The sequence below is a fragment of the Engystomops pustulosus genome, chromosome 4 (assembly GCF_040894005.1).
Source record: "Engystomops pustulosus chromosome 4, aEngPut4.maternal, whole genome shotgun sequence".
Classification (NCBI taxonomy): Eukaryota; Metazoa; Chordata; class Amphibia; order Anura; family Leptodactylidae; genus Engystomops; species Engystomops pustulosus.
This window is the reverse complement of record NC_092414.1, coordinates 8,965,304-9,109,482: the sequence shown is the minus strand read 5'-3', so window position 1 is coordinate 9,109,482 and position 144,179 is coordinate 8,965,304. Positions and strand designations below refer to the sequence as shown.

The following is a 144,179-nucleotide window of genomic DNA, read 5'->3' as shown; positions in this document are numbered from 1 at the left end:
CAATTCAGCTTCTCGTCACATATCATTGTGGTAAAATGCAGGTGGCGATTCCCAGAAGATATGGCCGAGATGCGGAGCCGCGTCCGTCTCCCCTTTCCCACTTCCTTTTCGAGCGGCCGAGTCTACAATGAGACATCTGTTTCCTGTTACACAGGAGAAGCCGAGGTCTCCATCAAGAGACAGACTTATTACTGCTCACCACTCATACAAATATGGCTACCCTCTGAAAGACCCTCCAAGGGACCCCTCATTCACATGGAGTTAGGGGGGTCTCATCCTGGCTGGGTTACCCTACACTAAGTAGGAAGTGATTCCTTTACTCAGAGCAGAAAAATTAAAAAAAACATTGGTGACCACCTATTTCCCTCCATGTTACAGGCATCACATGGACAGCGATGTCATAGGAGCCAAAAACTTTCCTTTATCTCAGCTTCATCAACTCCTGTTATCCTAATATTGAGGGGAGGGAAACACGACTTTGGGGCGCAGTTGTGTGAAGGTTACAGGTCCTGGGGGGCAGTAGTGTGAAGGTGCAGGTCCGCAGGGGGGGGGGCAGTTGTGTGAAGGTGACAGGTCCTGGAGGGAAGTAGTGTGAAGGTGACAGGTCCTGGGGGGCAGTAATGTGAAGGAGACAGGCTCTGGGGGGCAGTAGTGTGAAGGTGACAGGTCCTGGAGGGCAGTAGTGTGAAGGGGACAGGTCCTGGGGGGCAGTAATGTGAAGGAGACAGGCTCTGGGGGGCAGTAATGTGAAGGAGACAGGCTCTGGGGGGCAGTAATGTGAAGGAGACAGGCTCTGGGGAGCAGTAGTGTGAAGGCGACAGGTCCTGGGGGGGCAGTAGTGTGAAGGTGACAGGTCCTGGGTGGGGCAGTAGTGTGAAGGTGACAGGTCCTGGGGGGGCAGTAGTGTGAAGGTGACAGGTCCTGGGGGGGCAGTAGTGTGAGGGTGACAGGTCCTGGGGGGGCAGTAGTGTGAAGGTGACAGGTCCTGGGGGGCAGTAGTGTGAAGGTGACAGGTCCTGGGGGGCAGTAGTGTGAAGGTGACAGGTCCTGGGGGGCAGTATAGTGAAGGTGACAGATCCTGGGAGATGGGGGGTATTGGTGTGAAGGTGACAGGTCTTGGGGGGCAGTAGTGTGAAGATGGCAGGTCCTGGGGGGGCAGTACTGTAAAGATGCCTTGTCCTGTTGTATGAAGGGGCAGGTCCTGGTAGTTGGGGGGTATTGGTGTGAAGGTGACAGGTCCTGGGGGGCAGTAGTGTGAAGGTGACAGGTCCTGGGGGGCAGTAGTGTGAAGGTGACAGGTCCTGGGGGGCAGTAGTGTGTGACTCCTGATCTCCTCTTGGGAGTCATTTCCAGGGTTAATGATAAACCTGGAGATTACAGGGGACACAGGAGATGGTCATCCCCCACCTCTGGTCTGACCCCCCCCTACAAGGCTTCCCTATATAATATACAGGTCACATATTAACCCTACAGTGACCAGCAGCTCACCACTACTACACTGGCTGTGACTCAGCTTTCCCGGAAGCTGATACATGTTTATGTCCCACTTCTTGGAGCCGATGATGACTACATGACTCACAGCTGACATTTCACTTCTCCCACTGATCCCCCAAACCCCACGACCTCTGAACTAGGCAGTGAAGAGGTTAATGTAAAGACTGGCAGGAACTCTGCTATCTGTCATGAGAGCTTCCTACTGAGATTACCGTTTATCTCAGAGAAGGCAGCACTTCCTGAACGTATAGCGCCAATGCTACGCAGGGGGTGGGGTAACTGATGGCCACAATACAGTGTGGGGGCCCCGGCTTAAATTATAGGGTCAATTAGCAGGTAAGTTTTTCCCTTAAAGGGAGTGTAGCTGAAGGAACACCTTTATGACAAAGCGCCACATGGTGCTCCAATAACAGCGCCACATGGTGCTCCAATAACAGCGCCACATGGTGCTCCAATAACAGCGCCACACGGTGCTCCAATAACACCGCCACACGGTGCTCCAATAACACCGCCACACAGTGCTCCAATAACACCGCCACATAGTGCTCCAATAACACCGCCACACGGTGCTCCAATAACACCGCCACATAGTGCTCCAATAACACCGTCACACGGTGCTCCAATAACACCGCCACATGGTGCTCCAATAACACCGCCACACGGTGCTCCAATAACACCGCCACATGGTGCTCCAATAACACCGCCACATAGTGCTCCAATAGACGCCCGGAGCGGCTCCTCCCTCCTCAGCAGATTCCTTGCACGTGTTCTCGGTGGTCATGGCGACTTCTTGGCGCTTCACCTCGTGTTTAGTTCACACATAATTAATTGCGCTGTTGTTCTCCTGTCCATTCGCTTCCTGCAGGACGAGCCAAGAGTAGGACGAGGGCCGCTGCGAGCCGCGCGCAGCCATATTCCGATAATCCGCCTTCCCCTGAGATTACAGGATCATGGGGGACGACAGACGTGTAACCATGTGATAATATCGCCATATAGTGCTGTAAAGGGAGAGATATAGTGTGCACTGACATATAATACTGCCATATAGTGCTGTAAGGGGTGAGACATAGAGAGCGCTGACACATAATACTGCCATATAGTGCTGTAAGGGGAGAGACATAGAGAGCGCTGACACATAATACTGCCATATAGTGCTGTAAGGGGAGAGACACAGAGCGCTGACACATAATACTGCCATATAGTGCTACAATAACTGCACTAGTCCTCTGCTAAGTACAGGCCTAGATAATACCGCACATTATTACTAGTAACATACCGCAGACTCTATAACCTCCAGGGCAATAATAGGACTCTGGGTCTTGGGGCCCCCACGTTACAGTATACAGAAACCGGATATAAGTAGGACATGTAACATAAACTACTCCACCAATCCCAGATCTATCACCTCATATCTGACAATCCTGACCTGTAACTATATATGTGGGGGAACTTTACCCCGATCCTGGGGGGACTGAGACAATATACAAGAGTTTCACCAAAACTGATCCCTGAACTCTGACCTCTCTATAATCACTGAGAACTTATACACAATACACAGTACAGAGACTGACAGCCCCTCCGGCAGAGGCTGGTGATAGGCGTGTAATACCGCACACAGTACAATCCAGCATGTTATCTTATGTCATGTCCCAACCTACTAGACACACACAATACAGTATTATAGTAGTTATATCCCTGTACATAGAGGGCAGTATTATAGTAGTTATATTCCTGTACATAGGGGGCAGTATTATAGTAGTTATATTCCTGTACATAGAGGGCAGTATTATAGTAGTTATATTCCTGTACATAGGGGCAGTATTATAGTAGTTATATTCCTGTACATAGGGGGCAGTATTATAGTAGTTATATTCCTGTACATAGAGGGCAGTATTATAGTAGTTATATTCCTGTACATAGGGGCAGTATTATAGTAGTTATATTCCTGTACATAGGGGGCAGTATTATAGTAGTTATATTCTTGTACATAGGGGACAGTATTATAGTAGTTATATTCTTGTACATAGGGGGCAGTATTATAGTAGTTATATTCCTGTACATAGGGGGCAGTATTATAGTAGTTATATTCCTGTACATAGGGGGAGTATTATAGTAGTTATATTCCTGTACATAGGGGGCAGTATTATAGTAGTTATATCCCTGTACATAGGGGGCAGTATTATAGTAGTTATATTCTTGTACATGGGGGGCAGTATTATAGTAGTTATATTCTTGTACATAGGGGACAGTATTATAGTAGTTATATTCCTGTACATAGGGGGCAGTATTATAGTAGTTATATTCTTGTACATAGGGGACAGTATTATAGTAGTTATATTCCTGTACATAGGGGGCAGTATTATAGTAGTTATATTCTTGTACATAGGGGGCAGTATCATAGTAGTTATATTCTTGTACATAGGGGGCAGTATTATAGTAGTTATATTCTTGTACATAGGAGCAGTATTATAGTAGTTATATTCCTGTACATAGGGGGCAGTATTATAGTAGTTATATTCTTGTACATAGGAGCAGTATTATAGTAGTTATATTCCTGTACATAGGGGGCAGTATTATAGTAGTTATATTCTTGTACATAGGAGCAGTATTATAGTAGTTATATTCCTGTACATAGGGGGCAGTATTATAGTAGTTATATTCCTGTACATAGGGGGCAGTATTATAGTAGTTATATTCTTGTACATAGGGGGCAGTATTATAGTAGTTATATTCCTGTACATAGGGGGCAGTATTATAGTAGTTATATTCCTGTACATAGGGGGCAGTATTATAGTAGTTATATTCCTGTACATAGGGGGCAGTATTATAGTAGTTATATTCTTGTACATAGGGGGCAGTATTATAGTAGTTATATTCCTGTACATAGGGGGCAGTATTATAGTAGTTATATTCCTGTACATAGGGGGCAGTATTATAGTAGTTATATTCCTGTACATAGGGGACAGTATTATAGTAGTTATATTCCTGTACATAGGGGACAGTATTATAGTAGTTGTATTCTTGTACATAGGGGGCAGTATTATAGTAGTTATATTCTTGTACATAGGGGCAGTATTATAGTAGTTATATTCCTGTACATAGGGGACAGTATTATAGTAGTTATATTCTTGTACATAGGGGGCAGTATTATAGTAGTTATATTCTTGTACATAGGGGGGCAGTATTATAGTAGTTATATTCTTGTACATAGGGGGGCAGTATTATAGTAGTTATATTCCTGTACATAGGTGCAGTATTATAGTAGTTATATTCCTGTACATAGGGGGCAGTATTATAGTAGTTATATTCTTGTACATAGGGGGCAGTATTATAGTAGTTATATTCTTGTACATAGGGGGCAGTATTATAGTAGTTATATTCCTGTACATAGGGGGCAGTATTATAGTAGTTATATTCCTGTACATAGGGGGCAGTATTATAGTAGTTATATTCCTGTACATAGGGGACAGTATTATAGTAGTTATATTCTTGTACATAGGGGGCAGTATTATAGTAGTTATATTCTTGTACATAGGGGGCAGTATTATAGTAGTTATATTCCTGTACATAGGGGGCAGTATTATAGTAGTTATATTCTTGTACATAGGGGGCAGTATTATAGTAGTTATATTCCTGTACATAGAGGGCAGTATTATAGTAGTTATATTCCTGTACATAGGGGCAGTATTATAGTAGTTATATTCCTGTACATAGGGGGCAGTATTATAGTAGTTATATTCTTGTACATAGGGGGCAGTATTATAGTAGTTATATTCCTGTACATAGGGGGCAGTATTATAGTAGTTATATTCTTGTACATAGGGGGCAGTATTATAGTAGTTATATTCTTGTACATAGGGGGCAGTATTATAGTAGTTATATTCCTGTACATAGGGGGCAGTATTATAGCAGTTATATTCTTGTACATAGGGGGCAGTATTATAGTAGTTATATCCCTGTACATAGGAGGCAGTATTATAGTAGTTATATTCCTGTACATAGAGGGCAGTATTATAGTAGTTATATTCCTGTACATAGGGGCAGTATTATAGTAGTCATATTCTTGTACATAGGGGGCAGTATTATAGTAGTTATATTCCTGTACATAGGGGGCAGTATTATAGTAGTTATATTCTTGTACATAGGGGGCAGTATTATAGTAGTTATATTCTTGTACATAGGGGGCAGTATTATAGTAGTTATATTCTTGTACATGGGGGCAGTATTATAGTAGTTATATTCCTGTACATAGGGGGCAGTATTATAGTAGTTATATTCTTGTACATAGGGGGCAGTATTATAGTAGTTATATTCTTGTACATAGGGGGCAGTATTATAGTAGTTATATTCTTGTACATAGGAGGCAGTATTATAGTAGTTATATTCCTGTACATAGGGGGCAGTATTATAGTAGTTATATTCCTGTACATAGGGGGCAGTATTATAGTAGTTATATTCCTGTACATAGGGGGCAGTATTATAGTAGTTATATTCCTGTACATAGGGGGCAGTATTATAGTAGTTATATTCCTGTACATAGGGGGCAGTATTATAGTAGTTATATTCCTGTACATAGGGGGCAGTATTATAGTAGTTATATTCTTGTACATAGGGGGCAGTATTATAGTAGTTATATCCCTGTACATAGGGGGCAGTATTATAGTAGTTATATTCCTGTACATAGGGGCAGTATTATAGTAGTTATATTCTTGTACATAGGGGGCAGTATTATAGTAGTTATATTCCTGTACATAGGAGCAGTATTATAGTAGTTATATTCTTGTACATAGGGGGCAGTATTATAGTAGTTATATTCCTGTACATAGAGGGCAGTATTATAGTAGTTATATTCCTGTACATAGGGGCAGTATTATAGTAGTTATATTCTTGTACATAGGGGGCAGTATTATAGTAGTTATATTCCTGTACATAGGGGGCAGTATTATAGCAGGTATATTCTTGTACATAGGGGGCAGTATTATAGTAGTTATATTCTTGTACATAGGGGGCAGTATTATAGTAGTTATATTCTTGTACATAGGGGGCAGTATTATAGTAGTTATATTCCTGTACATAGAGGGCAGTATTATAGCAGGTATATTCTTGTGCAGTGCGTCCTGTAGATCTATGGGAAGTTAAGTGTCCGCTTCTCTCCCGTCATAACAGTTTATAATAAGGACTGAAGTGTTTATATCAGTGAAGTTGTCGGTAATTCTGGATATTATCAGAGTTGAGCTACTGGATTCTCTGCTGGACTTATCACTATAGTTGTAGTTTCCAGGATTAGACTCCGATGTGTTCCCTTTGTACATATTGTTGATAGTAGATGACTAGTTATGCGTTAGACGTAACGGATCTGGTTCGTCAGGAGACGAGCGGATCACGGTCATGTGACCTGTATTGGGCTGCAATCCACCTGAATTGCCAATCAATAGACTTTTATGGTCTCTCCTAACAAAGGCGAGGCGTCCAAACACAAGATCAACTCATAAACCGCAGTCTTATCACCAAAAAGTCGCTAAATAAATACCGTAAAACCTACAAAGTGGAAACAGAATGAGAGCCGCTACCTTACGAGGGTCATGTACGGAGCAGAAGGCAAGATCAGAAATCACTGCTGCGTTACAGTGTGTCAGGGAAGACGCTGCTGTCATCTGACCCTTCAAATCTAATTTACAGATCCACGTAAGGTCTTCTCTCGGCAGGTAGGTCTCCAGGAGCAACGCCTGACATTTACCCTGGAATCAGGGTCTACATAAGAAGCGCTTGTTTGTCCCCGGGACTCCTGCCAAGGACTGTATTAAGTTCCCGTATAAGCGCAGGCCCCATCCCTGACCAATGAGAACAGACAAAGAAATACTTATGTCAGCGTCCATTTGTTTTATAAATAAAGCTAGTTCAAATTAGTTATCAGAGCCGGTATGGAGTCACAGAGAACCTACTGTAAGCAGTTTTGTGCTGCCATACGCTGCTTCAAACTTGGAAACTGCCTTAGGAGGAGGAGAAGCTACCTACTTCCTGTCTGAAGTTAGCTAATTCCTGCCTCACTTCCGAATTTATAGACCTTCGAAGGTGAAGGCGTTGGTATCTCACATGTTCCTCAAGAAAGAGACTTGTTTTAATATGTTCCTTCACAGACCAGAGGACCATCATTTGACAACAGCCTTAGAGGAGAAGCTAGCTACTTCCTGTCTGAGGTTAGCTACTTCCTGTCTCACTTCCGAAATTGCAGGCCTTCCTTTTAAGGTTAGGCGCCAGTATCTCAAATGTTCCTCAACAAACAGACTTGTTTCCATGTGTTCCTTTACAGACCTGAGGACCATCATTTGAGAACAGCCTTAGAGGAGAAGCTAGTTACTTCCTGTCTCACTTCTAAAGTTATAGGCCTTCTTTTTAAGGTGAAGGTGCCAGTATCTCACATGTTCCTCAAGAAAGAGACTTGTTTGCATATGTTCCTTCACAGACCTGAGGACCATCATTTGAGAACATCCTTAGAGGAGAAGCTGGCTACTTCCTGTCTGAGGTTAGCTACTTCCTGTCTCACTTCCAAAGTGATAAGCCTTCCTTTTAAGGTTAGGCGCCAGTATCTCAAATGTTCCTCAACAAAGAGACTTGTTTCCATGTGTTCCTTTACAGACCTGAGGACCATAATTTGAGAACAGCCTTAGAGGAGAAGCTAGTTACTTCCTGTCTCACTTCTAAAGTTATAGGCCTTCTTTTTAAGGTGAAGGTGCCAGTATCTCACATGTTCCTCAAGAAAGAGACTTGTTTGCATATGTTCCTTCACAGACCTGAGGACCATCATTTGAGAACATCCTTAGAGGAGAAGCTGGCTACTTCCTGTCTGAGGTTAGCTACTTCCTGTCTCACTTCCAAAGTGATAAGCCTTCCTTTTAAGGTTAGGCGCCAGTATCTCAAATGTACCTCAACAAAGAGACTTGTTTCCATATGTTCCTTCACAGACCTGAGGACCATCATTTGAGAACAGCCTTAGAGGAGAAGCTAGATGCTTCCTGCCTCACTTCCGAATTTATAGGCCTTTTAAGGTGAAGGCGCCAGTATCTCACATGTTCCTCAAGAAAGAGACCTGATTCCATTTCTCCACAAAGTTGAGGACCATCATTTCCAAATAGCCTTAGAAAGCTACTTCCTGCATGATTTCTAAAAAAAAATTTTGGGAGGTTTAAGGCTTCAGTCTGTCTGACAAGTTCCTCATGAATTAGACTTAAAAAAGTTTCTGCTCAGAGAGCGGGATGAAGGACTGTTGATTGAGAATTGTCTTAGTTGGAGAAGAGGCTAGCTACTTCTGGTCTGACTTCTGAAAATTTTTAAGGTCTTTCTGACATGATCCTCATGAATGAGCCTCACTTCACTTTCACTTTTCGGCTCAGCGAGAGGAACACAGGGACTCATCTGTAAACAGCCTTGGAGGAGAAGCTAGCTACTTCCTGCCTCACTTCCGAAGGTTTTCTAAGGTCAAGGTGTCCCACGTGTTCCGCAAGTAAGATACTCGCTTCCAAATGTTTCTGTGCCTTAGAGGAGAAGCTAGCTACTTCCTGTCTGAATTTTTAAAATTTCTTTCGTGAAGGCACCAGTCTGTCTGACATGTTCCTCATGAATTAGACTCATTTCAAAAAGTTTCTGCTCAATGAGGGAGATTGGAGGACTATCATTTGACAATTGCCTTCGTTAGAGAAGAAGCAAGCTACTTCCAGTTTCAATTTTGAGGCTTATTTTGAGGTGAAGGCTTCAATCTGCCAGACATATTCGTCAAGACTAACTTCCATACATCCCTCCACAGCGAGAGGGATTGGAGGACTTCTTCGTTAGAGGAGAAGCTATCTACTTCCTGTCTGACTCCTAGAGTCATAGTAATTTTGGGGCATGTCTGTCATGTTCCTCAGGTATGAGACTCCTTTCAAAAAAAGTCTCCACTTAGTTGGAGGACTCATTTGTAAAGTTGGAGGAGAAGTTGGCTACTTCCTGTCTCCTTTCCTAAGTTGGTGGCTTTCTAGTGGAGCCTCAAGGAGGACACTCATTTCCATACGTTGCTGCACCGTAACGGGGAGTAGAGCTGAGAACTATCATTTCAGATTACCTTAGAGAAGCTAGCTACTTCCTGACTGAAGTTTTTTGAGGTGAAGGCACCGTTCAGCCCGACATATTCCTTGTAAATAAGGCTGCCTTCAATAGGTTTCTACAGAGGATGCCCATCTGAAATAAGCCTTAGATGGCGGATAAGTGAGCTACTTCCTCTCTCCCTCTGAAGTGAATTCTTCTGGGTGAAGTAGTAGATCTGAAATATTCCACATGAGAGAACCACCTCAGTATGTTTCTCCACAAGGTCAGAGAGATGGATGAATATGGTCTTCATAGGTGAAGAAGGTAGCTACTTCCTGTCTCATCTCCTGCACTGAAGCTGTACGCTTTAGTAATATACAAGAGAGGGAGGGAAGTTCTTCCGTCTCTGACGGACTCACACAAGAGAAAAGGAAGACGTTAGAGAATGAGTGACCAGTTAACGGTAAACTTGACTCTTCGAAATTCAATATGGCCGACAATATTCTTCAGCAGACAGCTACTTCCTGTCTCATCTCCTGCACTGACGTGATAGGCTTTACTAATAGACAATAGAGGGAGGGACGTTCTTCTATCTCTGATGGACTCTCACACAGATTATCAGGAAGACCTTGGAGAATGAGTGACCAGGTGACCGTATTCGTGACGCTTCAAAATTCAAAATGGCCGACAATATTCTCCAGCAGACAGCTACTTCCTGTCTCATCTCCTGCAGTGACGTGATAGGCTTTACTTATAGACAATAGAGGGAGGGACGTTCTTCTATCTCTGATGGACTCTCACACAGATTATCAGGAAGACCTTGGAGAATGAGTGACCAGGTGACCGTATTCGTGACGCTTCAAAATTCAAAATGGCCGACAATATTCTCCAGCAGACAGCTACTTCCTGTCTCAGATTCTAAAGTTGAAGAGGATCACCGTAGATAGGGAAAGTAAGTGTTTGCAGTTGGGACCAAGTAACTTCCCCAAAAATTCTCCAATGTTGTTCTTTACTTATTCGTCCACAGCAAATGTTGCATAAGAAGAGTAAAGATTTGTAAGCGCAGGCACCAGTCAGCATGGAGTAGAGTATATACACGCCATATACAGCAGCAGCGCAGAGTATATACACATGTCCTAAACAGCAGCAGCGCTCTACTGCCGGATCCTCACATGGATGCAGAATGTGAGGCGATTGTTATCTATGCAATTTTCTAACAAATACGTGAAAGTTCACCCGATACGAAAACTTTGTGCTGTACATAGAGAGTCTCCCACCATCTTATCACCGACACAAAGGTCACTTGTCACCGGCGTTATGCAAACACGGCACGGAAGAGTCTAATGAAATGTCCGCGTATGGAGGGGGGAATCACACGAAAAATATGTAATAGCAGCAAAATCAATGTATCTGAGAAGCAAAATCATAAAAATTTAATTAAAAATATAAATACATTTTGAAATAATTCAATTAAAAAATGTGAACAACCTAGAGGAGAGGAGGTTCTACCATTACCATAGACAGGGGGCATCCTCTACACCTAGAGGAGAGGAGGTTCTACCATCACCATAGACAGGGGGCATCCTCTACACCTAGAGGAGAGGAGGTTCTACCATCACCATAGACAGGGGGCATCCTCTACACCTAGAGGAGAGGAGGTTCTACCATCACCATAGACAGGGGGCATCCTCTACACCTAGAGGAGAGGAGGTTCTACCATCACCATAGACAGGGGGCATCCTCTACACCTAGAGGATAGGACGTTCTACCAGCACCATAGACAGGGGGCATCCTCTACACCTAGAGGAGAGGAGATTCTACCATCACCATAGACAGGGGGCATCCTCTACACCTAGAGGAGAGGAGGATCTACCATCACCATAGACAGGAGGCATCCTCTACACCTAGAGGAGAGGAGATTCTACCATCACCATAGACAGGGGGCATCCACTACACCTAGAGGAGAGGAGGTTCTACTATCACCATAGACAGGGGGTATCCTCTACACCTAGAGGAGAGGAGGTTCTACCATCACCATAGACAGGGGGCATCCTCTACACCTAGAGGAGAGGAGGTTCTACCATCACCATAGACAGGGGGCACCCTCTACACCTAGAGGAGAGGTGGTCCTACCATCACCATAGACAGGAGGCATCCTCTACACCTAGAGGAGAGGAGGTTCTACCATCACCATAGACAGGGGGCACCCTCTACACCTAGAGGAGAGGGGGTTCTACCATCACCATAGACAGGGAGCATCATCTACACCTAGTGGAGAGGAGGATCTACCATCACCATAGACAGGGGACATCCTCTACACCTAGAGGAGAGGAGGTTCTACCATCACCATAGACAGGGGGCATCCTCTACACCTAGAGGAGAGGAGGTTCTACCATCACCATAGACAGGGGACATCCTCTACACCTAGAGGAGAGGAGGTTCTACCATTACCATAGACAGGGGCATCCTCTACACCTAGAGGAGAGGAGGTTCTACCATCACCATAGACAGGGTCATCCTCTACACCTAGAGGAGAGGAGGTTCTACCATCACCATAGACAGGGGGCATCCTCTACACCTAGAGGAGAGGAGGTTCTACCATCTCCATAGACAGGGGGCATCCTCTACACCTAGAGGAGAGGAGGTTCTACCATCACCATAGACAGGGCGCATTCTCTACACCTAGAGGAGAGGAGGTTCTACCATCACCATAGACAGGGGGCATCCTCTACACCTAGAGGAGAGGAGGTTCTACCATCACCATAGACAGGGGGCATCCTCTACACCTAGAGGAGAGGAGGTTCTACCATCACCATAGACAGGGGGCATCCTCTACACCTAGAGGACAGGAGGTTCTACCATTACCATAGACAGGAGGCATCCTCTACACCTAGAGGAGAGGCGACTCTACCTTTACCATAGACAGGAGGCATCCTCTACACCTAGAGGAGAGGAGGTTCTACCATCACCATAGACAGGAGACATCCTCTACGCCTAGAGGAGAGGAGGTTCTACCATCACCATAGACAGGGGCCATCCTCTAAAGCTAGAGGAGAGGAGGTTCTACCATCACCATAGACAGGGGGCATCCTCTACACCTAGAGGAGAGGAGGTTCTACCATCACCATAGACAGGGGGCATCCTCTACACCTAGAGGAGAGGAGGTTCTTCCATGACCATAGACAGGGGACATCCTCTACACCTAGAGGAGAGGTGGTTCTACTATCACCATAGACAGGGGGCATCCTCTACACCTAGAGGAGAGGAGGTTCTACCATCACCATAGACAGGGGGCATCCTCTACACCTAGAGCAGAGGAGGTTCTACCATCACCATAGACAGGGGCATCCTCTACACCTAGAGGAGAGGAGGATCTACCATCACCATAGACAGGAGGCATCCTCTACACCTAGAGGAGAGGCGGTTCTACCAACACCATAGACAGGGGGCATCCTCTACACCTAGAGGAGAGGAGGTTCTACCATCACCATAGATAGGGGGCATCCTCTACACCTAGAGGAGAGGAGGTTCTACCATCACCATAGACAGGGGGCATCCTCTACACCTAGAGGAGAGGAGATTCTACCATCACCATAGACAGGGGGCATCCTCTACACCTAGAGGAGAGGAGGTTCTACCATCACCATAGACAGGGGGCATCCTCTACACCTAGAGGCGAGGAGGTTCTACCATCACCATAGACAGGGGGTATCCTCTACACCTAGAGCAGAGGAGGTTCTACCATCACCATAGACAGGGGCATCCTCTACACCTAGAGGAGAGGAGGATCTACCATCACCATAGACAGGGGACATCCTCTACGCCTAGAGGAGAGGAGGTTCTACCATCACCATAGACAGGAGGCATCCTCTACACCTAGAGCAGAGGAGGTTCTACCATCACCATAGACAGGGGCATCCTCTACACCTAGAGGAGAGGAGAATCTACCATCACCATAGACAGGGGACATCCTCTACGCCTAGAGGAGAGGAGGTTCTACCATCACCATAGACAGGGGGCATCCTCTACACCTAGAGGTGAGGAGGTTCTACCATCACCATAGACAGGGGGAATCCTCTACACCTAGAGGAGAGGACGTTCTACCATCACCTGAGACAGGAGGCATCCTCTACACCTAGAGGAGAGGAGGATCTACCATCACCATAGACAGGGGGCATCCTCTACACCTAGAGGAGAGGGGGTTCTATCATCACCATAGACAGTGGGCTTCCTCTACACCTAGAGGAGAGGCGGCTCTACCATCACCATAGACAGGGGGCATCCTCTACACCTAGAGGAGAGGAGGTTCTACCATCACCATAGACAGGGGGCATCCTCTACACCTAGAGGAGAGGAGGTTCTACCATCACCATAGACAGGGGGCATCCTCTACACCTAGAGGAGAGGAGGTTCTACCATCACCATAGACAGGGGGCATCCTCTACACCTAGAGGAGAGGAGGTTCTACCATCACCATAGACAGGGGCATCCTCTACACCTAGAGGAGAGGAGGTTCTACCATCACCATAGACAGGGGCATCCTCTACACCTAGAGGAGAGGAGGTTCTACCATCACCATAGACAGGAGGCATCCTCTACACCTAGAGGAGAGGTGGTTCTACCATCACCATAGACAGGGGGCATCCTCTACACCTAGAGGAGAGGAGAGTCTACCATCACCATAGACAGGGGGCATCCTCTACACCTAGAGGAGAGGAGGTTCTACCATCACCATAGACAGGGGCATCCTCTACACCTAGAGGAGAGGAGGTTCTACCATCACCATAGACAGGGGGCATCCTCTACACCTAGAGGAGAGGAGGTTCTACCATCACCATAGACAGGGGGCATCCTCTACACCTAGAGGAGAGGAGGTTCTACCATCACCATAGACAGGGGGCATCCTCTACACCTAGAGGAGAGGAGGTTCTACCATCACCATAGACAGGGGACATCCTCTACACCTAGAGGAGAGGAGGTTCCACCATTGCTATAGATACTCATGAAATGATATAAAAGCGGCATAAAAAACGTATTTCAGAAGGTAATATACATAAATACACGTATATATAGTGTGTGTGTAAAAATCAGAAAAAATTATTTTTACAAAGAAGAGCCAAAAAGTGGGGGAGGGTATCATGAAATATATGTACAGTCACCGGAATTCAACAAACATGCCAGGGGGGACAGGGCAGTCAAATATTACTAAAATTTGCAGAACCTCCAACAAATTCATGTAACTGAGAAGGGTAAATTATAACAAATACACAAAAACAGCCAAAAGTGAACAAAAAAATTGTTTAAAAGTGTGAGGTGGGTTACATGAAAATAAAAGCTTTATAATCTCTGGTGGAAGAAGAGCCAATCAATTATTTGCCCCTGAGGTGATTTCTACCTCAGACTCTGTCAGGACTAGGCCCAAGCCCGGCCTGTACAACCAGTACCACACAGCTCTGCACTACTGCTATACTTACCTCAGGTTCCCTACCAACCAGTAGTCACCATGGTGGTCACAAGCTTTGCCTGGTTCAGATTTTAGGGAGTCACATGTGCCCCAATAATAGAACGTGTAAAATATGTCGCCCATTATATGCGAATTAGATGAAACATACACAAATCTGAGGTAACTATGGTAACCATGATAAACTTCGAGGATTTTTTCATTTTGACGACTCCACACCTGTGAGCTCTTGGAATGTGTGCACATAATTTGCCATAATCCGGCGGGGGGTGCTCATGCGGAGGTTGTGTACGCGGCAGCGCTCGCCGGTGGAATGTCATAAATACCTGTAATCCCCTCTGACCACTTGAGAAATACGGGGGAAAATCTCCCAGAAATATAAAAATAATTGTATGAGTGACAACCGATGCGGACGGCGGGAAAAGCGCCAGAAGGTTTGTCAGAGGCATCAAGAATCAGAAACCATCTACCTGATACAGTGCCGAGACGACAAAACCTGACAACGCTCATCCCCCGAGGACAAAACTCGGCACAACGCTCCTCCCCCGATGACAAAACTCGGCACAACGCTCCTCCCCCGATGACAAAACCCGACACAACGCTCCTCCCCCCACAACAAAACCCGACACAATGCTCCTCCCCCAACAACAAAACCCGACACAATGCTCCTCCCCCAACAACAAAACCCGACACAATGCTCCTCCCCCGACAACAAAACCTGACAACACTCCTTCCCAACGACAAAAACTAACACAATGCTCCTCCCCTGACGCCAAAACCTGATACAAAGTTCCTCCCCCGACGCCAAAACCCAACACAACGCTCCTCCCCCCACGACAAAACCCGACACAACGCTCCTCCCCCCACGACAAAACCCAACACAACGCTCCTCCCCCCACGACAAAACCCCACACAACGCTCCTCCCCCAACGACAAAACTTGACACAATGCTCCTCCTGCAATGACAAAAACTGACACAACGCTCCTCCCCCAACAACAAAAACTTGCACGGCGCTCCTCCCTTGAAGACAGGACCTGCCACAGAGCCCTTCACAACAAGAAGATACTAATCAGACTGGTCAGTCGTGGGTGTAGACCTCCGGGGGCCATGTCCACCACTAGTGACAATCAGGACCGGACACGTCCATAACCAGGAAGATCCTCCATGTAACTGCAGCTAATGGGGCTTAAAGGGGTGGTCACCTCATGGCTGGGGGGAAGTGCATGGTCTATAGTGAGGAGACTGCTCACAGCAGGAGGGCTGGTGCTATGTGCAGGTCCTGGCAAAGGTGAAATTATTACCTAACAAACTCAATTCCCTGAGGGCAGAGGAGCGGACATGGCTGTACAGGAGTATACAGGGGGGCGGGTGTATACAGTGTACAGTATATAGAATACATGCCCAGAGGTACACAGCACAGCACACAGCAGGGTGAGGAGTATACAGGGGGGCGGGTGTATACAGTGTACAGTATATAGAATACATGCTCAGAGCTATACAGCACAGCACACAGCAGGGTGAGGAGTATACAGGGGGCGAGTGTATACAGTGTGTACAGTATATAGAATACATGCTCAGAGGTACACAGCACAGTAAACAGCAGGGTGAGGAGTATACAGGGGGCGGGTGTATACAGCGTACAGTATATAGAATACATGCTCAGAGCTATACAGCACAGTACACAGCAGGGTGAGGAGTATACAGGGGGCAGGTGTATACAGTGTACAGTATATAGAATACATGCCCAGAGGTACACAGCACAGTACACAGCAGGGTGAGGAGTATACAGGGGGCAGGTGTATACAGTGTTCAGTATATAGAATACATGCTCAGAGGTACACAGCACAGTAAACAGCAGGGTGAGGAGTATACAGGGGGCGAGTGTATACAGTGTGTACAGTATATAGAATACATGCTCAGAGGTACACAGCACAGTAAACAGCAGGGTGAGGAGTATACAGGGGGCGGGTGTATACAGCGTACAGTATATAGAATACATGCTCAGAGCTATACAGCACAGTACACAGCAGGGTGAGGAGTATACAGGGGGCAGGTGTATACAGTGTACAGTATATAGAATACATGCCCAGAGGTACACAGCACAGTACACAGCAGGGTGAGGAGTATACAGGGGGCAGGTGTATACAGTGTTCAGTATATAGAATACATGCTCAGAGGTACACAGCACAGCACACAGCAGGGAGAGGAGTATACAGGGGGCGGGTGTATACAGTGTACAGTATATAGAATACATGCTCAGAGCTATACAGCACAGTACACAGCAGGGAGAGGAGTATACAGCACAGTACACAGCAGGGTGAGGAGTATACAGGGGGCGGGTGTATACAGTGTGTACAGTATATAGAATACATGACCAGAGCTATACAGCACAGCACACAGCAAGGAGAGGGGTATACAGCACAGTACACAGCAGGGAGAGGAGTATACAGGGGGCGGGTGTATACAGTGTGTACAGTATATAGAATACATGCTCAGAGGTACACAGCACAGCACACAGCAGGGTGAGGAGTATACAGGGGGCGAGTGTATACAGTGTGTATGGTATATAGAATACATCCTCAGAGGTACACAGCACAGTACACAGCAGGGTGAGGATTATACAGGGGGCGGGTGTATACAGTGTGTATGGTATATAGAATACAACCTCAGAGGTACACAGCACAGTACACAGCAGGGTGAGGAGTATACAGGGGGCGGGTGTATACAGCGTACAGTATATAGAATACATCCTCAGAGCTATACAGCACAGCACACAGCAGGGTGAGGAGTATACAGGGGGCGAGTGTATACAGTGTGTATGGTATATAGAATACATCCTCAGAGGTACACAGCACAGTACACAGCAGGGTGAGGATTATACAGGGGGCGGGTGTATACAGTGTGTATGGTATATAGAATACAACCTCAGAGGTACACAGCACAGTACACAGCAGGGTGAGGATTATACAGGGGGCGGGTGTATACAGCGTACAGTATATAGAATACATCCTCAGAGCTATACAGCACAGCACACAGCAGGGAGAGGAGTATACAGGGGGTGGGTGTATACAGTGTGTACAGTATATAGAATACATCCTCAGAGCTATACAGCACAGTACACAGCAGGGTGAGGAGTATACAGGGGGCGGGTGTATACAGTGTGTACAGTATATAGAATACATGCTCAGAGCTATACAGCACAGTACACAGCAGGGAGAGGAGTATACAGGGGCGGGTGTATACAGTGTGTACAGTATATAGAATACATGCTCAGAGGTATACAGCACAGCACACAGCAGGGAGAGGAGTATACAGGGGGCGAGTGTATACAGTGTGTACAGTATATAGAATACATGCTCAGAGGTATACAGCACAGTACACAGCAGGGAGAGGAGTATACAGGGGGCGGGTGTATACAGTGTACAGTATATAGAATACATGCTCAGAGGTATACAGCACAGCACACAGCAGGGAGAGGAGTATACAGGGGGCGGGTGTATACAGTGTGTACAGTATATAGAATACATGCTCAGAGGTATACAGCACAGCACACAGCAGGGAGAGGAGTATACAGGGGGCGGGTGTATACAGTGTGTACAGTATATAGAATACATGCTCAGAGCTATACAGCACAGTACACAGCAGGGAGAGGAGTATACAGGGGGCGGGTGTATACAGTGTACAGTATATAGAATACATGCTCAGAGGTATACAGCACAGCACACAGCAGGGAGAGGAGTATACAGGGGGCGGGTGTATACAGTGTGTACAGTATATAGAATACATGCTCAGAGGTATACAGCACAGCACACAGCAGGGAGAGGAGTATACAGGGGGCGGGTGTATACAGTGTACAGTATATAGAATACATGCTCAGAGGTACACAGCACAGTACACAGCAGGGAGAGGAGTATACAGGGGGCGGGTGTATACAGTGTACAGTATATAGAATACATGCTCAGAGGTATACAGCACAGCACACAGCAGGGAGAGGAGTATACAGGGGGCGGGTGTATACAGTGTGTACAGTATATAGAATACATGCTCAGAGGTATACAGCACAGCACACAGCAGGGAGAGGAGTATACAGGGGGCGGGTGTATACAGTGTATACAGTATATAGAATACATGCTCAGAGGTATACAGCACAGTACACAGCAGGGAGAGGAGTATACAGCACAGTACACAGCAGGGTGAGGAGTATACAGGGGGCGGGTGTATACAGTGTGTATGGTATATAGAATACATGCTCAGAGCTATACAGCACAGTACACAGCAGAGTGAGGAGTATACAGGGGGCAAGTGTATACAGTGTGTATGGTATATAGAATACATGCCCAGAGGTACACAGCACAGTACACAGCAGGGAGAGGGGTACACAACACAGTACACAGCAGGGAGAGGGGAGCACAGCACAGTACACAGCAGGGAGAGGGGTACACAGCACAGTACACAGCAGGGAGAGGGGTACACAGCACAGTACACAGCAGGGAGAGGGGTGCACAGCACAGTACACAGCAGGGTGAGGGGTGCACAGCACAGTACACAGCAGGGTGAGGGGTGCACAGCACAGTACACAGCAGGGAGAGGGGTGCACAGCACAGTACACAGCAGGGAGAGGGGTGCACAGCACAGTACACAGCAGGGAGAGGGGTACACAGCACAGTACACAGCAGGGAGAGGGGTACACAGCATAGTACACAGCAGGGAGAGGGGTATACAGCACAGTACACAGCAGGGAGTCGGGTATACAGCAAAGTACACAGCAGGGAGACGGGAGCACAGCACAGTACACAGCAGGGTGAGGAGTATACAGCACAGTACACAGCAGGGAGAGGGGTACACAGCACAGTCCACAGCAGGGAGAGGGGTAAACAGCACAGTACACAGCAGGGTGAGGGGTATACAGCACAGTACACAGCAGGGTGAGGGGTACACAGCACAGTACACAGCAGGGAGAGGGGTAAACAGCACAGTACACAGCAGGGAGAGGGGTAAACAGCACAGTACACAGCAGGGAGAGGGGTAAACAGCACAGTACACAGCAGGGAGTAGGGTATACAGCACAGTACACAGCAGGGAGAGGGGTGCACAGCACAGTACACAGCAGGGAGAGGGGTACACAGCACAGTACACAGCAGGGAGAGGGGTACACAGCACAGTACACAGCAGGGAGAGGGGAGCACAGCACAGTACACAGCAGGGAGAGGGGTAAACAGCACAGTACACAGCAGGGCGAGGGGTGCACAGCACAGTACACAGCAGGGAGAGGGGTATACAGCACAGTACACAGCAGGGTAAGGGGTACACAGCACAGTACACAGCAGGGAGTAGGGTATACAGCACAGTACACAGCAGGGAGAGGGGTACACAGCACAGTCCACAGCAGGGTGAGGGGTGCACAGCACAGTACACAGCAGGGAGAGGGCTATACAGCATAGTACACAGCAGGGAGAGGGGTATACAGCATAGTACACAGCAGGGAGAGGGGTACACAGCACAGTACACAGCAGGGAGTAGGGTATACAGCACAGTACACAGCAGGGAGAGGGGTGCACAGCACAGTACACAGCAGGGAGAGGGGTACACAGCACAGTACACAGCAGGGAGTAGGGTATACAGCACAGTACACAGCAGGGTGAGGGGTACACAGCACAGTACACAGCAGGGTGAGGGGTACACAGCACAGTACACAGCAGGGAGAGGGGTACACAGCACAGTACACAGCAGGGAGAGGGGAGCACAGCACAGTACACAGCAGGGTGAGGGGTGCACAGCACAGTACACAGCAGGGAGAGGGGTGCACAGCACAGTACACAGCAGGGTGAGGGGTATACAGCACAGTACACAGCAGGGAGAGGGGTACACAGCACAGTCCACAGCAGGGAGAGGGGTAAACAGCACAGTACACAGCAGGGCGAGGGGTGCACAGCACAGTACACAGCAGGGAGAGGGGTACACAGCACAGTACACAGCAGGGTGAGGGGTGCACAGCACAGTACACAGCAGGGAGAGGGGTATACAGCATAGTACACAGCAGGGAGAGGGGTATACAGCATAGTACACAGCAGGGTAAGGGGTACACAGCACAGTACACAGCAGGGAGTAGGGTATACAGCACAGTACACAGCAGGGAGAGGGGTACACAGCACAGTCCACAGCAGGGTGAGGGGTGCACAGCACAGTACACAGCAGGGAGAGGGGTATACAGCATAGTACACAGCAGGGAGAGGGGTATACAGCATAGTACACAGCAGGGAGAGGGGTATACAGCACAGTACACAGCAGGGTGAGGGGTACACAGCACAGTACACAGCAGGGTGAGGGGTACACAGCACAGTACACAGCAGGGAGACGGGAGCACAGCACAGTACACAGCAGGGAGACGGGAGCACAGCACAGTACACAGCAGGGTGAGGAGTATACAGCACAGTACACAGCAGGGAGAGGGGTGCACAGCACAGTACACAGCAGGGAGAGGGGTACACAGCACAGTCCACAGCAGGGAGAGGGGTAAACAGCACAGTACACAGCAGGGTGAGGGGTGCACAGCACAGTACACAGCAGGGAGAGGGGTACACAGCACAGTACACAGCAGGGTGAGGGGTGCACAGCACAGTACACAGCAGGGTGAGGGGTACACAGCACAGTACACAGCAGGGTGAGGGGTGCACAGCACAGTACACAGCAGGGTGAGGGGTGCACAGCACAGTACACAGCAGGGAGAGGGGTACACAGCACAGTACACAGCAGGGAGAGGGGTAAACAGCACAGTACACAGCAGGGTGAGGGGTACACAGAACAGTACACAGCAGGGTGAGGGGTATACAGGGGGCGGGTGTATACAGTGTGTACAGTATATAGAATATATGCTCAGAGGTATACAGCACAGTACACAGCAGGGAGAGGGGTGCACAGCACAGTACACAGCAGGGTGAGGGGTACACAGCACAGTACACAGCAGGGTGAGGGGTACACAGCACAGTACACAGCAGGGTGAGGGTTACACAGCACAGTACACAGCAGGGAGAGGGGTGCACAGCACAGTACACAGCAGGGTGAGGGGTGCACAGCACAGTACACAGCACAGTACACAGCAGGGTGAGGGGTGCACAGCACAGCACACAGCAGGGTGAGGGGTGCACAGCACAGTACACAGCAGGGTGAGGGGTGCACAGCACAGTACACAGCAGGGTGAGGGGTGCACAGCACAGTACACAGCAGGGTGAGGGGTGCACAGCACAGCACACAGCAGGGTGAGGGGTGCTCAGCACAGCACACAGCAGGGTGAGGGGTGCACAGCACAGTACACAGCAGGGTGAGGGGTGCACAGCACAGTACACAGCAGGGTGAGGGGTGCACAGCACAGTACACAGCAGGGTGAGGGGTATACAGCACAGTACACAGCAGGGTGAGGGGTGCACAGCACAGTACACAGCAGGGTGAGGGGTGCACAGCACAGTACACAGCAGGGAGAGGGGTACACAGCACAGTACACAGCAGGGAGAGGGGTACACAGCACAGTACACAGCAGGGTGAGGGGTAAACAGCACAGTACACAGCAGGGTGAGGGGTACACAGAACAGTACACAGCAGGGTGAGGGGTATACAGGGGGCGGGTGTATACAGTGTGTACAGTATATAGAATATATGCTCAGAGGTATACAGCACAGTACACAGCAGGGAGAGGGGTGCACAGCACAGTACACAGCAGGGTGAGGGGTACACAGCACAGTACACAGCAGGGTGAGGGGTACACAGCACAGTACACAGCAGGGTGAGGGGTACACAGCACAGTACACAGCAGGGTGAGGGGTACACAGCACAGTACACAGCAGGGAGAGGGGTGCACAGCACAGTACACAGCAGGGTGAGGGGTGCACAGCACAGTACACAGCAGGGTGAGAGGTGCACAGCACAGCACACAGCAGGGTGAGGGGTGCACAGCACAGTACACAGCAGGGTGAGGGGTGCACAGCACAGTACACAGCAGGGTGAGGGGTGCACAGCACAGTACACAGCAGGGTGAGGGGTGCACAGCACAGTACACAGCAGGGTGAGGGGTGCACAGCACAGCACACAGCAGGGTGAGGGGTGCACAGCACAGTACACAGCAGGGTGAGGGGTGCACAGCACAGTACACAGCAGGGTGAGGGGTGCACAGCACAGTACACAGCAGGGTGAGGGGTATACAGCACAGTACACAGCAGGGTGAGGGGTATACAGCACAGTACACAGCAGGGTGAGGGGTATACAGCACAGTACACAGCAGGGAGAGGGGTACACAACACAGTACACAGCAGGGTGAGGGGTACACAGCACAGTACACAGCAGGGTGAGGGGTGCACAGCACAGTACACAGCAGGGTGAGGGGTGCACAGCACAGTACACAGCAGGGTGAGGGGTGCACAGCACAGTACACAGCAGGGTGAGGGGTGCACAGTACACAGCAGGGTGAGGGGTGCACAGCACAGTACACAGCAGGGTGAGAGGTGCACAGCACAGTACACAGCAGGGTGAGGGGTATACAGCACAGTACACAGCAGGGTGAGGGGTGCACAGCACAGTACACAGCAGGGTGAGGGGTATACAGCACAGTACACAGCAGGGTGAGGGGTATACAGCACAGTACACAGCAGGGTGAGAGGTGCACAGCAAAGTACACAGCAGGGTGAGGGGTGCACAGCACAGTACACAGCAGGGTGAGAGGTGCACAGCAAAGTACACAGCAGGGTGAGGGGTATACAGCACAGTACACAGCAGGGTGAGGGGTGCACAGCACAGTACACAGCAGGGTGAGGGGTGCACAGCACAGTACAGTACACAGCAGGGCGAGGGGTACACAGCACAGTACGCAGCAGGGTGAGGGGTACACAGCACAGTACACAGCAGGGTGAGGGGTATATACATCCATATGAATGGGGCAGATAGTTGAGGCCTCTTTGCAGAAGTTTGGGCACTTCCTCCTTTCCGGTGCAGTGTGACAGGTTGTATCCTCCCTCCCCCGGGGCTGACACCAGAGAGCACAGGAGAGCTTACCCCAACGTGCTGATGAATCCATTCACCGACCCCTCTGCGTAGAGGGACACGATGTCCCCGATGTATAAGAAGCTGGACATCTTATCCGGCATGGCGAGTGCGTGCGGGGGCGCCCCCTACAGGCCGGGCATGTGCGGGGGCTCCGGGGTCACATGTCACCCGGGGGCAGCTGACCCGGGAGTCTCCACCACACTGATGTATCACCTGCAGGGGGCGACACTGATCCGGGTCACTGCCCGATGTCTACACCCGAGAGGAAGAACCTCAGCCCGACTCCGAGCGCTGCCACAGGGCGGAGCCAGGGGAGGCAGGCAGCCAATAGGAGGAGCGCCTGGAGGAAGAGGGCGGGGCCCGAGGACGTAGAACTAACTGATCACTCACAGGAGTCACCGAGAAGTGACACAAAGTCACCGGAGAGAGAACACCCGATGTATACAGTACTATATATACTATATACTGCCCCCCTCACTAATATATATACTGATCACTCACAGGAGTCACCGAGAAGTGACACAAAGTCACCGGAGAGAGAACACCTGATGTATACAGTACTATATATACTATATACTCACCCTATACACCTGATGTATACAGTACTATATATACTATATACTCACCCTATACACCTGATGTATACAGTACTGTATATACTATATACTGATCTTATACACCTGATGTATACAGTAATATATATACTATACACTGACCCTATACACCTGATGTATACACTGTAATATATATACACTATATACTCACCCTATACACCTGATGTATACAGTAATATATATATATATACACTATATACTCACCCTATACACCTGATGTATACACTGTAATATATATACACTATATACTCACCCTATACACCTGATGCATACAGTAAAATATATATATACACTATATACTCACCCTATACACCTGATGTATACAGTACTATATATACTATATACTGATCTTATACACCTGATGTATCCAGTACTATATATACTATATACTAACCCCCTCACTAATATATATACTGATCACTCACAGGAGTCACCGAGAAGTGACAGAGTCACCGGAGAGAGAACACCTGATGTATACAGTACTATATATACTATATACTGCCCCCCTCACTAATATATATACTGATCACTCACAGGAGTCACCGAGAAGTGACACAGAGTCACCGGAGAGAGAACACCTGATGTATACAGTACTATATATACTATATACTCACCCTATACACCTGATGTATACAGTACTATATATACTATATACTCACCCTATACACCTAATGTATACAGTACTATATATACTATATACTGCCCCCCTCACTAATATATATACTGATCACTCACAGGAGTCACCGAGAAGTCACACAGAGTCACCGGAGAGAGAACACCCGATGTATACAGTAATATATATACTATATACTCACCCTATACACCTGATGTATACAGTACTGTATATACTATATACTGATCTTATACACCTGATGTATACAGTAATATATATACTTACCCTATACACCCGATGTATACACTGTAATATATATACTCACCCTATACACCTAATGTATATACTGCACTATATACTGATCACTCACAGGAGTCACCGAGAAGTGACACAAAGTCACCGGAGAGAGAACACCCGATGTATATAGTAATATATATATATATATATACACTATGTACTCATTCTATACACCTGATGTATACAGTACTGTATATACTATATACAGATCTTATACACCTGATATATATACTGTACTATATACTGATCACTGACAGGAGTCACCGAGAAGTCACACAGAGTCACCGGAGAGAGAACACCCGATGTATACAGTACTATATATACTATATACTCACCCTATACACCTAATGTATACAGTACTGTATATACTATATACTGCCCCCCTCACTAATATATATATACTGATCACTCACAGGAGTCACCGAGAAGTCACACAAAGTCACCGGAGAGAGAACACCTGATGTATACAGTACTATATATACACTATATACTCACCCTATACACCTGATGTATACAGTACTGTATATACTATATACTCACCCTATACACCTGATGTTTACACTGTAATATACACTCAGCGGCCACTTTATTAGGTACACCATGCTAGTAACGGGTTGGACCCCCTTTTGCCTTCAGAACTGCCTCTATTCTTCGTGGCATAGATACAACAAGGTGCTGGAAGCTCCTCAGAGATTTTGCTCCATATTGACATGATGGCATCACACAGTTGCCGCAGATTTGTCGGCTGCACATCCATGATGCCAATCTCCCGTTCCACCACATCCCAAAGATGCTCTATTGGATTGAGATCTGGTGACTGTGGAGCCATTTGTGTCCAGTGACCTCATTGTCATGTTCAAGAAACCAGTCTGAGATGATTCCAGCTTTATGACATGGCGCATTATCCTGCTGAAAGTAGCCATCAGATGTTACAGGGTACATTGTGCTCATAAAGGGATGGACATGGTCAGCAACAATACTCAGGTAGGCTGTGGCGTTGTACCAAGGGGCCCAAAGACACCATGACACCACCACCACCAGCCTGAGCCGCTGATACAAGGCAGGAGGGATCCATGACACCACCACCACCAGCCTGACCCGCTGATACAAGGCAGGATGGATCCATGACACCACCACCACCAGCCTGAGCCGCTGATACAAGGCAGGATGGATCCATGACACCACCACCACCACCAGCCTGACCCGCTGATACAAGGCAGGATGGATCCATGACACCAGCACCACCAGCCTGAGCCGCTGATACAAGGCAGGATGGATCCATGACACCACCACCACCAGCCTGAGCCACTGATACAAGGCAGGATGGATCCATGACACCACCACCACCAGCCTGACCCGCTGATACAAGGCAGGATGGATCCATGACACCACCACCACCAGCCTGACCCACTGATACAAGGCAGGATGGATCCATGACACCACCACCACCAGCCTGAGCCGCTGATACAAGGCAGGATGGATCCATGACACCACCACCACCAGCCTGACCCGCTGATACAAGGCAGGATGGATCCATGACACCACCACCACCAGCCTGAGCCGCTGATACAAGGCAGGATGGATCCATGACACCAGCACCACCAGCCTGACCCGCTGATACAAGGCAGGATGGATCCATGACACCACCACCACCAGCCTGAGCCGCTGATACAAGGCAGGATGGATCCATGACACCACCACCACCAGCCTGAGCCACTGATACAAGGCAGGATGGATCCATGACACCACCACCACCAGCCTGAGCCGCTGATACAAGGCAGGATGGATCCATGACACCACCACCACCAGCCTGACCCACTGATACAAGGCAGGATGGATCCATGACACCACCACCACCAGCCTGACCCGCTGATACAAGGCAGGATGGATCCATGACACCACCACCACCAGCCTGAGCCGCTGATACAAGGCAGGATGGATCCATGACACCAGCACCACCAGCCTGACCCGCTGATACAAGGCAGGATGGATCCATGACACCACCACCACCAGCCTGAGCCGCTGATACAAGGCAGGATGGATCCATGACACCACCACCACCAGCCTGAGCCGCTGATACAAGGCAGGATGGATCCATGACACCAGCACCACCAGCCTGAGCCGCTGATACAAGGCAGGATGGATCCATGACACCACCACCACCACCAGCCTGAGCCGCTGATACAAGGCAGGATGGATCCATGACACCACCACCACCAGCCTGACCCGGTGATACAAGGCAGGATGGATCCATGACACCACCACCACCAGCCTGAGCCGCTGATACAAGGCAGGATGGATCCATGACACCAGCACCACCAGCCTGAGCCGCTGATACAAGGCAGGATGGATCCATGACACCACCACCACCACCAGCCTGAGCCGCTGATACAAGGCAGGATGGATCCATGACACCACCACCACCAGCCTGAGCCGCTGATACAAGGCAGGATGGATCCATGACACCAGCACCAGCCTGACCCGGTGATACAAGGCAGGATGGATCCATGACACCACCACCACCAGCCTGAGCCGCTGATACAAGGCAGGATGGATCCATGACACCACCACCAGCCTGAGCCGCTGATACAAGGCAGGATGGATCCATGACACCACCACCACCAGCCTGAGCCGCTGATACAAGGCAGGATGGATCCATGACACCAGCACCACCAGCCTGACCCGCTGATACAAGGCAGGATGGATCCATGACACCAGCACCACCAGCCTGAGCCGCTGATACAAGGCAGGATGGATCCATGACACCACCACCACCAGCCTGAGCCGCTGATACAAGGCAGGATGGATCCATGACACCAGCACCACCAGCCTGAGCCGCTGATACAAGGCAGGATGGATCCATGACACCAGCACCACCAGCCTGACCCGCTGATACAAGGCAGGATGGATCCATGACACCACCACCACCAGCCTGAGCCGCTGATACAAGGCAGGATGGATCCATGACACCACCACCACCAGCCTGACCCGCTGATACAAGGCAGGATGGATCCATGACACCACCACCACCAGCCTGAGCCGCTGATACAAGGCAGGATGGATCCATGACACCAGCACCACCAGCCTGAGCCGCTGATACAAGGCAGGATGGATCCATGACACCACCAGCACCAGCCTGAGCCGCTGATACAAGGCAGGATGGATCCATGACACCACCAGCACCAGCCTGACCCGCTGATACAAGGCAGGATGGATCCATGACACCACCACCACCAGCCTGAGCCGCTGATACAAGGCAGGATGGATCCATGACACCAGCACCACCAGCCTGAGCCGCTGATACAAGGCAGGATGGATCCATGCTTTCATGTTGTTGTACCAAATTCTGACCCTACCATCCGAATGTCGCAGCAGAAATCGAGACTCATCAGACCAGGCAACGTTTTTCCAATCTTCTACTGTCCAATTTCCATGAGCTTGTGCAAATTGTAGCCTCAGTTTCCTGTTCTTAGCTGAAAGGAGTGGCACCCGGTGTGGTCTTCTGCTGCTGTAGCCCATCTGCCTCAAAGTTGGACGTACTGTGCGTTCAGAGATGCTCTTCTGCCTACCTTGGTTGTAAAGGGTGGCGATTTGAGTCACTGTTGCCTTTCAGCTCGAACCAGTCTGCCCATTCTCCTCTGACCTCTGGCATCAACAAGGCATTTCCGCCCACAGAACTGCCGCTCACTGGATGTTTTTTCTTTTTCAGACCATTCTCTGTAAACCCTAGAGATGGTTGTGCGTGAAAATCCCAGTAGATCAGCAGTTTCTGAAATACTCAGACCAGCCCTTCTGGCACCAACAACCATGCCACGTTCACAGGCCACAAATCACCTTTCTTCCCCATACTGATGCTCGGGAGAACTGCAGGAGATTGTCTTGACCATGTCTACATGCCTAAATGCACTGCCGCCATGTGATTGGCTGATTAGAAATTAAGTGTTAACGAGCAGTTGGACAGGTGTACCTAATAAAGTGGCCGGTGAGTGTATAGTACTGTATACATGTATAGGGTCAGTATATACTCACCCTATACACCTGATGTATATACTGTAATATATATACTATATACCCACCCACAGCCTGATATATACTGACAACCAGACACCTGATGTGTACAGTGTAATATATATATATACTCACCCTATACATCTGATGTATACACTGTACTATATATAAGTATATATACTGACCCTACTGGGGGGGGTCTGTATTAGTTATTGGCCGGTCTGGGGGGTCTGTATTAGTTATTGGCCGGTCTGGGGGGTCTGTATAAGTTATTGGCCGGTCTGGGGGGGTCTGTATTAGTTATTGGCCGGTCTGGGGGGGTCTGTATTAGTTATTGGCCGGTCTGGGGGGTCTGTATTAGTTATTGGCCGGTCTGGGGGTCTGTATTAGTTATTGGCCGGTCTGGGGGTCTGTATTAGTTATTGGCCGGTCTGGGGGGTCTGTATTAGTTATTGGCCGGTCTGGGGGGTCTGTATTAGTTATTGGCCGGTCTGGGGGTCTGTATTAGTTATTGGCCGGTCTGGGGGGTCTGTATTAGTTATTGGCCGGTCTGGGGGGGGGCCTGTATTAGTTATTGGCCGGTCTGGGGGGGTCTGTATTAGTTATTGGCCGGTCTGGGGGGGTCTGTATTAGTTATTGGCCGGTCTGGGGGGTCTGTATTAGTTATTGGCCGGTCTGGGGGGGGTCTGTATTAGTTATTGGCCGGTCTGGGGGGTCTGTATTAGTTATTGGCCGGTCTGGGGGTCTGTATTAGTTATTGGCCGGTCTGGGGGGTCTGTATTAGTTATTGGCCGGTCTGGGGGTCTGTATTAGTTATTGGCCGGTCTGGGGGTCTGTATTAGTTATTGGCCGGTCTGGGGGTCTGTATTCGTTATTGGCCGGTCTGGGGGGTCTGTATTCGTTATTGGTCGGTCTGGGGGGTCTGTATTCGTTATTGGCCGGTCTGGGGGGTCTGTAGTAGATATGGGCCGGTCTGGGGGTCTGTATTCGTTATTGGCCGGTCTGGGGGTCTGTATTAGTTATTGGCCGGTCTGGGGGGGGGGGGGGGTCTGTATTAGTTATTGGCCGGTCTGGGGGGTCTGTATTAGTTATTGGCCGGTCTGGGGGGGGTCTGTATTAGTTATTAGCCGGTCTGGGGGGGTCTGTATAAGTTATTGGCCGGTCTGGGGGTCTGTATTAGTTATTAGCCGGTCTGGGGGGTCTGTATTAGTTATTGGCCGGTCTGGGGGGGTCTGTATTAGTTATTAGCCGGTCTGGGGGGTCTGTATTAGTTATTAGCCGGTCTGGGGGGGTCTGTATTAGTTATTAGCCGGTCTGGGGGGGTCTGTATTAGTTATTAGCCGGTCTGGGGGGTCTGTATTAGTTATTGGCCGGTCTGGGGGGTCTGTAGTAGATATGGGCCGGTCTGGGGGGTCTGTAGTAGATATGGGCCGGTCCGGGGGTCTGTATTCATTATTGGCCGGTCTGGGGGGGTCTGTATTCGTTATTGGCCGGTCTGGGGGTCTGTATTAGTTTTTGGCTGGTCTGGGGGGGTCTGTATTCGTTATTGGCTGGTCTGGGGGGGTCTGTATTCGTTATTGGCCGGTCTGGGGGGGTCTGTATTCGTTATTGGCCGGTCTGGGGGTCTGTATTAGTTTTTGGCTGGTCTGGGGGGGTCTGTATTCTTTATTGGCCGGTCTGGGGGGGTCTGTATTAGTTATTAGCCGGTCTGGGGGGTCTGTATTAGTTATTAGCCGGTCTGGGGGGTCTGTATTAGTTATTAGCCGGTCTGGGGGGGTCTGTATTAGTTATTAGCCGGTCTGGGGGGTCTGTATTAGTTATTGGCCGGTCTGGAGGGTCTGTATTAGTTATTGGCCGGTCTGGGGGGGGTCTGTATTAGTTATTGGCCGGTCTGGGGGGGGTCTGTATTAGTTATTGGCCGGTCTGGGGGGTCTGTATTAGTTATTGGCCGGTCTGGGGGGTCTGTATTAGTTATTAGCCGGTCTGGGGGGTCTGTATTAGTTATTAGCCGGTCTGGGGGGTCTGTATTAGTTATTAGCCGGTCTGGGGGGTCTGTATTAGTTATTGGCCGTTCTGGGGGGTCTGTATTAGTTATTGGCCTGTCTGGGGGTCTGTATTAGTTATTAGCCGGTCTGGGGGGTCTGTATTAGTTATTAGCCGGTCTGGGGGGTCTGTATTAGTTATTAGCCGGTCTGGGGGGGTCTGTATTAGTTATTAGCCGGTCTGGGGGGTCTGTATTAGTTATTGGCCGGTCTGGGGGTCTGTATTCGTTATTGGCCGGTCTGGGGGTCTGTATTCATTATTGGCCGGTCTGGGGGGGTCTGTATTCATTATTGGCCGGTCTGGGGGTCTGTATTAGTTTTTGGCTGGTCTGGGGGGGTCTGTATTCGTTATTGGCCGGTCTGGGGGTCTGTATTAGTTTTTGGCTGGTCTGGGGGGGTCTGTATTCGTTATTGGCTGGTCTGGGGGGGTCTGTATTCGTTATTGGCCGGTCTGGGGGGTCTGTATTAGTTATTGGCCGGTCTGGGGGGTCTGTATTAGTTATTGGCCGGTCTGGGGGGTCTGTATTAGTTATTGGCCGGTCTGGGGGGGTCTGTATTAGTTATTAGCCGGTCTGGGGGGTCTGTATTAGTTATTGGCCGGTCTGGGGGGTCTGTATTAGTTATTGGCCGGTCTGGGGGGGTCTGTATTAGTTATTAGCCGGTCTGGGGGGTCTGTATTAGTTATTAGCCGGTCTGGGGGGGTCTGTATTAGTTATTAGCCGGTCTGGGGGGGTCTGTATTAGTTATTAGCCGGTCTGGGGGGTCTGTATTAGTTATTGGCCGGTCTGGGGGGTCTGTAGTAGATATGGGCCGGTCTGGGGGGTCTGTAGTAGATATGGGCCGGTCTGGGGGTCTGTATTCGTTATTGGCCGGTCCGGGGGTCTGTATTCATTATTGGCCGGTCTGGGGGGGTCTGTATTCGTTATTGGCCGGTCTGGGGGTCTGTATTAGTTTTTGGCTGGTCTGGGGGGGTCTGTATTCGTTATTGGCCGGTCTGGGGGGGTCTGTATTCGTTATTGGCCGGTCTGGGGGGGTCTGTATTCGTTATTGGCCGGTCTGGGGGTCTGTATTAGTTTTTGGCTGGTCTGGGGGGGTCTGTATTCTTTATTGGCCGGTCTGGGGGGGTCTGTATTAGTTATTAGCCGGTCTGGGGGGTCTGTATTAGTTATTAGCCGGTCTGGGGGGTCTGTATTAGTTATTAGCCGGTCTGGGGGGGTCTGTATTAGTTATTAGCCGGTCTGGGGGGTCTGTATTAGTTATTGGCCGGTCTGGGGGGTCTGTATTAGTTATTGGCCGGTCTGGAGGGTCTGTATTAGTTATTGGCCGGTCTGGGGGGGGTCTGTATTAGTTATTGGCCGGTCTGGGGGGGTCTGTATTAGTTATTGGCCGGTCTGGGGGGTCTGTATTAGTTATTGGCCGGTCTGGGGGGTCTGTATTAGTTATTAGCCGGTCTGGGGGGTCTGTATTAGTTATTAGCCGGTCTGGGGGGTCTGTATTAGTTATTAGCCGGTCTGGGGGGTCTGTATTAGTTATTGGCCGTTCTGGGGGGTCTGTATTAGTTATTGGCCTGTCTGGGGGTCTGTATTAGTTATTAGCCGGTCTGGGGGGTCTGTATTAGTTATTAGCCGGTCTGGGGGGTCTGTATTAGTTATTGGCCGGTCTGGGGGGTCTGTATTAGTTATTAGCCGGTCTGGGGGGGTCTGTATTAGTTATTAGCCGGTCTGGGGGGTCTGTATTAGTTATTGGCCGGTCTGGGGGTCTGTATTCGTTATTGGCCGGTCTGGGGGTCTGTATTCATTATTGGCCGGTCTGGGGGGGTCTGTATTCATTATTGGCCGGTCTGGGGGTCTGTATTAGTTTTTGGCTGGTCTGGGGGGGTCTGTATTCGTTATTGGCCGGTCTGGGGGTCTGTATTAGTTTTTGGCTGGTCTGGGGGGGTCTGTATTCGTTATTGGCTGGTCTGGGGGGGTCTGTATTCGTTATTGGCTGGTCTGGGGGGGTCTGTATTCGTTATTGGCCGGTCTGGGGGGGTCTGTATTCGTTATTGGCCGGTCTGGGGGGGTCTGTATTCGTTATTGGCCGGTCTGGGGGTCTGTATTAGTTTTTGGCTGGTCTGGGGGGGTCTGTATTCGTTATTGGCCGGTCTGGGGGTCTGTATTAGTTTTTGGCTGGTCTGGGGGGGTCTGTATTCGTTATTGGCCGGTCTGGGGGGTCTGTATTAGTTATTGGCCGGTCTGGGGGGTCTGTATTAGTTATTGGCCGGTCTGGGGGGTCTGTATTAGTTATTGGCCGGTCTGGGGGGGTCTGTATTAGTTATTGGCCGGTCTGGGGGGGGTCTGTATTAGTTATTGGCCGGTCTGGGGGTCTGTATTAGTTATTGGCCGGTCTGGGGGTCTGTATTAGTTATTGGCCGGTCTGGGGGTCTGTATTAGTTATTGGCCGGTCTGGGGGTCTGTATTAGTTATTGGCCGGTCTGGGGGGTCTGTATTAGTTATTGGCCGGTCTGGGGGGTCTGTATTAGTTATTGGCCGGTCTGGGGGTCTGTATTAGTTATTGGCCGGTCTGGGGGGTCTGTATTAGTTATTGGCCGGTCTGGGGGGTCTGTATTAGTTATTGGCCGGTCTGGGGGGGTCTGTATTAGTTATTGGCCGGTCTGGGGGGTCTGTATTAGTTATTGGCCGGCCTGGGGGGTCTGTATTAGTTATTGGCCGGTCTGGGGGGTCTGTATTCGTTATTGGCCGGTCTGGGGGTCTGTATTAGTTATTGGCCGGTCTGGGGGTCTGTATTAGTTATTGGCCGGTCTGGGGGTCTGTATTCGTTATTGGTCGGTCTGGGGGGTCTGTATTCATTATTGGCCGGTCTGGGGGGTCTGTAGTAGATAGGGGCCGGTCTGGGGGTCTGTATTCGTTATTGGCCGGTCTGGGGGGGGGGGGGGGTCTGTATTAGTTTTTGGCTGGTCTGGGGGGAGGTCTGTATTAGTTATTGGCCGGTCTGGGGGTCTGTATTAGTTATTGGCTGGTCTGGGGGTCTGTATTAGTTATTGGCCGGTCTGGGGGTCTGTATTAGTTATTGGCCGGTCTGGGGGTCTGTATTAGTTATTGGCCGGTCTGGGGGGGTCTGTATTAGTTATTGGCCGGTCTGGGGGTCTGTATTAGTTATTGGCCGGTCTGGGGGGTCTGTATTAGTTATTGGCCGGTCTGGGGGTCTGTATTAGTTATTGGCCGGTCTGGGGGTCTGTATTAATTATTGGCCGGTCTGGGGGTCTGTATTAGTTATTGGCCGGTCTGGGGGGTCTGTATTAGTTATTGGCCGGTCTGGGGGGTCTGTATTAGTTATTGGCCGGTCTGGGGGGTCTGTATTAGTTATTGGCCGGTCTGGGGGGGTCTGTATTAGTTATTGGCCGGTCTGGGGGTCTGTATTAGTTATTGGCTGGTCTGGGGGTCTGTATTAGTTATTGGCCGGTCTGGGGGTCTGTATTAGTTATTGGCTGGTCTGGGGGTCTGTATTAGTTATTGGCTGGTCTGGGGGTCTGTATTAGTTATTGGCCGGTCTGGGGGGGTCTGTATTAGTTATTGGCCGGTCTGGGGGGGTCTGTATTAGTTATTGGCCGGTCTGGGGGGTCTGTATTAGTTATTGGCCAGTCTGGGGGATCTGTATTAGTTATTGGCCGGTCTGGGGGTCTGTATTAGTTATTGGCCGGTCTGGGGGGGTCTGTATTAGTTATTGGCCGGTCTGGGGGGTCTGTATTAGTTATTGGCCAGTCTGGGGGATCTGTATTAGTTATTGGCCGGTCTGGGGTCTGTATTAGTTATTGGCCGGTCTGGGGGGGGTGTATTAGTTATTGGCCGGTCTGGGGGGGTCTGTATTAGTTATTGGCCAGTCTGGGGGATCTGTATTAGTTATTGGCCGGTCTTGGGGGGCCTGTATTAGTTATTGGCCGGTCTGGGGGGGTCTGTATTAGTTATTGGCTGGTCTGGGGGGGGGTCTGTATTAGTTATTGGCCGGTCTGGGGGGTCTGTATTAGTTATTGGCCAGTCTGGGGGATCTGTATTAGTTATTGGCCGGTCTGGGGGTGAGTGGCAATAATAGAAAACATTTAAACAAATGGAGTAAAAAAAATGTAAAAAATTGAAAACAACTTTATTCTTATTTTTGAGCAGTGGGTTTGATATAAATGAGGCTTTAGGATTTATTTCATCTCTTGTGGTTTTGTTTCCGTGTTTATTAAAAGTGAAATATGACGTTTTCCCGGATCCCCTTTATATTTACAATTTATAGAAAAAAAAATAATAAGAAAGTGAAAAGGGTAAAAATTAGTCCATAGGAAGCGAAATCAGGGATCACTCCCCGTCTCTTCACTGTCTGCCGCTCTTCCCGTTCTCATTGGCGTCAGATCTACACAAAAAAAAAAAAAAAAAACATCAGTAGATGCCGCCATCCAGACTGCAGCCAGTGTTATGTATTGTCCCTGCGTAATCAGACCTCACACTGCTGTGCTCTGTGCTCTCTGCAGCCAGTGTTATGTATTGTCCCTGGAGAGATGTGTAATCAGACCTCACACTGCTGTGCTCTGTGCTCTCTGCAGCCAGTGTTATGTATTGTCCCTGGAGAGATGTGTAATCAGACCTCACACTGCTGTGCTCTGTGCTCTCTGCAGCCAGTGTTATGTACTGTCCCTGGAGAGATGTGTAATCAGACCTCACACTGCTGTGCTCTGTGCTCTCTGCAGCCAGTGTTATGTATTGTCCCCAGAGATATGTGTAATCATACCTCACACTGCTGTGCTCTGTGCTCTCTGCAGCCAGTGTTATGTATTGTCCCCAGAGATATGTGTAATCAGACCTTTGTTTATGATGTGGTTAGTAGCAGCAGGACTGTGATATATGGATTGATATTCCAGAAGTGTCCTCTCACAGCTGTTCTCTGTCCTCTGTATAGCAAGATGCAGTACAATCCCTCCCTTCCACTTTGAGCGACTGTTATAATATTCATCCAGAAGCAGGACATAGAAAAAGGGCATTAAAGTAGCTAAGTGCACAGAAGTGTGAGGACGCACTGCTAGTAATGCACCACCCTGCTGTGCTCTGTGTTCTTTGCTATACTACCCTTCTTCTAAGCTGTAGCAAGCTTCTGCATAAATACTAAAACAATCACTCAAAGCAGAGGACGGATTGCAGAGCACAGAGCACAGCAGTGCGAGGACACGCTCCCTGTACAATCCTGGAATATAAATCCATATTTCACAGTCCTGCTGCTACTATCCACATACACAAAGTTCTGATAACACATCTCTACAGGGACAGTACATAGCACTGGCTGCAGAGAGCACAGAGCACAGCAGTGCGAGGACATGCCCTCAAATACAATCCTGGAATATAAATCCATATTTCATAGTCCTGCTGCTACTAACATGATACACAAAAGTATAACTAAACAAAGCTAAGAATAATTGTCTGTTTTTTGTAATATTTTTACCTTTATTATACAAAATTAAGTTTATATAACGAACCAACATTTTAGGCCCCGCCCATAACATGCATGCTCCGCCCCCTACTCACCCGTTCTCCTCCTTAAGATGCTGGTATAATTCCGCTTTGTTATTGGTGGAGTTCAGCCGCCCGATAAACTCTTGGTGCTTCCGGGAATTTGCGGTATTGATCCTGTTACTCCATAGGGACAGCAGAGACATTGGGCCTAAGGGGAAGGAAGTCCAGGAAGAGTTGTCATGATCTCTCATTAGAATTTGGACAACCCCTGCTTAGTGCCCACATTTGGACTCCGCCCACTCCCGCCTCCTGCCCATTTTACCTTATTGCCCCATTTTCTGAACTGACCTTTGGACTTCTCGGCTGGCGCCACGTCCTCCACCACTATGTGGGGCTTCTTATTGGGGGGCTCTGGAGAATCGGGGGAGTCCTTGATCACTTCGGCCTCCATCAACTCTTCTTTGTCTCTGTCTATTGAAGATTTCATCCTAAACCCAATGCATGATTCACGTTACGGGTGAAGACGGTAGCGCCAGCTGACGACTTTGACGCAAACACGCAAGTATGGGCGCGCACTTACCGCTCAGACTCTGACCACTTCTTATCATGGTCGTAGTCCTTCCCCGCTTTATCAGACTTCTCCTCTTTGTCCTCTCTTTTCCGGCCCCGTTTCTTACGTTCCTCCTCCTCCGGGGGCTTACTACGACAAGCCTGGAGGCACTCCATCACCCGCTGGTGCTTGTCAGAGCTGTTGATGTGCGCCCGCACCAGAGTCTCCAGCTCATTCCACATTATCCGGTACTGCTCATCCCTTGTGCCACCAAAAGAGAGACAAGAATCAGTCTTTGACTCCTCACTCAACCCTCTATTTAAAGTTGTCCAAAAATTATATTGTGCCATTGCAAAATGTAACCCATCCTGTAAAAAACAAGTCCCCCCACGTGTACTATGAATAGAAATAGTCATGGCTCTGAAAATAATAAAAATATATTCTTTCAGTACTTAACAGTCAAGGAATAGGGGAAAAAACAAGGCCCTTATTTTCTGCATCTACATATCTATATGGGGGCTTGTTTTTGGCAGGATGAGTTGCAATTTTCAATGTCTCCAGTGAAAAAAAGGGGTGGAAAAAAATTTCAATTTGGAAATTTTGTTTTATGTTTTCAGATTTGTGCCAAATAAATAAGGTGTGGCCTTCATTTAACGATATAGAAATGCAAAATTTAAGGAATTTATTGTGTTCTATGAGTTGTCAGATGCCCAGCAGAATTTTCTTAGGTGACCACACCCCCTCCTCTATGCCACACCCCTTTTTTTTGTAAAATGTGCACTCTAGGTAACATCTATCCATCCTCCCATGGACAAATCAGCCCCTTCCTCCTGCCCTGATACACTGTAACGGACCAGAGGCTGTAATAAGGACGGTACCTCTTGGGCCCTTTCCCCCTGGTCCCGGCAGTAGATATAGGTAGGGGGTCGTTCTTCCTCTCCATGTCCACCAGATTGTAGATGGTTTTCTGACAGTTCAGGACGTCGTCCTCGGTAAGAGACTCCTTCACGATGACGCTGGCGAGGGGCACCACCTGGGGGAGGGGCAGAGAGTGGGAGGGGCGTCACCATGGCTACACAATATTATTCATACATGACCCTGATGTTTGGCCTCCCCCTAAAACTCACGGCCTGCATATTAAAGATGGTGGTCTGGGAGATGATCATGGGCCAGTAGCGGGTATGTCTCTCCAGCTGGCACTTCGCCCTCTCCAGAGGAATCTCTTCTGTACCGTCCAGTTTATAGCGGGTCTCCAGGAACGGCATGAGGCGGTTTTCTCTCATAAACTCCCCAAAATCCTAAAAATAAAATTAAAAAATCTGTATTATTTAGAAAGAAAATGAAGTGCCTTCAAACCCAGCTCCCATAGGGCACAGTTATAACTCTGTATCCCCCAAGCTCCCTCTAGTGGTGACTTCCGGCAGCCAAGATTTAACACTCTGGTGGAATTTGTAGTTCCAGAAAAAAGTCTCTTTATTTATGAGAGTTTTTAATTTTTTTCAAGGTCACCTATAATATACTAAAACTCTTTAGACAAAATAAAGCTCCTTGGGGGCGGGACCTCAGGTTAATTTTTGTGAGGGCTTGATTTTTTTATATGTGACAGTTAATAACCATTGCTGTAGCTTGGTAGGTCTTAGTAGCACGTGTACAACAATGCATTCATAACAATTAATTCTCCGCTACTTTACTTACTGGTTTGTTTGTGTTTTTTTGGGATGATTTTACTTTTAACTGTCACTACTTTAATAAATTATAATTTCTTAGAAATAAATCATAACTATAACCGCACACATTTATATTTTTATAATGGTTTACACCAAAACAAATATTAGATATAACCATTTTTTGGTAATAACAGGGGAAAAGTGTACACAAAATACAATCACTAGTAAAGCTCCTCGGGGGCGGGGTTACAGAATTTCTTTTTTTAATATATGAAAGTTGAAGACTTCTGATGTTGTCAGAAATGAAACAAGATTATTGTATACTCCCCATACCGTGATCCTGTAATCAGTGACTCTCCCTCCGCAGCCCTCACTGATTGATGGCGGATCCTCCAGGATGGAGCGGGAGCTGCTCAGGACGTGCAGGAAGATTTCCCCTCCGTGACTGCTCAGCATGTGACTGATGACTTTGGAGCCAGATTTCCGTGGCTGTTCCAGAAGCACCGACCGTCCTGCAATGGAGTCATGTAACATATTCCATTAATCTGGTACCTCGGGGGTTGTCCTATAATCTGGCACACAACAAAAGTAGATCTCACCGTTTAACAGGAAGTTGGTGAGGCAGGATGACGGCCGACTGTTCACGTCTACGGGGGAGATCCGGAAGGCTCCAGTACAATAATGCAGCTCTATAGTGTGGGGGACGGAGACAAAATATCAATTGGAGCATAAAGCACAGCATCTGCCTCATTTTTAATTCTTTTTTAACCCCGCCCCTGCTGAACTATACAAACCTAAAAATTAGGCATTATTGCTTTTGGCCTGCTGATTGGCCAAGGAGAAGAAGGACACAGTATTGTCTCTGCAATAACTGCCTAACAGATTTTTATCAGGAGTTTTCATTGTTCAGTTTTTAGCCCCGCCCAAGATTTACTTCAAAGCCGATTATTGGCCGATAGACATTCCGATCTACTTTCTCAAACACCTCTTCCTAGTCCTCCCCTCTCTTTAGACTCAAATCTCATAACGAATTTGTCAAGATTTCCATAAAGATTTTCTTTTCATCGGTTAATTTCAGCCCCGCCCCTGCTTAACTTCATATGATGAATTGGCTTTGTGGAGGCTTTCCTTAGAAGCCCAGAACATTCAAGTCCAAGTTAATCTATCGCTATCCACCCTACTCACCCACACTGTTTGTCCTCGGTGTACACCATTTTAAAGTTACGGTCTCTTTAAGAGTGGGTTCTCGGCTGTTCCCAACATGTCCGTCCCCTGAGGATCAAAATAAAAACAAAAATTCAAAAGAAGACTCCCAAGGTCACAGCAAATGTTTCTTGACATATAAGATGTATTATAAGCAGCACAGAGTGTTTCAGGAAGGAAAAGTGCAAAAGTGATGACACCAGAGTGATCAGGACTGTGTAATAACATGACATATCCCACAGAACATACCACTTTTTATAAAGTCTAAATGCGCCTCCTTGTGGTGAAGAAGCTCCACATCGTAGTTGGCTGAAGTGTTGGCGTGCTGTTCTTCCTTCATGGAAACAGAAAAGAGAAGAGGAATGAAACCAAGACCTGATAATCAGGAGGTGAACTGAGGAGAACGAGACCAACAGCGCCGACCCTGGTCATACGGTGGTAAAGACACAACCACCGCTACCAGTCACTGCTCCTAGTATCACTGGAAATACTGGCTAAAATACAGAATAGTGAGTGCAGCTCTGGAGTATAATACAGGATGTAACTCAGGATCAGTACAGGATAAGTAATGTCATGTATGTACACAGTGACTGCACCAGCAGCAGAATAGTGAGTGCAGCTCTGGGGTATAATACAGGATGTAACTCAGGATCAGTACAGGATAAGTAATGTCATGTATGTACACAGTGACTGCACCAGCAGCAGAATAGTGAGTGCAGCTCTGGGGTATAATACAGGATGTAACTCAGGATCAGTACAGGATAAGTAATGTCATGTATGTACACAGTGACTGCACCAGCAGCAGAATAGTGAGTGCAGCTCTGGGGTATAATACAGGATGTAACTCTGGATCAGTACAGGATAAGTAATGTCATGTATGTGTACAGTGACTGCACCAGCAGCAGAATAGTGAGTGCAGCTCTGGAGTATAATACAGGATGTAACTCAGGATCAGTACAGGATAAGTAATGTCATGTATGTACACAGTGACTGCACCAGCAGCAGAATAGTGAGTGCAGCTCTGGAGTATAATACAGGATGTAACTCAGGATCAGTACAGGATAAGTAATGTCATGTATGTACACAGTGACTGCACCAGCAGCAGAATAGTGAGTGCAGCTCTGGAGTATAATACAGGATGTAACTCAGGATCAGTACAGGATAAGGAATGTCATGTATGTACACAGTGACTGCACCAGCAGCAGAATAGTGAGTGCAGCTCTGGAGTATAATACAGGATGTAACTCAGGATCAGTACAGGATAAGGAATGTCATGTATGTACACAGTGACTGCACCAGCAGCAGAATAGTGAGTGCAGCTCTGGAGTATAATGCAGGATGTAACTCAGGATCAGTACAGGATAGGTAATGTCATGTATGTACACAGTGACTGCACCAGCAGCAGAATAGTGAGTGCAGCTCTGGGGTACAGTGTATATGATGCTGGAGTATTATAGCCAGTATTTCCTCGCTGTATACGGATATATAATCTGCAGGATTTATCGCTAGTATAAAATAATGGTGGAGTCTCTTGGATGTTGCAGATAATTTATGACTCTCGGATATTTTATCCTAGGGGTAAATGCTCCTGGAGTCCACGTTGCACAGAGGGCATTATGGGTAAATTGTCCGGTTAGTGTCCTAGGCCGGGGAGCTCTGGGCACAGGTTAGAGGTCACCAGAGGTTACACAAGGCGGGAGGATATAAAAAAATACGGCAAAAACCACACAGAGAAGACGGCACAGAACACAAGAGGGCGCAGCGGGGGTGGGGTGGGGGCGGGTCTGGTGTAATTTGCCCGGATTGGAGAGCGGCGGATACTAACCTGATCACAGACACTGATTGTGGGCTAGTAAAAAACAGAAAAATATGATATGGAGAGGAAAAAAAATCATAAGGAAAAGAAATCATAATAAAAAACTAAAAAAAACATGAGAGAAGAGACTGAGCAGCGGGAGGGGGCGGGGCGCGGGGACTTACCTTCATGGGGATGTTGGTGATGGTGGTGGACGCCAGGTCAAAGTGCAGCTGCACCAGGTGGTTGAGCTTAGTGGCCAGATGTCTGCCGGCCCGGACGCTGTGCACCTCACTGGTCAGCACCGAGGACAGCTGCGGAGTAATGGGGGAGGTCAGTGCACGCCCTAGACTCCACCCCTAAAGGGGGCCGGCTCTAATTTCTATCCTCACACTGCTGTGCTCTTAGATCTTTGTCCTCAACAGCTTTGTTACTGCTCTGTTGTAGTATTAAACAAAGGGCTTGCTTCAGCGTTTACCCACAGCAAAGTAGAGAATACATTTAATAGAGGGGGTACAGAGCACAGCAGTGTGAGGACACATTCCCAGTACAATCCTGGAATCTCAGTCTATATATTACAGTCCTGCTGCTACCAACAACATACACAATGGTCTGATTTCATGTATCTCCAGGGACAATACCTAACACTGACTGCAGAGAGCACAGAGCACAGCAGTGTGAGGTCTGATTACACATCTGTCCAAGGACAATACATAACACTGGCTGCAGAGAGCACAGAGCACAGCAGTGTGAGGTCTGATTACACATCTCTCCAGGGACAATACATAACACTGACTGCAGAGAGCACAGAGCACAGCAGTGTGAGGTATGGTTACACATCTCTTCAGGGACAATACATAACACTGGCTGCAGAGAGCACAGAGCACAGCAGTGTGAGGTCTGATTACACATCTCTCCAGGGACAGTATATAACACTGGCTGCAGAGAGCACAGAGCACAGCAGTGTGAGGTCTGATTACACATCTCTCCAGGGACAATACATAACACTGGCTGCAGAGAGCACAGAGCACAGAAGTGTGAGGTCTGATTACACATCTCTCCAGGGACAATACATAACACAGGCTGCAGAGAGCACAGAGCACAGCAGTGTGAGGTCTGATTACACATCTCTCCGGGGACAATACATAACACAGGCTGCAGAGAGCACAGAGCACAGCAGTGTGAGGTCTGATTACACATCTCTCCAAGGACAATACATAACACTGGCTGCAGAGAGCACAGAGCACAGCAGTGTGAGGTCTGATTACACATCTCTCCAGGGACAGTACATAACACTGGCTGCAGAGAGCACAGAGCACAGCAGTGTGAGGTCTGATTACACATCTCTCCAGGGACAATACATAACACTGGCTGCAGAGAGCACAGAGCACAGCAGTGTGAGGTCTGATTACACATCTCTCCAGGGACAATACATAGCACTGGCTGCTGAGAGCACAGAGCACAGCAGTGTGAGGTCTGATTACACATCTCTCCAGGGACAATACATAGCACTGGCTGCAGAGAGCACAGAGCACAGCAGTGTGAGGTCTGATTACACATCTCTCCAGGGACAATACATAACACTGGCTGCAGGGAGCACAGAGCACAGCAGTGTGAGGACACGCCCCCGGTACACAATCATAGCTGCTGACAGTTTCCCTTTACTATGAATTGCATTAGAGAAATCTTGCATCTATTACCCGTGTTGGCCGTTACCCAGCTTTCCCGGAATGACTCGGTTCTGGGACTATGTATGTGAGATATTTATGGTCCCGGTTCTTACCTCCTTCTTAGGTCGGTCAGATACGAGGCTGTCGTCACCGACCGGATAGGTGTGGATCAGCACCAGTTCACATTTCTGGATCTGCATAAGACTTAAAGAGACACAAATCATTAGTCTAAATCCGGTCCGGTCTGGTGGGGGGACTACAAGGTCCAGCAGGGAGGGAGGGGGCACTTACTGGTCCGATCCGGCCGCCAGCTTGTTGTGGTCGTGAATGGTCTCGCTGACACAATCCTCCAACATCTGGACGTGACTGTCACTGGGAAGACACACAGGTTATAGTGTAACATGACTGCCCCCTGGTGGTGGGGTGTGTGACGGGGCTGTACCTCTTAGCGTTGGTCAGGCAGATGATCCTCCCCCGGTTGGCCACGCGCTCGGCGTTCTCCATCAGCGTGGTCCGTGACTCGTGCTGATAATCTGTGATCTTACACAGGGACTCCACAGCCGCCACCAGCCCGTGCAGGATGCTGCAACACTCGGGGTCCGCACGGGGGTTGGGGGGACCAATCGTGGCCAAGGCCGCCATTAACTGCGGGAACAGAAGCGAGTCAGCAAAACAGGGGCCCGCCTTCACAGCCAATAGGAGAGGCTGATAACAGAGAGCAGCAGCAAGAGAGGTTACAAAGGGGTCGGTCCCGCCCCAGAGGTTACAAAGGGGTCGGTCCCGCCCCAGAGGTTACAAAGGGGTCGGTCCCGCCCCAGAGGTTACAAAGGGGTCGGTCCCGCCCCAGAGGTTACAAAGGGGTCGGTCCCGCCCCAGAGGTTACAAAGGGGTCGGTCCCGCCCCAGAGGTTACAAAGGGGTCGGTCCCGCCCCAGAGGTTACAAAGGGGTCGGTCCCGCCCCAGAAGTTACAAAGGGGTTGGTCCCGCCCCAGAGGTTACAAAGGGGTGGTCCTGCCCTAGTGGTTCTCCTCTATCTGCAGCAGTGGGACAACGACAGATTACAAGAACAGGGGGTCCATTGTACCCTAAACCAATGAAGCCCCCGCTAGCGCCATCTATTCATCCCTTTGGCTGCTGCATAGACAGTGAACGGAGAAGCAGCGCGTACGCGGGACCCCACAATGGACCCCTGTACTTGTCATATCGGACCCCTCTAACAAGTCACTAGACTGCAGTTACATTCATGAATTTATCATATGGATGATGACATATGACATATGCTTAAGATCTGTGGGGTCTGACATCAGGACCCCCACACCCGGTATAGGGACCTATATAGCAGTGTGCAAGGTGCAGAGGTCAGACCCAGACTCTACACTGTGCCCAGAATAGATCTGGACGGGATCCGATCAGGGGTGGTCCCGCCCGAGAGGTGACAAAGGGGTGGTCCCGCCCAAGAGGTGACAAAGGGGTGGTCCCGCCCAAGAGGTGACAAAGGGGTGGTCCCGCCCAAGAGGTGACAAAGGGGTGGTCCCGCCCAAGAGGTGACAAAGGGGTGGTCCCGCCCAAGAGGTGACAAAGGGGTGGTCCCGCCCAAGAGGTGACAAAGGGGTGGTCCCGCCCAAGAGGTGACAAAGGGGTGGTCCCGCCCAAGAGGTGACAAAGGGGTGGTCCCGCCCAAGAGGTGACAAAGGGGTGGTCCCGCCCAAGAGGTGACAAAGGGGTGGTCCCGCCCAAGAGGTGACAAAGGGGTGGTCCCGCCCAAGAGGTGACAAAGGGGTGGTCCCGCCCAAGAGGTGACAAAGGGGTGGTCCCGCCCAAGAGGTGACAAAGGGGTGGTCCCGCCCAAGAGGTGACAAAGGGGTGGTCCCGCCCAAGAGGTGACAAAGGGGTGGTCCCGCCCAAGAGGTGACAAAGGGGTGGTCCCGCCCAAGAGGTGACAAAGGGGTGGTCCCGCCCAAGAGGTGACAAAGGGGTGGTCCCGCCCAAGAGGTGACAAAGGGGTGGTCCCGCCCAAGAGGTGACAAAGGGGTGGTCCCGCCCAAGAGGTGACAAAGGGGTGGTCCCGCCCAAGAGGTGACAAAGGGGTGGTCCCGCCCAAGAGGTGACAAAGGGGTGGTCCCGCCCAAGAGGTGACAAAGGGGTGGTCCCGCCCAAGAGGTGACAAAGGGGTGGTCCCGCCCAAGAGGTGACAAAGGGGTGGTCCCGCCCAAGAGGTGACAAAGGGGTGGTCCCGCCCAAGAGGTGACAAAGGGGTGGTCCCGCCCAAGAGGTGACAAAGGGGTGGTCCCGCCCAAGAGGTGACAAAGGGGTGGTCCCGCCCAAGAGGTGACAAAGGGGTGGTCCCGCCCAAGAGGTGACAAAGGGGTGGTCCCGCCCAAGAGGTGACAAAGGGGTGGTCCCGCCCAAGAGGTGACAAAGGGGTGGTCCCGCCCAAGAGGTGACAAAGGGGTGGTCCCGCCCAAGAGGTGACAAAGGGGTGGTCCCGCCCAAGAGGTGACAAAGGGGTGGTCCCGCCCAAGAGGTGACAAAGGGGTGGTCCCGCCCAAGAGGTGACAAAGGGGTGGTCCCGCCCAAGAGGTGACAAAGGGGTGGTCCCGCCCAAGAGGTGACAAAGGGGTGGTCCCGCCCAAGAGGTGACAAAGGGGTGGTCCCGCCCAAGAGGTGACAAAGGGGTGGTCCCGCCCAAGAGGTGACAAAGGGGTGGTCCCGCCCAAGAGGTGACAAAGGGGTGGTCCCGCCCAAGAGGTGACAAAGGGGTGGTCCCGCCCAAGAGGTGACAAAGGGGTGGTCCCGCCCAAGAGGTGACAAAGGGGTGGTCCCGCCCAAGAGGTGACAAAGGGGTGGTCCCGCCCAAGAGGTGACAAAGGGGTGGTCCCGCCCAAGAGGTGACAAAGGGGTGGTCCCGCCCAAGAGGTGACAAAGGGGTGGTCCCGCCCAAGAGGTGACAAAGGGGTGGTCCCGCCCAAGAGGTGACAAAGGGGTGGTCCCGCCCAAGAGGTGACAAAGGGGTGGTCCCGCCCAAGAGGTGACAAAGGGGTGGTCCCGCCCAAGAGGTGACAAAGGGGTGGTCCCGCCCAAGAGGTGACAAAGGGGTGGTCCCGCCCAAGAGGTGACAAAGGGGTGGTCCCGCCCAAGAGGTGACAAAGGGGTGGTCCCGCCCAAGAGGTGACAAAGGGGTGGTCCCGCCCAAGAGGTGACAAAGGGGTGGTCCCGCCCAAGAGGTGACAAAGGGGTGGTCCCGCCCAAGAGGTGACAAAGGGGTGGTCCCGCCCAAGAGGTGACAAAGGGGTGGTCCCGCCCAAGAGGTGACAAAGGGGTGGTCCCGCCCAAGAGGTGACAAAGGGGTGGTCCCGCCCAAGAGGTGACAAAGGGGTGGTCCCGCCCAAGAGGTGACAAAGGGGTGGTCCCGCCCAAGAGGTGACAAAGGGGTGGTCCCGCCCAAGAGGTGACAAAGGGGTGGTCCCGCCCAAGAGGTGACAAAGGGGTGGTCCCGCCCAAGAGGTGACAAAGGGGTGGTCCCGCCCAAGAGGTGACAAAGGGGTGGTCCCGCCCAAGAGGTGACAAAGGGGTGGTCCCGCCCAAGAGGTGACAAAGGGGTGGTCCCGCCCAAGAGGTGACAAAGGGGTGGTCCCGCCCAAGAGGTGACAAAGGGGTGGTCCCGCCCAAGAGGTGACAAAGGGGTGGTCCCGCCCAAGAGGTGACAAAGGGGTGGTCCCGCCCAAGAGGTGACAAAGGGGTGGTCCCGCCCAAGAGGTGACAAAGGGGTGGTCCCGCCCAAGAGGTGACAAAGGGGTGGTCCCGCCCAAGAGGTGACAAAGGGGTGGTCCCGCCCAAGAGGTGACAAAGGGGTGGTCCCGCCCAAGAGGTGACAAAGGGGTGGTCCCGCCCAAGAGGTGACAAAGGGGTGGTCCCGCCCAAGAGGTGACAAAGGGGTGGTCCCGCCCAAGAGGTGACAAAGGGGTGGTCCCGCCCAAGAGGTGACAAAGGGGTGGTCCCGCCCAAGAGGTGACAAAGGGGTGGTCCCGCCCAAGAGGTGACAAAGGGGTGGTCCCGCCCAAGAGGTGACAAAGGGGTGGTCCCGCCCAAGAGGTGACAAAGGGGTGGTCCCGCCCAAGAGGTGACAAAGGGGTGGTCCCGCCCAAGAGGTGACAAAGGGGTGGTCCCGCCCAAGAGGTGACAAAGGGGTGGTCCCGCCCAAGAGGTGACAAAGGGGTGGTCCCGCCCAAGAGGTGACAAAGGGGTGGTCCCGCCCAAGAGGTGACAAAGGGGTGGTCCCGCCCAAGAGGTGACAAAGGGGTGGTCCCGCCCAAGAGGTGACAAAGGGGTGGTCCCGCCCAAGAGGTGACAAAGGGGTGGTCCCGCCCAAGAGGTGACAAAGGGGTGGTCCCGCCCAAGAGGTGACAAAGGGGTGGTCCCGCCCAAGAGGTGACAAAGGGGTGGTCCCGCCCAAGAGGTGACAAAGGGGTGGTCCCGCCCAAGAGGTGACAAAGGGGTGGTCCCGCCCAAGAGGTGACAAAGGGGTGGTCCCGCCCAAGAGGTGACAAAGGGGTGGTCCCGCCCAAGAGGTGACAAAGGGGTGGTCCCGCCCAAGAGGTGACAAAGGGGTGGTCCCGCCCAAGAGGTGACAAAGGGGTGGTCCCGCCCAAGAGGTGACAAAGGGGTGGTCCCGCCCAAGAGGTGACAAAGGGGTGGTCCCGCCCAAGAGGTGACAAAGGGGTGGTCCCGCCCAAGAGGTGACAAAGGGGTGGTCCCGCCCAAGAGGTGACAAAGGGGTGGTCCCGCCCAAGAGGTGACAAAGGGGTGGTCCCGCCCAAGAGGTGACAAAGGGGTGGTCCCGCCCAAGAGGTGACAAAGGGGTGGTCCCGCCCGAGAGGTGACAAAGGGGTGGTCCCGCCCGAGAGGTGACAAAGGGGTGGTCCCGCCCGAGAGGTGACAAAGGGGTGGTCCCGCCCGAGAGGTGACAAAGGGGTGGTCCCGCCCGAGAGGTGACAAAGGGGTGGTCCCGCCCGAGAGGTGACAAAGGGGTGGTCCCGCCCGAGAGGTGACAAAGGGGTGGTCCCGCCCGAGAGGTTACAAAGGGGTGGTCCCGCCCGAGAGGTTACAAAGGGGTGGTCCCGCCCGAGAGGTTACAAAGGGGTGGTCCCGCCCGAGGGGTTACAAAGGGGTGGTCCCGCCCGAGGGGTTACAAAGGAGTGGTCCCGCCCGAGGGGTTACAAAGGGGTGGTCCCGCCCGAGGGGTTACAAAGGGGTGGTCCCGCCCGAGGGGTTACAAAGGGGTGGTCCCGCCCGAGGGGTTACAAAGGGGTGGTCCCGCCCGAGGGGTTACAAAGGGGTGGTCCCGCCCGAGGGGTTACAAAGGGGTGGTCCCGCCCGAGGGGTTACAAAGGGGTGGTCCCGCCCGAGGGGTTACAAAGGGGTGGTCCCGCCCGAGGGGTTACAAAGGGGTGGTCCCGCCCGAGGGGTTACAAAGGGGTGGTCCCGCCCGAGGGGTTACAAAGGGGTGGTCCCGCCCGAGGGGTTACAAAGGGGTGGTCCCGCCCGAGGGGTTACAAAGGGGTGGTCCCGCCCGAGGGGTTACAAAGGGGTGGTCCCGCCCGAGGGGTTACAAAGGGGTGGTCCCGCCCGAGGGGTTACAAAGGGGTGGTCCCGCCCGAGGGGTTACAAAGGGGTGGTCCCGCCCGAGGGGTTACAAAGGGGTGGTCCCGCCCGAGGGGTTACAAAGGGGTGGTCCCGCCCGAGGGGTTACAAAGGGGTGGTCCCGCCCGAGGGGTTACAAAGGGGTGGTCCCGCCCGAGGGGTTACAAAGGGGTGGTCCCGCCCGAGGGGTTACAAAGGGGTGGTCCCGCCCGAGGGGTTACAAAGGGGTGGTCCCGCCCGAGGGGTTACAATCCGATCAGGACGGGATCCGATCAGGACCGGGGGAAGGTCCTACATCAGGACCCTGCCAGGTATAGGAACCTATATAGCGGTGTATTCTATTAACTGTTTAGGTTCAGGCTTATCAGTGGGAGGGGGGGACTGATCGGGAGAGGTCGGTGGTCCCTCTTGGACTACATACTGTGCTAAGGATAGATCATCAGGACCCCGCACCCGGCCTAGATGCCACCGCTATAAAATCCCCCGACACCTTATCCCAGCCAGATACAACAATGAGACGCGTCACCTCCTGCAGGTTCTGATCCTCATGGCTCCACGAGTTTAATATCCGCGAACAGGAATCGCTGACGATAAAATTCACCTAAAACCCATAAAAAGGACAGAAAGATTCAGGTACATTTACATAAGAACAAAAAAATTAGTTTTTTTCTGAAATTCATAAGGGAGTTTTCTATCGGGTGGAGCGTTTATGTGTTTGTATACTGAAAATCTTTAATAAAAACTATTTGATTAAAAAAAAAAAAAACCTAACTATTTGTCTGGGTCAATACCCAAACATCGATACCAAATATCTAGGAGGTTTTTGTTTTCTTTAATTTTTTCCTTTGCATTATGAAATACTTTTAGGTGGACAAAAATGTAAAAAATTTGTAAAAGTTAAAAAAAAAAAAAAAAAAAAAAACAAGGAAAAACAACGTCCAAAACGCATTTTTTTTAAGCCATTACCGCCCAAGACACCCAAATTACCCCATTAGACAAACTACCGTATATACTCGAGTATAAGCCGACCCGAGTATAAGCCGAGGCCCCTAATTTTACCACAAAATACTGGGAAAACCTATTGACTCGAGTATAAGCCGAGGGTGGGAAATGCATTGGTCCCAGCCTCCCCAGTATATAGCCAGCCAGCCCCTGCCCCAGTGTATATAGCCAGCCAGCCCCTGCCCCAGTGTATATAGCCAGCCAGCCCCTGCCCCAGTGTATATAGCCAGCCAGCCCCTGCCCCAGTGTATATAGCCAGCCAGCCCCTGCCCCAGTGTATATAGCCTGCCAGCCCCATGCCCCAGTGTATATAGCCAGCCAGCCCCTGCCCCAGTGTATATAGCCAGCCAGCCCCTGCCCCAGTGTATATAGCCAGCCAGCCCCTGCCCCAGTGTATATAGCCAGCCAGCCCCTGCCCCAGTGTATATAGCCAGCCAGCCCCTGCCCCAGTGTATATAGCCAGCCAGCCCCTGCCCCAGTGTATATAGCCAGCCAGCCCCTGCCCCAGTGTATATAGCCTGCCAGCCCCATGCCCCAGTGTATATAGCCTGCCAGCCCCTGCCCCAGTGTATGTAGCCTGCCAGCCCCATGCCCCAGTGTATATAGCCAGCCAGCCCCTGCCCCAGTGTATATAGCCAGCCAGACCCTGCCCCAGTGTATATAGCCTGCCAGCCCCTGCCCCAGTGTATATAGCCAGCCAGACCCTGCCCCAGTGTATATAGCCAGCCAGACCCTGCCCCAGTGTATATAGCCAGCCAGACCCTGCCCCAGTGTATATAGCCTGCCGCCGCTGCCGGACAGATCGCACAGAAGATATACAGGGGTCACCGGAAAGGTGAGTTTAGATATATTTATTTTTTTGACTCGAGTATAAGCCGAGTTTGGGGTTTTCAGCACATTTTTTGTGCTGAAAAACTAGGCTTATACTCGAGTATATAAGGTACACCCCTCAACGTACGCAAAACAACTTTCATGAAGTTTGTTAACCGTTTAATCGTTTTACAGGGGATAAAACAAAACCGGATGCAATTTTGAAATTTTACAATTTTTTGGGGCTAATTGAATGCGTTTTTCAAAAGAAAATGTACAAATTGGATAAAATACGAAAAAACTCCACAAAGTTTCACATCCCCAATTTCTCCCGTGTATAACAATCCCCCATATATGGAGGGGGGAAGCTGCGCCATTCACAGCAGGTTATACATTGTCACTTTTTATTGGCTTATACAATGTTTATTTTTTTGGGCTGTTGGGACATAAGGGGCTTATTTCTTTTGCGGCATGAGACGCACTTTACAAATACTTGATTTTAGTGGCTCATTAATTTATTGATAAGATTTTATTAACTCTTGAACGTCGGGAGAAAGGGAAACCGTCAATTTTGGTTTCATTTCTTTTTTGTATTTTTTGGGGGAATTTACCATACACTAAAAATACTACATTACCTTTATCCTATAGATCACTACGATTACGCTGATACCTCATTTATACAGTTTTTTTAAAATATATTTTTACAATTTTACTAAAAAAATTACCATAATATATAGAAAATCTCATTGATTTTCGTATCGCCATCTTTTCGGACACATAATATTTTTTGGCTGGCAGAGCTGGTTTAGGGCTTATCTTTTACCTGTTGGGTTGTCCTTTTCAGTGGTGCTATTTTGGTGCACGTAACTTTTTTTGATTACTTTTTTAGAATATTTCTGTGAAGGGATTTTATGAAAAATGAACATTTTTGGCAAGTTTTCGGCGGTTCAGGTTTCGGCGCTCACAAAGCGGATCCAATAATATTTCGGAGTTAATTGTACAGATTGTTACGGACGCGGTGATACCAAATATCAAATATGTGGGGGTTTTTTGGTGATTTTGTGTTGTTTTTTTTTTTTACTTTATTAGGTATGTAAAGGGAATGTTTGTGTTTAGGGGACTTTAACTTCATTTAATAAATTATTTTTATTAAAAAGTGTTTATTAAGTGTTTTAACCCTTTCAGGACCTGGCCCTTTTTTGTTTTTTCATTTTCATTTTTTACTCCCCATGATCAAAAATCCATAACTTTTTTATTTTTCCATGTACAGAGCTGTGTGACGGCTTATTTTCTGCGTAACAAAATGCACTTCATAGAGACGGTATTGAATATTCCATGCCGTGTACTAGGAAGCAGGAAAAAAATTCCAAATGCAGTGAAATTGGTAAAAAAACGCATTTGTGCCGCCTTCTTGTGGGCTTGGATTTCACTGTGCGCCCCAAATGACATGTCTACTTTATTTTTTGGGTCGGTACGATTACGGGGATACCAAATTTGTATAGGTTTTATAATGTTTTCATACATTTAAAAAAATTAAAACCTCCTGTACAAAAATTTTTGGGGGGATTTTGCCATCTTCTGGCGCTAATAACTTTTTTATACTTTGGTGTACTGAGCTGTGGGTGGTGTCGTTTTTTGCGGATTTTGATGACATTTACAATGTTATCAATTTTAGGACTGTTCGACCTTGTGATCACTTTTTATAGAATTTTTTAATTTTTTTAAATGACAAAAAAAGTGCCATTTTCGACTTTGGGCGCGATTTTCCGTTACGGAATTAAACGCAGTGAAAAACCGTTATCATATTTTGATAGATCGGGCATTTTCGGACGTGTCGATACCTGATGTGTTTATGATTTTTACTGTTTATTTATATTTATATCAGTTCTAGGGAAAGGGGGTGATTTGAATTTTTAGGGTTTTTTATTATAATTTTTTTTTTTTTTAACTTTTTTTTATTTTTATTTTTAGTACTTTTCAGACTCCCTAGGGTACTTTAACCCTAGGGGGTCTGCACGATCCTATCATATACTGCCATACTACAGTATGGCAGTAAAAGGGGATTTTACTACTCATACATTACAATGTGCTGATAGCACATTGTAATGCATGGGTTAACCTGAAGTAGCCTCGGGTCTTCGCGAGACCCGAGGTTACCATGGCGACGGATCGCCGCTCCCCGATGATGTCACGGGGAGCGGCGATCCTCGAAAAGATGCCGGCGGCGATCGAGGTGAAAACACCCGCGATCGGTGCTAGCACCGATCGCGGGTGTTACCGGTAAGCCTTTGCTGCAATATGCAGCAAAGACTTACCGGCTATGGAGAGGGCTCAGCGCGTGAGCCCTCTCCATGCACCCGCGGCCGACCCGTGACGTGCTATTACGTCACGGGTCGTGAAAGGGTTAAACTTTTTTTTTTCATTTTACAAGCTTTTCTTCACCCAATACAGTGCAATACAGATGTATTTCACTGTGTAATGTAACACATTGTGGGTGATAGAGTCGGGTGTCAGCTGTAACATACAGCTGACACTCGCAGCTTCTAGTGCCAGAAGCTTGATGTAAAAGTACTGCATGATGCGGGAACGCACCTCCCTCCAGGCAGTACTATTATGCCAAATGTTGGGAAGGGGTTAAAGTTAGTTTTGTAGCCTTTTTTTAAAAAAAAATTTTATATATAAATTTAAAAAAAATTGTTGATTTTTTTAATATCACTTTTTCCCCACAAGACGACATGAGATGGTTTGATCTCTTATAATAATGCATTTGCATAATTAATGTGAAGCATCATATATTCCCCAACAGGCCATTGGTACCCCGCGATTTGAGCCGAGGGGCGCCGCTGGAGCCTTAAAGGAAATCTATTATTTGATTTCATGCATTATGAAGCAAACATACCTTGAGAATGCTGTAGCTACACTGATGCAGAAACATATCTTGTTTAATAACATTCAGGCCCCTGGGAAAGCTGGGTGCTGCTGGTTGCCATACATAAACACATTACACTGAGCTTTCTGAACTGTTCAGACAGGACTAATCAATCTGAGCTGGATGACACATACACAGCAGCTGGGGGATGGTGCAGCGATTGATTACTTCCGCCTGTCAGGCACAACACAGTGGTGACATCATTCTCTGGTGCAGTGCATACTTAATGTGAGAGGAGAAGCCCCAGAGCTTAATTATCATAATTTTATAATTGTTTTTTCAGCAAAACCACTCAGCTCAGGGATTAAACAAGATATGTTTCTGCATCAGTGTCGCTACAGCATTCTCAAGGTATGTTTGCTTAATAATACATGAAATAGTAGATTTTCTTTAAACACCACATCAGCTTTTCCAATCCCGTATGTTAGTGCCAAGTCAGACTGTGATCGAGTCCCAGGCGGTAATTAAGGAGTTAATAAAAAGTAAAAATTGCATAAACCTTCAGAGCAATATGTTATAAACATGTGCAATCTGCCAACACTTTCCAGGTTCACAGACAGAGGCAGAGGGTGCATGTACTTTTTCCTTCAGCTGACAACTATAATATCTACAGAACCGTAGCACCTAGAAACAGAGTTCTGGTGTCTCCTTTAACATTGTATCAGGGTGTGTTTCGAGGTGAAACAGAATTGGGGGATGTTTGTGTTTGTAGATGGCACAATGCAGGAGACATGACCACGAGACACTGCCTTGACGTGTATATACGTGGTATCTGCACAGGACATGTGGGAATAGGATGTATATAGCTGAATGGCAGTGGTGAAGGGGTTAATAACAGGTCACATTATAACCCACAGTGAGGACCCCCCGGACCCCTGTCCTCCATCCTTACCAGTTTCTTGAAGGGAAATATATCGTACATGATCCGGCAATATTCCATGGAAGCCTCTATGGCGCACGTCCACAGGGACTTGGAGATGGGGGCCAGCGGGATGATTCCTTGGGTGCGGTTTTTGGTCAACATATCGAATTCCACGTGCTGCCGGCAGGATTCTGCCATGTACGGGCAGCGGTCCACCACAAACACCGTCTTGTGGGACTCCGAAAACGCCTTCATCTTGTCTCCTGGGGGAAAAAGTATCAACAGGAGAGTGAGGTCCATGTCCGGCCTAGAAAACTATTATTACAGGTGACGCCCTCTTCAGAAGCCTAACTATCTATGGCGTGACTGCAGGGAGGGGGACAACCCATTTTTATGCAAATGAGACCCCTGCCGCATTGTGGGCGTGGTCATAGGGTCCTGTGCTGGGCTCCTTCCCAATACATATCAAGTCCCGATCACAATGGAGAACACAACTAGTGAGTTATATGTGAATGAGAACCAAGAACTCAGGTCCTAAGAATCTAAGAACCTGATGGAAGGAGAAGCCACAGGTCAAGGGTCGGAGGGGAACACAGGAATAAAAACCTTCTCTTCTTAGTCCTAAATCCATCTTGATAAACCAGAGACATTCCTCATGGATCCAGGCACTGGGACTGTGGGAATCTTCTTAAAGTTCTTATCCATGGCCTCCTGCCTTCTAAAATCAACTTTAAAATTATGCTAATGAGCCAGAAGGGCTCTGGGGAGCCTCTCTCACAGGCTGTTACAATGAGCAGAGCAGGTTTCCCCTCCCCCTGCTTGTAGATTTCACAAGAAAAAGGAGGAGCGAGAAAGAAGAGGGAGCATGAAACATTCTGCTCATTTTAACAGCCTGTGAAACTACAGTATGGAGGGGCTCTGGTAATGCCCCCAGAGCCCTTCAGTTTTTTTGTAGTATAATTATAAAATTTGATGTTAGAAGGAAGGAAAGAGGCAATGGAAACTAATATAAGAAGATACCACAGTCCCGGTGCCCGGATCTATGAGGAAACGCCGCTGGTTTCTCAGGATGGACTTTGACATTTGATCTTCTTTAAAGGGGTCTCAGAAAAGCTGAGTAGTTGCGCTTCTGTCTTGCAGCGCTGGGGACCTGGGTTTAAGTACCACTCAGGGCGACATCTGCAAAGAGTTTGTATGTTCTCTCCGGGTTTGCGTGGGTTTCCTCCGGGTGCTCCGGTTTCCTCCCACACTCCAAAAAAAAAAAAAATTTGCCAAAGTTCTGTGCAGCGCTGCGTAATCTGTAGGCGCTATATAAATAAAGAATAAATCCCTTTAAGAACGGACATGAAATGACTCAAATATGTGACTCGGGAGATCAACCAATTCCCTTTAACAGATTTGTAATCTCTAAACCAAATCCAATTCAGCCTTTCACCATCACCGCCCTGGACAAGAGTGAGAGACGCAGCTATTCTGGGATATGGGAAAGCTGGGTGACAACCAATGAGACACTATGAGAAGTAAAGATTCTAGAACTTCGCCATTCAGGATCTAAGGAAAGCTGAAGATGCCCAGAAGGATCGGAAATGATGATCCTGAAGCTGCCGATTAACCCTCTGATCTCCAACACAAAGCAACAGCGACTGCTACACACAGGGGGAATGGGCGTCTGTGAAGTTTTGGGAAAAAAACGTGTAAAACAGTCGTTCGCCATTCTCACGGGGCGTCATCAGATTTCGGGAGGTTGGCGATTTATAGCAGATTTCTAGAGTAATGCGCAAATCACGTGATTCCACGGATATCCTGGGTCATTGGAGGGAGAAGACCCCGATTATATACAGGAGGGCGGGGTCTATAGACTGTAATATGCAAATAATAGGAAATATGAACACAGGTGCAACAATGTAACAACAAGCAACACAACAGGAGGAGATACAATGTATCACAGAGGTATCTAATCACCTGCTCAGAGCTCCCGGGCGGTGCAGCACACAGAGGGGGTCACATTGTATCCCAGGCCTCACACTCTGGGGGTCTCCTCGGGGCTCCCCGCGCTCTCACAGGCCCGGGCCCATAGACAGCGCTTTGGAGATTTGCTCTTTCTTGTTTTTGGTCCAGTCCGCTCGCCGTACATCCATCCAACGTCACGGGCGGGCTGCGGCGCAGGCGCACTGGAGGGTCCACTGTACACTTCCGCTCGCCTGACAGCGGCGCGGGGTAGTGACGTCACGAGAGGTGGGCGTGGTTAGCAGCGGAGGCTGCGACGGGTTATCCGAGGCCGGATGTGAGCGGAGGACAACGGGGAATGGTAACCGGGAGGACAAGCAGCGCACACCCCGCCCCCTGTACCCCAATACTGACCCCAATAACATTGTGTGTGCGGATGTAGCCCCCTCCCCTATGTACAGGATCTGACTACGACTACACTTTAACCCTTCATAGATCCTCCCATCGCCCAATAACATTGTGTATCCGGCTGCACTGAACTGCAAGGACAAGGTAACCCCAAAAATCCTATGCCAGGCCCCCGATATCTATGAGGGGTTAGGTCCCCCTCCCCTATGTACAGGATCTGACTACGACTACCACGGGATCTACTCTCTGCTCCAATAATCTTATCTCTGGGGGGATCTCAGACTAATAATGGGGGTTGAGGGGCTTTTTCTTTTTGGTTCTGACCTCCCGGACCCCACTAATCACCGGGGTCGCTACCTCCCGTGATGGGGGGACTGCTCTGGTGTAGTGGGGGACCCCAGTTCGCTGACTCCACTTTGTGGTCTACCCCCTCCAGGAACATGACTTGCACCATTGAGAAGGTTTTGTCCGATGCCAAGTTACTGGTGGAGAGATTACGGGAACACGACGGCACCGCCGAGTCCCTCATCGAGCAGACCACCGTGCTGAACAAGAGGGTGGAGGCCATGAAGCAGGTGTGGGGGTCCTGACATTATTGTGTGATCAGTTATAGGGAGGGGAGTCCTGATATCATTATGTGATCAGTTATAGGGATGGGGGTCCTGACATCATTGTGTGATCAGTTATAGGGAGGGGGGGTCCTGACATTATTGTGTGATCAGTTATAGGGAGGGGGGTCCTGACATCATTGTGTGATCAGTTATAGGGAGGGGGGGTCCTGACATCATTGTGTGATCAGTTATAGGGAGGGGGGGTTCTGACATCATTGTGTGATCAGTTATAGGGATGGGGGTCCTGACATCATTGTGTGATCAGTTATAGGGAGGGGGGGTTCTGACATCATTGTGTGATCAGTTATAGGGAGGGGGGGTCCTGACATCATTGTGTGATCAGTTATAGGGAGGGGGGGGTTCTGACATCATTGTGTGATCAGTTATAGGGAGGGGGGTCCTGACATCATTGTGTGATCAGTTATAGGGAGGGGGGTCCTGACATCATTGTGTGATCAGCTATAGGGGGGAGGGGAGTCCTGACATCATTGTGTGATCAGTTATAGGGAGGGGGGGGGGGGTCCTGACATCCTTGTGTGATCATTTATAGGGAGGGGAGTCCTGACATCATTGTGTGATCATTTATAGGGAGGGGAGTCCTGACATCATTGTGTGATCATTTATAGGGAGGGGGTCCTGACATCATTGTGTGATCATTTATAGGGAGGGGGTCCTGACATCATTGTGTGATCAGTTATACTGAGGTGGGTTCCTGACATCTTTGTGTGGTCCGTTGAAGGGAGGGGGGTCCTGACATCGTGTGATCATTTATAGGCAGGGGGGTCCTGACATCCTTGTGTGATCAGTTATAGGGAGGGGGGGGTCCTGACATCATTGTGTGATCAGTTATGGGGGAGAGGGGAGTACTGGCATCATTGTATGATCAGTTATAGGAAGGGGGGTCCTGACATCATTGTATGATCAGTTATAGGAAGGGGGGTCCTGACATCATTGTGTGATCAGTTATAGGAGAGAGGAGGGTCCTGACATCATTATATGATCAGTTATAGGGGGTTTCTGACATCATTGTGTGATTATTTATAAGGAGGGGGGTCCTGACATCATTATATGATCAGCTATAGGGGAGGGGACATCATTGGTCTAATGTGATCATTTATAGCCGGTTCATTCTGTATGCCATACATCTGTCACCCTATTTGTAGGGAGGTCACCCCGGTCTCTATCAGGCTGTAGCACAGCGCCCCCTGTGTGTAGGTTTTGTGTAGTATTACAGTTCACCTTCTTTGCAGTGAATAGGGTTAAGCTGCAGTACCTCACATAACCTGTGGACTGGTGTGGCGCTATTTTGGATTAAAAGCCCCAATTCTTGTTATGGTCTCAGTACCAGGACGAGATCCAGGAGCTGAACGAGGTGGCGAGGCACCGGCCGAGGTCCACACTGGTGCTGGGGATTCAGCAGGAGAACCGGCAGATCCGGGAGCTGCAGCAGGAGAATAAAGGTCAGTGACTGGAGAAGAACCAGAACCAAAAATGTTAGAGACAACTTTTCCATCACAGACCATAGTGTGACCCCTGACCCCTCTGTGCTCCTAACAGAGCTCCGCACCTCCCTAGAGGAACATCAGTCTGCACTGGAGCTAATAATGAGCAAATACAGAGAGCAAATGTTCCGCCTCCTCATGGCCAGCAAGAAGGACGACCCCGGGATCATCAACAAACTGAAGGATCAGCACTCAAAGGTGATACTGCCCCCTATGTACAGGAATATAACTACTATAATACTGCCCCCTATGTACAAGAATATAACTACTATAATACTGCCCCCTATGTACAAGAATATAACTACTATAATACTGCCCCCTATGTACAAGAATATAACTACTATAATACTGCCCCCTATGTACAGGAATATAACTACTATAATACCACCCCCTATGTACAGGAATATAATTACTATAATACTGCCCCCTATGTACAAGAATATAACTACTATAATACTGCCCCCTATGTACAAGAATATAACTACTATAATACTGCCCCCTATGTACAAGAATATAACTACTATAATACTGCCCCTATGTACAGGAATATAACTACTATAATACTGCCCCCTATGTACAAGACTATAATTACTATAATACTGCCCCCTATGTACAAGAATATAACTACTATAATACTGCCCCCTATGTACAGGAATATAACTACTATAATACTGCCCCCTATGTACAGGAATATAACTACTATAATACTGCCCCCTATGTACAAGAATATAACTACTATAATACTGCCCCCTATGTACAGGAATATAACTACTATAATACTGCCCCCTATGTACAGGAATATAACTACTATAATACTGCCCCCTATGTACAAGAATATAACTACTATAATACTGCCCCCTATGTACAGGAATATAACTACTATAATACTGCCCCCTATGTACAAGAATATAACGACTATAATACTGCCCCCTATGTACAAGAATATAACTACTATAATACTGCCCCCTATGTACAGGAATATAACTACTATAATACTGCCCCCTATGTACAAGAATATAACTACTATAATACTGCCCCCTATGTACAAGAATATAACTACTATAATACTGCCCCCTATGTACAAGGATATAACTACTATAATACTGCCCCCTATGTACAGGAATATAACTACTATAATACTGCCCCCTATGTACAGGAATATAACTACTATAATACTGCCCCCTATGTACAAGAATATAACTACTATAACACTGCCCCCTATGTACAAGAATATAACTACTATAATACTGCCCCCTATGTACAGGAATATAACTACTATAATACTGCCCCCTATGTACAGGAATATAACTACTATAATACTGCCCCCTATGTACAAGAATATAACTACTATAATACCGCCCCCTATGTACAAGAATATAACTACTATAATACCGCCCCCTATGTACAAGAATATAACTACTATAATACCGCCCCCTATGTACAAGAATATAACTACTATAATACTGCCCCCTATGTACAAGAATATAACTACTATAATACTGCCCCCTATGTACAGGAATATAACTACTATAATACTGCCCCCTATGTGCAGGAATATAACTACTATAATACTGCCCCCTATGTACAGGAATATAACTACTATAATACTGCCCCCTATGTACAGGAATATAACTACTATAATACTGCCCCCTATGTACAGGAATATAACTACTACAATACTGCCCCCTATGTACAGGAATATAACTACTATAATACTGCCCCCTATGTACAGGAATATAACTACTATAATACTGCCCCCTATGTACAGGAATATAACTACTATAATACTGCCCCCTATGTACAAGAATATAACTACTATAATACTGCCCCCTATGTACAAGAATATAACTACTATAATACTGCCCCCTATGTACAGGTATATAACTACTATAATACTGCCCCCTATGTACAGGAATATAACTACTATAACACTGCCCCCTATGTACAGGAATATAACTACTATAATACTGCCCCCTATGTACAGGAATATAACTACTATAATACTGCCCCCTATGTACAAGAATATAACTACTATAATACTGCCCCCTATGTACAAGAATATAACTACTATAATACTGCCCCCTATGTACAGGTATATAACTACTATAATACTGCCCCCTATGTACAGGAATATAACTACTATAACACTGCCCCCTATGTACAGGAATATAACTACTATAATACTGCCCCCTATGTACAGGAATATAACTACTATAATACTGCCCCCTATGTACAAGAATATAACTACTATAATACTGCCCCCTATGTACAAGAATATAACTACTATAATACTGCCCCCTATGTACAGGTATATAACTACTATAATACTGCCCCCTATGTACAGGAATATAACTACTATAACACTGCCCCCTATGTACAGGAATATAACTACTATAATACTGCCCCCTATATACAAGAATATAACTACTATAATACTGCCCCCTATGTACAGGAATATAACTACTATAATACTGCCCCCTATGTACAGGTATATAACTACTATAATACTGCCCCTTATGTACAGGGATATAACTACTATAATACTGGCCCCTATGTACAGGAATATAACTACTATAATACTGCCCCCTTCTGGTTGTTATAGGATTTGCAGTCTCATGTGGATAAGATCTCGGAGATGACGGCGGTGATGAAACGCGCCATTGAACTTGATGAACAGTTTGGTAATGGGGAATATGACCGGATCCTGAAGCTGGAGGTGAGTGGAGGTGTAGTAGTACTGATGATGATGGTGAAAGTAGTAGTACTGATGATGGTGAAAGTAGTAGTACTGATGATGGTGAAAGTAGTAGTACTGATGATGGTGATAGTAGTAGTACTGATGATGGTGATAGTAGTAGTACTGATGATGATGATAGTAGTAGTACTGATGATGATGATAGTAGTAGTACTGATGATGATGGTGGTGGTAGTAGTTGTAGTAATTTCTGGGTTTTCCTTGTGTTGCGGTGACTTGTATTTTTCTTTCTCCTCCGGCAGCGCGAGAATCGTGGATTACGGGAAATCCTGCAGATCACGCGGGAGTCGTTCCTCAGCCTCAGGACGGAGGAGGCGCAGGAGATCCCCTCTCTCTCCGTCCTCATCCCCAGCAACGATCACAACCTGCGGAAGAGCTGAGGTTCTGGTACAATGTAAATCCCTGGGATGAGATGTGTCCTGGACTCTGCCGCCCTCTAGTGTTACACTGGAGAACTGCCCTCTCCTCCGCCTGTGCACAGGATGGAGATGTCATTTTACTACTCGCACACCAGGTGGCGCCGATGATTTATAGGAAACCAATATTTTACTTGAAAACCTAAAAGTGCTATTTTATTAAAGCAAAATGATGTATTTTCTTCTTTTATCATGTGACCCGTGGGACATGAGATGACCATCGCATTCATCGACGCATTAGCGCTCGGACACCATAATGTCGTGAATTTAGTAAAAAGTTATGTTCTTTAGTAAAAAAAAAAAAAACAGCGCCTCCCCTGGCTACAGGTCATGTACGGTATTGCAGCTTTCAGTGAATAGGATGGAGCTGCAGTACTTGGCATGGACAGGTGTGGCGCTGTGTGGAGAAAATGTTCAGTGTAACCTGAAAGTCAATATCAAGTCATTAGTTTTTGGGAAAGTTGGGTGATAACCAGCATGGCTGCCACAAAGTGTCCAGAGAGAATAGTTTTTAAAGATACATTCCCTTCTCTTTTCAGGTCTGGACAGTAGTCACCCAACTTTCCTACAGTCCTGAATGTCCAGAGCATTGCTATACCTTGTGCTCCAATAATACTGCCACGCAGGGCTTTTGGAAAGCTGGGTGACAGCCTTTCAGGTCTGATGGGGGCGGCCATATTGGATGGCTCCTAACCTTAGCGGGGTTGTTCAGCTTTAGAAGAGGCATTGGGGGAATTTTGCAGTTAAATTAGGGGTAAGAAATATGCCAGAGGTGGTGTTTTAGCGCCCCCTGTAGATTGTCAGCAACGCAGGATGGTACAGGAAGCAAATAGCACCGTTCCCTTTGTAGTGGTCAGACCAGGTTACTGCAGGTCAGCCCCTAGTAATCTGAATAGAAGCTGCAGTGACTCTGTTCCGCCACCACACACAGCACGGCGCTGTCTACTCCCTCTGTTGATTGGTAACAGTCTATATGAACCCAGAAAATCCCTTTAATGAGGACCGGTCACCAGGTTTTACCCACTAAACCACCAGATTCCTCTGGGCCCTTCCCGTCAGGTTAAAGGGATTGTCTACTTTCCAGGACCCATCACCACGGTACATCCCCCCCTTCCCTTTAAGGACCAGGTAGAACGCGTGTATTTGGTTCCCTCAGTCTGGTCCTTAGCGTCGTGTGCGGTAATCTTGCGGTGTGACTTGTGCAGATGTCACTGTCCTTGTACAGATTCTGTGTTGTAGATGAAATAAAATATATTTACTTGTTACTTCTGACGTCTTAATGTTTGTTATAATTTTTTCATAACAGCGCCCCCTCTCATACACAGGTCATACCTGGTACTGCAGCTCCTTCCTGGCGTGATTAACTTTACAATCTTTGTTACCAATCGCAGTCGGTTGGGATTGATCATGTGCAGAGGCTGCTGGGATCACAGGGCATCACCTTGCCTCTAGGGAGACCCCCCCCTCCAGATCTGCTCTAATGTGGTGCTGAGCTTAAAGGGATCCTTTTATCAGTTTTGCCCCACCAAACATCAAATGTTATTTCTACATTTCCCATTTTTATGTGAAAACTCAAAGATTAAAAAAAAAAAAAAAAGAAATTCATGTGACAATAAGCAGAAGAGTCAAATTTTACCAGAGAGGAGTCAAGTTCAGAGGCTGCAGGTGGAGGAAATGCAAGCACCTTTCTCTTCAGTTCATTAGCACCTGGAAACAAGCTTCTGGTGTCATAGTAGAGATAAGACTCCTCTTTCAGGACACATCAGGCTGTGACATAAATAATCAGTGGTATAAAATAGACAGGAGGTGGATCTTAAACTAACTGTCCATTCCTGCATCTCCCAGAACCATAAGATTCTTTAACATGACACCAGAAGCATTTTTCTAGGTGCTATAGAACAGAAGCTAGGAGTCTGTGGTGACACTGCTCCCCCTGCAGACTCTACCCTTGCCTCATGGGGCGAGTCATACGAGTAAATATAGCAGAAGGCTTCTCTTGTATTGCAGGAGAAGTGGAATAATAGGAGGCAGAGGACACTACAAACCTCCTGGTTCTGCAGCAGCAGCTCTACAGACAAGCTCAGGAGCCCAGCTCAGGGAGGGAGTGACATAGCAGAGCTGACTGTGTTATCGATTAGATGAGGCAGAAGAGCGGAGTGTGTTATTGTGTATCTGATCTGTCTCATCTCTCTGTGTCAAATACTAGAATGTTCAGAGGGTAAATGAAAGTGTATACAAACCCTGGACCCTGATAATCTAAGCACATTGGCAACACGCAACATCTCAGTGTCTACTAAGAGCAAACCTGGGACTGTCCTGCAAAACACGTCACACAGTGGGTGAGAATTGAGTAATTATGGACTTTATCAGGCTACTTCCCCCTCTGGCAGCTTCATTGTATAAGTCCCTTTATTGCTTATCATGTAAATCAAGACTTCTCTGCTGTACTGCCACCTAGTGTCAAGGCTCCTCCATGCTAGGGGCAGGCATCGCCTTCTTCTGGTATCACTTATTACTTCCCCCGAGTAACCATTCTCAGCTGTACTGCCACCTAATGTAAAGGCTGCTCCTTACTAAGGTCAGGAATCTTCTCCTTCCCCTTCTGGCAGTAGGGACTGCAATCACTTCCACTACACAAGCATTTCCATCTACACTGCCATGTCCCACAGAAGCCACACTCCTCTCCTGACCAGTAGGGTAATAACCAGTTCTATTGGAGGATCCCTAAGCGGTAACTGAGCATGTGCGTCCACTTGTACTCTGCTCACTAGGTGGACGTGCACACTGTTACAACACTGACCACCAGAAGGCGCTAGACTATTGAAGTAAATTTCATATATCCCTTCATGGGGAGATTTTAATTAAATTCCCTTAAAATTATTGTTCATCACACAAACAAACAAAAAAAAAAATTACACAAGTTTTTGCAAAGTGACTTTTTTTTACTTCTGGAAATCAGTTTTAGTAAATACAAAAATTTGGAAATATGAATAGAAAAACAACAAAAAAAAAACACAACACAGAAGGTAAGTGGTTATGGGGGAGGTGAGTGCGGTGTGAGCCCTGAGAGAAGCGAAAGAGAGGGGGGAGGGGCTGGAATACAACTTAAAGGGGCAGCGGATGTCACACAGCTGAGCTAATGCCTTGATGGAACTACAACTCCCAGCATGCTGACAGGGGATGCTGCTGGGACGTGTAGTCTTGCAACAGATCAGAGATCACCTATCAGGGAATGCAACCAAACCTCATGTGTTTGGTCCATAGAGCAGATTGTTTGAACCCTCCCTTAAAGGGGAAGTCTAGTATTTTAGTGCTAACATCCTATTTGGTCCCCAGAATCTGAACTTGGGGGTCACCGAGGTCATCTGTGCAGCATTGACCCCCCCCAAGAAGCTGCAGATATACAGGATAAAGATTTCATTAGCACAAGGTTATTAAATTAGCAAAATCCTGTACTGCCCCTTTAACTACTTAAGCGTATAAAGGCATAGCAGCGCCATAGTGTTCCCACGTTGCGGCAGAGAGTAAACTTATAACGGCGGAGGAATAGTCTCGCTGTGAAGCTACGAACCAATCCGAACAAGCGCAACATATGACATCACTTTAAGGGGCGTGTCCAGCTAGAAATCTGATTAATAAAGCTTTGGATACAAACTAGTGGCTGCTGCTTTATTCATCAGATTTTTTTTTTTGTGTAAAACTCCTTAAATAGTGCAAAATCCGCTGGGGGAGGGTCGACATGTCAAGCAGGTGACGGCTTCCAACCAATCGTAAGGTCAGTAGTGAGCAGGAAGCCGCCGCCCCCTGCTTGCTAGTGGTTTCCCCCCGCAGCAGAGAATAATACTGATCACATCTTCCCGGCAGTCCTAGGTAAACACGTATGTCGCACCCCGCGGCGGTGGAGACGCACATACAGCTGCGATAGTGACGATACCGCAGCTCTGACAAGTCCGGTCTGAACCTACAGGGTTTCCTTGGCTATAGCAGCAGGGGCGTCCTCTCCCCCAGCGACTGCTCCTTACGGAAGAAACGGCGGATGCGCGCCAGGTTGGCCCGAATACGATCCTTCAGGGGCGGGGTGTGATAACTGGGGTCCAGGATGTTGGTGATCCGCCGCTCCCGGTCCCGTTTCCAGATGAGATAGGGGGCCGGGGGGAATCGGGGGCGCTCCCTCTCCCTGCAGAACTGAGTGATGACCCCACTGACCGCCAGGACCACCCACACAGCCATGATGATGAAGTCTGTGGAGACAAGAGGGAAATATAGAGCTCAGAGTAGCAGCAGGACTGTGATGTATGGGGACTGTACTGGGGGCTTGTCCTCACACTGCTGTGCTCTGTGCAGACAGTGTTGTGTATTGTCCCTGGAGAGATGTGTAATCAGACCTCACACTGCTGTGCTCTGTGCTCTCTGCAGCCAGTGTTGTGTATTGTCCCTGGAGAGATGTGTAATCAGACCTCACACTGCTGTGCTCTGTGCTCTCTGCAGCCAGTGTTGTGTATTGTCCCTGGAGAGATGTCTGATACGACCTTGTATATTTTGTTAGAAGCAGCAGGACTGTTATATGGATTTATATTCCAGCGTTGTACTAGGTGCTTGTCCTCACACTGCTGTGCTCTGTGCCATGACTGCTCTGGAGGCACATTCTCTTTGCAGAGTAGGATTCTAGATGAATGCTAAAGCAGTCACTTATACGAGAGAGAAAAGACTGTTGAAAAGCTCAGTGTAGAGAGATCAGACCACAGCAGTGTGAGGACACGACCCCACTACAATCCTGAAATATAAATTCATATTTATCACAGTCGTCCTGCTGCTACCAACACAAAGTTATGAATACACATCTCTCCAGGGACAATACATAACACTGGCTGCAGAGAGCACAGAGCACAGCAGTGTGAGGTCTGATTACACATCTCTCCAGGGACAGTACATAACACTGGCTGCAGAGAGCACAGAGCACAGCAGTGTGAGGTCTGATTATACATCTCTCCAGGGACAATACATAACACTGGCTGCAGAGAGCACAGAGCACAGCAGTGTGAGGTCTGATTACACATCTCTCCAGGGACAATACATAACACTGGCTGCAGAGAGCACAGAGCACAGCAGTGTGAGGTCTGATTACACATCTCTCCAGGGACAGTACATAACACTGGCTGCAGAGAGCACAGAGCACAGCAGTGTGAGGTCTGATTACACATCTCTCCTGGGTCAATACATAACACTGGCTGCAGAGAGCACAGAGCACAGCAGTGTGAGGTCTGATTACACATCTCTCCAGGGACAATACATAACACTGGCTGCAGAGAGTACAGAGCACAGCAGTGTGAGGTCTGATTACACATCTCTCCAGGGACAATACATAACACTGGCTGCAGAGAGCACAGAGCACAGCAGTGTGAGGTCTGATTACACATCTCTCCAGGGACAGTCCATAACACTGGCTGCAGAGAGCACAGAGCACAGCAGTGAGAGGTCTGATTACACATCTCTCCAGGGACAGTCCATAACACTGGCTGCAGTCTGGATGGTCACTCCTGCTGATTGGACGTTACACTTACCATTTTTCTGGAACGGGACACTGCTGTAGGCGGTGCTGAAGTCCCGGTTGAGCGCCCTCTTGAGGACATTGAGAGTAATGTAGCTGAGGCTGGTGTACAGGTAGCTGTCAATGGCCAGGACCAGGGTGTAGGAGCCGACCACCCCGCAGCTCAGAATATTCAGCTGTCAGAGAGGAGAGAGACCACTAGATATTAGGACTATCCCCAGTGTGATACCACCTGTGCCCTGCAGGGGGCGCTCTAGGAAAGCTGATCACATGCTGCAATACCCTCCCCGACCACAGCGAGTGGAGCCGGGTCATTCGAGCAGCTGGTCTAAGGGCTTGATGCATCCAGTAAAACTCTGGAAAAAACCCCTTAAGGAGGACCCCGTCCTCACGATACTCACGACTTTGGGGATGGGAAGCATAAAGGCAGGAACCAATAGGGCGATGCAGGTGAAGGTCAGCCAGTATATACTGTCATTCCGGAAGGTGGAGTAATCTCCTGCAGGAGGGACAAAAAGAAACGGGAGTCACTTTAAATGGGTCAAAAACTTCACCTTTAAGGGGTTCATGAGAGGAAAAAGGTGCCCATGTGGGAGGTGAGGACGAGACCACTGATCCCAGCACGGCAATGATGTCTACTCAAGGAAAGAAAAAAGGAATTAGTCCTTACCGGTAATTCAATTTCCATAAGTCCACCATGACGGCCCCACTGGAGGTTGCTTCCCCTTCCTCTGTAGGGACAGGAAATTGAGAGCATTAAATAGCCCCTCCCTCAACCTCCCACCAGTGTTTATCAAATAACTACACCAGTATAGGTTGCAACATAATTTTATTTTAGTATGTTAAATTCCACATACATAGGCAAAGATCCAAAAATACTTTTATATACATGGGTGGGAAATATCAGGGCCGTCATGGTGGACTTATGGAAATTGAATTACCGGTAAGGACTAATTCCTTTTTTCCATTTCGTCACCATGACGGCCCCACTGGAGACATACCAAATTTATGCCCAGTTTAGGGAGGGACTACAGCCTGAAGCACTTTTCGGCCAAATGCCAGATCTTTGGCAGCTAAGACATTTAGCCTATAGTGCTTTGCAAATGTGACATTTGTACTCCACGTAGCGGCTTTGCAGATTTCTTCAAATGGATGCACCTCCTTTCTCAGCCCATGATGTAGACATGGCCCTAGTGGAATGGGCTTTGACAGAGAGAGGTAGTGGAACACCTTTGATTTTATAACATTCTTTAATGGTATCTGTAATCCAGCGTCCAATAGTGGCTTTTGAAGCTTTCTTGCCTTTATTTCTTCCTGCAAATTGAACAAATAAATTTAAATCTTTTCTCCAAGGATTGGATGCTTCGAGATATTTAAGAACAGTACGTCTTACATCCAGTAGATGCCATTTCTCTTCCACAGGATTTTTTGGATGATGGCAAAACGTGGGTAAGATTATCTCCTGGTTCCTATGGAAATTTGAGACAATTTTTGGTAAAAAATTTCTGTCAAGTCTGAGCGTGATCCTATCTTCTGACACAGATAAATAGGGTTCACAAATGGACAAGGCCTGTAACTCGCCCAGTCTTCTAGCAGATGTAATGGCGATTAAAAAGGCAGTTTTTTGTGTCAAAAAACGCATATGACTAGGGTCGATCGGCTCGAAGGGCCCCATAGTTAAAGCATCTAGAACTAGAGATAGATCCCACTGAGGGGATGAATCTTTAACAGTAGGACGTAAGCGTGAGCAGGCTTGAAAGAACCTCTTTACCCACCTGTGTTCTGTCAGCGCTGTATCGAAGTAGGTGCTCAAGGCTGAGACCTGGACTCTCAAGGTGCTAGGTCGTAGTCCCTTCTCGAACCCCTCCTGCAGAAAATCAAGAATCTGACAGATATTTGGGGAACCCTGGTTAGGCATATCTTTTGACCAGGAACAAAACTTTTTCCATATTTTAAAGTATATGGCATGGGTTACAGGTTTTCTACTATTCTTTAAGGTTTTTATTACCTTATATGATAAACCTTTTGATCTTAAGAAGGTGCTTTCAGGATCCAGGCTGCTAGGTTTAGGAACCCTGGGTTCTGATGAAGGACTGGTCCCTGATGTAGAAGGTCCGGCCTCCTGGGTAGGATAAACGGAAGGTCCATCGCCAACTTTTGTAGACTTGGGAACCAATTTTTCTTTGGCCAAAAGGGTGCTACTAAGATGAGCTTGGTTGGACTGACTAGTAGTTTTTGCAACACCTTGCTTATCAATGGAATCGGAGGGAAAGCATACACTAGGTCCTGGTTCCAGGTCTGTGAAAAAGCGTCTAGTCCCCAGGGGACTTCTTTTGGGTTCAAGGAAAAGAACTTTTTCACTTTGGAATTCTTTCTGGAGGCAAACAAGTCGATGTCCGGCAGTCCCCACCTTAGAACAATCTCTTGAAAGACTTCCTCGTTCAAGCTCCATTCGTGGGGAAGAATTTGGGACCGGCTGAGGTAATCTGCTACTACATTTTCTGAACCCCTCAGATGGATGGCCGAGATCGACTGGATATTTTCTTCTGCCCAGGAAAATATTTGTTGTGATATTTTCAGTAGCCTTTTTGATCTGGTACCTCCTTGTCTTCTTAGATAGGCAACCGTGGTAGTGTTGTCCGACATAATTTTCACATGGTGACCCTTCAGCTCGCTGGTACAGGATTTTAGAGTGTTCAGGACCGCTTTTAGTTCTCTCTCGTTCGAAGAGGTATGTGCTGTTTCCTGGGTCCAGCAACCCTGGATATATTTGCCCGGAAGGAGAGCCCCCCATCCGGAGCTGCTGGCGTCTGTTTGGATCTGGGTCAATGGCCATTGGACCCAATATACGCCTTTCCGTAGATTCCCGGGATTTTTCCACCATCTTAGTGATTCCTTCACTTTTGAGGGGATTATCAATGGAAAATGAAGATGATGATGATTTTTGTCCCATTTTGTAAGAATCCATGACTGTAGTGTTCTTGAGTGATTTTGGCACCAGGCCACACTTTGGATGCATGATGTCATGGTCCCCAGAAGACTCATAGCTGTCCTTACTGAGACAGACTTCCTCTTCTCGAATTTCTTGACTTTCCCAAGAAGATTTTTCATCTTTTCCTGTGGAAGATACGAGGTCTGGGTTAGAGAATTTAAAGACACTCCTAAAAATTCTTTTATGTGACTCGGAATTAAGTCTGATTTGTCTAAATTTATGATCCATCCCAGAGATTGTAAAACTTCTATTGTTGTATCCTTTTGGCTTTCTAAATGACTTACTGAATCTCCTATTATTAGGAAGTCGTCTAAGTATGGAATCACGCTGATTTCTTCCGTTCGGAGATATTTTACTGCCTCTGCCATGACCTTGGTAAAAACCCGGGGGGCTGAGGAGAGACCAAAGGGTAATGCAGTAAATTGAAAATGAAATTCTTCCCCAGAGGGAGATAATACGGCAAATCTTAAATATTTTTGTGATTTCGTATGGATAGGTACATGATAATAGGCATCCTTGAGATCCAAGGTACATAAACAAGCTTTGTAAGGTATCAAAGGCGTAGTGGATTTGATTGATTCCATTTTGAATTTTACATAGGTTACCCATTTGTTCAAATATTTCAAGTTTGTAATTAATCTGAAAGTCCCATTTGGTTTTTTTTATCAAAAACAAAGGTGAGTAATGACCCGTACCTCTTTCTTCTGGATGGACTGGGCAGATGACATTCAATTTTAGCAGGTCGGAAACTTCCTTCCAAAGGTGACATGTTAGTCTGTCCGATGGTTGCCTGGATAGGATAAACCGGTGAGGAGGTGACACAAAATCTATAAAATAGCCATCTTCTATTATAGAGAGTACCCACCTGTTGGATGTTATATTTTTCCAATGGGGGAGAAAATTTTCCAATCTTCCCCCCACTCTGGCGTCATTGTTTCTTCTCTTGTTTATTTGAGGCACCAAAAAGAAGGATTTGTTCTTTCCTCCTTTGGCTGTATTCCAGTACCCCTGTTTCCAGGTCTGCTTGCTCCTGAATCTTGGCTGTTCTTTAGTGGGGCGAAAGCTCTGAAAAATTTGCTTCTTGGGTTGTTGTTTGGCCTCTGGAAACCCCTTCTTTTTATCCGCTGCTTTAGCTAGGATTTCATCCAATTCTGGTCCAAATAAAAAATCACCCGAAAAAGGCAGGCTACACAGTTTTGCTTTTGAGCGCACGTCTCCAGACCATTGCCTCAACCAAAGGGCTCTTCTGGTCGCATTAGATAATGCAGCTTCTCTTGCTGAAAACCGGATGGTTTCTGCTGAGGCATCTGCCAGAAAAGCTGCTGCTGATCTTAATAACGGAATAGAGTCTAGCATTTCTTCTCTGGACGTGCCTTCTCTAAGATGATCCTCCAGCTGTCCTAGCCAAAAAAACAGAGTACGTGATACAGAGGTAGTGGTAATATTTGTTTTTAGGATTGCCATGGAAGCTTCCCAAGCTTTTTTGAGCAAACAATCTGATTTACGGTCCATGGCATCTTTTAGTTGGGTGGAATCTTCAAAGGGTAGATCGGTTTTTTTAACTACTTTAGCTATAGGGATGTCAACTTTAGGAACACTATCCCAGACTTTTGTTTCTTCTGGATCAAATAACATACGGTTTTTAAATTCCTTAGGCATTGTTATACGCTTCTCTGGTTCTTTCCATTCATCCTGGATAAGATCCTTCAAGTTTTCAATAATGGGAAAAACTCTAGCCTTCTTCCTTCTTAATCCACCAAATAATTCATCTACTACCGACCTTTCTTCTATGGTGTCTTCAATATTTAAGGTATCCCTTAATGCTTTTATTAGCCCATCCAAATCCTCATTAGGTAATAAATATTTGGGGTCATTTGGTATTGATTGATGCGTCACCATATCCTGTTCCTCCATGTCTAGCTCATAAGAACAAGAGGGCTGCTCGTCATCTGAATCCAAACATACAGGGTTCTGCCTGACTTTTTTATGTGGTGGGCTCTTTGATGCCCTAATTTCTTCACGCATAACAACACGCAATTCGTCCAAGAATGATGACTTTTCCTCTTTTAGCACTTTATCCAAACAATCTTTGCATAAACTTTTCTTATAATTAATATCCAATTTTGTATTACAAATGTGGCAACGTTTGGATGGTGCCTTCTTAGGTTTTTCTTTATCACACACTTTGGTTTTTTCTTTTTCTTTTACAGGGATATCCTTCTCCTGTTGTTTTTAGAAAAAGAAAAAGGAGTATTGCTTAGTAGAAGCCGACTCCCCACAGCATATAGTGCCAAAACCTATTGGCGTTCAGCTAATGTCCTACTTACAGAGCCCAGGGTTAAGGAACCGAATTCAGCCTCATCCATGCTGGATATTCGCTGCTCCACATAGACCTCAGCAGACCTACAGACTTGGTGGAAGCTTCTCCTTGCTTACCTTCCGGCGTCTGACGTCATCTTTAATGGCCTGTCTCCTAGGCCGAGACGCTGAGGTCTCTGACGTCACTTCCGGTTCGCGCTCCGTAACCCGGAAGTGACCATGCGCCAGAACGTGCGCGTGCGCCAGAACATGCGCCAGAACATGCGCTTTATGTGCCGGCAGCCGCGGACCCCCGAGAGGGCCGTAAAAAGCTGCCGGTACTGCCCGATGTCTCCTGCATGCCGCAGGAGATCCAATTTTGGCAAACCGGGACCTGGAGACCCCAAGTAGGACTCACGAGGAGGCCGGACGAGGGAAGCCCCGGGGAAACAAGCACCCACGAGAGGTACGAGGTTCTACCCCCCCCCCCCCCCCCCCGAGAGGAGAGAGAGGTTTTACTCTCAACCTTTCCCTGTAGGGACAGGAAAAACACTGGTGGGAGGTTGAGGGAGGGGCTATTTAATGCTCTCAATTTCCTGTCCCTACAGAGGAAGGGGAAGCAACCTCCAGTGGGGCCGTCATGGTGACGAAATGGAAAATCTAAGTTTATAGGAAAAAAAACAACCCTCGTTTTGTGTACGCAGTCCCTATGCACTGCTCTGCCTCGGCGATTACATACAACTCATGTCTCGTCCGACCTTCATGTCTCATGTTTTACTCTGCACTTCCCTTCCTTATGAGACAATACTACAAGACGGGCGTGTCTGACTACACAAAGATTAGTTTGTAGTCTGTTGCCATGGAAATCAGTTTTCTAATACGATACCTATTGGGGTGAAGAACACTGTAGCCGCCACCAGGAATCCAAGGACGAGCCCCACCAGGAGGACACAGAGGTAAACGCAGCCGAACCTCCACCAGTAAGCGACCAGCAGGAGGCCCCCGACCACACCCATCAGAGCGCTCAGCGAGAGGCGGGCTGTCGGGAGAAAAGAATGATACAGCACTGATAGGGATGGGAGGAGGAGCCTATGTGACAGCCACATACTGTAAGACTTACCGTCATGGTTGAGTTGTGTGAAACTTGTGAGGAGAAGGAACATGAAAAATCCAAAGATGATGAACCCCATGGAGAAGAAACCTGGAGGAAGAGCCAAGAGTCACATGGAGCCCAAGACCCCCGAACACATGAGGGGCGGAGCTCAAGGAGGCCCGGGTACCCACCCGACACACGAGGGGCGGAGCACGAGGCGGCCCAGGGACCCCCCAGAAACACGAGGGGCGGAGCACGAGGCGGGCCAGGGACACCCCCAGACACACGAGGAGCGGAGCACGAGGCGGCCCAGGGACACCCCCAGACACGAGGGGCGGAGCACGAGGAGGCCCAGGGACACCCCCAGACACACGAGGGGCGGAGCACGAGGCGGCCCAGGGACCCCCCAGAAACACGAGGGGCGGAGCACGAGGCGGCCCAGGGACACCCCCAGACACACGAGGAGCGGAGCACGAGGCGGCCCAGGGACCCCCCAGAAACACGAAAGGGGGAGCACAAGGAGGCCCAGGGACCCCCCCAGACACACGAGGGGCGGAGCACGAGGCGGCCCAGGGACCCCCCCAGACACACGAGGGGCGGAGCACGAGGCGGCCCAGGGACCCCCCCAGACACACGAGGGGCGGAGCACGAGGCGGCCCAGGGACCCCCCCAGACACACGAGGGGCGGAGCACGAGGCGGCCCAGGGACCCCCCCAGACACACGAGGGGCGGAGCACGAGGCGGCCCAGGGAGCCCCCAGACACACGAGGGGCGGAGCACGAGGCGGCCCAGGGACCCCCCCAGACACACGAGGGGCGGAGCACGAGGCGGCCCAGGGACCCCTCCAGACACACGAGGGGGGGAGCACGAGGCGGCCCAGGGACACCCCCAGGGACACGAGGGGCGGAGCACGAGGCGGCCCAGGGACCCCCCAGAAACACGAGGCGGCCCAGGGAGCACAAGGAGGCCCAGGACCCTCCCCACCCCTGACACGCGAGAGGCGGAGCACGAGGCGGCCCAGGGACCCCTTAACACGAGGGTCGGAGCACTTACCAGTTTTAAGAAACCGATGCCCGAAGAAGCAGATGAAGAGGCCGAAGATGGCGCAGACGGTGAAGAAGACCTTGGTGGAGACCTGACCTATAGGAGAAGGAGGAGGGTTATCCAATAGGTCAATGCCCATGTGACAATTCTCAGGAGCCCCCCGGACCCTCCATAGACGTTACCGAGGGTCCTGCAGTTGTCCATGGGATCGGTGAAGCTGCAGGCGTAGGTGTGCACCGGCACGTAGGCCGCAGACGTGTTCAGGACGGGGTCACGGACCACCACATTGTAGATGACCCCCTGCCCGGGGACAGAAGAGAAGGACATGGTGGTCCTGTCGCTGGAGGTCAGGGTGGCCAGCTGGGAGAATAATGGGGGATACATTAAAAATATGCGGCATAGAGAGACCCCCGACCACTAATAAAGGGGATGTCCCTCCGCTCATTGTTCTCATGCTGATGATAGGAGGGTCTCTAGACCACCAGGGATACTGGAATGACCCCCATCCCTGACCAGTAACTCTGCTGTGATGCTCTGTGCTGCTGTGGGACCCCCCTGGACTTACCTTCACCCCGTTGGCAGTGATGTCGGGGGTCAGGGTCATCTTCTGTAGATGCGCCAGCAGATCCGAGTCGTTGAGATTGTTCTCGGGCAGGAAGTACTGGTAGACGTCGTACTGCAGCCGCCACCGCGACCCCTGACCCATCTGGACATCGCAGGCCGGAGGGGTCTCCTCCCTGTACAGAGGAGTCACACATGAGGTCACCCGAAATGACTGATACCCGCTGACCCATCCCGGGCGCCCCCATCACCCATACCTGGCGTGCCCCAAGTTGGCCGGAGCGAACATGATGACCGTCTCATAGAGGTTGTACTGGAGGTAAACATTGGGGTCCACGTCCAGACTGAACTCCAGGTTACACCCCCCGGGGATCGGGTCTGAGGACAGGAAGGTCACAGTTATCACATACAGGAGCTAGAACTATAGCAGGAGACTTACCCATAATACACCAGAAGCACTTACCTGTCTCTGTGAATGGTATGGTGATGGCCGATGCCAGTAAGGGGTCCGGGGAGGTGGTCTCCAAATACCAGGTGCACAGGGTCTGGTTAGTGATGAGGGCGGTAAGGAGCCCAGGATCAACGCCGGTCACCGAGTCATTTACACTAGGGATCTGCAAGACACCAGCAGCAGAATAGTGAGTGCAGCGCTGGAGTATAATACAGGATGTAACTCAGGATCAGTACAGGATAAGTAATGTCATGTATGTACACAGTGACTGCACCAGCAGCAGAATAGTGAGTGCAGCTCTGGGGTATAATACAGGATGTAACTCAGGATCAGTACAGGATAAGTAATGTCATGTATGTACACAGTGACTGCACCAGCAGCAGAATAGTGAGTGCAGCTCTGGGGTATAATACAGGATGTAACTCAGGATCAGTACAGGATAAGTAATGTCATGTATGTACACAGTGACTGCACCAGCAGCAGAATAGTGAGTGCAGCTCTGGGGTATAATACAGGATGTAACTCAGGATCAGTACAGGATAAGTAATGTCATGTATGTACACAGTGACTGCACCAGCAGCAGAATAGTGAGTGCAGCTCTGGGGTATAATACAGGATGTAACTCAGGATCAGTACAGGATAAGTAATGTCATGTATGTACACAGTGACTGCACCAGCAGCAGAATAGTGAGTGCAGCTCTGGGGTATAACACAGGATGTAACTCAGGATCAGTACAGGATAAGTAATGTCATGTATGTACACAGTGACTGCACCAGCAGCAGAATAGTGAGTGCAGCTCTGGGGTATAATACAGGATGTAACTCAGGATCAGTACAGGATAAGTAATGTCATGTATGTACACAGTGACTGCACCAGCAGCAGAATAGTGAGTGCAGCTCTGGGGTATAATACAGGATGTAACTCAGGATCAGTACAGGATAAGTAATGTCATGTATGTACACAGTGACTGCACCAGCAGCAGAATAGTGAGTGCAGCTCTGGGGTATAATACAGGATGTAACTCAGGATCAGTACAGGATAAGTAATGTCATGTATGTACAGTGACTGCACCAGCAGCAGAATAGTGAGTGCAGCTCTGGGGTATAATAGAGGATGTAACTCAGGATCAGTACAGGATAAGTAATGTCATGTATGTACACAGTGACTGCACCAGCAGCAGAATAGTGAGTGCAGCTCTGGAGTATAATACAGGGTACACACCTTGCTGATGGACAGGGTGATGTTGTTATACTGAGTGTGCACTTGGATGAGGATGAAGGAGATGTTGCTAGGAATGTTCCTCAGAACAAACTCCACAGGAGATGAAACGTTCAGTGTAATATCCGTGAATCTTCCCATAGAAACTTCTGTCAGTCCTGAAAACCAAAAACAGATGATTAGAGTGGAGAAGGAGCCTCATTATACCGCACCCTGACCTGTCTATAAACCCGCACTATATTGCAACCGTATTCTACCCATAACCCAAGCAGTATTATAGTAGTTATATCCCTGTACATAGGGGGCAGTATTATAGTAGTTATATTCCTGTACATAGGGGGCAGTATTATAGTAGTTATATTCCTGTACATAGGGGGCAGTATTATAGTAGTTATATCCCTGTACATAGGGGGCAGTATTATAGTAGTTATATTCTTGTACATAGGGGGCAGTATTATAGTAGTTATATTCTTGTACATAGGGGGCAGTATTATAGTAGTTATATTCTTGTACATAGGGGGCAGTATTATAGTAGTTATATTCTTGTACATAGGGGGCAGTATTATAGTAGTTATATTCTTGTACATAGGGGGCAGTATTATAGTAGTTATTTCTTGTACATAGGGGGCAGTATTATAGTAGTTATATCCCTGTACATAGGGGGCAGTATTATAGTAGTTATATTCTTGTACATAGGGGGCAGTATTATAGTAGTTATATTCTTGTACATAGGGGGCAGTATTATAGTAGTTATATTCCTGTACATAGGGGGCAGTATTATAGTAGTTATATTCTTGTACATAGGGGGCAGTATTATAGTAGTTATATTCTTGTACATAGGGGGCAGTATTATAGTAGTTATTTCTTGTACATAGGGGGCAGTATTATAGTAGTTATATTCCTGTACATAGGGCACAGTATTATAGTAGTTATATTCTTGTACATAGGGGGCAGTATTATAGTAGTTATATTCTTGTACATAGGGGGGCAGTATTATAGTAGTTATATTCCTGTACATAGGGGGCAGTATTATAGTAGTTATATTCTTGTACATAGGGGGAAGTATTATAGTAGTTATATTCTTGTACATAGGGGGCAGTATTATAGTAGTTATATTCTTGTACATAGGGGGCAGTATTATAGTAGTTATATTCTTGTACATAGGGAGCAGTATTATAGTAGTTATATTCCTGTACATAGGGGGCAGTATTATAGTAGTTATATTCCTGTACATAGGGGGCAGTATTATAGTAGTTATATTCCTGTACATAGGGGGCAGTATTATAGTAGTTATATTCTTGTACATAGGGGGCAGTATTATAGTAGTTATATTCCTGTACATAGGAGGCAGTATTATAGTAGTTATATTCTTGTACATAGGGGACAGCATTATAGTAGTTATATTCCTGTACATAGGGGACAGTATTATAGTAGTTATATTCTTGTACATAGGGGGCAGTATTATAGTAGTTATATCCCTGTACATAGGGGCAGTATTATAGTAGTTATATTCTTGTACATAGGGGGCAGTATTATAGTAGTTATATTCCTGTACATAGGGGACAGTATTATAGTAGTTATATTCTTGTACATAGGGGGCAGTATTATAGTAGTTATATCCCTGTACATAGGGGCAGTATTATAGTAGTTATATTCTTGTACATAGGGGGCAGTATTATAGTAGTTATATTCCTGTACATAGGGGGTAGTATTATAGTAGTTATATTCTTGTACATAGGGGGCAGTATTATAGTAGTTATATTCTTGTACATAGGGGGCAGTATTATAGTAGTTATATTCTTGTACATAGGGGGCAGTATTATAGTAGTTATATTCCTGTACATAGGGGGCAGTATTATAGTAGTTATATCCCTGTACATAGGGGCAGTATTATAGTAGTTATATTCCTGTACATAGGGGGCAGTATTATAGTAGTTATATTCTTGTACATAGGGGGCAGTATTATAGTAGTTATATTCCTGTACATAGGGGCAGAATTATAGTAGTTGTAGTAATGTATCTGGTGAAGTTTCAAGAAAACCCAGAACACGAGGATAACATTTGTCTCTGTAGTTTATGATAATGTAGAATTATAGTGAAGTCTGTGACTTGTGTTGGGGGGGGGGGGGGGGGGAGGGAGTTTTATGTCATTGTGTTAGTATTCGGTACTTTCCACTAGAATTGTTACAATTGTATCCATAGAGGGGAATCCCTCAGGTCACATGACGGCCGCTATACTGTGGACAGGAGACATTTGGGGAGCTCCTGTATGGAGTGCATGTGATGCTCCCTTCTTCCTTTAGAGGGCGCTATAGGAGACATGTGCAGCTTTCTATGGTAGTAATATTTGATCCTGATCGAGTATGGAGACCATCAGTAGGTTGGCAGCAGTTGGTTAGATAGGAGAATCTACAACAACCCATGTCCTCAATTTTATGAGTTACGTCGAGCTGTTCCTTAGTCTTACTTGCAAAATCACTTGGTAATAGTCTGTCCCATGTGGGCGGGGCTACATGCCATTCCTGGATCGGAGGGCCAGTCTCTCGTCTACGATTGGCCAGTCCGGCACTGATCTCCAAACTGACAACTTCACAAGACTGAAGTCACAACTCCAGACCATGTGTCGGCCTTACAATACTCAGAGTGTCCCCCTCCCACCGGGACTACAATACTGCACTGTTGTCACCCGTATTACTTTGAGCCCCTCCGTCCAAGTCTACAATATTTTACTAAAGTCCCACCAGGACTTCAATACTGAACTATAGTCATCTATGATACTCCGACCCCCTCCCACCAGGACTATGGTACTCTTTATTCTATGGGAGTCCTTGCATCAAAAAATGACTTTAGTAGCCCCTAGTTGAATGAGAATTATACATGACTACAGTACAGTATAGTCCCGGCAGGGAGTCCAAGCCTCAGGACTACAGTACAGCGTCATATTCCCAGCGGGAGTCCTTTAATCATAGATGACTACAGTACAGAACTGTAGTCCTGGTGGAATTATCTTCCTTGCATCATATGACTACAGTCCAGTATTGTAGCCCCAGCGGAGGTCCTTGCATCATATATGACTACATTCCAGTACTGTCCCAGTGGGAGTCCTTGCATCATATATGACTACAGTATTGTAGCCTCGGCAGGAGTAACCATGCTGCTGTGAGTACAGGTTGTCCAACACATGAGTTTTCCTTACCCCTCAGATATTGTCTTCTGTACATTTCCATTTCTCCCCATCTCTGCTTGCTGTCAGTAATCTGGAGCTTTCTCATTTACACCCAGGGGCTGAGAATCTGCCCAGACTGAGGGATAATCCTAATCTGCAGATAATTCTTCATACTGAGACTGACACATTGTAACAGGAACGGGTGTATCACACTAACACTAAACTTATACACTGCAACAACCCCTCAGCTGTGAGTAGGTATGTTATGTAGGGGTGAATCAGATGTGCGGGATATGGATGTGATCCATGGGCAGACGCTAAGGAGTCGCACCCCCCCCCCCCACCCCGGGGTCAGAGGGAAGGTCACGACTAATACGCAGCAGGGAGCACAACACATGACACAACGTGTGACCGGCTGTGAAACGCATTTAGTAGACGAGGACAAAGCTGCTCTATGGGGATGAATGGGGGGAGAGATCTAATAAAGCAGCCACCCCCCTCCCCCAAATATCCAGGGTCAGCAGCTTCACACCACGGGGTCACCACATGTCAAGCCCGACAGAGGTGAGAGGTCACACAAGGGCGGCACCTCCACCCCAGCGATGTACTGCAATCCCTACCCATTCTATAACTATTCATCTCATGCATGTTCAGCCAAACTATCTGCATCGTCATACAAGGTCTTGTTTTTTATGGGGCAGGTAGTAGCTTTCCAGTAACCGACTCCTCCGCTGATCAGATACAAATCAACTATTATAGAATTACTCAACCAATGTGTGTCCCCTATGCCTGTATTATGGCAGGTAACCATCTACATTCTCATAGGAGAGCTTGTTTTTTGTGGGATAGGTAGTAATTTTATAACATAGGACCCTCAATGATCAGGCACTTATTCACAGTTATGAAATTATTTAACCAAATCATGCCCCTATGCCTGTATTAGGGCAAAGATCTATGTAGTCATACGAGGTCTTGTTTTTACATGGGGCAAGCCCAAGCTTTCCAGTAGAAGATTCCCTTGTAGCAGATACTTATCCACTTTTATAGAATTACTCAATCATTTCTTGTCCTTATTATTGTGGCAGATCTCGATCTACATTCACCTACAAGGTCTTGTTTTTTGTTGGACGGGTCCTAGAATTCAAACACCTACTGATCAGACACATATCTGCTATTATAGAATTAGTAAACTAATCCTTTGCTGCTCAACTAATTCTAATTCTTTTGCACGTATTAGGTGAATCTTAATTGTCCTACAAGGTCTTGTTTTTTGTTGGACGGATCCTAGAATTCATCAAACACTTACTGATCAGACACACCTGCTATTATAGTATTAGTAAACTAATCCTTTGCCCGACAACTAATTCTATGGCAGAGAAATCTAAATTGTCCTACAAGGTCTTGTTTTTTAGAGGACCGGTTTTAGTTTTCAAGTAACGGAACCCGACTGATTGTACAATTATCCCATGCATTATTGTAGGGACTTGCCCCCATTTTAGCACTGTGCCCTCCTGGATGAGTCAAAATGTGACTCTAGATTTAACCCATTCATTTCAGCTTGGCCTATGAAGCACAAGATGTAGGTTCCTATCGGGTTGTATAACTGAGGGGCTCCTCACAGTAAGGAGGATTACAGGCGACAATGCAGTAGATGACCCCACCGAGTGTTTAATCTGGAAAAACGTGGCTCAGATAGCGCCCTCTCTACAAGGTATAATCACACGACTCCCCCTTTAAGCCTGCAGCCTCACAGTTCGTGTCTGCGGCAAAGTCAGATGTAAGACAGGAAGATTGGTGGCCGCAGCCACAGCATTATATAACAGGGGGAGGGGAAGTGACACGCTGTAACGGAGGAAGGTGCTACAACCACATACAGTACCCACAGCAGGGACCATGGAAATTAATGGTCGCCTGAAATATAAAGGAGCTAATCCAAATCAAAAACTCACCCCAAACCCCCACCCCCGTGTCCATAATATCTGGTACTAGGAAAGCAGGGTGACCTCAGCTAAAGCCGCCATTACAGCTTGTAAGTCATCTTCCTACTGCTGTATTATAGCAGAACTATATCTACACTGTCATACGAGGACTTGTTTTTTGTGTGAAGGGTCCTGATTTTCTGGTACCAGACCCTTATCCCCTAAAGTAGAGTAACAACTCATTCATGTTTCTACTCTATCTACACTGTCCTACAAGTCCTAATCAACCAATTCATGACTATATTATGAACAAGGTCTTGTTTTTTTGTGGGATGGCTCCTAGCTAACCAGTAGAACCCTCCGAGTATCAGGTACTTATCCCAGATTATAGAATAAGTCAATTTATTCATGTTCTTAGGCCTGTCCCACAGCAGAACGCCATCAACGCGATCAAACTAGGTCTTGTTTTTTTGGGGGTAGGTCCTATTTAATAACCGACTTTCAACGATATTCAGTTACAGAATTAGTCAACCAATTAAATTCCCATGCTTGTATAATGGCAGACTGCATTTACATCATACATTTACTTGTATTGATTGATTACTTATGGCCCCTTTCCTAAGGATTGACCCTTTTAAATACGTGGGGTCATATGAGAAGCGTATGAGGACAGCATCACAGCCACAGAAGGGTGAATAACAAGGAAGCAGCTGAGGAGCGAGACAACACAACGAGAAGGAAGAAGAATAAGAATAAGGAGAAGTTGCTCTTGAGTAATAGAAAGTTCAGCAACTTCGAGGGAATCTATCCAAAAGAGCAGAGGAAGCCAATGTAACTAACAGATTCCCCTAGCCCCGCCCATTTGTCTACAAATTATAAACAATGTATAAAACACAACCTATCAAAATTGTATAAAATTTTGCTCAACAAGATAGACAGCAGCCCGAGAGGGAGCTACACATCTAGAGATAGATAGCAGCCAGAAAGAGAGAGAGGGGGAGCTACACATCTAGAGATAGATAGCAGCCCGAGAGAGAGAGGGAGCTACACATCTAGAGATAGATAGCAGCCAGAGAGAGGGAGCTACACATCTAGAGATAGATAGCAGCCAGAGAGAGGGAGCTACACATCTACAGATAGATAGCAGCCAGAGAGAGGGAGCTACACATCTACAGATAGATAGCAGCCAGAGAGAGGGAGCTACACATCTACAGATAGATGGGAGCTACACATCTAGAGATAGACAGCAGCCCGAGAGAGGGAGCTACACATCTAGAGATAGACAGCAGCCCGAGAGGGAGCTACACATCTAGAGATAGACAGCAGCCCGAGAGGGAGCTACACATCTAGAGATAGATATACGATGCATATGAGAGGCAAGGCACTGGCGATGCTGGTGGTTGGCACAGGACACATATACACCGGGTTACACGCATGGCGGTCGCTCTCCTCTTACCCTGGGCGGCGGTGTAGGTGACTCCCAGCAGGAGCAGGGAGGTGATGATCCCGCAGCCCCGCATCTTGCTGCCCGCTCCCGGGTTGCTCTGCCTCTCACCCGCCGCAGCCATACTGCAGCCCGCCCCGATCACCACGCTTCCCGTCTGGTCCCTGCACTGCTGCAGCTGGATACTAAAAGACAGAGCGCAGCGCACTTCCGGTATTTGGAACGCGTCGCCCGAGCCGTCCAGCCCATTGCACACGACACTTCCGGTCTGAAAGAAGAAGGGAAAAAAAAACATCAACAACTTGTCCAGCGCTGGGATCCGCCCACCATCCCGTGTATTGTGTGTGCTATATGGACTAGTATTAGCCGCAACCAATAACATGTCAGGGTTCATTTATTTCTAACGCGGGTTAGTAAATGAAAGAAAGAATCTAATTGGGTCTAATGTAACCAATCAGGTGACGGCTTCACATTTCTTAATGTCAGAAGGAAAATGAAAGCTCCGATCTGATTGGCTGGCTGACACAAGTGTGCACAGTTTTGATTTGTCTACATTCGATTCAAAAGTGAAACCAGAGAGGTGATTGGTTGCTGCTGGCAACCGTTTCAGATGCATGCTCCTACAGATTTGGCGGGGCAGGGGATAATTTTGGTTACAATAGGGAGGGGGGGTGCTGTTGTGTTGAAAATATAAAATATTTTGTGGAGGGTTCGTGTTTCCAGTGTTTCTTCTTTCAGGGTACATCACACGTGTCCATAAAATCATAAACCAAATTTATCTTGAATAACTTAAAGGGGTTTTCCTATTTCAGCCAATAAAGGTTATTGTTTGAATAATGAAAAGTTCTACAATTTTCCAAAATACCTTCTGTATCAACTCCTCATGGATTTCTAGATCTCTGCTTGCTGTCACTCTATAGAAAGCTTCCCTGTCTACTACCAGTGGATAAAAATCAGACCCTGGTCACACAGTGATTATTATATGTGTACTGTGTAGGATACAGTACACTTAGGTATATATTATAAATAACAATAATGTTCGGCGCAAAATAAAATTAGAACAAAGTGGGTGGATAATACGAGGGCGGTTCAATAAGTCCCCGTGTTTGACGACAGAGGGCGCTCCGGGGGGAGGTTGGTGTTATCATCGTGCGCTGCCATCTATCAAACAACGGCAAAACAAATTTCAGACTAGTTTGGATGTGGCGGCCATATGAGTAAGACATGTTTTGTGATTTTTCACTAAGATGGAAAAAGCGCAGTACCGTTCGGTAATTCGCCCGGCAGACGTGGTTACCGAGGAAATCATTCAAAAAGTTCACAACATGATACTCGCTGATCGACGAACGAAAGTGTGCGAAGTTGCAGAGGCCGTAGTTGCGTCCACTGGAGCGGCAAATAATATTTTACATGATAAGTTGGCGATGAAAAAGTTGTCGTCCCGATGGGTGCCGCGATTGTTCACGGGGGACAACAAGCGTATGCGGCTGGTAACCTCGGAGCAGTGTTCGGAGAAATTTAAGTGAGATCCGAAGTAGTTTTTGTGTCAAGTTTTTCATCATTACACACCAGAAAATAAGCAACGATCAAAGCAATGGATTTCTACCGGTGAATCTGCTCCAAACTTGCTCCCGCACCCCCTGTATTCACCCGTTCTGGCTCCCTGCGACTTTTTCTTGTTCCCTAACATGAAGAGATGGCTCGCGGGCAACAAATTTAGCTCAAACGAGGAAGTCATCGCCAGGGGAGAGGCGTATTTTGGAGAGCTCGACAAATCCTATGTTTTGGAGGGGTTAAAATATGGCAGCAACGTTGGGAGAAGTGTATCTTTCTAAAAGGGGACTATGTTGAAAAAGAAAAATTTTTTTATGAAGAAATGGTGTCTTCATTTCTAACACGGGTACTTATTGAACCGCCCTCGTATTCCTACAGGAGCAGTGTAATCAGCTAATCCAAAACAAATTTACCCCTAGACTGAATTTAATTTTCCTAGCCTGGAGCTTTCTCTTGATCTGTATATATTTGTGTTCAGGAATATGTGTTTAGTTTTTTTTTTTTTAAAGTATTTATTTTTGCAGTTTTTGAATTTTTATACAAACATAATAAACAAAACCAGAAATCAAGATTGTCTGTCACATATTTCCTTCCCCCCAATACAGGATTATTATATAACAGCCATGGTAACAGTCAGGTTCTTACTGCGTTTCAAAACTACCTGAGGGATATTACATAGTAGATAACAGCAGGATACTGCAGCCAGACATCTTGTTACAACACAAACAACTATTGACACAGGGACAATCAGTCACACACACACACACACCAGCACGCTCAGTCTCCTTCATCATGGAGAGGAATATAAATCACATGTGATTATAGGGCAGTATGGGGAGTCGCGCACCATCTGGACCAGATGCGGTCAAACTTCTGGGGACACTTCCTGTTGGTATACAGGGACCGGTAGTGGGGAATGACACTATTAATGAGTAGTATCCATCTTTTTAATGGAGGGGGCTCCTGGTCCTTCCAGGTCATCACCACCACTTTTCGGGCGTAGTATAGTACAAACCTAAAGAAAATTTTGTCATAGTGGCCATTGACAACTTCGTTTATGATACCGAGGAGACACACAGAGGGAGATAGTAAGCGTGGGAAATCAAAGTGTAAATTAAGGAACTCCAGCACTTCGGACCAGAAGACATGGACCCTAGGGCAGGACCAGACACAATGCAGGAAGGATCCGACTTCAGCCTGACAGCGAAAGCAAAGATCATTGGGCATTGCTCCCATGCGGAATAGTCTAGCAGGGGTGAAATATACTCGATGGAGGAATTTAGATTGGATCAGGAAGTCCCTCGCACTCACTACAGATGTGAAGTAGGACAGTTCGACCTCCCTCCAGTCATCATCTGACAGGTCAGGGATATCCTGTCTCCAGCGTTCACAGGCTCTGTCAAACGGTCTGGACTTTTGCTCTTGTAGGAGAGCATAGCACTGAGTGAGTGGCTTAGGGAGGTCCGGGGTACTCATCAGAGTCTCTAGTTTGGAGAATTTCACTGTCAGGCTGAAGGAGCCGAATTGGGCTTTGAATGCGTGTCGCAGTTGCGTGTAATAGAAGCTGGCCGTATTGGGTACCGCATGTCTCTCCCTTATCTCGTTAAAGCTGAGTAATTCTGTTTCCGGGGATAAGAGCTGGCCTACAAATTTCACCCCCGCCGCCCCCCACATTGTCCAGCCTGGGAGGGAGAGGAAGTGAGAGAGCCACGGATTGAGCCACAATGGAGTCCTAGGCGAGAGGGGGGGAGAGCTGCTCGGTTCTACCAGGGATTGTGCCCTACGCCAGCACACCGCTACCGTACGTAGGGGAAGTGGGGTATCAGAAGGGGACTTGTATCTGTACAGCAGGTTTGTAAGGGCCTCATAGGAACCCACCAGGGCACCAGCCAATGCAGTAGCTGCATTACCCATGTCTATATCTATCCACCACTGGGCATATACTAGCTGGGAAGCCAGGTAATAGAGATACAGATCCGGGGCAGCCAGTCCACCCCTAGACTTGGGAGCCTGAAGCAGCGCTAGACTGAATCGCGGGGCGCTACTCTGCCAGTAAAAGGACCTGAGAATGCCGTCTATGCGTTTAAACAGGCTCTTAGGAAGTAGTATAGGGCAGGCATGGAAAAGGTATAGAAATTTTGGGAGAAAAATCATTTTAAATATATTAATACGCCCGTATAGGGACAAGGGGAGAGTGGACCAGGCTTTTAGGCGCGATTCCGTTGCAGCTATCAGGGGTGTAATGTTTAACTCCGTAAATGCCTGGACCTTGCGTGACACCTGGACTCCCAGATATTTAAAGGTGGACACCACCCGGACTGGGACGGGGAGGGAGTGTACCCCTACATCAGATAAGGGAAAGAGGGCCGATTTGTCCCAGTTAACCCGAAGGCCTGAGAACCCCCCATAACGTTCTATCAGGGCCAGAAGGGATTCCAGAGAGGGGCCCACATCCCCAAGATATACAAGTGTATCATCAGCATAGAGAGATACCTTTTCAATAATAGTACCTCTAGTTATGCCCTTAATGCCCTCAGAGTGGCGGATCGCCACAGCAAGGGGCTCAATGGCGAGTGCGAAGAGGAGGGGAGATAGTGGGCAACCCTGTCTAGTGCCCCTAGCCATAGGGAGAGTAGGTGAGATGTTAAGATTAGTCCACACCCTAGCCTTGGGATCGTTATACAGTAGCTTAACCAATGCTGTAAATCGAGGGCCAAAACCCATTCTAGGCAAAAGGGTCCACAATAGGGCCACTCCACAGAATCAAACGCCTTACAATTGTCTAAGGATAATATAAACCCTGGGTCTGGAGACCGCTCTGCCTCTGCAATGTTCAGGTGTAGTCTTTGTATATTTATGTCAGTTCCCCTCCCAGGCATAAAGCCTGTCTGGTCCGGGTGAACCAATGATAGTATTACTTTGTTAAGCCTTGTTGCCAGAATTTTTGCTAGTATTTTAACATCTGAGTTTAGGAGGGAAATTGGACGGTATGAGTCAGGAAGCAGGGGATCCTTGCCAGGCTTAGGAAGAACTACAATAAGGGCCTCTCGCATGGAGTCGGGGAGGGAACCACTATCAAGCGCATCGGAGTACAGGCTGAGGAGAAGGGGGACCAGAGTCTCACAGTTATCCCTATACCACTCACCTCCCAGCCCATCAAGTCCAGGTGTCTTACCGGGGGGCAACGATTGGATGGCCAGTTCCACCTCCTCTGCCGAGAGCGGAGCATCAAGCTCCGATGACTGTGCCTGTGTGAGCCTCCAAAGTGGAAGACTGTCAAGGAATCCGGAGATCTCGACGGAAGAGGCGGACAATCTGGAGCTGTAAAGAGAAGAATAGTATTCATGAAATACCATGTTAATGGCCCGGGGTTCTGTGATCAATGCTCCGTTACCATCAATAATAGAGGGAACGGAAGCACAGGGGCGTTCAGCCCGCGATAAATACGCAAGCAGCTTCCCGTTTTTATCTCCAAATTCAAAGATGGACGCTTCCCTGGCTAGCAGGCGTTTGCTGGTGCGCTCCTTCACTACAGCTAGATGGTTCCTCTGCGCCTGAGCCCAAGTCTTTTTATTCCCCGGAGTAGGTTTCTCTAGATAATCCTTTTCTGCAGTCACCAGTACAGCCGTCAGCCTTTCCTCCTGGGCATTTAAGGACTTCCTATGGCCAGCTACCCCCGACATGAATGCCCCCCGCACCGAGGACTTGTACGAGTCCCAGACTAGAAGAGGATCAGGATGGGTTGAGTGTACATCCCAAAACTCGCTGTGCGCAGCCCTAACAGTACTCTGGACCGCTGGGGACAGGAGCCAAGCCGGGTGCAGGCGCCATAAGCGGGAGTCGCTGGGGGGGCCTATAAGGAGACTAATGAACAAGGCGGAGTGGTCTGACGCACTGCGCGGGCAATAGGATATCTGGTCAACGTGCTGCATCATATCAGGGGAGACAAAGGCCAGATCAATCCGAGAGAAGCTCTTATGAACAGAGGAATAAAATGAATATTCTCTCTCTTGAGGGTGTTTACTACGCCAAACATCGGCGAGGTCTAGAGAGGTGAGCCACTCGTTCAGACGGGCCGAGCCTGTGTCAAGACCACTTGTACGATCCAAGGAGGGGTTAGGGACTGCATTGAAGTCACCAATACAGAGTAGCGGGCTTGGAGGCATAGCAGCCAGCTTACTGGATATTAGGTGCAATACAGCTGGATCAAAGGGAGGTGGGACATAAATAGACGCAATAGTAAAGGTAAAGCCCCACAAGGCACAATGTATGACTACATAACGGCCAAAGTGATCCGGTGCTACCTGTATGACCTCTATGGGAAGCGCTTTGGATATGAGTATGGATACTCCCCTGGCGTAGACAGAGTAGGAGGAATGGTAACCTCTAGCCACCCAGGCCCGCTTCAGGGAGAGGACCTTCTGACCCGTAAGGTGTGTCTCTTGGATACATACAATATGGGGGGCCTGACGCTTAATGACATCTAACATCAGAGCCCTCTTGAATTTGGAGTTAAGTCCCCTCACATTCCAACTCATTACCTTAAGTGAAGACATCTTAGCGGAAGGGAAAGGGGTGTGGGGAAGGAGACGTGAGCAACCAAGCATTCATCCTTTCATACCACAGAGACATATACAGACAGACAACAGTGAGCATAACAAATATAACAGAACTGAACTAACAATCCCAAGAATACAAACCCCCTGTCTAACACCCTAACAGCAGTAGTGTAGACCTAGACCCACTAACAGTCAAATAGTAGAACAGTGGTCCCTAACTCAAGACAAACCTACACCATTTGTCCCGGGACCTTCAACCCTTAATGAATAGATGATCAGGAGGTTATTAGGCAGCCATATTTAGAGAGAACCAAGAGGAAGTAGGGGAGGGGGGGGGGGGGAAGGAGGAAGACGCAAGGAGGTAATGGTAGGGGGAGGTAATGGTAGGGGGAGGTGGGAAGGGGGGGGAGGGAGGGAGAGAATGGAGTGCCATAAATGGCGCACGGTCAAGATGACCAAGAAGAAAGCGCAAATCAATCACAGGGTACATTTGTGAGGCACGTAAAGCGTAAACAAATATTAGAATACTGTAACAGTGATTTGGGACCCCTGGATAACCACTCAGGACCAAGTCCAGCACAGTCACTGCACATCAGACAAAAGGATATGTGAGTCCAGTCACTCAGGAGGTGCGGGCCTTGCAGCTGGAGCCCGTGGAGCTGCATCAGCCCAGTGAAGTGCTTCGGTTGGGCAAGTGAAGAATCAAGTCTTCTGACCATCCACTATTCGGAGCTTGGCAGGGTACATCATGGAGTATTTATACCCCTTGTCACGGAGACGGGCACGGACCTCGGTGAATTGTGCTCGCTGTTTCCTGACGGATGCAGAGAAATCAGGGTAGAAGGACACTCTGCTGTTGGCATAGAGAATTTCTCCCTTGGTACGGACAGCCCTGAGGATAGAGTCCCTGTCCCTAAAGTGCAGCAGCCGGGCCAGGAAGGGTCTTGGATTGCCCCCTGGGGGGCCAGGGCGGAATGGCACACGATGGGCCCTTTCTACTGTGAAGAACGGGGAGAAGGTATCTGCAGGAAGCATATTTTTGAGCCAATTTTCAAAAAAGGATACAGGGTCAGACCCTTCCACTTTTTCGGGGAGGCCAACCACTCTGACGTTGTTCCGTCGCAGGCGGTTTTCGAGATCATCAGCTCTGTCGATGGAAGCAGACATTTGGCGCTGAAGCTCTCTTATCTGTGTCGGCATAGGCCTCTGGACATCTTCCACTTCAGATATTCTGCGTTCAGTTTCTGTTATTCGCTCTTTGGCTTTGTGAACATCGTGTCTTAAAAGAACAAAGTCCTGTCGCAGCTCATCCACCTTGGTAACCAGTTTGGATTGGCACCCATTAATGGCCGCCAGCACCTCTGCAAATTTGCGGTCCAGTTCAGTGGCCGCGTCAGACGGATCAGCACCCTCTTCATAGCTTACGAGCTGCGGCGGGCTCTGGGAGCCTTCAAAGAGGGAGGGAGAGGAGTTTGGGGACCCCTGAGGAGAGCAGGGCTGTGTGCGGGAGAATCTCCCCAACTTTTTGGCAGCGTTTGACTGAATCTGTGCAAGAACGGCTTGTGATGTGGAGCATTCCTGCGCATCCAGGGGTTCCAGGGACTGGAATGGAGGATCTTCATGGATGGATTCATCATCCGATGGAGGCGCAGACACCCCGGACGCTGCTTTTTGCAATTTAGCCGTCCTCCTCCGGTTACCCATGGCGTCTGGACAGGGGGGCCAGTGATAAACAATCGAGGAGCCTAGCGTCCAGTAATTAGCAGAGATACAGTCTAAACCCACGTGGAGTATTGCAGCGGCACTGCAAGGGTTAATATAGAACAAAACCCAGGAGCAGGGGATCACTGGGAGTATGGTGGGCTGTACAGCTTGGGGTCCCCAGGTGAGAGGAGGGCAGCAGCAGGGGAATTACTTCCCTACCTTGTTCCTGGCTGCAGTCCGGCAGTGACAGGGTTAACCCTGCGCGCCTAGGCCCCAGGCAGCGCAGGGGAGTCCAGCAAGATGGCGCCTCCGGCCGGATACAGGGCTGGCTGGAGCGCTGCCACGATCCCCTGACAGGGCAGGTCAGCAGCACAGCGGGTCGGCGGCACAGCACGGGGGGGGGGGGGGGGTTCCCTCCCCCGGTATTCAACACCTCTCCGGTGTACAGCCGCGATGTCGGGCGGCTATGGTCCCGCCGCCGCGCGGGACACGTGGGAGGCCGCAGGAGCTGAAGTGCTGGAGGGGACCGCACGGAGCCGGTGACCGCCGCGATACCGCCACCGGAGTATGGGGGCAAGTACCCGCGGCACCGGGGAGCAGACTGGAGGGGGTACAGGTAAGGATGGCTGCCTGGGAAGGGTGATAGGGTGCCAGGTCCCGGGAGCTCCGCGGTGCACGTCCTCCTAGGTCGGCATCAGGCCACGCCCCCCCGAATATGTGTTTAGTTATAACTATACATCAATGAATTCCGAGGGGGCACTGTCTCCGGTGACAGGGCTTTTTCACTATGAGAACTGTCAATCTGTGGAATAGCCGAGCTCAGGCGCTGGTCACAGCAGAGAGTTCACAGCAGGGACAGCAGAGAGTTCAGGTGCTGGTCACAGCAGGGACAGCAGAGAGCTCAGGAGCAGAGCACAACAGGGACAGCAGAGAGCTCAGGTGCTGGTGACAGCAGAGAGCTCAGGTGCTGGTCACAGCAGGGAGCTCAGGTGCTGGTCACAGCAGGGACAGCAGAGACAGCAGAGAGCTCAGGCGCTGGTCACAGCAGGGACTGCAGAGAGATGAGGAGCAGAGCACAGCAGGGACAGCAGAGAGCTCAGGTGCTAGTCACAGCAGGGACAGCAGAGAGCTCAGGTGCTGGTCACAGCAGGGACAGCAGAGAGCTCAGGTGCTGGTCACAGCAGGGACAGCAGAGAGCTGAGGAGCAGAGCAGGGACAGCAGAGAGACCTCCAATTCAGCGGAGCTCAGGGATGTAAATAAAGAAGCATGGAGAGTCTGCACACAGTAGCGAATCACATCAGGGATTTTGTTCAAGGTAATAAGGCAATAAAGGCACATGGGCAACTCTTTTAAAAGAGTGGCCAACCCCTTTTACCCCTTCAAGACGCAGCCAGTTCGTACCTGAAGGCTCAGTCCCATTTGGCTTACGTCACTTTATTTGGTTATAACTTTATACATATAATATTTCATGTTCGTCATAAGTTTTGGTTGATATGTTGTGCATTTATTTATTTAAAAAAAAAATACAATTTGTTGGAAATTTTAAAAAATTCTAAATAATCTCTTTTTCAGATTAGTTAGTTTGACCTCCCAAATTAATTACTAACATTTCCCATGTGTCTGTTTTATGTTTTTATCTTTTTTTTAAATCTCTTCATATTATTATGACGTCACACAACTTACACATTTTATTAAAGGGGACCAGTCACCCATAAAAAAACGCACTAGGAGCTGCTTACTCCTTACATTACATTTTTAGCAATGATAAACTGCTAGATTTATCGGAACCCTCCGATGGCCACATAGTAGGAACATTAGGCCACATTAGGAACACTGGGCTGAGCTTACAACGGTCCGGCGTATTCATGAGAGGGTGGTCCGAGGAGCTGCTTCTTCTCCAGAGCGTCCCTCCCACTCCATAGACGGGTGGTGATTGCCAGGCTTCATAGGGCAGTCACCACCCCTAGTCCCGCCCCTCATGCATACACCCGACCACTGTGAGCTCGTTCCGGCGTTCTGAAGGTACGGCGCTGAAGTGTCTGCTAGCGTTATCAGAGGGTTCCGATTGAAGTATGGTGGCTTTGTAGTTTAGGGTGCCGCCATGTGTAGTACAAGATTCTGTTGGGGGTGTGCCACGGCCCGATCGCATATGCATTCTATAGAAACGCTAGAACGATATACGATCGCCCAAAAATGTGCATGAAATATACGGCAGCCGTTATACGGCAGGATCTTGTTATCAGGATCAGGCCATGTTCACATGGTATACAGGACGTATACAAGGTCTTTTGTTTGCAGCCAGTGTATCTTGCACGGGTAAGTTCTGCTCATACGCCAATGACCGATGGACGTAATTGCCCGGGATGCAATGACAGCTAGGAATATGCACAGGGCCATGAAATTCACAGCCGTGTGTACGAGGCCATAGAAGCCAATGAGGACTGGTGTCAGCTGTAGAAAATAGCAAGCACAAGTACTCATTTCCTCGTCATGAGCAGGTAGCCTAAGGCCCCTTCCACACTAGCGAGTGTGATGCGATGAACTCGCATCACACTCGCAATGCAAGCTGCCGGGAACGCACGGCCCGAACGCTGCACCGCGGGAGTGAACTGACATGCTGAGTTCACTCCCGCGGTGCAGCGTTCGGGCCGTGCGTTCCCGGCAGCTTGCGTTGCGAGTGTGATGCGAGTTCATCGCATCACACTCGCTAGTGTGGAAGGGGCCTAAGGGTGCGACCACACGTTCCTATCCAAACCAGGAATGGAATAAACGTAGGAGGAGGATCAGGTTCTAATATATAAACATCATATAATTCAAAGTAGATAAGCTGCAACAGATATGGTGGACATTCTGGTCCCGAATCCTAAGTTACCAGACTACAGTGCCAAATTCTTTCCCCTTATGTTACCAGTTCCTGGGCAATCAGACTGGGGACTTTCAAGCCCAACCTTAATCAACCCTAGTTGTCTGTAAAAGGGGTTCTCTTGGGCAATTATTTTGTAAGAGCCTTGAACAATTGGAGAATTTTCTGTCTTGTTGATGGGCCAGTCCAGGCCTACCTTTGATGATGGTCCCTCAGAGCTGGAGCTTCCATGGAAATTGTCAAGGAACCTTTCCCTACACATAACACAGCATGAAGGGGCTCGGTGAAGGTGGTGGTGAAGCTGTGTAAGTGCCTGATGGGGTCACACAGCTCATAGAAGGACAACTCCCCCGCCTCATAATCCAGACAGATCCGGACTCTATCACAGGAGATCTGGTGAGCTAATTGGATCTCTACATTGTCATTTCTCACCAAATATTGATCATTAAACCACAGCCGTCTACACAAACCCCAGGACTTGTTATTATCTCCAATGAGTGACTGACGCCCCCTCCTGTCTATACTGGGGTAACACATCCCAACTCTCCACAATACTGATCCACTGATCTCCACATCCCAGTAATGTCGTCCTGAGGTAAATCCCCGGCTGCTCATCACCTGATAATTCCTGAACCTCACTGGTGTTTCTGGACGGTTCTGGGTTATTGTTGTCCTGGTTGCAGTTTTCAGGTCTTCTGATATAATGATATTATTATGAGCCGTGCTTACATCCAGTGATATGACTGCAGGACCCTCCCCATAGATCCCTCCATCTCCTGAAGATATTACCTTCCCCCCAACATATTTATTTCTGAATCGGGGGCTGGGCGGTTGTGGCCTTATGTCCCCCGGTTTTGCAGGTGAGATGGTCTGCAGATAAGTCATTATATCAGACAAACCCTCATGTAACAGCCTTGTAATTACATCCACATCTACATCATGTGTCTCATCATGTCCTCCTGTGTCCTCATCACCTCCATCATGTCCCCCTGTGTCCTCATCACCTCCATCATGTCCTCCTGTGTCCTCCTCATGTCCATCATGTCCTCCTGTGTCCTCATCACCTCCCCCCTCCTCAGGATCACACAAGTCACCTGTGTCTGGTTCCTGTAACACAGTCAGTGGATCAGTCATGTTACACAGCTCCTCAATGTCCTTCATCTTCCTGGACAGCTCGTCCTTCTTTATCTCCAGCTTCCGGATCAGAGCAGACAGTGATAATGACACCTGTTCTTCCTGTCTAGAGATCTCAGACAGAACTTTCTTCTCTAGGTCTTCCAATTGTCTCCTCTTCTTTGGGTCATCTAACCCTTTCTTGAGGTCTATAAACAGGGCAGTGACTCTCTCCGCTTCTCCAGATGCTTTCTCTAGAGCTTTTCTCCATCGTTCCTCCAGACTCTGGACTCTTTCCTCAGTCTCCTCTCTCTTTGTGGTCAGTTTCTGTAGAACATCTCTCATTTTGTTCTTCTTCTTCTGATAAGCCGCATCCAGCATCTCCACTTTGTGTCCTCGATGTTCTCCATCCACACTGCAGGACACACAGATACAAGCCTTGTCCTCCTTGCAGTAATATTCCAGGATCTTCTTATGGACAGGACATTTCCGGTTCTCCAGGGAAGTGCTGGGATCAGTCAGGACGTGTTCTGGTCCCTTGCTGTGGACTCTCAGATGATCATCACACAGAGAAGCCTCACAGTGTAGACAGGACTTCACCGCAGGTACAGGAGAGTGAATGCAGTAAGTGCAGCAGATCCCGGTGACCTCCTCCTGATGCGGCTCAGTAAACAGGAAACGTTCTGCTATATTTCGTAGAGTTATGTTCCTCTGCAGTCCTGGACGCTCCTGAAACACTGCTCTACATTCAGGACAGGAATAAACTCCAGACTCGTCCTGTGTATTCAGGACCTGCTCAATACAGACCCGGCAGAAGTTGTGTCCACATCTCAGGGTTACAGGATCTGTATAGAGGCTCAGACAGATGGAGCAGAGCAGCTCCTCTCTCAGATCAGAAGACGCCATGGCTTCCAGAATGACAAGAATAGAAACTGAAAGTGTATGTTACAGGGCGTGTTTCGGCACATAGGATGTTGCATAATCTACTCCTGAAAGCTGTGTATTAACCACGTGATAGCAAGTTGTGAAGAAGTCTTGATGTCTTGTTATCGGTCTACATTTACGGAATGGAAGTTTATACTCTGTTCTTATAAGGCTAGTAGCACAAAACTGTCTGGCACAGGCCACGTGCTGCCACGTGCTGCAGTGGAGAGAACAGGAATCATAGTCAGGAAGCATCTTGTGACCACGATTTACAGACCAACCATGGTCATATGTCTCTAGACGGCAACCAGCTGTCACACGTTGTATAATTGCCTATTCTGCTCATAATGGTATACTGTCACTTATAGAATATTGCTCCAGCTCTGAGGGACCATCATCAAATATGATGGCTTGGACCTGGCCCAACAAAGATACAGAGCATCTTTGGTCACGAAGTGGAGGAAATAGCCCTGTGCGACTTTTTAGTAGTGAAAAGTCACAAAAACCTTCATTGTGCCTTTTTTTAGGCTTTTATATGCCAAAAATCCCTGAAAACCGATGATACATAATCCCGTCTCTACAAAAGTGTATGTTTGTGTGGGGGTTGGAGAGCTCAGGGTCAGGTATGCAACCAAATTCTTTAGCAGTTCACCTCCCCCTCACCCCTTTCCCTCCCTGTTAGGTCCCGCCTATATAACCATGTGACTTGGTACTTTGTGTATATATCAGGTCCTGGGAAATAAACTTAAGAAGGCTTTTGAGAGATATCCAAGGTGTGTGTGTTTCTCCACCGGTGTCCGCCCTCCCTATTACAACCTGAATCCCACTCTTGGACCGTTGTTAAACCGTGGTGTTGTCTGGTCATCTGGTGCCTGTCGGCGGCCGGGTTGCTGTGTCTGCAGGCCAGGTGGCTGGATGGCAGCATCGGCGGGGAGCTCTGTCGGCAGACTGTTGGTCAGGTGATTGGGGCAAGTGGTTTTGACATATGGGGGGTTGAGGTGCATGGCTGTGCTGTCAGGCGGATGGCTGCACCGTCGCTCGGGGGCCCTTATGTGCCGCGGGCCCCTGCTATGGCATTTGTTATGCCACTACCTCCAATATACAGCGTCCACTTGGGACCACCCAGCCTAAGACCCATCTTTGTAGCTTAGGCCTCCTGCACAAGATTGTAATTTTGATATGGCTGCAAAAAAACAGCTCTATTGGCTGTTTTTGCAGCCGTGAGTAAACAGTATTCCCCCTGAGTTTCGGCCGTGTAGCCACAAAAATGCCCATGTACAGACTGGGGGTCATTTATTAAGGGCTCCGCGGCCGCATTTTCGTTGGGTTCCCCGACTTTTTCCGTTTTGCACCGAATTCCGCCGTGATTTTGGCGCACATGATCGAATTGTGGCGCATCGGCGCCGGCTTTCACGCGGCAGAAATTGGGGGGGCGTGGCCGACGGAAAACCTGACGGATTTGGAAAAAACGCGGAATTTAAAAACGATTTGTGTCGCAAAATCAACAAAATGGAAAGCCTGGAAACCGTAGCTCGCCCGTTGGAATGTCACATGATTGTGTCACCTAGCAAATGTACCACAAATATGGACGACACACAGATGACACACTGTAGGGGACATTGGGGGTCATTTATTAAGGGCCCGATTCGCGTTTTCCCGACGTGTTACCCGAATATTTCCGTTTTGCGCCGCTTGTACTTAAATTGCCCCGGGATTTTGGCGCACGCGATCGGATTGTGGCGCATCGGCGCTGGCATGCGCGCGACGGAAATCGGGGGGCGTGGGCGAACGAAAACCCGACGTATTCGGAAAAACCGCCGCATTTAAAAACCGAAAATGTGTCGCATAAGGACCGCTTACCTTCACCTGATCCAGCTCGGTGCATTCCGGCGCGATGAGTTTACTTTCAGCGCAGCAGCGCCACCTGGTGGACAGCGGAAGAACTACCTTATTAAATCCCGGCCGGACCCGAATCCAGAGCGGAGAAGCCGCCGCTGGAACGCGAATGGACCGGGTAAGTAAATTTGCCCCATTTACTTACTTGTCCGGAGGAGTTCACAGAAAGTGCATTGTCCGTGTTTAATGGCATCTGCTGCGATTCACTAAGATCATGCGCCCGATATCCTGCATGTGTCGCTTCCCCGCTCAGTTCCGCCAGAGTTCACCTTCTTGTTCCCGGTGCATGCAAGTGCATTGGATTACGACACAATTTGAATGTTAAATCCCGCGCTCAGTCTGAATCAGTCGGATCGTCCGACGCCGTGCCCCCCCCCCCGATATCTGTCGCATGAAAGCCATCGCAGCCATGCCACTGTTCGATTGCGTGCGACACAATCCCCAGTTAAATACCTGCCCCAGTGACGCAAATCCCGAGAACACCGGAAAAACCAACGAAAGTGCGTCCGCGGATCCTTAGTAAATAAGCCCCTGTGTGTCATCCATTTTTTCCACAGCCCCATAGATTTCTGTGGGACAGCAGAGCTGCAAACACATCTCTGGGTTTTTTGAGACAGAGATGGCGTGGAGACGTTTTTAAAGGGGGATTATCGCAATTGCTGGCGGTTTGCTATCAATGGCGTTTATTTCAGGGCTTTGATGTCATAGAAGCTCTGATAAATGTCCCTTAAAGAGTTGAATGACAACATGCCCAATCAGTATCTCCCCAATATCTGCTATTGAAGGGGAGTCAGGGAGCCCCACATAATGATGAATGGCCAGTGTGTCAGAAATAAAATGGAGGAGGCTCTATCTCTCTCGCTACCTGAGGTAAAATCTAAAATACTGAAACCCTCAGACTTTCTTGGGTAATCTCAATCCTATCTCAAGGGTAAAATGTAGGAATTCTCTCTTTTTCTCTATCATTTTACCTCAAGATAAATGGAGAATATAGTCTATATCTCAGTTTACCTCAGATAAATATGGAGGAGATTCTATCTCTCTCAGGTTACCCTACATAAAATGGAGGTTTTTTACCTCACACAAAATGGTGGCGTCTCTCCCTCACTCTTCCTCAGGTATAATGAAGGAATCTTTCTCTTTTTTCTATCAATCCACCCACAGCTCCGTGCACCGAAGTATGAAACAGTTATTAGCACCAGAAGATGGCAAAATAAAAAAATAAAAAATTTTTCTGCAAGAGGTTTTCATTTTTGTAAATGTATGAAAACATTATAAAAACCTATACAAATTTGTTATCCCCCTGATCGTACAGACCCAAAGAATAAAGTAGACATGTCATTTGGGGCGCACAGTAAAAGCCGTAAAATCCAAACCCACAAGAAATTGGCGCAAATGCGTTTTTTTCACCATTTTCACTGCATTTGGATTTTTTTCCCGCTTCCCAGTATAGGACATGAAGTCACTATGAAGTCCAATTTGTTACGCAGAAAACAAGCCCTCACAGAGCTCTCTACATGGAAAAATAAAAAAAAGTTTTTGATGGTGGGTAGTGAAAAATGGAAATGAAAAAAACAAAAAAAGGACCAGGTCATTAAGGGGTTAACTAAACATGGGGAGAATAGATGTAAGCTCATACAGCCTCCATAGACACATAGGGGGTCTTTTACTAAGGGCCCGAATCGAGTTTTTACTGCGGGTTACCCACATTTTTCTTTTTTGCGACGATTTTGTCCTGAATTGCGCCGGGTTTTTGGCGCACGTGATCGGATTGTGGCGCATCGGCACCGGCATGCACGTGACGGAAATCGGGGCCGAGGCCGAACGAAAACCCGACGGATTCGGAGAAAACGCTGCATTTAAAAAAAAAAAAGTGTCACTGGACAAGTGCTTACCTGCACTCAGCCTGGCTTGGTGAACTTCAGTGCATTCCGATGAAATTCAGCGCAGTGACACCTGGTGGACATCGGGGGAACTGCCTTAGTGAATCACCAGAAGACCCGACCGGGTAAGTAAATCTGCCCCATATTGTAAAGGCTGTAGCTATGATTCCTGTTCAACCACGTTGGGCAGCCTAAGCTTGTCTCTATAGAAGGACAAGTAAGAGAAAGCTACCCCCAGCCTTCTATGTCCTTCATACACATTGGTGTGGGGGTTGATGCCATGTATTGTTAAGATTGTGTTAGTTTTATGGTGCTAAAAAAATTTTTCTGTGTGTGACACCTCCCTCTTTGCACATATCACTGACTTATTAAAGGAAATCCACCATTTGATTTCATGCATTATGAACCATACATACCACTGATGCAGAAACATATCTTGTTTAATCCCTGAGATGAGTGGTTTTGCTGAAAAAAAAACAATTATAACATTCAGGACCTTGGGAAAGCTGGGTTGGATGCAGCCAGTAGTTCATAAACACATTACACGGAGCTTCCTGAACTGTCCAGACAGGATTAATCAACCTGAGCTGGATGACTCATACACAGCAGCTGGGGGATGGTGTAGTGATTGATTATTTCTGCCTGTCAGGCACAACACAGTGGTGACATCATTCTCTGGTGCAGTGCATACTTAATGTGAGAGGAGAAGTGCCGGAGCTTCATTATCATAGTTTTATAATTGTTTTTTTCAGAAAAACCACTCAACTCAGGGATTAAACAAGATATGTTTATGCATAAGTGTCGCTACAGCATTCTCAAAGTATGTTTGCTTCATAATGCATGAAATCGAATAGTAGGTTTCGGATCTTGAAGCCACGTCTGATTTTGATGTGGTCGTATATTGAGGTGTAATACCCCTCCAGTCCTCAGGTGGCGCACGTCACGTTACAAGAAAGAACCAGAAAAGAAACTGAATATGAATGGCTTTATTATCAGAAGTTGCATATATACATATACATTACAGATAATGGTCTGTCAGGTGAAGCAGATTATATAACAAAGAAGTTTGGATAAAGCATGTGATAAAAGAACAACTTATATAAATGTACTACAATAAACAAAAGTTAATAAGAAACAAAAATGTAAAAAAAAAAATTGTATTATTTTTTTTGGATAACAAACGTCATAAAGTAATATTTAAAAGGGAACCTGTCAGCAGGTGTTCCCATATAGACTGCTGTTTGGGTTCAGTATTGTCCCTGGAGAGAAGTGTGATCAGACCTTGCAGCAGGATGGTGAAATTTGACCCCCCCCCCCCCCCCCCCCCCGAAAAAGTAGTGTGTCCTCACACTACTATACTCTGTGCTTTCTGCAGTCAGTGTTAGCTAATGTCCCTGGTGAGATGCATAATCAAACCTTTGTGTATGTTGTTAGTAGCAGCAGGACTGTGAAATATGATTTATATTCCAGGATTGTACTAAAGGGGCGGGTCCTCACACTGCTGTGCTCTGCATGCCCAGTGACTAGTAAAAGCCATAACAGGCTGTTGGTTGAATTGTACACTGATCAATCATTGGAAGGAAGTGTGGAACAGCTTGCAGAGAGCACAGAAGTCTTTAGACATGGCTCAAATCCTGGAGTATAAATCTATATTACACAGTCCTGCTGCTGCTAATGACATAGAACAAAAGTCTCGTTCTCTCCAGAGACAATAACAAACACTGGCTGCAGAGAGCACAGAGCACAGCAGTGTGAGGACACACCCCCAGGAGTTGAAATTCATATATCACAGTCCTGCTGCTACTAACAACAAACACTAAGGTGTGGTTACACATCTCTCCAGGGACAATACCGTTCTAATTACTTGACCCAGGCGGATTACATTACATAAAGGCCAATAACAAAGACAAAGATCAATTCATTGTTCTGGTCTAAGGAGGATCCGGTCTTGATTTTTATAAAAGTTTCAAATTGGTGTAACAGATGTAAATTTTTTGGAAAAATCTAATGACAGCTTAATGGCAATATCTTTGAAAGATTGGCAATTTGACGAAGTTTGGATATTCTCAAGTTTCAAATTCTCAAATTATAGGGGGTGGTAGGTCACTTCGGGAAAAGTAAAAGACAACTGGGCCCCAAATTTGTGCAATTCTATAGGAAATCGTGTTATTTTCACTACGAGTCCAAGGACATTGTCCAAAACCATGGAGTGTCGGCAACAACCTGTGGAAAATTACAATCATGTGTAGGTATCCTAATACATTGGTAAGATAGATAAATGTGGTATGCAGAAATTATAGGTAGGGGACCAGGGGCGCGAGCCCCAGGCCCCCACCAGTGAGCAGATGCTAATTTGCCCCTAACCCATTACCCTCACAATACCTAATGGGCTTAGGAGCAGCCATGCCATTATCTGGAGTATTATAACAGTTGTATATTGTGATCACAGGGCGGCAACAAGATTTGTGGGAGACCGTCACCCCCTTCGAGAGGTTTACCCACAACTAATTCAGCGGGGGAGATTTATCATCAAGTTTCTGAGGTAAAACTGGTCTAGTTGCCCATCGAAACCAATCAGAGCACAGCTTTAATTTTATTAACAGTTATGGGAAAATGAAAGCTGAGCTCTGATTGGTTGCCACAGTTCTGCTATAGGAGGCTTATGATAAATCTCTCCCAATCTGTTTTACTATTTTCCTTTCTCAGCTTTGTTTCTGGAAGAGGGTGACGGATGCTTTGTCTCCACGTAGCGGCAGCATTGCACAATAATACAAGGACTTCCTTCGAAATCCATCACACGGTGGCCATGTTTTATAGAGTACGTGGCACCTTAGTAGAGCGAACTATAAACTAGATATCTTTTAGTAATTTAGTCATTAAAATTGATCAAAAAACAGAGGAAATTACTTCAGTAAAAGTCACAGAAGTTAAGATTTGTCAGTCACACACCAACATTTTCATGAATACCTTTACCATTCCATGGATTTATGATGGATCTTCAGATCCGCTGATCCCCTGCCCCAATATCTGGATATGACCCCCACCGATATTCCACACAGCATGAAGGGGCTCGGTGAAGGTGGTGGTGAAGGTGTGTAAGTGTCTGATGGGGTCACACAGCTCATAGAAGGACAGTTTTCCCGCCTCATAATCCAGACTGATCCGGATTCTATCTTCGCAGCATTGGGTGTGTAACGAGATCATGTCCTCATCATGTACCACTGAATAATTAGTTCTGTTCTTAAACCCTGCACATAAAACCCAGGACTTGTTATTATCCCCAATGTGTGACTGATCTCCCCTCTTGTCTATACTGGGGTAACACATCCCCACCATCCAAATGGCCGATCTCCTGATCTCCACATCCCAGTAATGTCGTCCTGAGGTAAATCCTCGGCTGTTCATCACCTGAGGATAATCCTGGAATCTCTCTGCGGTGTCTGGACGTTTCTGCTTTATATCTGTCCAGTTTGCCGTTTTCAGGTCATTTGATATAAGAAGATTATTATAGGCCGTGTTTATATCCAGTATTATATCTACAGGACCTTCCCCATAGATCCCTCCATCTCTTGCATCTACAACTATATCTCCTACACCCTCAGCCATGACTTCAGCCCTTTCAGGTTCATCTTGTTTCTCACCTGTTTCTCCCCGAGATTGGACGTTTGGGGGTTGTGACAATATTTCCTCCTGTTGTGGGGGTACGATGGTCTCCAGATTTCTCATTATATCAGAGAAACCCTCATGTAACATAAATGAAATTACATCAAAATCCGCATCATATGTTGTATCATGTCCCCCTGTGTCCCCATCACCTCCCCCCTCCTCAGGATCACACAAGTCACCGGTGTCTGGTTTCTGTAACACAGTCAGTGGATCAGTCATGTTACACAGCTCCTCAATGTCCTTCATCTTCCTGGACAACTTGATCTCCTTAATCCCCAGCTTCTGCATGGCATAAGACAATGATAGCGATTCCTGTCTTTCCCGCTTGGAGATCTCACTCAGGATCCTCTTTTTCAGGTCATTCTTCCATACGTTGATGTCTTTAAACAGGGCGGTGACTCTCCTTATATCTCCAGATGCTTTTTCTAGAACTTTCCTACTGCGTTCCTCCAGACTCTGGATTCCTTCCTCAGTCTCCTCTCTCTTTGTGGTCAGGTTTTGGAGAACATCTCTCAGTTTCTCCTTCTTCTTCTCAGAAGCCTCCACCAGCATCTCCACCTGGTGTCCCTGATGTTCTTCAGCTAAACGACAGGACACACAGATACAAGTCTTGTCCTCCGTGCAGTAATATTCCAAGATCTTCTTATGGACAGAACATTTCCTGTTTTCCAGGGAAGTGCTGGGATCAGTCAGGACGTGTTCTGGTTCCTTACTGTGAACGTTCAGATGATCATCACACAGAGAAGCCTCGCAGTGTAGACAGGACTTCACCGCAGGTACAGGAGAGTGAATGCAGTAAGTGCAGCAGATCCCGGTGACCTCCTCCAGAGGTGGTCGAGTAGAGCGGACATGTTCTACTACATTACGTAGAGTTATGTTCCTCATCAGCGCTGGACGCCTTCGATATACTGTTCTACATTCCGGACAGGAATAACCTGTAGCCCTGTTCTGTGTATTGAGGTTCTGACTGATACAGACCTGGCAGAAGTTGTGTCCACATCTCAGGTTTACAGGATCTGTATAAATGGTCAGACAGATGGAGCAGAGGAGCTCCCTTCTCAGATCAGCAGACGCCATGGCTTGCAGATTCAGAGTAAACTAAGCTGAAGTTGTATGTTGTAGGGGGGGAGGTCCAGCTAGTAGGTTCATGCACAACCCACTGCCGAGGGCTGTCTGTTAACCCTATAAACTGCTGAGGTGTTCCTCAGGCACCATCCATGCATCAGTTCTAGGGACATTCTGATCTACGAGTCATAAAATCCATTGTAGCTGAACAATAAACCAGAGAATTCTTCATCCAGAGATGGTGTCAGTGTGTGGACCTCATGCATGCAGAACTTAGCTGGAGCAGAGATCAGTACATCGAGTGGCGCACAGGTTTTATTGTGCAATCCTAAACACACGTCTCCCCAAATGACAAGCTTTCAGGACTGTGAAGGACCCTTCTTCAGGCATGATGTAACAAATTGTCTGAAGCAACACATATTTTATGCACAAAGGATCAGAGAAGTCATGCACAAAAATGATACAGCTAAGAAAACGGGACCTCGGTTAGTTTTTTGCCTGTAAGTTAATGACCCCCAGCATCTTTGATGACCCCACTATCTCAGGATAGTGAGCTGTGTACCAGAGTGCACATAGTTCAATCTCACGCACAATTATATCTCCTTCGGTGAACAAATTTACCTACAGAGCATCGGATGTTCTGTGTATAGCCTGCCAGATCCCTGTATATAGCCAGCCATCCCCATAGTATATAGCCAACCATCCCCATAGTATATAGCCAGCCGCCTGCCTCCAGTATACAGCCAGCCCCCTGTATATAGCCAGCCATCCCCCTAGTATATAGCCAGCCTCCTAGTATATAGCCTGCCTGCCCCCAGTATATAGCCAGCCATCCCCATAGTATATTGCCAGACAGCCTCCTAGTATATAGCCTACCAGCCCTCAAAAAAACATTTCTTCAATGCATTGTTATTTTAAAAAAATTACCTTTATTGCCATAAAAGTGTGAATGTGGCTTACGGCCCCCTAGTAACGGCCCTCTGTTACCACTAGATGCGGCCACCGCTGCTCATCAGCAGCAGAGGCCCGCATGCGCTTAGAATGAGGTTTCCCTGAACCTGCCGGGAGCATGTGAATGCGCATAGCTAGCGCATAGCATTATTTGAGGGTTGCCCTTTCCTAAAATGGGGTCACTACTCGGGGGTTTCTATTACACTGGTACCTCAGGGGCACCCCAACACCAGTCTAGTGAAACGGGTGCTCCAAAATCTAGATTTTGCTTGTCCCTTCTCAGCCTTGCCGTGTCCCCAGCCTGTAGACTATTGCCACACATGGGGTATTGCCATACCTGTAGTAACCCACGGAATGATTTTTGGGGTGTTTTTCCACAGTGGGATGAGTTGGGCTGAATACATTTCTTCCTACTATTACACATTTGAGAAAACAATGCAATTTCTACACTGCCCCCATCATATTGTATTACATTTGGGCCAGCATCTCAGGGGTTAAAATGCTCATACAACCCTAGATCAATTCTTTGAGGGGTGCCCTTTCCAAAAACGGGGTCACTACCCGGAGGTTCCTATTGTACTAGTACCTCAGGGGCACCCCAATAACATTCTAGTAAAAAGGGTGCTCCAAAAGCAAAATCTTACTCCATCCCTTCTTAGCCCTGCTGTGTGCCCAGCCTTTCAATTTTTGGCACATGTGTGGTATTTCCGTTCTCGGGACAACCCACAGAATGATTTTTGGGGTGTTTGTCTAAAGTGGCATGACCTGGGCGTAATATATTAGGCGCTAAAATGACATTTTTGAGATAAAACCGCAATTTTTACTCTGCACCATTTACTTTGCATAAGATTTTGGCCAGCGTGTTGGGAGTTAAAATGCTCACAACAACCCCAGATAAATTTTTTGAGGGGTGCAATTTTTAAAATGGTATAATATCTTGGGGCTTTCTATTGCATTGGTACCTCACAGGTCCTGCAAACATGACATGGCACTCCGAATCCAAACATGTGAAAACGGAGCTGCAAAAGCAAAATTTCGCTCCCTCCCTTCTCAGCCCTGCCGTGTGCCCAGCCTGTCAATTTTTGGCACGTGTGTATGGTATTGCTGTACTCGGGACAACCCGCAGAATGATTTTTGGGGTGTTTGTCTAAAGTGGCATGGGTTAGGCACAATATATTAGGCACTGAAATGACAAAAACAACATTTTTGATCTGCACTATTTACTTTGCATAAGATTTTGACCAGCATGTTGGGGGTTAAAATGTTCACCACACCCCCAGATAAATTCTTTGAGGGGTATAGTTTCCAAAATGGTGACATCTTTGGGGGTTTTCTATTGTACTGTTACTTCAGGGGGTCTTCAATTACACTGTGACACCACAAAACATTTGCAGCCAAATTGGCCTAAAAACCCAATGGTACATACTCTGTTCTGGACATCGCTGTGCGGGGAAACAGCAGCTGACATCCATATGTATGGTATTGCCGTACTCGGAAGAACCAGGGCAAAAATTTTGGGATGTATATTTACCTCAAATTCCTTCTGAATGTGTCCATTTTAGGGCTAGTAGAACATTTGAAACTTTGAAAATTGTCATTTTTTAATTTTTTTTTCCTAAATTATGGAATTTTTACCCCCAAAAAAGAAACTGATCATCAAAATGACACTACTAACATAGACCACAATGTCTCACGAGAGAACAATCTCAAAATCACTGGGATATCTTAAAGTGTTGAAAAGTTATTACTAAGGGAAGAGACACTGGTCAAATTTTTGCAGGCTGCGTCATTAAGGGGTTAATGTAGGAGGGCTTATCAATTTACGTAAGTAACTCAGGACAATATGATTGATGATATACAAAAATGGGCAAAATCGTAAGAAATAGAACATGGAAATGTGTTTCACATTAATTATACTGCGCTGAACTTATCATCTTTGCTGCCAAGTCACAGGATTTGCGCAAGATGTGGGAGAGATTCTACACGGAGACATTCCGGAGGCACCGGATGGAAGTCCGGGATGTGGGAGGCTTGTACTCAAATTGAAATACAGGCAGTCCCCGGGTTACGTACAAGGTTCTGTAGGTTTGTTCTTAAGTTGAATTTGTATGCACAATATTCAAATTTTCTAAAAAGGCTACTGGGGCGTGGAGTAGCCTTTTGAGCCCCAGTAGCCTTTTGTGTTCTGCCTACCCTACATCTTCAGCGCGCAGCTCCTGCTAGCTGAACGCACTAGTCTGGGAAGCTGGGTTCTGCGCATGCGCACACAGAGGTCTAAACGGATCTCCGTGGTTACAACAATGGCGTTTATTTACTAAGGGTCGCGCTAGTCGCTTTCGTCGGACTTTGCACCTTTTTAGGGGATTGCACGGAATGGATAGGAATTTAACAAGGGTTTGCGCTGAGATTGTGTTGCACACGATCGCATTGTGGCGCAGCTGCGCTGCTTTCATGTGACAGACATCGGGGGGGCTGTGCCATCAGACGATCCAACTGATTCCGTGTGCGGGATTTAACTTTCAAATTGTGTTGCAGGACAATGCACTTACATGCACCGGGAAGAAGAAGGTGAACTCCGGGGACCTGAGCGGGGAAGCGACACATGCAGGATATCGGGCGCAGGATCTTAGTGACTCCCCGCACAGCGCATTATACACGGACATTGCACTTACATGCACCAGGAAGAAGAAGGTGAACCCCGGGGACCTGAGCGGGGAAGCGACACATGCAGGATATCGGGCGCAGGATCTTAGTGACTCCCCGCACAGCGCATTATACACGGACAATGCACTTACATGCACCAGGAAGAAGAAGGTGAACTCCGGGGACCTGAGCGGGGAAGCAACACATGCAGGATATCGGGTGCACGATCTTAGTGACTCCCCGCACAGCACATTATACACGGACAATGCACTTACATGCACCAGGAAGAAGAAGGTGAACTCTGGGGACCTGAGCGGGGAAGCAACACATGCAGGATATCGGGTGCACGATCTTAGTGACTCCCCGCACAGCACATTATACACGGACAATGCACTTACATGCACCAGGAAGAAGAAGGGGAACTCCGGGGACCTGAGCGGGGAAGCGGCACATGCAGGATATCGGGCGCACGATCTTAGTGACTCCCCGCACAACGCATTATACACGGACAATGCACTTACATGCACCGGGAAGAAGAAGGTGAACTCCGGGGACCTGAGCGGGGAAGTGACACATGCAGGATATCAGGTGCACGATCTTAGTGATTCCCCGCACAGCACATTATACACGGACAATGCACTTACATGCACCAGGAAGAAGAAGGGGAACTCCGGGGACCTGAGCGGGGAAGCGACACATGCAGGATATCGGGCGCAGGATCTTAGTGATTCCCCGCACAGCACATTATACACGGACAATGCACTTACATGCACCAGGAAGAAGAAGGTGAACTCCGGGGACCTGAGCGGGGAAGCGACACATGCAGGATATCGGGCGCACGATCTTAGTGACTCCCCGCACAGCGCATTATACACGGACAATGCACTTACATGCACCGGGAAGAAGAAGGTGAACTCCAGGGACCTGAGCGGGGAAGCGACACATGCAGGATATCGGGTGCAGGATCTTAGTGACTCCCCGCACAGCACATTATACACGGACAATGCACTTACATGCACCAGGAAGAAGAAGGGGAACTCCGGGGACCTGAGCGGGGAAGCGACACATGCAGGATATCGGGCGCACGATCTTAGTGACTCCCCGCACAGCGCATTATACATGGACAATGCACTTACATGCACCAGGAAGAAGAAGGTGAACTCCTGGGACCTGAGGGGGGAAGCGACACATGCAGGATATCGGGCACCCCCGCCCCTCTCCATGGGAATATATGGCGCATGGCGTTGTATTCCATAGAAAGATAGGACATGTGCTTTCTTTCTACAGGCTACGGCACCCTAACGCTCCCGTACGCTGCCATGAGGCCATAGAAGTGTATGGGTGACACATATGCCCCGTATATACATCGGCCGTATATACGTCTCCCATACGTTCGTGTGAATGTAGCCTTACAAATCTTGTTGTATCCACGAAGATCTGATCCGGACCTTTGTGTATCCTTATTTTCTACCCTCTTCCAATATAGGAGGGCTTATGGTTTGTGCACAAATCAGATTGGACGGTCCATTACATAAAAATGGAAAAGAACATTTGTATAACCAGGGAATAAGATATTAAGAGCAGAAACGTCTCATATATCAAAACGCCCGACAGAAGAATTCGGCTAAAGTTCATCGTGTTGTTATTGCACATAAACACTGACCATCTGGATCCTCTCCTACAGGAATAGTCTGACCACATCCCATATTTCCACAGTCTCACGTGATCAGGATAGAGATGGAAAAGCAAAGTATTATGTGGAGAAGTTCTCATACAAGTCATGAAGTCTAGATGTTACGCAATATGCTAAGAAAACAATCGCGAGCAGTCGCGCAAACCAGAGCATACGCAAGGAATCTGACAAGTCCGCAGCCATGTGCAGTGTATACATTTTCACGCATGTGCATGAGATCTAAATAGTTAACCCCCCCCCAAAGTCCGCTGTTACCCCCCCCCCCCAAGATGACCAGAGCAGCTTGTTGCGCATGGACCATCTCTATTGACAGAGGCAATCTACTATCTCCATCAGTGCCATAGAGATGCAAAGGGAGTACAATGGAAAAATTCGGGAGCCCTTAATAAATGAGCCCCTTTGAGTTCAACCTAATTGTTGCCATGTGGTCTCTTTCCGATATGTTTACCACGTCTTGTGAGGGGTCGGGTGGGATCTGTGGGGCTCAGTCCCAGTGTTAAGGACGGGTGCTGGTTAAGTTGCCCCTGATTATACCCCTGTGTGAGGCGAAAGGGGGTAACCAGTTCCACAATTTGTGTACCTGGAAATATGCGTTGTGATAAATCTTCTCCATTTCCTGGAAAAAAAAAAACCCTTTGGTTTGTTTTTCTTCGTGTCTTAACGTCTCTAGTCTGTCTTCTCTAATTAACCCCTTAAGGACGCGGGGTTTAGTCGCTCATTTCTCCGTAACGTTTTCATTTTTCCGTGTGTACACGGCTGTGTGAGGGCTTATTTTTGTGTGTAACAAATTTTACTTCTCCGTCAGATTATTTATTATAACATGCCGTGTACTGGGAAGCTGGAAAAAAATTCCAAATGTGGAAATTTGTTTTTATAAAAAACACGTTCGGGTCACGTTCTTGTGGGCTCAGTTTTCAACACTTTCACCTTGCGCTCCAAATAACACCTCTGCTTTATTGCTTGGCTCGGTACGATCGCGGCGATACCAAATTTATATAAGTTTTATTGGGTTTTCAACAGTTAAACGATTGTGTACGAAAAAGAAAAAAAATGTCGCCATTTTGGGACGCTAATAACTTTTTCATACTTGGGTGCACCGAGCTGGGGGAGGAGTCATTTTTTTGTGAAATGAGACGACGTTTTCATTGCTACCATTTTGAGGTGTATGCGACATTTTGGTCACTTTTTATTCCATTTTATTTATGTGATGTAACATGGTGTAAAAGTCGCGTTTCAGACATTTTGGCGCCATTTTCGGTTATGTGGCTCACCGTCAGCAAAAAAAAGTTTTTTTATATTTTGATAGATCGGGCATTATGGGACGCGGCGATACCTATTGGGGCAGATTTACTTACCCGGTCCTGTCGCGATCCAGCGGCGCGTTGTCCGATGAGGATTCGGGTTCTGCCGGGAGTCACTAAGGTCGTGCGCCGATATTCACCAGGTGTCGCTGCTGCGCTGAGGTCCTCCGGAGTTCACCTTCTTCTTCCTGGTGCATGTGAGTGCTTGATCTTGCGACACAAATTCTTTTTTAAATTCTGCGTTTTTTCAGAATCCATCGGGTTGTCCGACAGCCACGACCCCCGATGCGTCACAATCCGATCGCGTGCGCCAAAATCCCGAGGAAATTCGGCACAAATCGGAAATATTCGGGAGACCCAACGAAAGTGCGGCGTTCGGACCCTTAGTAAATGAGCCCCAATGTGTTTATGATTTTTACTGTTTATTACGTTTTATATCAGTTCAAGGGAAATGGGGGGTGATTTGAACTTTTAGGTTTTTAAAATTATTTTTGAACTTTTACTTTTTTAAAATTATTTTTGAACTTTTTTGAAACTTTTTTTTTGACCCTCTGGGCTACATTAACCCTAGATGGTCTGATCTTTCCTACCATATTAGCAATAATCTTAGCCACCAGTTTTAAGCCTTGGTTTGGGTCGATAAGAGCTAGGCAATAGGGGGTCTCAATCGACTTTCGGCAACACCTTAACGTGTGCTGTGTTTGCGGATGAGGGGATCTGCATTCCACGCATTATGCTAGTAAAATATTTGGCTAGGGGTGTCGCTATCTTTGTAGTCCATCCAGTCCTGGAGCTTTTCCGTGTCCCAGTATCCGAATCGTCCCCTTTACCTCCTCTGGAGTTATATCCGCATTTAGCAGCGTCGAGTCTTCCTCTAGCAATCTGGGTAATGTGATTTTAGATAAATACCCCTCCGCCTTGTCCCTATCAAATGCCGATGTTTGGGATATATTAGTCAGAATAGACATTTTCAGCTTCCTCACTTTATGCCTTGATGATCTTCTACGCGCTAACAGCATAAGATACAGGAATATAATTTGTGGTTCTTGCACAATAGTTACACAATAGTTGGCCTTTGGCCTTTGGATTTTTGGAAGGATGCAGAGGAGTGCCAGGACACTGGGGAGTGTAATCCAAGCCTTCATAAACAATATCATGACATTTGTATAGTTGTTATAATAGGAAACACATGTCTATGCGCTATTTTGTTTCATATATCATCAATTATATTGTCTTGAGTTACTTACGCAAATGGATAAACCCTCCCACCTTGGAAAGGGTTCAAGAATAAAGGTGCGCCAAGGTCTGATCAGATCTCCCTGGATACAACTGTCTGTGTCTACGTTATTTTTGGCCAATTTATTATTTTATTAATTACTCTCTGCCTGGTTGATATTGAACTGCTTTAACAGTTGCGTAGAGGGGGACCGTGGCGCTCTCCGGAGGCCTATTCTACGCAGCTGGCATCTGATTCCCCCAGTTCCTCCTCCGATGCTTCTCCTCTCCCGCTGGACGGGCTGCGCCATCTTGCAACACTCCGATCAGTGAGGGCCGGATCACAATGGGGCAGATTTACTTACCCGGTCCATTCGCGATCCAGCGGCGTGTTCTCTGTGGTGGATTCGGGTCCAGCCGGGATTCACTAAGGCAGTTCCTCCGACGTCCACCAGGTGGCGCTGCTGCGCTGAAGTTCCCCAGGATACACTGAAGTACACCGGCCTATTCCTGGTGAAGGTAAGTGCGAGTCCCGCGACACTTTTTTTTTAAAAAAAAATGCTGCGGTTTTTCCGAATCCGTCGGGTTTTCGTTCGGCCACGCCCCCCGATTTCCGTTGCGTGCATGCCAGTGCCGATGCGCCACAATCCGATCACGTGCGGCAAAATCCCGGGGCAATACAGGGAAAATCGGCGCAAATCGGAAATATTCGGGTAACACGTTGGGAAAACGCAAATCAGGCCCTTAGTAAATGACCCCCAATGTCTCCGGTTCCGGGTTCTATCGCGGTGGGCTTTCAACCGCTAAGCTTCCTGGTTCAGGGGCACTCTAATGTGCCGTGAAGGAGTTCTGTAAAGTTGCGATTTTCGCGCTATGAAGCATTTTTGCACCATGTGGACAGCGGAGCTCCGTCGCGCACCTCCTCACGTGCCGGGGCCGGAACACTTCACACTTCCTGACTTGTTTCCATCCTCTCAGTAATCCCTCTAACACCTCCCAGCCGGCAAATCTGTGGACCCATCCTTTCCCTACTTGTGTCAAAGTGTTTTTGTTTTGTGTCAAATTTGTTGTTTTACGTCATGATCTAGTATTGCTATGTTTTGGGTACTGTACGCTGTGCCCAGCATTGAGGCGAGGGAAGTCCCTGAGGCCTCCTTTCTGATATCTGTCACCCTAGTTTTTATGAAATTTTGGATCTGGTAATAAGTGAAGGTCACACACCCCATAAGTGAGTACTTGTTTTGGAGCTCCAGCGTGGCTCAGTCTCACGCAGCAGGCCTCGTATCGTCCTAATCCCATTCTCCTTCCACGTTCGGAACAGCTTGGTTTCTGCACCGGGCTTGAAGTCCCTATGGGTCCGTCATGTATTTTGATATCAGGATAGGGAGGCTGTGTAGCTTCCTCACCTCCTTCCATGTCTCCAGTGTGTCACGGAGGTGGACAGACTGTTTCGCTTTTGGAGGCCATTTTGAATAGCTCGTGTGCATAAGGGATAGCAGGTCATGTGACGTCGCCAGGGCCTTTTCTAGTTTGGTGACTGGTTTTGTAGTGGAGCCAATCTATGACATGTCTTAGCGGGCTAGCTAAGTTATAACCTCTAATGTCTGTGTCAGAGTAGTCCAATATCAACCAGGCAGAAAGTAATTAATTAAATAATAAATCGGCCAAATAACGTAGACACAAGCAAGTATAGTTGTATCCACTGAGATCTGATGAGACCTTCTTAATGTAGGAGGTAACTCAAGAAGTAACTCAAGACAATGGGGCACATTTACTTACCTGGTCCTGTCGCAATCCAGCGGCGCGTTCTCCGTCGGGGATTCGGGTCTTCCGGCAATTCACTAAGGTAGTGTGCCCGATATCCACCAGGTGTCGCTGCTGTGCTGAAATTCGCCGGAGTTCACACATTTTTTTTTTAAATTCCGCGGTTTTTCCAAATACGTCGGGTTTTCCGACGGCCTTGCCCCCCCGATTTCCGTCGCATGCATGCCGGCGCAAATGCAAACCCGGGCCAATTTGGCGCAAACCGGTAATTTTCAGAAAACCCGACGAAAAAGAGCGATTAGTAAATGACCCCCAATATAATTGATGATATACAAAAATGGGCAAAATCGTAAAAAATAGAACTGTAAAATGTGTCGCACATTAAGACAAATATGCAGAAGTCATCATATTGTTATTGGACCAAAGGCCAAATATTGTTCAAGAACCACAAACCACGTTCCTGTATCTTATGCTGTTACTGTGCACAACGTTCATTCTTACATATAGTGAAGAAGTTTAATGCTTTAACCCCTTCCTGCACAATGACGTGATACTACGTCATAGGATGCGGGTCATTCCTGTCCGTGCCCATGAGATCAGCGCGGTATCCCGGCAGTATGCGGTCGTCGGGATCCCGCAGTAACAGCCGGGATCGCGATAGTCACGATCCCGGCTGTTTAACCCTATAGACGCCGCGGTCATAGTGACTAAGGTGCATAGGCACGACGATTGGCACCCTCAGTGCAGGGCACGGAGGTACCGATCATTACCATGGTAACCCGAGGGGTCCGATAAGGACCCCAGGGCTGCCTATGGTAGCTGCCTGTTAGGATGGTGCACTGTGCACGATCTAACAGTGCAGCTGTCAGCCTATGCAGAATGCATACATTAGTATTGCAGTATATTACAATGAACAAGTGATCAAATGATCACTTGTTCATGTCCCACCCTGGGACAAAATAAAACAGTAACAAAAAAGTTTAAAAATAAAAGTGAAATGAAAAAAAATTATTAAAAAAGAATAAAAGTCCCCTGAAGTCCCATGGAGTAATCAAATAAAACATAAAAAAACATTAAAAAAAGTGAAAATCACAACGTCCGTAACAACCCGTCCAATAAGATAAAATGATCACTGAACCCGTACAGTGAACGCCGTAAAAAAAAAAACACAAAAAACCCTCACAAAAATTATGAAATTTTCACATTTTGACTGCATAAAAATCGCATAAAAAGTGATAAAAAAGTAACATTTACCCCAACATGAAACCAAGAAAAAGTACAGCTTGTCCCGCAAAAAATAAGCTCTAAACCAGCGCTGTAAACAAAAAAATTAATAAATGTTCTGCCCATTGTTACACGGCGATACAAAAACAAGCAAATTTCTCACAAACTGGGGCAGATTTACTTACCCGGTCCATTCGCGATCCAGCGGCGCGTTCTCTGCGGTGGATTCGGGTCCGGCCGGGATTTACTAAGGTAGTTCCTCCAACGTCCACCAGGTGGCGCTGCTGCGCTGAAGTCCGCTGATATGCACTCAAGTACACCGGCCTATACTTGGTGAAGGCAAGTGCAAGCTCCGCGACACTTTTTGTTTTTTAAATGCCGGGGTTTTCGTTCGGCCACGCCCCCCGATTTCTGTCGCATGCATGCCAGCGCTGATGCGCCAAAATCCGATCGCACGCGCCAAAATTTCAGGGGAAATCGCCGCAAAACGGGAAAACGCGAATCGGGCCCTTAGTAAATGACCCCCAATGAGTTCTATATTCTGCAAAACAAGTTAACCATAAAAAAGCCATATAAATGGGGTAATGCTGTAATCGTGATGAGAAAAGAGATAAATTATTTTTATGGTACGGAGAACGTCCGGGGAAAAAAATGCTAAAAACCATAAAGAAGAATTAATGATTTTTTTTAACCACCACCAAGAAAGAGTTAATAAATCTGAAATTGGGTATCAAACTTTGTGGAGTTTTTCGTCATTTAATACTTTGTAACGGTTTAATTTTTGGCCAAAATTACTATATTGTCTATATTGTCTTTTAAACCCCTGAGTAGCATCTAATGGGTTAACACACTTCTTAAAGTTGATTTTTCACACATTGAGGGGTGTAGCTTCTAAAATGGCGTGATTTATGGGGTTTTACTGTTATTTAGGCCTCTGAAAGTCACTTAGACCTGAGCAGGTGCCTCTAAATCAGGATTTTGGTGATTTTCATAAAAATGAGAAAAATTCCACCCACAATTCTCGACCTCCTAACAACCTAGTAAAGAGAGGAGGCATAAAACCCTGAGCCGATATAAAGCAGACATTTGGGAAATGTTAGTTATAAAGTTACTTGGGCGCTATGACTATCTGCCTGAAAAGCAGAAAATTTTGAACTTTGAAAATGAATGATTTTTAGAAATTTTGGCCGAATTTCCATTTTTTTCATGACTAAACACAAAAGATATCATCAAAATGTTTTTATTACTTTGAAGTACAATGGGGGTCATTTACTAAGGGCCCGATTCGCATTTTCCCGACGTGTTACCCGAATATTTCCAATTTTCGCCGATTTTTCCTGAATTGCCGGTGCTGGCATGCACGCGACGGAAATTGGGGGGCGTGGCCGAACGAAAACCCGGCGGATTCGGAGAAACCGCCGCATTTTTTTAAAAAAAAAGTGTTGCTCGGCACGCGCTTACCTTCACCCAGGATGGCTCGGTGAACTCCAGTGCTTTCCGATGCTCTTCAGCGCAGCAGCGACACCTGGTGGATGTCAGAGGAACTGCCTTAGTGAATCGCCGGAAGACCTGAATCCAAAGAACGCGCCGCTGGATCGCGAATGTGCCGGGTAAGTAAATCTGCCCCAATGTGTGATGGGAAAACAATCTCAAAATCCCCTGGATATGTTAAAGCGTCATGAAGTTATAACCTCCCATAATGACACAGGGCCAATTTTAAAAATCAGGCCTGGTCCTAAAGGTCTAAAATGGCTTAGACACAAAGGGGTTAAATAAGTGAAGTAAACTTCTTTAACATTGGGTAAGTTCACGCTCCCCTCCTCCTTGTATAGCATCAGATTTTTTGCTGGTATTCGGCGTCTCTTGCCTCGCCGGATGAAGTTTCGGAATGCTTTCATCAATGTCTCCACATCCTTGTGCTTTAGGAGCACTGGTTTGGTATGTAAGGGGTGTAGCGGTTTGGGGAATGTGATCATTTTTATTAGAGGGCGAAGATGGTGCCAGCGAGGTAGTTCAGTGTGTAGATGGGTGTCCGACCTACGCCTACCCCTAGGTATGTCATGGAGGTGGTCACCACTTTACTGGGCAGTTTCTTCTAAGACGATCTTCCCTGTCCCCAATGGGGCTCACAATCTAATCAACCTACCAGTATGTTTTTGGAGTGTGGGAGGAAACCAGAGGACCCAGAGGAAACCCACACGGAGAGAACATTTTTTTTGTATAATGGGTGAGATTTACCATCAAAGAGGGAATGTTAGAAAGGATATTTCATCCCCTACCTGTCTGCTCTGGGGTCTCCATTATTATAGATTTTGGTTGTTGGGGTGGTATTTATTGCTGTACTATGGCATTTATCATTTCTGGGGTGGCACTGTACTGAAGTTGTTGGTGCATCTAGTGTGCTGGTTAGTGATGCATCAATACGGACCTTATAAATGACCAATGACCAATGACCAATAAATGTTGCCCCCCCCCCCCAAAGGCTAAATCCTTAAATTAGGAACAGAACCGAAATTTTAAGGTAATGTCATAATTTGTATAATTTATTATATGTTTGAGGATTTGGAGCTGGTCCATGTTATCACAACTCCGACTCCACCAAGAGTCATGCGACCACCGGTTATATGACATCAGTCTTAGATTCTGAACAGACAACAAGAATAGGAGACATTTACCCCTTAAAGGGTTTCATTGTGTATGCTCTATTCTTTTCCTTTTTTTTAGCCTCGTTTCTAGGATTTTTAAAGCTTTGTCTCCACATAGCGGCAGAACGGTACAATGCAAGGACTTTCCATCCTAGATATTGCTGTGCGGATGTAACGCAGGGTGTGTGCTGTCTCCCCTTGTGGCAGCTTAGAAGAATGCAACAATAGGATATATACTGTACATTATATACATTCTAGTTAATCTATAGTTACAGAATGATAATCGTGACAGAAATGAAGATTTATTAGTCAAATACCACTATTTTCATTAATATCTTTACCATTCCATGGATTTATGATGGATCCTCAGATCTGCTGCCCCCCTCCCCCCAATATCTGGATATGACCCCCACCTATATTCCACACAGCATGAAGGGGCTCGGTGAAGGTGGTGGTGAAGGTGTGTAAGTGTCTGATGGGGTCACACAGCTCATAGAAGGACAATTTTCCCGCCTCATAATCCAGACTGATCCGGAATCTATCTCGGCAGCATTGCTGAGGTAACTTGATCACTTCCTGGTCATGTACCACTATATAACACGTTCTATTGATAAGTCCTGCACATAAACCCCAGGACTTGTTATTATCTCCAATACCTGACTGATTCCCCCTCCTGTCTATACTGGGGTAACACATCCCCACCCTCCACATCCCCGATCTCCTGATCTCCACATCCCAGTAATGGCGTCCTGAGGTAAATCCTCGGCTGCTCATCACCTGAGGATAATACTGGAATCTCTCTGCGGTGTCTGGACGGTTCTGGTTTATATCTGTCCAGTTTGCCGTTTTCAGGTCATTTGATATAAGAAGATTATTATAGGCCGTGTTTATATCCAGTAATATATCTACAGGACCTTCCCCATAGATCCCTCCATCTCCAGCAGCCATTACCGTATCCTTGACATTTTTTGTACCTGACACAGATACATCTTGTGTCTGACTGACATTTGGGTATTGTGGGCCCAATAAATCAAATTTTGAGGGTAAGATAGTCTCTAGGTTTCTCTTTATATCAGAAAAACCTTCATGTAACATCCATGCAATTATATCCATATTTATATCATGGGTCTTATCATGTCCTCCTGTGTCCTCCTCACCTCCATCATGTCCTCCTGTGTCCTCCTCATCTCCATCATGTCCCCCCATGTCCACCTCATCTCCATCATGTCCCCCTGTGTCCCCATCACCTCCTCCATGTCCCCCTGTGTCCCCATCACCTCCCCCCTCCTCAGGATCACACAAGTCACCTGTGTCTGGTTCCTGTAACACAGTCAGTGGATCAGTCATGTTACACAGCTCCTCAATGTCCTTCATCTTCCTGGACAACTTGTCCTTCTTTATCTCCAGCTCTTGGATCACATCAGACATTAAGAAGGACGCGTGCATCTCCTGCCTGGAGACCTCACTAAGGATCCTCTTTTTCAGGTCGTCCAACCATTTCCTGATGTCTTTAAACAGGGCAGTGACTCTCTCCGCTTCTCCAGATGCTTTTTCCTGAGCTTTTCTCCTGCTCTCCTCCAGTCTTTTCTCAGTCTTCTCTCTCTTTGTGGTCATTTTCTGGAGAACATCTCTTAGTTTCTTCTTCTTCTTCTCTGAGGCCTCATCCAGCGTCTCCACCTGGTGTCCCCGATGTTCTCCATCCAGACTGCAGGTCACACAGATACAAGCCGCATCCTCCGTGCAGTAATATTCCAGGATCTTCTTATGGACAGGACATTTCCGGTTCTCCAGGGAAGTGCTGGGATCAGTCAGGACGTGTTCTGGTCCCTTGCTGTGGACTCCCAGATGATCATCACACAGAGAAGCCTCACAGTGTAGACAGGACTTCACTGCAGGTACAGGAGAGTGAATGCAGTAAGTGCACCTGATACCAGTGATCTCTTCGTTGGATGGCTCAGTAGACCGGACACGTTCTACCACATTACGTAGAGTTATGTTCCTCTGCAGCGCTGGTCGCCTTCGATATACTGTTCTACATTCAGGACAGGAATAATCTCTAGACCTGTCTTGTGCATTGAGGTACTGACCAATACAGACCCGGCAGAAGTTGTGTCCACATCTCAGGGTTACAGGATCTGTATAGAGGCTCAGACAGATGGAGCAGAGGAGCTCCTCTCTCAGATCAGCAGACGCCATGTCTTCCGGTTTCAGAGGAAATGAAGCTGAGGTTGCAGGGGGAGGTCCAGCTAGTCGGCTACTGCACAACCCACTGCCGGGAGCTGTCTGTTAACCCTATAAACTACTGTTGTGTTTGGTCTAAAGGTACGGCAAAGAAAGTATATTATTGCATATTTCCCTCTACTTCTCAGTGCAAATAAGGGCATTTGTTATAAATAACAAGAATAATTGGACAAAAATAAAATTAGAACAATGTGGTTGGATAATATTACTACATGAATAAGCAATATAATCCAAAAAATATACCTCTGGAACAAATTAAATTAATTTACTAGATTTTAGTTTTTTTTCCTGCTTTGCCTATATTCCCTTTGGTTTTAGATATATATATTTTTGTTTATTCGTAAAAGTATATCAATATCTAGCCACATACGCAGGCATTTATTAATTTGGGTGCAGGGTGCACAAATCATGCTATAATTTTTCGCTGAGCTTGTGGCGCAAGGGGTTAATGAATTGGCACAGAACCGAAAAGTTTTAGAAATGTCTCCACATTTATGAAGGTGAAATATAACTCCATAGAAAAGACAGACCACAGTCATGAGTCCTTCTCATGCGCATTGAAAAAATATTATATTTATTTTTATATATTTTTATCTTTCTAGCCATTAGCGCTGTATGAGGCTTGGTTTCTGCTTAACCCTTTCACGACCCGTGACGTAATAGCACGTCACGGGTCGGCCGCGGGTGCATGGAGAGGGCTCACGCACTGAGCCCTCTCCATAGCCGGTAAGTCTTTGCTGCATATTGCAGCAAAGGCTTACCGGTAACACCCGCGATCGGTGCTAGCACCGATCGCGGGTGTTTTCACCTCGATCGCCGCCGCCGGCTTCAAAAGGATGGCGCCGGCGGCTTCAAAAGGATGGCGGCGCCCACGATCCTTTTCGAGGATCGCCGCTCCCCGTGACGTCATCGGGGAGCGGCGATCCGTCGCCATGGTAACCTCGTGTCTCGCGAAGACCCGAGGCTACTTCAGGTTAACCCATGCATTACAATGTGCTATCAGCACATTGTAATGTATGAGTAGTAAAATCCCCATATACTGCCATACTGCAGTATGGCAGTATATGATAGGATCGTGCAGACACCCTAGGGTTAAAGTACCCTAGGGAGTCTGAAAAGTACTAAAAATAAAAATAAAAAAAAGTTAAAAAAAAAAAATTATAATAAAAAACCCTAAAAACTCAAATCACCCCCATTTCCCTAGAACTGATATAAATATAAATAAACAGTAAAAATCATAAACACATTAGGTATCGCCGCGTCCGAAAATGCCCGATCTATCAAAATATGATAACGGTTTTTCACTGCGTTTAATTCCGTAACGGAAAATCGCGCCCAAAGTCGAAAATGGCACTTTTTTTGTCATTTAAAAAAATTAAAAAATTCTATAAAAAGTGATCACAAGGTCGAACAGTCCTAAAATTGATAACATTGTAAATGTCATCAAAATCCGCAAAAAACGACACCACCCGCAGCTCCATACACCAAAGTATGAAAAAGTTATTAGCGCCAGAAGATGGCAAAATACCCCAAAAAAAAATTTTGTACAGGAGGTTTTAATTTTTTTAAATGTATGAAAACATTATAAAACCTATACAAATTTGTTATCCCCGTAATCGTACCGACCCAAAGAATAAAGTAGACCTGTCATTTGGGGCGCTCAGTGAAATCCGTAAGATCCAAGCCCACAAGAAGGCGGCACAAATGCGTTTTTTTACCAATTTCACTGCATTTGGAATTTTTTTCCCGCTTCCTAGTACACGGCATGGAATATTCAATACCATCTCTATGAAGTGCAATTTGTTACGCAGAAAATAAGCCGTCACACAGCTCTGTACATGGAAAAATAAAAAAGTTATGGATTTTTGATAATGGGGAGTAAAAAATGAAAATGAAAAAACAAAAAAGGGCCAGGTCCTGAAAGGGTTAAAGAATTGTGCTTCCTGGTGTCACTACTTACTATGCCATGCCATGTACTGGGAAGCTGGAAAAAAAGTACAAATGAGGTGAAATTGCCGGAAACAAAATGCAAAAAAAGTTGCGATTGGGACACTGGGTGGCTATTTTCAGGAATTTTCTCTTTTTGGGACTGGCCACCTCTGTTTTACACAAGTACCCCCTACCCCAAGGAATCCTCACACAATGGGGAGTATGCAAATACATTTTCCAAGGTGTTAAATGGAAAACAATGGAGCTCATTTACTAAGGGTCCGTCAGAGGCATTTTCGTCGGGTTTCCTGACGACTTCCATTTTGCGCCAAATTGCCCCGGGATTTTGGCGCACGCAATCGGATTTTGGTGCATCGGTCCCGCTTGCATGCAACAGAAATTGGTGGGTGGACCGTTGGTCAACCCGACGGATTCGGACAACGCGTGGGATTTAACATTTTGAATTGTGTCGCAAGACACGCACTTACATGCACCAGAAAGAAGCAGGTGAACTCTGGCGGACCTCGGCGCAGAAGCGATGCAGGAACTCGGGCGCACGATCTTAGTGAATCACAGCAGACCCGAATCCTCATCGGACAACGCACCGCTGAATCGCGACAGGATGGGGTAAGTAAATCTGCCCCAGTGCCTCCTTTTGCTACCTTGAAAAGCATCCCCCTTAACACCAAGTACGACCTACAAGAAATCTAAAGATATGGTGTGGGATTAAGCCCAGAATTCCCTAGTGGAACATCTATGGCTTTAAGTCTCCACATGCCCTTAATTAGCAATCACACCTACTGTCTGACCCCACACAATGGGGCACATTTACTTACCCGTCCGCGGAGTTCACCGTATGTGCAGTCCAACGATCCACTAAGATTGTGCGCCCGATATCCTGCATGTGTCGCTTCCCCGCTCAGGTCCGCCTGGGTTCACCTTCTTCTTCCTGGTGCATGTAAGTGCATTGTCTTGCGACACAATTTGAAAGTTAAATCCTGCGCTCAGTCCGAATAAGTCTCGCTATGACCCATAGATTGTGAAGATTCCATCTGGTGCAGAACCTATTAGACCAGTGATGGCGAACCTTTAAGAGACCAAGTGCCCAAACTATAACCAAAATCCACTTATTTACCGCAAAGGGCCAACATTGAATTTTAAGCAGTAACTTACTGCTATCTGCTCTTCAACATCTCTCAATCGTATCGGCCCCTTGAGGCCACTAATACAGTTGAAAGAAGGAGGGCACATTCAGACTATCATTGGAGCTTCTCACCAGGGTCTCTCTGTACAGTAAGATTGTAGGGTCCAGTAGGATGACCTACTAAGATACTGCAGTTCTATCAACACCTTCTCAACATCCAATGAAGTGTTAAAATAGTGCTGATTGTAGCATCTCTTAAATTGCCTGGATCTGCAGGAAGATTTGGTGAATTTGGTCCTGTTTGGTGAGCTCTGTCTTGGGATCAATGGCCTGAGTGCCCACAGAAAGGGATCTGAGTGCCACCTCTGGCACCCGTGCCATAGGTTCGCCACCACTGTCTTAGACCTTCTGAATGACTAGAGGTTCTGCCCCAATCAGTGGGTTGCTCCCAGGATACTCCTTGTACTCGTTGAAGCCAGTGTGGTGGTCACAGTTCTTGTGCAGTTAGTGTTGTAGCCACAGCTGCTTCTGTTTTCCTCCTAGAGTCTTTTTTGGCAGAAAAGATGCGACACCATCACAGCCCTATAAGTAACAGTACTCAAGGACATCTCCTGTTGACATGACCATTGTGTAGCCATGTAGTCGCTGCTAATCTCCAAAGGAATTACAACTCGAAGAGTAAAAGTGGAACTTGTCCAATCTATAGCTCCTCAATATCTGCTATCGAGGGGAAGTCTGAGCCCCACACACTGTATATCTAATGATCAATTCATCCAATGTAATGGGGCCCCAAGTGTAAATACAGCTGGGCCCTAGATTAAACTTATGGCCCCCTCTTTAGAAAGTCGTTGAGCCTGAGGTCTCCCCTTCTGACCCAGCTGTTACTAGATATCCCCCGTAGTCAGGGAGAATAATACACACAACTGAGGGGCAACATCTTCCTGGTTATGATGGACAGCTGTCATTGGTCATCGTCTGTCCAGCAGCGGGAAATTGGTCTAAAAAAACCGTCTGGTAATCTGGTGTAAACAGAGAACTACTGCTAGTGCAATACCGTGAAAAGCCAGATTCATGACTTCAGACTCAAGACTCATAAAAAGTCTCATAGTCACTCCAGTCACTTTTTATGCATTGGGGACCTGGCTTCAAGTCCCAGGGTCAACATCTGCAAAGAGTTCGTATGTTCTCTATGTTTGTGTAGGTTTCCACCGGGTCCTCCGGTTTCCTTCCACACTCTGAAATATACTGGTAGGTTGATTAGATTGTGAGCCCCATGGGGACAGCGACCAATTTGGCAAGTTCTGTGCAACACTTCCTAATCTGCATTTTGAACCTGTTTTAAGGCCGTTTTTTAAGCAGTCCATTAAAAAACGCATCAGTTTTTGACAATTATCTTAATTGATAATTGGGAAAACTGTACAAAAAGGGTAAAAATTGGATGAGTTCTTAAAAACGCATGCATATTTTTAACACACTGCTTACGATTTCCGTCGCGTGCATGCCGGCGCCGATGCACCACAATCCTATCTCGTGCGCCAAAATCCCGGGGCAATTCAGGGGAAATCGGCGCAAATCGGAAATATTTGGGTAACACGTCAGGAAAATGCGAATCGGGCCCTTAGTAAATGACCCCCATAGAATCAACATACAAAAATTCACAAGAAAGAGAGAACAACAGACCGCAACTAACGGGACATGGTCATATGCCTGACGCCTATGGTGCTAATATGCAATAACTACAGACACGCAAGTCAATTTAATTTATTAAAATAAAACCACCAACACATCACCTAAAATAACATAATTTTCTGTACACCAAAACCTGTAAAAAGTTCAATAAACTGATTATTTCATCTGCTAATATGTTCTGTTTGCAGGTTTCCGGGTTGTCGAATAATATGACTAATAATAGAAATTTTTTTTTTTTTAAATATTTAACTAGTGCCTTACATTGTCTTCAATATGGTGCAGGGGTCCTGTGGGAATGTAGCATCATACATAACTTACGTATACTAAAATCGGTCAAAAGTTTAAAAAATGGTTTATTTTATGTGCTAATTTGTCTTCCTGTTTGCAGGTCTCCAGGTGGGACTATGTTGAATAATTATACTGTCATTATAGCATTATAGCATTATACTGTCAAGTTCACCCCTGTTTACACAACCTCAGGTTCTCTAATGACTAATAAAATTCACAGAGTGAGCTCAGAAGAAATCAAACTAAGAGAATATATGGTATAATATATCAATCTCTGCGAACTGATGCCATGAAAGGCTAGGCAGATGTGAGAAACTTTATTTACGTCACAAAGGATTATACATAACTTTTAGTGGGGCAGGACCTGGGCTTGGTTAGTTAAAGATAAGAAGTAATGTCCACAGTTCATTGGTTAGTAAATTATCACAATACTTCACAATACAACTAAGGTGCCCGGAGTCCTCTCTCTGGCGTAGTGTCCGTTTTGTGAAAACTGGCCACCACATGGTTTGTCATGGACTGAATACAGTTGTGTGAAACGAGCCTTCAGCTGAAAAACTAAATTACACCCTTATAGCTGCTTCCCCCTTAAAATCTTTATATAACCATCCACTAGCCATAATGCAGCATGAAGGGGCTCGGTGAAGGTGGTGGTGAAGGTGTGTAAGTGTCTGATGGGGTCACACAGCTCATAGAAGGACAATTTTCCCGCCTCGTAATCCAGACTGATCCGGACTCTATCACTGGAGATCTGGTGAGGTAACGGGATCACTTCCCCGTCATGTATCACTGTATACTGACTAACATGCATATACACAGCACCCAGACTCCAGGACTTGTTATTATTTCCAATGTGTGACTGATCTCCCTTCCTTTCCATACTGGGGTAACACATCCCCACCCTCCACCATCCCGATCTACTGATCTCCACATCCCAGTAATGTCGTCCTGAGGTAAATCCTCGGCTGCTCATCACCTGATAATTCTGGAATCTCTCCGTTGTTTCTGGACGATTTTGTGTTTTTACAGTAGTTGCAAGTTTTAGGTCGTCTGATATAAAGATATTATTGCCGGCTGTGTTTATATCCAGTAATAAGTCTGCAGGACCTTCCCCATAGAGCCCTCTCTGTCCTGCAGCCATTACCGTCCTACAAACATCCCCAGTATTGACAGTGCCGGGTTTTATATCTGACACAGGTAAATCTCGTGTGAGACTTGGTAGAGATTGGTCATTGGGAGATATTGGCCACGTTACTTGTGGTTTTGCAGGTGAGATGGTCTGTAGATAAGTCATTAAGTCAGAGAAACCTTCAAGTAACATCCCTGTAATTACATCCAGATCTACATCATGTCCTCCTGTGTCCTCATCACCTCCATCATGTCCTCCTGTGTCCTCATCACCTCCATCATGTCCCCCTGTGTCCTCATCACCTCCATCATGTCCTCTTGTGTCCTCATCACCTCCATCATGTCCTCCTGTGTCCTCATCACCTCTAGCATGTCCTCCTGTGTCCTCATCACCTCCATCATGTCCTCCTGTGTCCTCATCACCTCTATCATATCCTCCTGTGTCCTCATCACCTCCATCATGTCCTCCTGTGTCCTCATCACCTCCATCATGTCCTCCTGTGTCCTCATCACCTCCATCATGTCCTCTTGTGTCCTCATCACCTCCATCATGTCCTCCTGTGTCCTCATCACCTCTAGCATGTCCTCCTGTGTCCTCATCACCTCCATCATGTCCTCCTGTGTCCTCATCACCTCTATCATGTCCTCCTGTGTCCTCATCACCTCCATCATGTCCTCCTGTGTCCTCATCACCTCCATCATGTCCTCCTGTGTCCTCATCACCTCCATCATGTCCTCCTGTGTCCTCATCACCTCCATCATGTCCTCCTGTGTCCCCATCACCTCCATCATGTCCTCCTGTGTCCTCATCCCCTCCATCATGTCCTCCTGTGTCCTCATCCCCTCCATCATGTCCTCCTGTGTCCTCATCCCCTCCATCATGTCCCCCTGTGTCCTCATCCCCTCCATCATGTCCTCCTGTGTCCTCATCCCCTCCATCATGTCCTCCTGTGTCCTCATCCCCTCCATCATGTCCTCCTGTGTCCTCATCCCCTCCATCATGTCCCCCTGTGTCCCCATCACCTCCATCATGTCCTCCTGTGTCCTCATCCCCACCATCATGTCCCCCTGTGTCCCCATCACCTCCATGTCCCCCTGTGTCCCCATCACCTCCATCATGTCCCTCTGTGTCCTTATCACCTCCATCATGTCCCCCTGTGTCCTCATCACCTCCATCATGTCCCTCTGTGTCCCCATCACCTCCATCATGTCCCTCTGTGTCCTCATCACCTCCATCATGTCCCCCTGTGTCCCCATCACCTCCATGTCCCCCTGTGTCCCCATCACCTCCATCATGTCCCTCTGTGTCCTTATCACCTCCATCATGTCCCCCTGTGTCCTCATCACCTCCATCATGTCCCCCTGTGTCCCCATCACGTCCATCATGTCCTCCTGTGTCCCCATCACCTCCATCATGTCCTCCTGTGTCCTCATCACCTCCATCATGTCCTCCTGTGTCCCCATCACCTCCATCATGTCCCCCTGTGTCCCCATCACCTCCCCCCTCCTCAGGATCACACAAGTCACCTGTGTCTGGTTCCTGTAACACAGTCAGTGGATCAGTCATGTTACACAGCTCCTCAATGTCCTTCATCTTCCTGGACAGCTCGTCCTTCTGTATCTCCAGCTTCTGGATCACACCAGACAGTGATAATGACCTCTGCTCATTCTTCTTGGAGATCTCCCTCAGGACCCTCTTCTCCAGGTCGTCCAGCCACCTCTTGATGTCTATAAACAGGGCAGTGACTCTCTCAGCTTCTCCAGATGCTTTTTCTTGAGCTTTTCTCCTGCTCTCCTCCAGACTCTGGACTCTTCCCTCAGCCTTGCGTTTCTTTGTGGTCAGTTTATATACAACATTTCTCAGTATATTCTTTTTCTTGAAGCTGTCATCCACCATCTCCACCTGGTGTCCCTGATGTTCCAGTCTACAGGACATACAGATACAAGCCACATCTTCAGTGCAGTAATATTCCAAGATCTTCTTATGGACAGGACATTTCCTGTTCTCCAGGGAAGTGCTGGGATCAGTCAGGACGTGTTCTGGTCCCTTGCTGTGGACTCTCAGATGATCATCACACAGAGAAGCCTCACAGTGTAGACAGGACTTCACCGCAGGTACAGGAGAGTGAATGCAGTAAGTGCAGCAGGTCCCGGTGACCTCCACTTGATTTGAGTGAGAAGACCGGACAAGTTCTGCTACATTATGAAGATTTATGTTCCTCTTCAGTGCAGACCGCTCCCGAAACTCTTCTCTACATTCAGGACAGATATAACCTCCAGACTCGTCCTGTGTATTCAGGACCTGATCAATACAGACCCGGCAGAAGTTGTGTCCACATCTCAGGGTTACAGGATCTGTATAGAGGCTCAGACAGATGGAGCAAAGGAGCTCGTCCCTTAGATCAGCAGACGCCATTGCTTACTGCACGGAAACTAAGAATTTAGGACGTGTTCCAGGACATTGCACAATCCACGGCTGTGAGCTGTCTATTAACGCTGTAGACAACAGATAGATGTCCAGTCTACAGTTACAGTTAAAAAATCAAACTGATTTCCATACCTTCCAACTTGTGGGAGAGAGAAAGACGGACCACGCCCATTGTCCCACCGACAAGCATAGTATGAGCCCCTTACTTTGCCCCCCATGCAACATATAAAACCCCTCTTTAATTATATCCTCCCTTTACATTTGGTTTTCCACTTTTATTTATCTCCCCGAACTTACACATAATACTATCTGTACTCCTGCCCCTACCCATCCTCCTGGAGTGGTCCCTGTTCTCTATCCTCCTCCTGTAGCTCCCTGTCCTCCATCCGCCTCCTGTAGCTCCTTTCCTCCAGCCTCCTCCTGTAGCCTCCCGTCCTCCAGCCTCCTCATGTAGCCTCCTATTCTCCATCCTCCTCCTCTAGCTCCCTGTCCTCCATCCGCCTCCTGCCGCTCCTTTCCCCCAGCCTCCTCCTATGGCTCCTTTCCTCCAGCCTCCTCCTGTCCTCCAGCCTCCTCATGTAGCCTCCTATCCTCTTTCTGTAGCCCCCTGTACTCCAGACCCTCCTGTAGCCCCCTGTCCTCCAACCTCCTCATCCTCTAGCCTCCTGTCATCCAGCCTCCGCCTGTGGCCACTGTCCTCCAGCCTCCTCCTCCTGTCCCCCAGGTATCTGTCCATAGAGCCTGATCACCTCTGTGTCTATAATTGGTAATGCAGCTGAATATTATTTGCCTGGGAAGGAGGGTATACAACTGTTGTTTCACTTTTGTGAATCTTGTTCTGCCCCGAGGTTCCTAGTCGGTGGATGGCCGGAAACTCCACCCAGAAGGGAAGTTTTACTCATGTCCACTCTGGCTCGAATTTTCAGATTGTTCTTTCCTCTAGGCCTGCTGAAAATCTAGAAGAATGAAACTGTGTATGATACGATACAACTTTATTGATCCCGTAGAAAATTGGTTTAACATCTGAAAAGCTGAACACACATTATTATACTACATTAAAAAAAAGTTCCTGTTCCTAGAAATCTTGACAGATGAATAATACAAACATCCTGCAATATTTTATAGAATATTGGAGACATTTATACAACCTTCAATTATTATAGAACATCACATTTTTTAGACTTTTTCCTCGTTTCCTCGAAATTTTCCTCATTTCATGGTTTCTTTTAATGTGCACGTGGTCATATCTCTACACAAAGTGCTTATGGTGGTTCCTTGCATCTGCTGACCCCCTAGTATCTGTATATAACCTTCATATGCCCATAACACAGCATGAAGGGGCTCGGTGAAGGTGGTGGTGAAGGTGTGTAAGTGTCTGATGGGGTAGGAAAGCTCATAAAAGGACAACTCCCCCGCCTCATAATCCAGACAGATCCGGACTCTATCACTGGAGATCTGGTGAGGTAACTGGATCTCTTCTCTGTCATGTATCACTGAATACAGATTATTACACCACAGCAATTTAGATAAACCCCATGATTTTTTATTATATGCAATGTATGAGTCATCCTTCTCCTTGTCTATACTGGGGTAACACATCCCCACTGTCCACCCGACTGATCTGATCTCCACATCCCAGTAATGTCGTCCTGAGGTAAATCCTCGGCTGCTCATCACCTGAGGATAATCCTGGAATCTCTCTGCGGTGTCTGGACGGTTCTGGTTTATATCTGTCCAGGTTGCAGTTTTCAGGTCGTCTGATATAAGAAGATTATTATAGGCCGTGTTTATATCCAGTATTATGTTTGCAGGACCCTGCCCATAGTTTCCTGACACAAGTGAATCTTGCGTGTGAGTGGCCAGAGATTGGACACTAGGGGCTTTTGGTCTAGTTTCTTTAGGATGTGCAGGTGAGATGGTCTGTAGATATTTCATTATGTCAAAGAAACCTGCTCGTAACATCCCTGTAATTACATCCAGATCTACATCACATCCCCCTGTGTCCTCATCACCTCCCCCCTCCTCAGGATCACACAAGTCACCTGTGTCTGGTTCCTGTAACACAGTCAGTGGATCAGTCATGTTACACAGCTCCTCAATGTTCTTCATCTTCCTGGACAGCTCGTCCTTCTTTATCTCCAGCTTCTCGATCAAAACAGACACTGGCAATGACACCTCCATCTCCTGCCTGGAGATCTCCCTCAAGATCCTCTTCTCCAGGTCATCCAGACGTCTCCTGAGGTCTATAAACAGGGCAGTGACTCTCTCCGCTTCTCCAGATGCTTTTTCTTGAGCTTTTCTCCAGTGCTTTTCTAGACTCTGGACTCTTTCCTCAGTCTTTTTCCTCTTTGTGGCTATCTTCTGCAGACCATTTCTTAGTTGGTTCTTCTTCTTCTCAGAGACCTCATCCAGCGTCTCCACCCGGTGTCCCCAGTGTTCCTCGTCCAATCTGCAGGTCACACAGATACAAGTTGCGTCCTCCGTGCAGTAATATTCCAGGATCTTCTTATGGACAGGACATTTCCGGTTCTCCAGGGAAGTGCTGGGATCAGTCAGGACGTGTTCTGGTCCCTTGCTGTGGACTCTCAGATGATCATCACACAGAGAAGCCTCACAGTGTAGACAGGACTTCACCGCAGGTACAGGAGAGTGAATGCAGTAAGTGCATGGGACCCAGGTGACCTCTCCCTGAGCTGACGGATTACAACGAAAACGTTTTGCTACGTTGCACAGAGTTGTGTTTTTCTTCAGCCTGGGACGCTTCCGAGTCTTTTCCCTACATTGGGGACAGGAGTAGCCTCCAAAATCATCCTCTGTGGACAGATGCTGGTCAATACAGTCCCGGCAGAAGTTGTGTCCACATCTCAGGGTTATAGGATCTGTATAAATGCTCAGACAGATGGAGCAGAGGAGCTCCTCTCTCAGATCAGCAGACGCCATGGCTTCCAGATTTGTAAGAAATGAAACTGAAAATAAATTGTGAGGGGTGTATCCCGGTACAGAGGACATTGCACAACACGCAGCTGAGAACTACAGGTGTAGCGCTGCTTAGCATAACGTAAGGTGCGTCAACTTCTCCTTATTTGAGGTAGAAGACATTACACTAATATCTCCTTATATGAGGTGGAAGACATTACACTAATATCTCCTTATATGAGGGAGAAGACATGACACTAATATCTCCTTATATGAGGGAGAAGACATTACACTAATATCTCCTTATATGAGGGAGAAGACATTACACTAATATCTCCTTATATGAGGGAGAAGACATTACACTAATATCTCCTTATATGAGGTAGAAGACATTACACTAATATCTCCTTATATGAGGGAGAAGACATTACACTAATATCTCCTTATATGAGGGAGAAGACATTACACTAATATCTCCTTATATGAGGTAGAAGACATTACACTAATATCTCCTTATATGAGGTAGAAGACATTACACTAATATCTCCTTATATGAGGGAGAAGACATTACACTAATATTTCCTTATATGAGGTAGAGGACATTACACTAATATCTCCTTATATGAGGTAGAAGACATTACACTAATATCTCCTTATATGAGGGAGAAGACATTACACTAATATCTCCTTATATGAGGGAGAAGACATTACACTAATATCTCCTTATATGAGGGAGAAGACATTACACTAATATCTCCTTATATGAGGTAGAAGACATTACACTAATATCTCCTTATATGAGGGAGAAGACATTACACTAATATTTCCTTATATGAGGTAGAAGACATTACAATAATATCTCCTTATATGAGGGAGAAGACATTACACTAATATCTCCTTATATGAGGGAGAAGACATTACACTAATATCTCCTTATATGAGGGAGAGGACATTACACTAATATCTCCTTATATGAGGTAGAAGACATTACACTAATATCTCCTTATATGAGGGAGAGGACATTACACTAATATCTCCTTATATGAGGGAGAAGACATTACACTAATATCTCCTTATATGAGGTAGAAGACATTACACTAATATCTCCTTATATGAGGGAGAGGACATTACACTAATATCTCCTTATATGAGGGAGAGGACATTACACTAATATCTCCTTATATGAGGGAGAAGACATTACACTAATATCTCCTTATATGAGGGAGAAGACATTACACTAATATCTCCTTATATGAGGTAGAGGACATTACACTAATATCTCCTTATATGAGGGAGAAGACATTACACTAATATCTCCTTATATGAGGGAGAGGACATTACACTAATATCTCCTTATATGAGGGAGAAGACATTACACTAATATCTCCTTATATAAGGTAGAAGACATTACACTAATATCTCCTTATATGAGGTAGAAGACATTACACTAATATCTCCTTATATGAGGGAGAGGACATTACACTAATATCTCCTTATATGAGGGAGAAGACATTACACTAATATCTCCTTATATGAGGGAGAAGACATTACACTAATATCTCCTTATATGAGGTAGAGGACATTACACTAATATCCCCTTATATGAGGGAGAAGACATTACACTAATATCTCCTTATATGAGGTAGAAGACATTACACTAATATCTCCTTATATGAGGGAGAAGACATTACACTAATATCTCCTTATATGAGGGAGAGGACATTACACTAATATCTCCTTATATGAGGTAGAAGACATTACACTAATATCTCCTTATATGAGGTAGAAGACATTACACTAATATCTCCTTATATGAGGTAGAAGATATTACACTAATATCTCCTTATATGAGGTAGAGGACATTACACTAATATCTCCTTATATGAGGTAGAGGACATTACACTAATATCTCCTTATATGAGGGAGAAGACATTACACTAATATCCCCTTATATGAGGGAGAAGACATTACACTAATATCTCCTTATATGAGGTAGAAGACATTACACTAATATCTCCTTATATGAGGGAGAAGACATTACACTAATATCTCCTTATATGAGGGAGAGGACATTACACTAATATCTCCTTATATGAGGTAAAAGACATTACACTAATATCTCCTTATATGAGGTAGAGGACATTACACTAATATCTCCTTATATGAGGTAGAAGACATGACACTAATATCTCCTTATATAGGGAGAAGACATTACACTAATATCTCCTTATATGAGGGAGAGGACATTACACTAATATCTCCTTATATGAGGTAGAAGACATTACACTAATATCTCCTTATATGAGGGAGAAGACATTACACTAATATCTCCTTATATGAGGTAGAGGACATTACACTAATATCTCCTTATATGAGGTAAAAGACATTACACTAATATCTCCTTATATGAGGTAGAGGACATTACACTAATATCTCCTTATATGAGGTAGAGGACATTACACTAATATCTCCTTATATGAGGTAAAAGACATTACACTAATATCTCCTTATATGAGGTAGAGGACATTACACTAATATCTCCTTATATGAGGGAGAAGACATTACACTAATATCTCCTTATATGAGGTAGAAGACATTACACTAATATCTCCTTATATGAGGGAGAAGACATTACACTAATATCTCCTTATATGAGGTAAAGGACATTACACTAATATCTCCTTATATGAGGTAAAGGACATTACACTAATATCTCCTTATATGAGGGAGAAGACATTACACTAATATCTCCTTATATGAGGGAGAGGACATTACACTAATATCTCCTTATATGAGGGAGAGGACATTACACTAATATCTCCTTATATGAGGTAGAAGACATGACACTAATATCTCCTTATATGAGGTAGAAGACATTACACTAATATCTCCTTATATGAGGGAGAGGACATTACACTAATATCTCCTTATATGAGGTAGAAGACATTACACTGATATCTCCTTATATGAGGGAGAAGACATTACACTAATATCTCCTTATATGAGGGAGAAGACATTACACTAATATCTCCTTATATGAGAGAGAAGACATTACACTAATATCTCCTTATATGAGGAGAAGACATTACACTAATATCTCCTTATATGAGGTAGAGGACATTACACTAATATCTCCTTATATGAAGTAGAAGACATTACACTAATATCTCCTTATATGAGGGAGAAGACATTACACTAATATCTCCTTATATGAGGGAGAAGACATTACACTAATATCTCCTTATATGAGGTAGAAGACATTACACTAATATCTCCTTATATGAGGGAGAAGACATTACACTGATATCTCCTTATATGAGGGAGAAGACATTACACTAATATCTCCTTATATGAGGGAGAAGACATTACACTAATATCTCCTTATATGAGGTGGAAGACATTACACTAATATCTCCTTATATGAGGGAGAAGACATTACACTAATATCTCCTTATATGAGGTAGAGGACATTACACTAATATCTCCTTATATGAGGTAGAGGACATTACACTAATATCTCCTTATATGAGGTAGAAGACATTACACTAATATCTCCTTATATGAGGTAGAGGACATAACACTAATATCTCCTTATATGAGGGAGAAGACATTACACTAATATCTCCTTATATGAGGGAGAAGACATTACACTAATATCTCCTTATATGAGGTGGAAGACATTACACTAATATCTCCTTATATGAGGGAGAAGACATTACACTAATATCTCCTTATATGAGGTAGAGGACATTACACTAATATCTCCTTATATGAGGTAGAGGACATTACACTAATATCTCCTTATATGAGGTAGAAGACATTACACTAATATCTCCTTATATGAGGTAGAGGACATTACACTGATATCTCCTTATATGAGGGAGAAGACATGACACTAATATCTCCTTATATGAGGTAGAGGACATTACACTGATATCTCCTTATATGAGGGAGAAGACATGACACTAATATCTCCTTATATGAGGTACAAGACATTACACTAATATCTCCTTATATGAGGGAGAAGACATTACACTAATATCTCCTTATATGAGGTAGAAGACATTACACTAATATCTCCTTATATGAGGGAGAAGACATTACACTAATATCTCCTTATATGAGGTAAAGGACATTACACTAATATCTCCTTATATGAGGGAGAAGACATTACACTAATATCTCCTTATATGAGGTAGAAGACATTACACTAATATCTCCTTATATGAGGGAGAAGACATTACACTAATATCTCCTTATATGAGGGAGAGGACATTACACTAATATCTCCTTATATGAGGGAGAAGACATTACACTAATATCTCCTTATATGAGGTAGAAGACATTACACTAATATCTCCTTATATGAGGTAGAGGACATTACACTGATATCTCCTTATATGAGGGAGAAGACATGACACTAATATCTCCTTATATGAGGTAGAGGACATTACACTGATATCTCCTTATATGAGGGAGAAGACATGACACTAATATCTCCTTATATGAGGTACAAGACATTACACTAATATCTCCTTATATGAGGGAGAAGACATTACACTAATATCTCCTTATATGAGGTAGAAGACATTACACTAATATCTCCTTATATGAGGGAGAAGACATTACACTAATATCTCCTTATATGAGGTAAAGGACATTACACTAATATCTCCTTATATGAGGGAGAAGACATTACACTAATATCTCCTTATATGAGGGAGAGGACATTACACTAATATCTCCTTATATGAGGGAGAAGACATTACACTAATATCTCCTTATATGAGGTAGAAGACATTACACTAATATCTCCTTATATGAGGGAGAGGACATTACACTAATATCTCCTTATATGAGGGAGAAGACATTACACTAATATCTCCTTATATGAGGGAGAAGACATTACACTAATATCTCCTTATATGAGGTAGAGGACATTACACTAATATCTCCTTATATGAGGTAGAAGACATGACACTAATATCTCCTTATATGAGGGAGAAGACATGACACTAATATCTCCTTATATGAGGTAGAGGACATTACACTAATATCTCCTTATATGAGGGAGAGGACATTACACTAATATCTCCTTATATGAGGTAGAGGACATTACACTAATATCTCCTTATATGAGGTAAAAGACATTACACTAATATCTCCTTATATGAGGTAGAGGACATTACACTAATATCTCCTTATATGAGGGAGAGGACATTACACTAATATCTCCTTATATGAGGTAGAAGACATTACACTAATATCTCCTTATATGAGGTAGAGGACATTACACTAATATCTCCTTATATGAGGTAGAGGACATGACACTAATATCTCCTTATATGAGGGAGAGGACATTACACTAATATCTCCTTATATGAGGGAGAGGACATTACACTAATATCTCCTTATATGAGGTAGAAGACATTACACTAATATCTCCTTATATGAGGGAGAAGACATTACACTAATATCTCCTTATATGAGGTAGAAGACATTACACTAATATCTCCTTATATGAGGTAGAAGACATTACACTAATATCTCCTTATATGAGGGAGAAGACATTACACTAATATCTCCTTATATGAGGGAGAAGACATTACACTAATATCTCCTTATATGAGGGAGAGGACATTACACTAATATCTCCTTATATGAGGGAGAGGACATTACACTAATATCTCCTTATATGAGGGAGAGGACATTACACTAATATCTCCTTATATGAGGGAGAGGACATTACACTAATATCTCCTTATATGAGGTAGAAGACATTACACTAATATCTCCTTATATGAGGGAGAGGACATTACACTGATATCTCCTTATATGAGGTAAAAGACATGACACTAATATCTCCTTATATGAGGGAGAAGACATTACACTAATATCTCCTTATATGAGGTGGAAGACATTACACTAATATCTCCTTATATGAGGAGAAGACATTACACTAATATCTCCTTATATGAGGGAGAAGACATTACACTAATATCTCCTTATATGAGGGAAAAGACATTACACTAATATCTCCTTATATGAGGTAGAAGACATTACACTAATATCTCCTTATATGAGGGAGAAGACATTACACTAATATCTCCTTATATGAGGGAGAGGACATTACACTAATATCTCCTTATATGAGGGAGAGGACATTACACTAATATCTCCTTATATGAGGGAGAAGACATGACACTAATATCTCCTTATATGAGGTAGAGGACATTACAGTAATATCTCCTTATATGAGGGAGAAGACATTACACTAATATCTCCTTATATGAGGGAGAAGACATTACACTAATATCTCCTTATATGAGGGAGAAGACATTACAGTAATATCTCCTTATATGAGGTAGAAGACATTACACTAATATCTCCTTATATGAGGGAGAAGACATTACACTAATATCTCCTTATATGAGGGAGAAGACATTACACTAATATCTCCTTATATGAGGGAGAAGACATTACACTAATATCTCCTTATATGAGGGAGAGGACATTACAGTAATATCTCCTTATATGAGGGAGAAGACATTACACTAATATCTCCTTATATGAGGTAGAAGACATTACACTAATATCTCCTTATATGAGGTAGAGGACATTACACTAATATCTCCTTATATGAGGGAGAAGACATTACACTAATATCTCCTTATATGAGGGAGAAGACATTACACTAATATCTCCTTATATGAGGGAGAAGACATTACAGTAATATCTCCTTATATGAGGTAGAAGACATTACACTAATATCTCCTTATATGAGGTGGAAGACATTACACTAATATCTCCTTATATGAGGGAGAAGACATTACACTAATATCTCCTTATATGAGGGAGAGGACATTACACTAATATCTCCTTATATGAGGTAGAAGACATTACACTAATATATCCTTATATGAGGAGAAGACATTACACTAATATCTCCTTATATGAGGGAGAAGACATTACACTAATATCTCCTTATATGAGGGAGAAGACATTACACTAATATCTCCTTATATGAGGGAGAAGACATTACACTAATATCTCCTTATATGAGGGAGAGGACATTACACTAATATCTCCTTATATGAGGTAGAAGACATTACACTAATATCTCCTTATATGAGGGAGAGGACATTACACTAATATCTCCTTATATGAGGGAGAAGACATGACACTAATATCTCCTTATATGAGGTAGAAGACATTACACTAATATCTCCTTATATGTGGGAGAGGACATTACACTAATATCTCCTAATATGAGGGAGAGGACATTACACTAATATCTCCTTATATGTGGGAGAAGACATTACACTAATATCTCCTTATATGAGGGAGAAGACATGACACTAATATCTCCTTATATGAGGTAGAAGACATTACACTAATATCTCCTTATATGTGGGAGAGGACATTACACTAATATCTCCTAATATGAGGGAGAAGACATTACACTAATATCTCCTTATATGAGGGAGAAGAAATTACACTAATATCTCCTTATATGAGGTAGAGGACATAACACTAATATCTCCTTATATGAGGGAGAAGACATTACAGTAATATCTCCTTATATGAGGTAGAAGACATTACAGTAATATCTCCTTATATGAGGTAGAGGACATTACACTAATATCTCCTTATATGAGGGAGAAGACATTACACTAATATCTCCTTATATGAGGTAGAGGACATTACAGTAATATCTCCTTATATGAGGTAGAGGACATTACACTAATATCTCCTTATATGAGGTAGAAGATATTACACTAATATCTCCTTATATGAGGGAGAAGACATTACACTAATATCTCCTTATATGAGGGAGAGGACATTACACTAATATCTCCTTATATGAGGGAGAGGACATTACACTAATATCTCCTTATATGAGGGAGAGGACATTACACTAATATCTCCTTATATGAGGGAGAAGACATGACACTAATATCTCCTTATATGAGGTAGAGGACATTACAGTAATATCTCCTTATATGAGGGAGAAGACATTACACTAATATCTCCTTATATGAGGGAGAAGACATTACAGTAATATCTCCTTATATGAGGTAGAAGACATTACACTAATATCTCCTTATATGAGGTAGAAGACATTACACTAATATCTCCTTATATGAGGGAGAAGACATTACACTAATATCTCCTTATATGAGGGAGAAGACATTACACTAATATCTCCTTATATGAGGGAGAAGACATTACACTAATATCTCCTTATATGAGGTAGAAGACATTACACTAATATCTCCTTATATGAGGTAGAGGACATTACACTAATATCTCCTTATATGAGGAGAAGACATTACACTAATATCTCCTTATATGAGGGAGAAGACATTACACTAATATCTCCTTATATGAGGGAGAAGACATTACACTAATATCTCCTTATATGAGGGAGAAGACATTACACTAATATCTCCTTATATGAGGTAGAAGACATTACACTAATATCTCCTTATATGAGGGAGAAGACATTACACTAATATCTCCTTATATGAGGTAGAAGACATTACACTAATATCTCCTTATATGAGGTAGAAGACATTACACTAATATCTCCTTATATGAGGGAGAAGACATTACACTAATATCTCCTTATATGAGGGAGAAGACATTACACTAATATCTCCTTATATGAGGGAGAAGACATTACACTAATATCTCCTTATATGAGGTAGAGGACATCACACTAATATCTCCTTATATGAGGGAGAGGACATTACACTAATATCTCCTTATATGAGGGAGAAGACATTACACTAATATCTCCTTATATGAGGGAGAAGACATTACACTAATATCTCCTTATATGAGGGAGAGGACATTACACTAATATCTCCTTATATGAGGGAGAGGACATTACACTAATATCTCCTTATATGAGGTAGAGGACATCACACTAATATCTCCTTATATGTGGGAGAAGACATTACACTAATATCTCCTTATATGAGGGAGAAGACATTACACTAATATCTCCTTATATGAGGGAGAGGACATTACACTAATATCTCCTTATATGAGGTAGAAGACATTACACTAATATATCCTTATATGAGGAGAAGACATTACACTAATATCTCCTTATATGAGGGAGAAGACATTACACTAATATCTCCTTATATGAAGTAGAAGACATTACACTAATATCTCCTTATATGAGGTAGAGGACATTACACTAATATCTCCTTATATGAGGGAGAAGACATTACACTAATATCTCCTTATATGAGGGAGAAGACATTACACTAATATCTCCTTATATGAGGGAGAGGACATTACACTAATATCTCCTTATATGAGGTAGAAGACATTACACTAATATCTCCTTATATGAGGGAGAGGACATTACACTAATATCTCCTTATATGAGGGAGAAGACATTACACTAATATCTCCTTATATGAGGTAGAAGACATTACATTAATATCTCCTTATATGAGGTAGAAGACATTACACTAATATCTCCTTATATGTGGGAGAAGACATGACACTAATATCTCCTTATATGAGGGAGAGGACATTACACTAATATCTCCTTATATGAGGGAGAAGAAATTACACTAATATCTCCTTATATGAGGTAGAGGACATAACACTAATATCTCCTTATATGAGGGAGAAGACATTACAGTAATATCTCCTTATATGAGGTAGAAGACATTACAGTAATATCTCCTTATATGAGGTAGAGGACATTACACTAATATCTCCTTATATGAGGTAGAAGACATTACACTAATATCTCCTTATATGAGGGAGAGGACATTACACTAATATCTCCTTATATGAGGTAGAAGACATTACACTAATATCTCCTTATATGAGGTAGAAGATATTACACTAATATCTCCTTATATGAGGGAGAAGACATTACACTAATATCTCCTTATATGAGGGAGAAGACATTACACTAATATCTCCTTATATGAGGTAGAGGACATTACACTAATATCTCCTTATATGAGGTGGAAGACATTACACTAATATCTCCTTATATGAGGTACAAGATATTACACTAATATCTCCTTATATGAGGGAGAAGACATTACACTAATATCTCCTTATATGAGGTAGAGGACATTACACTAATATCTCCTTATATGAGGGAGAAGACATTACACTAATATCTCCTTATATGAGGTAGAGGACATTACAGTAATATCTCCTTATATGAGGTAGAGGACATTACACTAATATCTCCTTATATGAGGTAGAAGACATTACACTAATATCTCCTTATATGAGGGAGAGGACATTACACTAATATCTCCTTATATGAGGTAGAAGACATTACACTAATATCTCCTTATATGAGGTAGAAGATATTACACTAATATCTCCTTATATGAGGGAGAAGACATTACACTAATATCTCCTTATATGAGGGAGAAGACATTACACTAATATCTCCTTATATGAGGGAGAAGACATTACACTAATATCTCCTTATATGAGGTAGAAGACATTACACTAATATCTCCTTATATGAGGTAGAAGACATTACACTAATATCTCCTTATATGAGGGAGAAGACATTACACTAATATCTCCTTATATGAGGTAGAGGACATTACAGTAATATCTCCTTATATGAGGTAGAGGACATTACACTAATATCTCCTTATATGAGGTAGAAGACATTACACTAATATCTCCTTATATGAGGTAGAGGACATTACACTAATATCTCCTTATATGAGGTAGAGGACATTACACTAATATCTCCTTATATGAGGGAGAAGACATTACACTAATATCTCCTTATATGAGGTAGAGGACATTACACTAATATCTCCTTATATGAGGTAGAAGATATTACACTAATATCTCCTTATATGAGGGAGAAGACATTACACTAATATCTCCTTATATGAGGGAGAGGACATTACACTAATATCTCCTTATATGAGGTAGAAGACATGATACTAATATCTCCTTATATGAGGGAGAAGACATTACACTAATATCTCCTTATATGAGGGAGAGGACATTACACTAATATCTCCTTATATGAGGGAGAGGACATTACACTAATATCTCCTTATATGAGGGAGAAGACATGACACTAATATCTCCTTATATGAGGGAGAGGACATTACACTAATAT

At 46.6% G+C, this 144,179-nt stretch overlaps 10 protein-coding genes across 15 annotated transcripts in view; 1 reads left to right on the top strand and 9 right to left on the bottom strand.

Annotated features, from left to right (window-relative positions):
• Positions 1-24,346, bottom strand: part of ITPR2 (inositol 1,4,5-trisphosphate receptor type 2) — a 207,989-nt gene extending 183,643 nt beyond the window's left edge. The window contains exon 1 of the mRNA XM_072145070.1: positions 24,057-24,346. Coding sequence (XP_072001171.1) covers positions 24,057-24,148 — 92 coding nt within the window. The 5' untranslated portion in view covers positions 24,149-24,346. The remainder of the gene's footprint in view (positions 1-24,056) is intronic.
• Positions 24,347-35,743: 11,397 nt separating this feature from the next.
• Positions 35,744-57,444, bottom strand: INTS13 (integrator complex subunit 13). 2 transcript variants are annotated; one of them, XM_072145066.1, is made up of 18 exons: positions 57,198-57,444; positions 55,266-55,498; positions 50,159-50,233; positions 44,435-44,637; positions 44,284-44,364; positions 44,106-44,196; positions 42,508-42,636; positions 42,353-42,376; positions 40,777-40,861; positions 40,510-40,596; positions 39,924-40,013; positions 39,658-39,836; positions 38,785-38,955; positions 38,536-38,690; positions 37,688-37,918; positions 37,456-37,595; positions 37,180-37,315; positions 35,744-36,016 (listed from the first exon to the last, which is right to left on the bottom strand). In XM_072145066.1, exons 2-18 carry the CDS (start codon positions 55,488-55,490, stop codon positions 35,977-35,979), a joined length of 2,142 nt encoding a protein of 713 aa, XP_072001167.1. In that variant the 5' UTR covers positions 55,491-55,498; positions 57,198-57,444; the 3' UTR covers positions 35,744-35,976. The 2 variants fall into 2 exon arrangements, with proteins under 2 accessions (XP_072001167.1, XP_072001168.1); XM_072145067.1 differs by lacking the exon at positions 42,353-42,376 and having other exon boundaries at positions 57,198-57,442.
• FGFR1OP2 (FGFR1 oncogene partner 2) lies at positions 57,402-64,143 on the top strand. Of its 2 annotated transcripts, none has more exons than XM_072145068.1 (6): positions 57,402-57,543; positions 58,027-58,165; positions 59,544-59,661; positions 59,759-59,901; positions 62,306-62,419; positions 62,701-64,143. In XM_072145068.1, exons 2-6 carry the CDS (start codon positions 58,031-58,033, stop codon positions 62,836-62,838), a joined length of 648 nt encoding a protein of 215 aa, XP_072001169.1. In that variant the 5' UTR covers positions 57,402-57,543; positions 58,027-58,030; the 3' UTR covers positions 62,839-64,143. The 2 variants fall into 2 exon arrangements, with proteins under 2 accessions (XP_072001169.1, XP_072001170.1); XM_072145069.1 differs by lacking the exon at positions 57,402-57,543 and adding an exon at positions 57,552-57,734.
• A 1,652-nt stretch (positions 64,144-65,795) lies between these two features.
• Positions 65,796-84,871, bottom strand: TM7SF3 (transmembrane 7 superfamily member 3). The gene is made up of 12 exons (XM_072145065.1): positions 84,622-84,871; positions 78,084-78,238; positions 76,874-77,024; positions 76,668-76,788; positions 76,415-76,586; positions 76,032-76,209; positions 75,859-75,945; positions 74,833-74,913; positions 74,599-74,751; positions 68,824-68,921; positions 68,436-68,598; positions 65,796-67,115 (listed from the first exon to the last, which is right to left on the bottom strand). Exons 1-12 carry the CDS (start codon positions 84,731-84,733, stop codon positions 66,853-66,855), a joined length of 1,734 nt encoding a protein of 577 aa, XP_072001166.1. The 5' UTR covers positions 84,734-84,871; the 3' UTR covers positions 65,796-66,852.
• LOC140126014 (uncharacterized) lies at positions 68,943-74,168 on the bottom strand. Of its 4 annotated transcripts, none has more exons than XM_072145064.1 (3): positions 70,198-74,168; positions 69,816-69,891; positions 68,943-69,736 (listed from the first exon to the last, which is right to left on the bottom strand). In XM_072145064.1, the coding sequence occupies exons 1-3, from the start codon at positions 73,437-73,439 to the stop codon at positions 69,440-69,442; spliced, it is 3,615 nt and encodes a 1,204-aa protein (XP_072001165.1). In that variant the 5' UTR covers positions 73,440-74,168; the 3' UTR covers positions 68,943-69,439. The 4 variants fall into 4 exon arrangements, with proteins under 4 accessions (XP_072001165.1, XP_072001164.1, XP_072001162.1 ...); XM_072145063.1 differs by having other exon boundaries at positions 69,816-71,539; positions 71,699-74,168; XM_072145061.1 differs by having other exon boundaries at positions 69,816-72,204; positions 72,280-74,168.
• A 10,284-nt stretch (positions 84,872-95,155) lies between the features above and the next one.
• LOC140126012 (E3 ubiquitin/ISG15 ligase TRIM25-like) lies at positions 95,156-97,343 on the bottom strand. Its single transcript, XM_072145058.1, has one exon. The coding sequence runs from the start codon at positions 97,307-97,309 to the stop codon at positions 95,483-95,485; it is 1,827 nt and encodes a 608-aa protein (XP_072001159.1). The 5' UTR covers positions 97,310-97,343; the 3' UTR covers positions 95,156-95,482.
• Positions 97,344-102,445: 5,102 nt separating this feature from the next.
• LOC140126013 (E3 ubiquitin/ISG15 ligase TRIM25-like) lies at positions 102,446-105,992 on the bottom strand. Its single transcript, XM_072145059.1, has one exon. It carries the CDS (start codon positions 105,847-105,849, stop codon positions 104,092-104,094), a length of 1,758 nt encoding a protein of 585 aa, XP_072001160.1. The 5' UTR covers positions 105,850-105,992; the 3' UTR covers positions 102,446-104,091.
• Positions 105,993-119,150: 13,158 nt separating this feature from the next.
• LOC140126011 (E3 ubiquitin-protein ligase TRIM39-like) lies at positions 119,151-121,506 on the bottom strand. Its single transcript, XM_072145057.1, has one exon. The coding sequence runs from the start codon at positions 121,467-121,469 to the stop codon at positions 119,640-119,642; it is 1,830 nt and encodes a 609-aa protein (XP_072001158.1). The 5' UTR covers positions 121,470-121,506; the 3' UTR covers positions 119,151-119,639.
• A 5,318-nt stretch (positions 121,507-126,824) lies between these two features.
• Positions 126,825-130,517, bottom strand: LOC140126010 (E3 ubiquitin/ISG15 ligase TRIM25-like). Its single transcript, XM_072145056.1, has 2 exons — positions 129,190-130,517; positions 126,825-127,947 (listed from the first exon to the last, which is right to left on the bottom strand). Exons 1-2 carry the CDS (start codon positions 130,106-130,108, stop codon positions 127,136-127,138), a joined length of 1,731 nt encoding a protein of 576 aa, XP_072001157.1. The 5' UTR covers positions 130,109-130,517; the 3' UTR covers positions 126,825-127,135.
• A 588-nt stretch (positions 130,518-131,105) lies between these two features.
• LOC140128839 (E3 ubiquitin/ISG15 ligase TRIM25-like) lies at positions 131,106-133,075 on the bottom strand. Its single transcript, XM_072150549.1, has one exon. It carries the CDS (start codon positions 133,058-133,060, stop codon positions 131,330-131,332), a length of 1,731 nt encoding a protein of 576 aa, XP_072006650.1. The 5' UTR covers positions 133,061-133,075; the 3' UTR covers positions 131,106-131,329.
• Positions 133,076-144,179: the final 11,104 nt, after the last annotated feature.

Excerpts from the sequence above, each read along its gene's own strand:
- INTS13 (XM_072145066.1), bottom strand. The coding sequence starts at position 55,490 with ATGAAGGCGTTTTCGGAGTCCCACAAGACGGTGTTTGTGGTGGACCGC. Across the intron at positions 44,638-50,158 it reads AGGATCAGAACCTGCAGGAG|TTAATGGCGGCCTTGGCCAC; the intron begins GTGACGCGTCTC and ends CTGTTCCCGCAG. Across the intron at positions 44,365-44,434 it reads TGCCTGACCAACGCTAAGAG|TGACAGTCACGTCCAGATGT; the intron begins GTACAGCCCCGT and ends GTGTCTTCCCAG.
- FGFR1OP2 (XM_072145068.1), top strand. The coding sequence starts at position 58,031 with ATGACTTGCACCATTGAGAAGGTTTTGTCCGATGCCAAGTTACTGGTG. Across the intron at positions 59,902-62,305 it reads TGAAGGATCAGCACTCAAAG|GATTTGCAGTCTCATGTGGA; the intron begins GTGATACTGCCC and ends TGGTTGTTATAG. Across the intron at positions 62,420-62,700 it reads ACCGGATCCTGAAGCTGGAG|CGCGAGAATCGTGGATTACG; the intron begins GTGAGTGGAGGT and ends CTCCTCCGGCAG.
- LOC140126014 (XM_072145060.1), bottom strand. The coding sequence starts at position 73,439 with ATGCGTGAAGAAATTAGGGCATCAAAGAGCCCACCACATAAAAAAGTC. Across the intron at positions 69,737-69,815 it reads AGAAATGGCATCTACTGGAT|GAAGAAATAAAGGCAAGAAA; the intron begins GTAAGACGTACT and ends TTCAATTTGCAG.
- TM7SF3 (XM_072145065.1), bottom strand. The coding sequence starts at position 84,733 with ATGGCTGCGGCGGGTGAGAGGCAGAGCAACCCGGGAGCGGGCAGCAAG. Across the intron at positions 77,025-78,083 it reads TCACCCTGTCCATCAGCAAG|ATCCCTAGTGTAAATGACTC; the intron begins GTGTGTACCCTG and ends GGTGTCTTGCAG. Across the intron at positions 74,752-74,832 it reads CACACAACTCAACCATGACG|CCCGCCTCTCGCTGAGCGCT; the intron begins GTAAGTCTTACA and ends TTCTCCCGACAG.
- LOC140126012 (XM_072145058.1), bottom strand. The coding sequence starts at position 97,309 with ATGGCGTCTTCTGATCTGAGAGAGGAGCTGCTCTGCTCCATCTGTCTG.
- LOC140126013 (XM_072145059.1), bottom strand. The coding sequence starts at position 105,849 with ATGGCGTCTGCTGATCTGAGAAGGGAGCTCCTCTGCTCCATCTGTCTG.
- LOC140126011 (XM_072145057.1), bottom strand. The coding sequence starts at position 121,469 with ATGGCGTCTGCTGATCTGAGAGAGGAGCTCCTCTGCTCCATCTGTCTG.
- LOC140126010 (XM_072145056.1), bottom strand. The coding sequence starts at position 130,108 with ATGGCGTCTGCTGATCTAAGGGACGAGCTCCTTTGCTCCATCTGTCTG. Across the intron at positions 127,948-129,189 it reads TGATCCTGAGGAGGGGGGAG|GACATGATGGAGGTGATGAG; the intron begins GTGATGGGGACA and ends AGGACACAGGAG.
- LOC140128839 (XM_072150549.1), bottom strand. The coding sequence starts at position 133,060 with ATGGCGTCTGCTGATCTGAGAGAGGAGCTCCTCTGCTCCATCTGTCTG.